This window comes from Corvus hawaiiensis, chromosome 17, assembly GCF_020740725.1.
Source record: "Corvus hawaiiensis isolate bCorHaw1 chromosome 17, bCorHaw1.pri.cur, whole genome shotgun sequence".
Taxonomy (NCBI): domain Eukaryota; kingdom Metazoa; phylum Chordata; class Aves; order Passeriformes; family Corvidae; genus Corvus; species Corvus hawaiiensis.
In genome coordinates this window covers 9,433,947-9,557,848 of record NC_063229.1, presented here as the reverse complement: position 1 = coordinate 9,557,848, position 123,902 = coordinate 9,433,947, and the positions used below count along the sequence as shown (strand labels likewise).

Here is a 123,902-nt window from a genome sequence, read left to right as displayed (position 1 = left end):
CCACAGCTCCTCGCTGCACTGCGATGCCTCATCAACAATTATTTTTGTTGTGAATTTGACAACAAAAATGTGTCAGGTGGATGCTCCTAGAGAGCGAAACAACATGTAAATGGGATAGAAAGGGCTTCCTCAGGCAACCTCCAGCTTTTAGGGAGTCTTATGGAACGATGGCCTTTGATTAATCTTTTTCTGTCTGTTCTTTTGTTGGTCCAACAAACCTCCCAGAATGGGTTTATGGGTCAGTGCCTGATCACCAGAAAGCAACAACGTGACTCACTACTGACTCTGAGCAGTGGAGGTAGCATAGAAAAGGAATTCAGCATCATATTCCCATGGCTTTGACTTCTCTTCCCCATACAAGGCATAGTTTCACACTTCAGGGTGTGCAGCAGCACTACGTTCCGAAACCACTCTTGCAAAATAAGGTTCCTGGTTAATATTCAGAGAAAATTCTGTGAAGCAAAGAAATCCCTTGCTTCCCATCAGTAACCACCTTGCCAGCCAAAGACAGGGCTCATCTCTTCCCTGATAAAATATCTTGCTTTGCTGTGTTTGGTCTCTTTTGTGAGTCCTTTCATTTTTTGGGGGGGGAAAAAACCAGCAGGAAAGGTTTGTTCAATGACACATCACTAAAACTTCAGACAGGTCCAGGTCTAGTCATAGCACTGCAAGGCAGGAGCAATCAAAAAATTAGAATCTACTTCCTTCATGATCTGTAACCCACACGTCATTTGCTTCTGAAAATCAACAAGGAGTGTCCAGGATGGGTTTTCGTCCCCCAAGCATTAAGTAATTTGCATCGAAGCACCTAAAGCAATACAGATTTTTCTGAACCAGTTTTTTCACTTTCTGTTCTTTATAAGTAGTGAACTATCTCTGTCTTTCCTTCTTGTAAATTCAACAAGTTTCTAGATGATAGACAGTTCTGACTGCTGGAGACCCTCTTCAAGGTCTCATGGAACCACAGAACAGTTTGGGCTGAGAGGGACCTCAAAGCTCATCCACTTCTCCCATCTCCAGCACCCGTTAGCCTCCATCTGTCCTGAGCTGCCAAAAGCAGGGATTGATTCCCAGATCCGCTGCAGTGCAATTCCCACTGCACCAGAAACCAGCACCAAACACAAACCCACCCCAAACCAAATCCTGCACTGGCACGTCTACGGGTGGGACACTGCGGTGTTTCAGAGCAAGAGATGAAGAGAAGGAGTTCCCTGGACAAAGGAATAGAATGTGCTGGATGAAGGGATGGAAAGCACCCTCAGCAAGTTTCCCTCTCAGTACAAGAAAGACAAGGAGCTACTGGGGAGGGTCCAGCAGAGGCCACAGAGATGATGAAGGGTCTGGAGCATCTCTGATGAGGAGATACTGCAGGAGCTGAGCCTGGTTAGTCTGGAGAAGACTGAGAGGGGTCTCATCAATGTACATAAATATCTCCAAGGGGTGCCAGACTCTTTTCATTGGTGCCCAGCTACAGGACAAGGAGCAACAGCCATAAACTAACATGCAAGAAGTTTCACCTCAACATGGGGAAGAGCTTTCCTCTGCCGGAGGGTGGCAGAGCACTGGAACAGCTGCCCAGGGAGGTTGTGGAGTCTCTGTCTCTGGAGACATCCCAAACCCACCCAGATACGTTCCCGTGCCCCCTGCTCCAGGAGACCCCTGCCTTGGCAGGGGGGTTGGACCGGGTGATCTCCCGAGGTCCCTTCCAACCCCAACCATTCTGTGAATCTCTTGAAGGCCCTGAGATATTCTTAGCATTGTTTCTCTGCCCTGTCTCACAACAGAGCATCACCAGGTTAGAACAGACTTCAGACTAAGACAACTCCAGGAAAAAGAACAGCTTTAAAACTTCTTTAGCTGAGAGGAAAAAACAGCATCATAATACTTGTCCCAGTCAACTCCTTTTCAAGTGTGTGGGGTGATTTAATCCCACAATACTTTTCAAGTATTTCCTTCAGTCTTGCTGGATCTGGCAGCATTTTTGCAGATCATTTCCATCAGCAAACCTGACAAGAGCCGTGGCGTCACTGCTCCCTCATGGCCGTGATGTGGTTTCCCTCCAGTGGCACGAGCAATCAGCTGCAGCTTTCCTGGAAGAGACCTTCCCAGCAGACCAGGCACCGAACCATCCACCAATAAACAACATTTTACTGCTCACTGCTCCCAGCCTCACTCCAAATATTTTTCTGTTCATTTTTACAACACACCTATATTTACATACATTTTTCTGTCATTCCCCCACTTATATGTGAAACATCCAGGACTTTATCTCCATTATTTATTCTTGTTTTGCTGCACTGAATAGGTACATGGCTAGAAGGTAATGTTCATCCACAGATTTAAACATGACAGAATATATGATAGCCCAAAATTACCTCAATTCCTACTTAAGTCTTTGTTATTTTAATTGTTAATGAAGTACAAAAGTTCCCATTTCACTGCCAGCAACTCTGAGATTTGAAGGGACACTGGGTTTGAATTCTACAACCAGGGGAAATCGGAACCTTTGTTAAAATGCAGCTCACTTTTCAATTTTATCAATTAAGAATAAAATTTTATTAACATAAAATCTTCCAAATTCCATCAATATGAAGATCACCTACAGGGTATAACCTTTCCACTTGTTCCTACCAGGGCCAATGTTTTTATATCTGGTTATTTTTTTAAATTGCTTTTTTTTATCAAACCAAATCTAATTTAGAAAAAATGGTTTTATTTTCCAGTATAATTTACAGCAGCTATAGAAGATTTAAAATTGATACAATTTTTTAGGTTAGCCACTTATACCCACTACTCTCAGAGAGTGGAAGTATCAAGGAATTTTTTTAACCCATCTAACTTTACTTATTTTAAAGTTTTAAATCATTTAGTTCCCTTTTCTTCTTGGAAAGCAAATCAGATAACACAGGCACATGGAACTACCAGCACTGAGTGAAGAATAAAGCCTCCTTCGAAACATATTCCAAAAAATCCCACCATGATGGATGATGGAATCAGGCTTTGGGGGGCACAGCAGCTGAGAGGGACCTTCTGCTCACCTTCCACTACTGGAATTTGTCTGTAAACAAATGATCCTTTCAGTAGCTTCTGCTACTGGAGACAGTGGCTGCTGCCAAACCCCAAACAGTGAATGTGAATCACCTCTTCCAGGAACACCAGTGGGGTAGGGATGGGTAGTCTGACCTCTTCAGCCAGCTCAGTTCCATTGCAGTAGCATTCCCGGGGTTTTTCCATGATCTGGTATTACCTGAAGGGCCCATAAATGACAGGTGCCTCCAGGATATAAAAGTTCATCCTGAGTGGCCACAGGAGAATTCAGAGGATGAGACAGTAAAAAATTAACCTTCTTAGTTCTAACAATGTTCTGCTTTTCCTCCTGCAGTGAGACCTTTCAGACTTGATCGCCTTTGTCAGAAAACAATCCGTGTGGGTGCTCAGCTCGTAATCCAGAGGCAAGGATCACAGGGATTTAAAGGAACCTCCATCCTACTCCTGCTCAGCAAGAGCCAGAGCACAGCCACTGCCTTCTGCTGGCACAAAGGGCTTCCTGCCCTTTCTGTGGGTGAGATCATGACCAGAAGAAAACTTGGATTAATCGCTGCCTCTTCACATCACTGCGGCACTTGGGGCACTTCTTCACCACCTGTAGGAATCAATGAACAAAACACATGGAGAATGTATTTATTTTGGAGGAAATGCCAGAAATGGAGGGAGTTTTTATGTGGGCAAATAGTGACAGGATAAGGGGCAATGGTTTTAAACTGAAACAAGGAAGGGTTAGATTAAATTTTGGGGAGAAATTCTTCACTCAGAGGGTGCTGAAGCACTGGCACAGGGTGCCCAGAGAAGCTGTGGCTGCCCCCCCTGGAAGTGTTCAAGGCCAGGTTGGACAGGGCTTGGAGCAACCTGGGATAGTGGAAGGTGTCCCTGCCCATGGCAGGGGGTGGGACTTTAATGTCCCTTCCAACCCAAACCAGTCCATGACTCTCTGATATCAAATATCTCTATCACATTTTGCCCAATATGAACTACAAGCCACGGCAGCCCCATGTCAGTCCCCGAGATTATATCTGCTGTTTGCAGCCTCACTGTTACCATGCAGTCAATTATTTCTTTGGTAGTAACAAAAAGAAGAGGAAAAAGCCTCCCAGCAAAGTGGCACCAGACTTTACAGCACTTGTCCCAGCTATGACACATCTGGAGGACTGAAACACAGGAACAAGGAAAGGCAGAGCTGCAAGAGCTCTTGTGAAGCACAGCTGCGCTTGTGAGTAAAATCCTGTCAAGTGGCTGACGAGTTCCCTGAATTCCTGCTTCCTCTTGCACAGATGACAAGGAAATGTCTCCTGGGCATACCCGGACATGGGTGACACACGTGGTCATTACCAAGTGTTTTGTAGGGAAACCAAGTACATTTATTTCTTCATAGCATCCCACACCTTTCTTGTTATTAGCAGGAGACATGAAGGCACACGAGGCATCATTTCTCCACTCGGGTTTCAGTTTGCTTCTTCACTAATTTACAATTTTTAAGTCATTTGACTTGCAGATGAATCCCAACTGTTCTTTTCACAGCTTGCAAATAACTGGTAAAACGAAACTGGTTTGTTTATTTCAAAAGGGAGATAGTAAATTGTTCTTAAAAAAAAAAAAAATCTTTGGGAGAAGATTGCCAGCTCAAGAGGCCTAAAAAGATGGTCAGCTACATCAGTCCACTGCACAGCTTCTCTGCAGTGTGGGAGTCCATCATTAGAATCACAGAGTGGTTTGGGTTGGAAGGGACCTTAAAGCTCATCTCATCCCAAACCCCCACCATGGGCAGGGACACTTTCCACTATCCCAGGTTGCTCCAAGCCCCATCCAACCTGGCCTTGGACGCTTCCAGAGATGGGGCAACCACAGCTTCTCTGGGCAACTCTGGCCTCCCCACCCTCACAGGGAAGAATTCCTTCCCAATATCCCATCTAACCTCTGGCAGTGGGAAGCCACTGAAAGAAAAGGTGCAGACTGCAAAGTAGGCTCAGGCAGTAGGATTTTGGTTCTGGAGACATTAACTGAAATATCATAAATGGAAGGGGAGAGGAAAAGTCACTTTATCTCCCAACAGACAGTGCTTTGCCAAAGGCAATTTTAACTGTAACATTTAATTGTGAAATCTTCAATTATTTGCCCATATTACAGATAGTCCAAATGAGAATAAATCAGTCTTCCTGAAAAATCTGCGTGAATAAATGATAAATTTAAACACTAGGAAGCAGCAACAGAACATCTGGAGAGAAACTACATGCCAAAACAGCATATCCTGGCCCAGTCTCTGTGAGTCTTCCCCAACACACTGAATCACCCAACATGCTCCAGCACTAATCCCCCTAATCCCCCTCTAGCTGTAGGGAATTCTGTCTGCTCTGCTCCTCCAAAATCTTCTAAAAGCTTCCAGAATTATTCACCACCTCTCCCTGCCACTCTTTGCTCAAATAACAAATTGGACAAGATCACAATTTGCAAACCCTGCGCTGCAAATGACGCTCTGAGTCACTTCCTTGGGGGGCACAATATGCACCAAAGGGCTTTTGAGCTGAAAAAACAGTGAGTAACTTATTAGGAAAGAAACCAGGAGTTTTAAGTGCAGCCCTGTCAGAGGTGACAAAGCCCAATCCCATCTGATGAGAGTTCAGAGCTCGGATACAGTTGCTCATTTCCTGCTGGTAAAGGTACCTCTATCCCAAACACATGGATGGGGCTGACTGTCCAACCTCCCAGGGCATGAGTGGGAATGTGGATGGATGTGGTAGGAGATGGCTCCTCTGTGATTGGTTTCAGAGAAACCCAGGATAATCTTCCTGTTTGCAATCCTGTGCTTCCCTCTCAGCTGCATGACCAGCACAGCTCTGCCTCATCACTGGAGAAGCATCTCTGCATCAGCCCAAGTCTACAAGGGGGTAGGGGAGGCTTGGACATTAGGGAAAACTTCTCCATGGAAAGGGTAGTAAAGCATTGGAACAGGCTGCCCAGGGAAGTGATGGAGTCACCATCCCTGGAAGTGTTCAAAAAACGTGGATGTGACACCTCAGAACGTGGTTCAATGGTGAACACAGTAGTGGTGCTGAGCTGATGGTTGGACTTGATGGTCTTTAAGGTCTCTTCCAACATTAATGATTCTATGACTCTGTATTTCACTCCTCATTAACCAAACAACATCTGAATCACATAATGAGCCACTTAACGCTCCTGTACACCAAGAACATTAAGCACTACATAGGTATGTCTGTCATAAGTAAGATTAATCAGGGAAGTGGCAAATGTGGAAATCATTAATAACAAATGACCCACGACTCAATTCCTCAAACATGGTTTTGCATGGGATATCTAAATAGAAGAGAAAGAACACTTCCAGTTGGAAGGGACCTACAGTGATCCCATAGTCCAAGTGCCTGACCACTTCAGGACTGAAGAGAAGTTATGGCATTATAATATTAAAGGGCTTTGGGGCCTCTCTAGGAAGCCTCTTTCAGTGCTTGATCACCCTCTTGGTATAGAAATGTCTTCTAACATCCAGTCTGAGCCTCACTGATAAAAGCTTTGGACAATTCCCATGAATCCTGACATTAAATCCCAGGGAGAAGAACCCAGCACCTTCCTCTCTGTGTCTCTCCCTCAGGAAGCTGCAGAGATCCACGAGCTCACCCCTCAGCCTCCTTTCTCCGAAGCAGACAAGCCCAGAGTCCTCAGCCACCCCTCCCAGGAGGTGCTTCCAGCCCTTCCCCCTCCTCTGGACACTCTCAAGCACCTGAACCTGAAACACAATCTAATCTGGCAGGTCAGACTATTTTAATCTCTGGTCTGAGAAATGTACAATCAGATAAAGGAGTGATTAATAAAAAAATTAGGCTGAGCAAGTTCATTATCTGTGAGCTATGAAGACACACACTAACTTGAGGATTAAGAAGAAATCCAGACTGCAAAATGACCAATTTCAAGACAAAAACCAGAAAAGGGCAGTACAATTGCTCAATATACAACAGTTCTAATTTTATGGACTCTTAAACTGATGAAACAAGTTCCATCTTACTGGCAAAAGGAGAGAGTTTTTCCCCCTTTATAAGGTCAGCATTCATTAGCTGAGATAACATAACCATGCTGTGGGATGCTAAAATGCTTGTCTAACCAAAAAAACTCCCCAGGGACCTCACTCTGTCCTAAATCAACTCAAGTCTCAAGTGACAAAGATTATGAACACATATGTGTAAAATTCTTGTCATGACTTTTGTTGGAGCCCTTTCTGCAGTGGAGGATGCTGCCTGTTAGATGTTCATCCCCTTCACACTTTGGAACAAAAGGAATAATTACATATTCAGCAGTAAATGTGACTGTCCCATCTGCAGCAAACATGAGATGCCTTTCTTTGACTTTCTTGTACTTTCTTACGTATGTTCCTTATAATCCCATACTTTTGGATTTTAACATTTTTAAAGAAATATGACAGCAGACTGAGAAGAAGACAATTTAGTTGAACAGCTATTCTGAATTCTCTCTAAGGGATGTGTCTGAGACATCAGTCTGGACATTATGGAATGAATCCAGAGGAGGCTACTGAGTTAATCATAGGGCTGGAGCAGCTGTGCTCTGGAGCCAGGCTGAAAGAGCTGAGCATGTTCAGCCTGGAGGAGAGAAGGCTCTGGGGAGACCTCAGAGCCCCTTCCAGTGCCTAAAGGGACTCTGAGAGAGATGGAGAGGGGCTTTGGACAAGGGCTTGGAGTGACAGAACAAGGGGGAGTAGCCTTAAGATAAAGGAGAGCAGGTTTAGATGGGATATTGGGAAGGAATTCTTCCCTGTGAGAGTGGTGGGGCCCTGGCACAGGGTGCCCAGAGAAGCTGTGGCTGCTCCATCCCTGGAAGTGTTCAAGGCCAGGTTGGACGGGGCTTGGAGCAACCTGGGGTTGTGGAAGGTGTCCCTGCCCATGGCAGGGGGTTTGGGATGAGATGAGCTTTAAGGTCCCTTCCAACCCAAACCACCCTGATCCTATGCTTATTCTGTATTCCTCTCAGACCAAGTCTGTCTTGGCTGTTATATTTTATTTGGATGTCAGTACAATGTTTTCTATGCTTAGCTGACAATTCAGTGTCTTCTTCCTGAGAAAAAGACCTTTCTCTGGAACTTGGAATAACTGATTATTTTGTACTTGCTCATAGACTGACAAGTTGAAGAAGCTTCTTTTCCTTCTCTACTGTTTTTGGATATTCCTGAACTCAATTGATCAGTGGCCTTCTCATCACATATGAATGTTTAGAAACCCCTCAGCTCTTGCATTAATCTGGTTTTGAAAGTCTTTTAACACCTGGCTGCTGAATTAAATGTTGGGTAAGATGCTCCCAAACCCAGGCACCCTGGGACCAGCTACATCCTCTTACCTAAAGAATTTCAACCACCAATTTACTCAGCTGGGAAAACCAACAGACAGGATGACACAGGAGATCTTTGAGCAGGAATTCGGAATCACAGATTCACAGAATCATTTTGTTGGGAAAGACCCTAAATGTCACAGAGTCCAAAGGTTGACCCAGTACTGCCAAGTCCACCTCTCAACCACGTCCTTAAATGCCACATCTACACATCTTAAATCCCTCCAGGAATGGTGACTCAACCATTTCCCTGGGCAGCCTGTTCCTTATTTGCCTCATTCTCATGACAGAGCTTTACAGTAGGATTTTGAGGGGGACAATTTATGAAACTAAGCAAGAAAAAAATTTAACATAAAGATTACAATATTAAAAAAACAACACAGTTTTTCAAGTTGACTCCATGGCTTGCTGCCTTTGTAATTTTAGACCAGAAAACACATGGAGGCAGCTCAGAAAGATGCAAAGGTGTAAAAACCCCAGATTAGGATAGAGATCTGCCTCCAACCACATTGCAAACCATGGGAAATAATGGAACAAGTGGTAAATCTTCCATCAGCATTTGGGTGTTCTTTCTGGAAACAGAAGAATTCTGATTCCAGGCTTGTTCACATCATTCTCCTGAAAAGCACAAAACTCCCCGGCAGTTTTGGAAAAAAACAAACCAATGAACAGGAGAACCTTTAAGAACTGCTCCCAGCATGTTTTGCAGCAAGTGAAGTCGCATAATGGGCACTTAAAAGGCACATCATCCTCAGATTTGCAGTTAGAGCAGTGGAATCTTCCTAAAACAGAGGGGAAGGTGGGGACAGGGGAAGAGAGAAAGAGAGGGAGGAAATGACTAAATTCCTGTAATCACCTGCGAAATCCTCATGTATCCACACTTCCAGTGCAGCCCAGAAAACAATGACCATGAGTGTAATGAACTACCTCAACAGTGCCCTGCCACATCATTTCTTTCAAGTGACCTCACAGTCTCTTGGTGCTTCAGATCCCAGTAGGAACTCGGGTTACATCCTTCCTTTACAAGGAAGTTGTCAAGAAAAAAATCCCTAAGTTCTCAGGAAACTATTACAGCATTGTGACGAAGACAATGAAGCACTTTGAGAGCACATGCAAGGCACTGAAAGTACAGATTCAACTCAGCAAACCACACTAAGGACACTGCACCTGAGCAAATACAGGCACGGACCTGTGGTTTCATACACCATCAGTCTTGGTCTCATTTCTGTAACTTATCTTTATTCCCCAGTATTAGAAAATTACATCCCAAACCTCCCATGTACCTACCACACTCTGGTTCCATCTCTAGGGGAAAGATGGGCACAACTCCACAGTCTGTGGGTGCTCTCATGTTACTGATTTCTTTGGACACTTCAGTCTTTGGCAACTCAAGTTCACTTTTCTGGCTAAAGCAGAAGGAGGAAATCTTACTCTGAATTTTCTCTGGTGCCCCACCCTTAGAAGGGGCTGCATCTGGAGAGAAAAAGAGAAAACCAGTGTATAAACCTGCATCATGCAGAACACAACAGACAGACTCTGCAAGAGACAGCCAGCAGTAAATTCACTCTGTTGTCATTGCGTAAGAAGAAAAACAAATTTGAAGAACTACTTTTTATGTCAGACTGCTTGGCAATAGAGGTTTCTGATAGATACTAAAACATTCAATATTACTGAAAGAGACCCTTTATATTGAAATAGTTCTATTGAAATTCTTCCTACAGAGTGGACCCTGATCCATGTCCACTCCCACCCCACTTAGCTGGAAAAATTCTGCCTTCCCCCTTAACACACTTCGCAGCTTAAACATGGCAGAAGGATAACTATTTCTTCCTTGTTTCCTTCCACTTCCCTATCTCATGTTACCTTTTATCTTACTCCTGTTTGAGTTGGGTTTTTTTTAACCCAATTTAGAGATAACCAATGGCTTTGATTCTCCTTGACAGGTCTCAGGTCCAGGGAGGCCCTAGCCCAGGAGAGGGATTTTCCACAGGGGTGGGGAGTGATAGGACAAGGGCAAATGGCCTTAAACTAAAGGAGAGCAGGTTTAAATTAGAGATTAGGGGGAAATTCTTCCCTGTGAGGGTGGGGAGGCCCTGGCACAGATTGCCCAGGGAAGCTGTGGCTGCCAAGTGTTCAAGGCCAGGTTGGACAGGGCTTGGAGCAACCTGGTCTAAGGAAGGTGCCCCTGCCCATGGCAGGGGGTGGAACTAGGTGAGCTTTAATGTCCCTTCCAACTCAAGCCAGTCTGTGATTCTAAGGCTGTTGTGCACTACTCATCATAATTATAAATAAGATTCTAAACTTCAGACAGCTGTTCATTCCCCACCTTGTATGTGGCTGATCCCTTTTGTGCAGCTCTTCAAGCTCTGGGGTTTCCCTTCACTTTGCTCCAACTGTTGTGGTTGCTTCTCTCCATCGCCACAGACCATTCCAGTCAAATCCTTACACAGCTCTCTGAACTGCTCTTTGTGGTGAGGACGCACAAACATGTAAAACCCTGGCCGAAAGAAAATACAGTCAAATGCATAGGAAAATCACTGCCTGACCATGGAAGAGTCCTTGCTTTGGAGGGAAGAAATTCTTTGGAAGCTGAATAATATCAGCCAGATTCCTCAGAGTATCCTTGGCTTAGTGGAACACTTGACGTTTTCGTGATTTTTATAATTACAGGGTTTTCCTTGCCAGAAGGCAGATGAGTATTTAGTATTGAAAATAACCTCAATTTATCTTGAAATTCTTCCACTCTCTACAGCTCAGAATAAACAACCTGCCCCAGCCCTTCACCTGACAAGTGATCTAAGCAGATCAGCTATACACACAATATCCAGAAAGACTCTCAGGAAGTTTCTTGTTACTGTTTGGTTGACAAGGATTCACAACACACATACAGAAATTCTAAAAAACCCCAATTATGACTTACTGCCAAGCACAGACAATTCTACCACAAAGTTGTCTGAGGTCAAAACATTTGCTCAGTAGAGACAGTGACTGAAAGAATGCTCAGGGGGAGGTTATGACTCAGTGCCACACAGCTCATTTCCCTCCCACTCTCCACTTTGCCAAGACTAACCTAACTAGTCAATGCACCAGAAAAAGGGTATTCTCCCACAATTTGCAGACTATGGTATCTGTTCAAGGTCAGTGGAATATTTGTTGTTATATGCTAAAGATAACAAACAAAATTCCATCGGCATTCCCCAGGATACACCAAATGCATCATTTCCGGCAGCAAAGTCACCCCAGAGACAGGGAGAAGGTGGAACTGAGGTGTCATGTCACACAAGTTGTCACCATTGACGCAATCAGGACCAGCATATAATGCCTCCTCTTCTTCTTGTTTTAAACAATTAAGGCCAATTTCAAATTTTTAAAACCTGTAGCTCCCTAAATCCTTCCATCACTAAACCCATAAAAGGAAAATAAAACAAAACAAAGCACTTCTGAGAAAATAAATTATGACATAGTTCCATAACTATTTCCAGGTGAAGCTCTGTAGAAGAATAGTGAATCAAAAGTCTGATTGTTTATCCTGAGACCTGGAAGTGATCTAAGAACTTTTCACCGGTATAGCAATCACTGGTCACGGGAATAAAATTGAGTCAGTTCAATAGTCAGCATTGTCCTTTCTAAAGAGCAATTGTAGTAGTTGAGGAGAAAAAACAGTCATGGAAGCATGATTGAAGTTAGCCAGGATGAAGATAAGGACTGGAATTACTGAGATCTTGTGTAATGTTTTTAATGGACAATTTCTAACAGAGATAACACTTTATAACCTTGACATTTTTTGCTCTCTGAATGGCATTCAGTGAACACATTGTTCCTGCTGCTCCATTGATCTGGGTTGCTAAACCAGGTGAGACCTCACATGAGATCACAGCACCCACACTTTCCTTTCAAATAAATAAAAGTGATTTAAAAAAAAAAATCCCTTACTCTGTAGGAGATGGAAGTCCTGCGGCCTCTCCGTGGTGAGGGCTGCTATCACCGACACCATGGCATCGTAATTATCCGTCTTCTTGTAAGCCAGCAGAGCCTCGTAGAACTGGCTGTAGGTGCTTTTGTCCAAAGCCCTCTGCACATCATTGAGATAGGCAGTCCTGAGGGCCTGGTGATGCTCTCTCCTGGAGCCTGGAGCCTTTTCAGCCTCTTTCCTTGGAGCTGCACTGGCATTCTGCCCTGAGAGACAAAATGCATGAGCAGGGCTTGATGAGGAACAGAGACAAACAGGTCACCCCATCGTATCCACTTCTCATCTCATCTGAAGGGAATTCCTGAACTACTTCGAAGTGGTAAAGCCAACCCCACCTACCCGTGCACCTCCCTCTGGCATGGCCAGACCTGCTCCTGGAAATGGCAACAGAGCAAAATAATTCTGAAGATCACTTATAGCATCTTCTGGAGTTTCTTGATCATTTAAAATGGAGAAATGTGTCAGAAGGTCACTAGGGATTGAGCAAAAGGGGCATGGAGGTCAGCAATAAATCAGGTTTTGTTCTCCACTGAAGGAGTAGAAGCATCTTAAACAGATGGGTTAACCAACTCTGCTGGCCTGAAATGGGCAATTTCAAGGTACAGATTCCTCACCCCTTAACAATAAGAGCAGACAAAGGGGGGGGGGTTGTTTCCCAACAGGAAAACAATGTCCAGATATACTATCTAACCTGAAATAACACTCAAAAGAGCACAAGAGCAATGTAGGAGGTCAGCAAAAGGTAGAAGCTTGGAACATCCTGCTAAATGCCAAGTGAACTTCATTTACAATGTAACTCTCTGATTGCTGTTATGTTTGAGGAAAAAAAAGGTCTGGTTTGCATATTACAGGCATGCAAATATGGATGAAGGATATGATAAGAAACTGATTTATATTAACCTGCCATATCTTTTGGTATCTGGACCTTTAAAAGTTCTTTATTGGATGATAAAGAGAATTAAGTTTCAAAACATAGGCTTCATTCAATTTGCTGGAGGAGGAAAAACTTGGGTGTGAATTTTATAATCAATATCTTTTATTGCATATCCTAGAGCTTTCTCATATTTCCACAGAAGCATTCTCTTCCTAATGAGTGAGCCACAGAAATAACATATCCATTTATTCTTATTCTTTGCTCAATTACTTTTAGTAGAAAGAAGTTTCTGTGAAACCATTCCAATGGTTCTGGGACAAGATAATTGCTAAAGATTCTGCTTTATTCAAATATTCTTAAAATACAAAAGAAAATGGAAAAACAAATCAAAAGAAACAATATGGCTTCACACTTGAAAAGCATTTAAAGTCTTCCAGGAAACTGGCTTGTTTTTTTAAGGAGAGGATTAGCCTTTGAGTATTCTTTGTCCTCTAAAGAAAGACTTCTAAGCTGTCCAATGATCCTACTCATTTCCTTGCGAGAAACACAAAAATTCCCAGCTGTTCTCTGGAAAACTCATAATTAAATAATAAATAAGCCCATGAGTTTGAAGATAAATACTGGAGAGAGTGAGATTAGAGGGATGCACACAGAGATTACGTTTATACTCTCTGTTTCTGTAGAAAAAGCAGGCTGTCCACAGAAGGAGTGTACATATTACACCAAGAACAAAATGAAACAGCTTCTTCATACGTGAATTCACATTGACGTAATCTAAACTCACATTCCTTAACTGGCTCCCTTTCATGGACCCTGGGCAAACAGGAAGCCCAGCAGATCTGTGCTCAACTCCCACTTTTCCCAGCTCAGTCTCTAGTACAAATGTCTGGCTTCAGTTGCTTTCTTTCAGATACACCTTGATTTATTGACTTTTGTGTTCTGTTTTGCACAATCCTTGCTGAAAATTCAGAATTACCACCACTCCCACCCACAGAGAGTGAGCCACTGTGCTAGGTGAGCACAAAGAACATTGGTTTGCCCCAGGAGAACTTACAGTGATGAAATAAACCAGAATAGACTGGGGCTTTATTAAACATGGAGGGTACCTGCACTATTCAGTCCTGTTGCCAAGTGGGATCCTCCTTGGTTCAGGTGGAGCCCAGGGTTCAGCTGAGCACATGAGGCCTTGGAGAATGTGCTTTTCTGATGGCTCTGTTTTTCTTCTGTTAAATCAAACCAGTCCATTAACAGTGAATTTAGGGAAGAATGGACACGGAATGGTGCATTTCAAAGTATGATATCCTGTGCTGAAAGCACCTGAGCAATCCAGAGAAGCTGTGGTTGCTCCATCCCTGGAAGTGCCCAAGGCCAGGTTGGAGGGGGCTTGGAGTAACCTGGGATAGTGGAAGGCGTCCCTGCCCATGGCAGGGGGCTGGACTGGGATGAGTTTTAAGGTCCCTTTTAACCCAAACCAGTCTGGGATTCCACACAGATTTATTTCTCTGATGATGAGCTAACACCCCACTTTTTTAGAACTTTACTGCTCCAGATTTCACAAGCTCTGTGAGGACACAAATCACCCTCTATTCACAATTCTGGTGGCACTAAGTGGGCAGCAAAGACGACACACACGCAGAGTTGTTGAATTCCCCAGACTAAATGATTTAAACATCAGTAAAATCCCCTTTTGAAACAAAATAACATCATTATTAACCCTGCAGTAACCAGTGCTCAGGCATCTGCACAGCTCAAGGGAAGGCAAAAGGATCATGAAGAGAAGAGACTTAGCTCAGTATTGATTAAATGGAATTTCCTTGCATTTCTACATGTCAGACACATCCTGCTCTATGACTGGGTGAAAAAGGACATTTCTCCTTCAAATGATACAACTGAACCAAGCTCCTCACCCGTTCTCTTGGCCAGGATCTCCCTCTCCTCCCGTGGGAGGCTGTGCTCAGGTTTGTAGCCACAGCCCACTCCAGTCAGATTGCAGCACGCTTCATCAAACTGCTTTTTATGCTGGGGTCGAACAAACTGGTAAAAATCTTGCATCAGAGAGAGGGAAAAGGGGGGAAAAAAAGGAAAGAAAGAAAAAAAAAATCAATCCACAACAGGCAGTAAATGCTACCAAAACCTGCAACGGCAGAACTTGAAGGTTTGATAAAAAGGTGCAACTAAATAAATTAAAATCTAGGTCTTTTAACCTAATATTTATACAATAAGCACACTTACGAATTACACAAAGATCAGCCATCATGCAAACACTGAGCATTAATATCACCAGTAAGTAAAAACTGTCATTTTTTCCACTGTAAATACAAAGTAACTCACCTCTCAGTGAAGCTGGCCTTGAGGTGCCTCATAAATCATGAAATCCAAGTAACTGCTAGGCTGATACTTTAAATAACCGATTAACTGTTAACTTTACACCTCATGTTACTTACTTACCACAAAATGCTGGCCAAGCCTAAACATCAAATCAACTTTAGGTTTCAGGTGCCTGACAGTTTTCAAAACTAGACTTAGACCTTGATTTGATGATCAAATATTTTCTTATTTATGTAGATAGTTGAAAATTGGGAAACAAACTGAGCTTCCCATTCTTTAACCTTAGAATTTACCTGAAGCAATTTACAAGATGCATAACTTGGCTTTTATTATTTCAATCGATGAAAGAGTCACAGAGAAATCCGTCCATTTGTTCACAAGTTGTGAGAGAAATGAAAAATCACACAGAAAATACTGTTAAACTAGAAAAAAATCTTGGTGGGAATTCAGTTCCTGTCAGTACCACTGTTAAAAGCCACTAAGAAACCAGCTAATGCAGTAACTATCCATGTTTGCCCAGACCCTTTGTTTTATACTCACAATTATTTAAACAGAAAATTTCTCTGTATATTCTGTCTATTTACTGCTTTAGCACAGAACCCTTACCAAGGCATCTCTCCTACTCACACACCACGCTCTTGGTCTCCTAAACTACCAGGAATAAGTCACTGTACTTTTAGACTAAGTTTAACATAACACAAACTTCCATGGAATATGATTTTCTTCAAATCAAGATGTGAGCTAACACATGATAATTAGACTGAGGAGAGTCTTCTGTTATCTGGGGATATAAAGTGATGAACCATTCTAATCGAGCTGCACTTCACATCTAAAACACTTCTGAAGTATCCAAGTCTGTTTAAAAGACAAAAGCCACGTACACAAATATACCAGGGATACACAGATACTCTGAGTGTACCTCGCAGCAAAACGTGCTTTTTTTCATCCTCTATAAAGAGGGAGCTCATTTGGGACAGCATGGCATGGAAGTCATCTGTCTTCTTGTACTGCTGCAGAGCCTTGGAGAAGAGCTCGTAGTTCTGCTGGCTCAGGGTGTCCTTCACCGTGGCGATGTAAAACGTGGCCCGTGCCTTCTTCGGCTCCGCAGGCTCCGCTCTCCGGTCCTGCTGCAAGGCAGGAAAGGCTCCTCAGTAAAAAGCAACACTTGAGGAGTGACTTTCACGTGATTTCAGGTGGGAGTAATATGTTTACAATACCAGCAGCACATAGGATAATGAAAGGAATTACAGAATCACTGAGGTTGGAAAAGACCTCTAACATCATCAAGTCCAATAGCCCAGCCAGCAGCACCACTGTGCTCACCACTAAAGCACGAATACTTTCACCTAACAGGTTGCAATTATGGCAGGCACCCCCATAATTCATGTATTATTCACCGTCCCCACTGACAAAACAGGCAGCTTCAGGGAAAAATTCCTAGAGAAGGAAGCGAAGTACCATTGCACAATTCTACTCTTAGGAGAAGGGATAACAAAAAGACATTTACTCCAAAGCTGGAGGCTGAGGTGACTCATCATGACATCAGATAGCAACAAACTGCAAACACAACAATCTGCATGAACCTGTTCTCTTCTCTCTGGTATTGTATCTCAGCTTCAGGATCAGTTTCGTTTGCCAGATGCTTAGCTGACTGACACAGGGAACATCCGGTTAGGACAGCACCTTGGACAACTACTGGCACACACCTCACCCAGGGAATTCTCCTGAATTTATTGTGATTCTTAAGCAAATAGCTGCATAATGAGTTAACTGGGTTTGGAGACAGGGCAAAACAATAATGCACAGCTGCAGAGCTAACACACAACCATGACCCACCTCAGGAGGGGTAGGATGTGATCCCTTACCCAAAACCAGTCAGTTAAACCATCTGAGGCTCTACCACAGCAGCTGGACCTGCTGATCATTGCAGGCCCCTCTCAACTGAACTATTCCATTCTAATCAAAAAGAAGGAAACCACCCAACCACACCTGATCAAGTTGCTCACAAAGCAATCAGTGTCAGAAAATTCTTTTCACCTACCAGCCCTATGTGGACCTGTGCTTGATTTGGTCTGGGACATCTGGATTTGGGAAAGAGCATGACAAATAGACTTCAGATGTGCACTGATGAATATTTACAATTTGGAGAAAAAACATACTTGTTCTGTCATCAGTCATCTGTCTGCCTGGAAATTTCCAGTTCAAATTAAACCAATCTACAGATCAAAGGGATAGCACAGACACAGGGAAACACATACTGTATTGCTGACTAGCTTTATTTTCTTCCTTCCTCCTTTCTGCTCATCCGTTAATCTCTTCTCATACTGAAGGGAAAGTGTGGACAGACAATGCGCCTGTGAAGATAAAAAGAAAGTAAGGTAAAAAAAATGCTTTTCAAAGTTACTGTCCATTTAATTTAGGTATTTCCAGCAGTAAAACTTGGTAATCCAGTTTGTGACACCATTCAAGACAGTGAAACAAGTCCAACCTGAATTATTGTCACAGAGCCTGCACACATACCTGTTTCTAGAGGGTAGAAATTTACCGGACAACTCAGAGAGACCAAACCAGAAGAAATTAAAGATAAAGTTGGTCTTGAGGGTACAAATGCCTGCCTAAGCAAAGCTGGACTCACAGCAGACTGTTCCAGGGCAGCCTGAGAGTGTACATACACCTGTGTGTAACTGGTGGCTCATACTCTCCTTCACTTTCCTGCCCGAAACTCCTTGTACGTAAGGGAATGAAGAATTGGAACATAATCAGCAAGTCAAATATCTATGATACATGCAGGAAGTCAGAAAAATTATCAAAACCATGTTCTTAGTCCTGTGCTATGTAAAGGCACCACCTTGAAAAGCATTATTCAGCAGAAATAAGGCTTCCTAGACAAGTTTACAAGAGGTGTAACTCACGAGGAAATCTGATTATGGGGAACTATTAAGTCATTTAAATGGATTGAAAAATTCTTGTACTGTGAAGTTTTGAGGTGACAAAGCAAATTCTTTCAGAACGAGAGCAGCTAAACTTCCATGATTTACAGAACAAGGGTACAGTGTAACTTTGATAAAAGGAAAAATGGTAACACAGACACTATGCTGGATGGTGATAACAGGAAATGACACCAACCCCATCCTCAGTCCAAATCCAGTGCTCAGTGCTGGACCCAGAATGAAACCTGGCTGCCTGAGAGCCACTGCCTGTCTCAGGACTACACCCACCAGACTGCTGGGACCAGGCCACCAAATTTGGAGCAGCACAGGGTGACCCCAGAGCTCCCCACAAACTGCAGACAAGCAGTGCCAAATATGCAAATAGGAATTGGACCTGAGCGACTGCCAAGCCATTGGGTCCATCAGCTTATCTGACTCCAGGAAATGCTGAGCTCTGCCAAAAGCACTGCAGCTGTGTTAGGAACATACTGTAGCTGAGCTACTAAGTCCCTGGAATTGTGCCAAGCTTTCGGTGTCTGTCATGGCAGCCCAATGGGTGATCGAGCCCATTTCTCACTTGGCTGCACACAAGTTCAATATTTGCTGCCCTTTGTACATGTCTCCATTCATGTCCTTGGGCCTACTTAGATATTCCCCAGATACTCCTACACCTCCGCATTTTACCTCAGGCACTCTTCCCCTAAGGGAAGTACTTAAGAATGCTGCAATAGGCATTCCTTAAGTCCATGCACAAGTCTGCAAGCCAGCAGTAAAATACTTCAGCCAGGTAAGGGAGCCACCCCTCCAACAACTGCAAACAGAGGTTTTGGGAAAGCAAGAACACAGCCCAATCACTGATGTATTAAAAATACCAATCCAAGAGGAAAGAAAATGGACATCACAGAAGCAGCTTTGTTGATCTTAATGTGATAGTGGAATTTTGATTCAGATAAAATATTCCACAAGTCAGCAACACTCCTTCTCTGGGGCAAATCAAAAATTTTCATCCAGAAGTGCAATTTCTAATCCATAAACCCTCCCCCACCCTTTTTTGAATTCAATATCTGGTCTCATACCACGTGCTGACAGAGACTCCACCCAGAACAAATTGTGTTTTACCAACCTCTTCTCTGAGAGCTCCTTGCTCTCAGAAAGCATGGTTAACTTCCAAGACTCCTCCTGGTCAGCAGCCTTGGAGCACAGAACAAGTACATACCTGCTGATCATCTACTTGAACGTGGCAAGGAAACCCTTTGATCAATTTAATTATGAGAACTTGCAGTTACTGGTGCTGGTTACAGTGAGCTTTTCTCGAAAGAGGGTTGAGCTGCTTCTCCTGATGCCAGAATCATTTTGCTTTAGAGCCTGCAATTTTTACTTACAAGGAAGTTATTTCGCCATTACCTTTTCCTCTCCTGGCAAATCAGTTTCCTCCTCTGCATCTTCACTGCTCTTCTCACTGCGCTCCAAGGCATCCAAGAGCCCAATACATTTTCTTCGGGGTGAGACAAACTCTTGCTCATATTCCACACACAGGCTGGGTGCTCCATCTCCATTTACTGCCACCATAGCAGAACACAGATGACAAATTAACATTCCACATTCTCTCCTGCATTTTCTTTGATTTGGTAATAGCTCCAAGTCTTACAAAGCAATCCACAAATATGTGCTGGTGAATGAAATAATCTTCCACCTCTTGCAAAAGTGCATTACATAATTTCATAAGAAGACTGCTTTTACAAATCTCTTCTAAAATTGCTCAAGCACTTGTTACCACAACCTGGCAGATTGCTCTCAAACTTTTCCTTAAGTGATTGTCACATTTGACCTCAAAATGGCTTAGGATCAATGGGAAAAAGTCCTACCACAGCAGCTGTCTCTGTTCAATTATTTTAAATTTATGGATTTTCCCAAAACTGAGTTCCAGAGTTCTGGAGAGATTTTGGTACAAAACACAATTTATTATTTTTAAACAGAGCAAGTTTTATAAAAGCCTACAATTCTCACAGTATCAATACCCATAAGACACAGTCACCAAGGTCCCAAATTACATATTCTCACTAGTCAAGATCCAGGTTTTAAATACAAGAATTTTGAGTTGTAAGTAGGGTTAACTTAGTATCTGCTTGATATTTCTGTAAGGTATTACCTTCAAAATGTATTTCCACTGCTTTGTAAAATTACTTTAACAGTCAGTTACTAAGGAAAGTCACTATTTTCAGAAGAATGGGAGTGTATTATGACCACTGTGACTACAGGTGAGTTTGATGTTACAGCTAATGCAATGCAACTGAAAATCTCTATTAAACAGGAAATGCAGCTTCTTCCCTTCACCTCCAGTCACACATTCCAGCCCATCCTTTGAGATGGAGCTACCAGTCAAGGGGATGGAAGGTCAACTGGTTCAGCAAAGCTCAGCTGCTCACTCTGCAGCTGCACAAAAGATGGACTCAAATCAAAGGAAGGAGTAAAAAGTGCACAGTTGGAAATTGAGAGGGAGAAAAACGTGGTGGCCAAAGTAATCCCTTTCAGTGACAATCAGCAATCACACTGGCTTAAATGTAATGTGAACTCACACTCACTCATAACTGCTTAGGAACCACAGCTTTAACCAAACTTCACTGTTCTGCTCCAAACCAGTAAACGGTCTAGAGTGTTGAAATAATATCTGACATGAGAAATGCTTTATTCTTTGGCATTAGCTATCCACAAATTTTTAAATATTGTTTTGTTCCCATGTCCTTTTTGTTTTCTTAGACAGATTACTGAGTAAGAGTCATTTATACAACAGGATGGAAGAAGGACATATTGTGCTAGGCAGAAAGAGACTTCCAGTTCTTATTTTCAAAACTATCTGTGACACTCCACCAAAAACTCTTCCTGTTCTGTGGGACACTTTTTCCCCATCTGCCACTTTTCTCTGTAACTGCAACTGTTTTCCCCCATTTTCTAATGCTTAACTATGTCCCTTCTGACCAGACTTTTACATCAGTCTTTGAGCTCTTCTTGCTTTCTCTCCCATTTCAGTTTCTAGCCTCCTGATTCTCCTTTTCGTGGTTCAGCTTAAAACAAAAAAAATGTATCTGTGACGACCCAAACATACCTTTCCTTTTCCTCTTCAAACTGGGAACATGATCATCCAGGTTTTTAGCTTTTTTCAGGGAGAGGATCTGCTCAGATGAAGTAGATGGTGCTGCATTGCTTTCACTTAAGGAACCAGTATGTCCAGGAGGGCACTGAGACAGGGGTGGGGGCATCTGCAAGCAGTTTATAAAGCATTACAGTAGGCAAAGGCCACTTTTGCACTCCATCTGTGACCAAAAATCTCAGCAACAATCCAAAGACATCTCTTTTTTGCCCCAATAACCTTTGGTAGAAAGATTGTTACACACTCTGGGTTTATGTGATTTTGAAGAAAGGATAAACAGCTCAGGAGTGACATAGCTGAAGTGCAGTAAGCAGGCTCAACTCTAAGTGACCTGGTAACCAGAAAAAGGATCATGACCTGCTGAGGAACAATCACTTCCTAATGCTATCTCTGCAACAACAGCTCCTTCTGACAAAGCACATCGGGTTGTGGTTTTGATTTACCATGGAACTCTCACTCATGATCAGAAAAGATCATCAAGTCCTGCAGCATCATCCATCTGTAACTAATTAGTCTGAACAACTTGTATTTGGCTACAGCATCTTCCAGGAAGTCATCCAAGTCTGTATATTAAATTTTAAGTGCTTATTTTAATCTTAACCTCCATTTTGGGAGCAAAGAATTTCCCATTCTGGCTTCCAGCCCATTTCTTGCTATGACTTTCTCCAGTAAATTAGGAAGCCTTTTTACAATATTACTTTTTAAATCAAGGAACTATTACAGGGAACATCAGCTTCTTAATGCTAATAAAGAAGCTGTATTAGTAAAGATGACCCAGTCATGAACTACAATAACAACTGATGGTTTGTATTTCTCTTTATTACTAGTCAGCTTCAATTTCAATTTTAGGGTGTGATCCTTCCCCACACATAACCTCTCCCTGAGCTAGAAAGCTTCTGGATGCCAGTATCAGTTCCAGGATTTGCATATCAGCCAGTAAATACATGTTTTTTTAGGAGGAACTGGAAGAGGAAGTTATTTTTGTGATCTAACCTAATGAGCTGCCCAGCATAAGAACAACATCCTGTCCCAGATCACTCTCGGAGAAAGATGAGGCACATCTCCTTTCCAGTAAATCTTCCAGCGTTTAGAAGTGACAAGTGACTCCACGTTGGGCAGGCTTGTGAGGAGCAGGGAGCTGGACTCTGATCCTTATGCATCCCTTCCAATTTGAGATCTTCTGGGATTCTCTCACACTTCTCACCTATCTCAGCATTCCCAGTTTCCAGCACTACTCAGGAAAGTTGTTTATTTTGTGGGGGTTTTTTTAAGACACTTACAATTTCTTGAGCAACACGGAAGAAGAGGGAGACACTTCTGACTGCATGCCCAAAGTTGTCATAAACGTTCACATAGGGACGGACCCACGAAGGCAGTTTGCCTCTGACATCACCAGTTGTGAACCTGGGCAGGATGGGAAAACCTGAGAATTATTTGCCAGGTTGGGCTAAATTAATTAAACAAACCCTAGATCAGTATCCAAAAGGATAAGGGAGGAGCAGCAACACAAATAAAGACAAACAGTGCAGTAAATATAATGGGGTGATGCCTTCACTCAGGAGAAAAGGGCTTTGCTGATACCATGTTCTATCAATTAAACTCCTGTTGCCTATAATATACATACTATACTAATTAGCATTACAGAAATGGATATTAATGCAGTATAATGTTAATATAGAATCTGAATATAAATAGTATTGTTTCAGTAACACAATCTGTCCTCATTTCCATCCTCCTTCTCTCAAAACACTGCAGTGCTGCTGACTGTCATCTCAAATGAAAGATGGAGAAAATGCAAGACCGTAAGTTGTTGTCACATAATTTCCTGTGGTATTACAAACATGAATTCAAAAAATTGGTTTATTTTCCATTAAAACCATTAAGCTCCTTCTGCAGCTCCAAGCCTATATAGCTAAGGAGCAGAAGATAACAACCTTGTTACTTTCTTGAAGTAGTGCAATATTTATATAACCTGTTACATAAATTGATTTCATTATTACGAACTGTAGCCTTTTCCTAACAGCAACACCAGCACATTTATGTTCAAAGTACCAACACCTATGTTGGGATATAAAGCTGTTGATGTTGTTGACGCCCCATCCCTGGAAGTGTTCAAAGCCACGTTGGATGGGGCTTGGGGCAACCTGGTCTGGTGGAAGGTGACTCTGCCCTTGGCAGGAGGTTGGAACGAGATGAGCTTTAAGGTTCCTTCCAAGCCAAAATATTCTGGGATTCAGTGAGCTGAGGTTTACCTGTGGTCACACAGGAAGATGGCCCCGTAGTCCTGGCGGTGCCTGATGACCCGGCCGATGGCCTGGTTGACAGCCCGGGACGCTTGCTGACTGTACCACTCACGCCCAGACAGGAACTGCAAGAGGTGGGATGCACAATTAACATTATTTACCAGGTAAAATGTATTCTCTGTGCTGTACAGTCACCATTTTTTTTCCTATAGAAATAAAAAGTACAGAACAGCTGTTGGATAGTATCAACCAGATGTACTGACAAATCTCAAAGAGCTGAGGAAAACCAAACACAGGTGGACTCAAAAGTCACACCTGATTTATAGAGCACAGAAAACTCAAGCAGCAATGCCCAGCTTGAGAGGCTATTTCCTATATGGTATACTCAGAGCCTTGGCAGTACAGCAGACTCACCATATCCTTTAAGACCTGCAGAACAGACTAAATTGTAACATCATTCGTGCTTGTGCCTGAAGCAATAGAAAACCAAACTCAAACACCCCAACATACACCACCACACTTCCAAAACAGTAATTCCCAAACCAGCCAGCACAGGCCATTCTTCCTGCCCACACTGTCTCTGGATGAAATACATCCCTCAGAATGAGAGATGGATAACACACATACAAAGATTTTGACATAAACTTTAATTATATTCTTTTTTTGGGCTCATATTTAAGACTGTGCCAGAATTTGGAACTCTCAACACTATTAAAAAAAGGTGGCTGTATTTGTGACAGATACCCAAGCCTGTTTGAATTTTTGATATTCATAGCTCCACGAGGCTGAGAGGATAACAAAACCCAAACCCCACTGGGACAAGAGGGAAAACCAATGACACAAACATGCAAACAGCCAGGAGTGAGAAGCTGCCCAGTCTTACCTGTGCACCTGCATCACTTCTCCTCATCTCATCCAGGAACTGCATCTTTAGAATGACTCTGGGCTCCATACGAGGGGGAAATGGAAGCCCAGTAATGATGACTCCTCGTCCATTTATGTCTGCAAAGTCCAGGCCTTCACTGGCCTGCAGAGACAGAGTTTTCCATCATCAACAGGGTTTGAAGTGACAGTTCAAAGCGATTCAGCAGTTGTTGGCCCTTTTTCTCCATTCAACTCCTGGCCAAGCGTAGTTTGTCAATTGTTTCAATGAATAGTTTCAACCAGATTTTTTTTCTTTTATTACCAGGAGTTTAAACTTGGCTTTTTCCTCTGCCAAAGCACAGCTCAGCCAACCCTGTTAATGGCTGTCTTGTTTCTGGATAAGCAGAACATGTCAACACCTTTGTTTAAACCTTCCACACCCTGAGTTGTCAACGAGACATAAGAACATAGCAAGCCTTCTCTGTCAGTAAAAATTAACAGAATCATTTCAAAGCAACAACAGAAAGCCATCAGATTCACCAGAATGTAGTGTCATGTCCAGCAGCTGTGCTGTTGACATCCCATCAAGTATTTGTCACTCATGTCCCCTGTACATGCTCACTGTGGTGGCAAATCACTCTGTGAAATTGTTAACAGAGTTGAACTGACTGAAAAACAATTAAGAAAAAAAAAAAGCCGTTTTGTTTTTCAGCTGAATCAGTTCTCCAAATCTCAGCAACAAGGCTTGAGAAAGTTATGTCTTTTCTTCACTCCAACAGCTTCTTTGGAGACTGGGACCAAAGGTTCAAAAGAAATTGGATCTTCTCCTGGTACACAGTAAACAGCAGCAAAAAGGCTCTAAGAGTAATTTCACAAATATTTCCACTGATAAACATAAGTCAATTTATCAGCATTGGAAGATGCAAAGGAAAGGCCACCAAATGTGTCCAGAGAACATGAAGTTAATGAAGCAAGTGTTTTAAAGGGAAGCATTATGTTTGGTTTGCAGCAGTGTTGTTTTAACTTCTTTGATTACAGTTCTCCAGAACAGCTGTTCTCATCTAATACGTTATGTTTTCAGTCAGCAGCCAACATGAAATGCAAGTATGATGCTCATCCACTTCAGAGAAATCAAAATGTGTCCCTTCAATAAAAACAGGAGTGAATCACACAGAAATGTGACCTAATTTTGAAAAAGCTTCAGAGCATTTCTTTTTTTCCCCACATATAATTACAGTCAAACAGAAATGTATTGAAATCCAGAATGAAGGGGGTTTTTCTATCAATTATATAATCTGATCTCAGATGAAACAAACTCTCAGTTACATTACCTTGCCCCGACACACTGCCAAAAATGCAGCTCCATTGGACTTAGGACAGGTGACTTTATCATAGTAAGCATCAATAACCTAAAATATAAACAACTTTAAGCAGGAGGAAGAATGGTATTATCCTGTACTAGCTAAATTTGACTTGTACACTAAGATCTAAACTGTGATTAATTTGGCTTCATATAATTGTCTTTAACTAATTGCAAATGTGAGAAGCCGTTCTCCCAGCAAAATCTTTGTATCACTGTGAAATCCAGAACACATCTTGGTAGTCATAAAAAAATTAATGTCAGATACTTCTCATGAGAAGACGGACCATCCTGTGTTTCTGCAGATCCCTAAGTAAAATTGACAAAACAGGAAAGCAATTCTCAGATATTATTTATTCTAAGAAGCAAACAGCTATAAACAGGATGACACTGCACAATCCTTTAACATCCAAAGCAGGATGAGCTGGGAGGAAAAGCCCTGCAGAACATTCACAAATGCTGAGTACTGAAGTGACAGCTTTCCACCAGCTCGATTACTCAGCACTTGTGTATGTTAGCTGCAGTTACATCACCAGATTCAAACGAAGACTGAAGCCTGCATGGCCAGATGAGAGGAAAGGAAGGATGCACAGGAAAACTATACTTCCAAGAAGCACTCAGAGAGTTTTACTTTCACCTTAGGCCAAAAATTTGGGTGTTTCATACCCAAACACACCTTAGAGAAGGTCATGAAACATAAAAACTGTTTCTGAAAATCACAGAAGTATGTAATGCAAATAATCAACCTCTGAAAAGCTTCCTTTGTTCCTGGGTTCCACAAACATCGGCTTCACTTCTTCTATTCTTTTGGCAAAGTCATGCTCCTGTTAAACAGAGAGGGAACAAGACAGAAATGCCAAGTAAGAACACACCACAAGAACAGAAACACTCAGAAATGATCACTACACTTCCCCACCAGAGCATGTTCCTCTCTTGCCAAACACAGGAAGAGATGGAAGCAGAAACATGTAATCCTAAGAGCACTAACAGTGATTCCTTGCAGCTGGTGCGCCTCAGACATCAGGCAGATGGGGGAGTTCCAGCACTCACCTCCCAGTCCCACTCCACAGCATGGAACCTCCGCCCCTGCCTCTTCAAGGAGCATTTAAACCAGAACTGTTCTGGCAAGTCTCACTAGGGACATTCAACTCATGAGCACAGAAGTACCAAAAATTACAGCTGCAATGGTTACAAAACAAAAATAAAGGAGAAATGCTCATATTGCTTTTTTCCCCCAAGGGCTGAAACACAGAGACCAATTCTAATAATTGTTTTGGGTTGGAAGGGACTTTAATAATCATCTAGTTCCAACCCCTTGCCATGAGCAGGGACATCTTCTACTAGATGGTTTTTAATTAACATGGTTAAATGGAATAACTACAAGCTGTCTGATGCATGTAACCAAACCACCTAATACAGGCAGAGCAATGAACATACTCTCCAGTATTCCAGGCTCTTATCCATGACAGGATATGATGGGAAGAACACCAACAGCCCATGTGGCACAACTCGCACAAGGTTACCTGCAGTGAGATAAGACAAGGGTGCAGCTGAGGATTTCACCTTTTAGGCCAAGCTAAACACTTCAGAGCAGTGCTTTCATTTCTCCTCCATGTCCTTCTAACATTTCTAGATTTAACAGATTCTTTTCAATCACGTTAGCCAAGCTGCACAAATGCTCTTCTGTTATTCTGTCCTTATGTGTTATGACTTTGTAATTCTATCTATATATATTGCCAAAACAATAAATGCTGACTTCAGACAGGCTTGACACAGTTTAAAATATCACAAGAAATTGCACTGATTTCCTGTGATCCTTGATCTCTCTGCAAATCATCCTTGGCTGCATCATCTCTGCTATTGATTTCCTAGTTTCATTTTCTGACTGCGCTTAGGAACCACATTTTTTACCCAAAAAAACCCTCCTGACAGTAAAAATGAAGTCCTGACTTGGAAATATTAAGCCAGGGACTCAATTTTGTGTGCTATTAAAGCAGCCAGCTGCCTTGAGCAAGCAGAAGCACACAAAACCAGATAGCAGTGAGATATGCACTGCAATCCTTTACCTTTCTCTATTGAATCTTCTTTAGCATTGCCCTTTCTAGATTTCCAAAAATTCTGGGCATCAAGCCATTTTTGAAACCCACACACTTCACTTACCAATTGTTTTCCCCAGAGAAGATAAATAATCCTCTGAAAACCTACAAAGAAGAAAAATCAAACAACACCATTGCATTTCTTTTTCTATGTTTTTCATACACACTGACTTCCTTAGATATTCATCTAAAGCAGCATTTCCAGACTCCCAATTGCTCTCCCTCCTGTGAAAAGCACCAACACCGAGGGCAAGAATTAGTAATACTTCACAACACTTTATTATAGTATGAAATATTCTTATTGATAGCACTGAAGGTGATCGAAGCTTCAATACTTCAAAGTGCACGGGTGGAAACAGGCAGCCATATAAGTTTTATTATTAATAGTAACAACATATATGTGAGAGTTGTGCCAGAAAGGTCTGCAGCACTGCCAAGCCTGACTAACGCTACAACCATTTAAAATAATAATTGATGAATTAGGTGTGGTGTTGCTGCAGGGCAAAAAAAAGGGTGAATTTGGTCACTATGGTTACTATTTAGTAAATCACTTTTGCTTTGCCTGAAGAAGTTCTGCTCTCCAATGAGCCCCATTTATGTTCTTCCGGCTCTGACTGAAAACTTACCTGTTCTCTCATGCCTTTATGTTCCTTTCTTTTTAGTGTCCTGTAGCTCTGTGTACTGTGTTCCCAGAAGATTTATATATGCAGGGAAAAAACCTAACATATATATCTTTGTAAGACCTACAGATACCAGTATCAACACACAGATGTTGTCAAAACACAGTGAACACTGTGAATCCCTTTCCTTCAAAAAACCACCGTGGTTCTAAAGCCTTGGAGGGGTGGAATCCCCAACCCTCCTTGTTTAAAAGACATTATCTTCAACAGAAATACACCAAAATGGCACTCCAAACTTCTGAAAATGACAAATCCAGTTGGAGGGTTTTCCAGACTACTACTTCTCTGTAAAAATCCATTACAATTGCTGAGGCCCTTTCCAGTTCTACAGAACATTTGGCCTTTGCTGGCAGCAGAAGCACTGCCAATTCTAAACAACAGATAGATGCAGAGTGATGGAAGACGAGAGAACAGCAAGAAAAATGATGATGAAAAGCTTGACAAACATCTGGATATGTTTTCCTTAAGTAGGCAACCCAGAGGTGAAAGAGAGGCCAGGCATGGTTCCAAGCTTTAAGTATAAAAACAGTTATTGCAAAGGCCAGCCATGTTTCAAGTCAATTAAGCCTTCAGCAAAAAAAAATTTGGATGGGGTTCAGTGCAGCTCCTGGGGGATGGTTGTGGGTACAGGTCCCAGCTAGGGCTGGTCAGGGTCACCAAGAACTATCAGTGCCTTGATATCTGATCCCTTCCAGCCCTCTAGTTCTAAATATTCAGTAGTTGTGGTTAAATGGTGTTGTTATTCAGCATTTATCCAAGAAAACCACTAGAGATCACTTGCTTCACTAGCATCCTCCTGTTAGCAGAGCCCAAAGTGCTGGAACCCAAAACTTCAAAGCAGGATTCCACATGGAAGTTCATTACCTTCGTTCATAGGTGGAAGTAAGGACGGTTCCATCAGGTCCCTTGGGAATGATCCCAACCCAGAGCTGATGTTTATCGATTACATGAGGATTCTCCAGGCATACAGGAAAAGGGCTGGAGGAAAAAGAGGAAGATCCCAGTCATACCCATTATATGACTCCCTACCAGTTCCAGAACCATAGAATGGTTTGGTTGGAAGGAACCTTAAAGCTCATCTCATTCCACCCCTCTGCCCTTTTCACAACCTCAGGTTGCTCCAAGCCCCATCCAACCTGGCCTTGGACACTTCCAGGGATAGGGCAGCCACAGCTTCTCTGGGCAAACAGAACACTTTAAAATCCTGAGATAAAATCTAAATCCACGAGAGCAGCTTGTGCATTTTCCAGGAATGGCACTGTTCCCACATCCAGGTACTCACATCTGCATTTCCATTGTAAACGAAGAGAGGGGGGAGAGCGTCCCGCTCGTGAGGATGATTGTCCTGACTCCCTGCCGAACGAGCTCGTGCATGCTGTACCCAGGGCTGAAACACCAATAGCTTAAAGTCTTCCCTGCATTAAATAAAGAGAAAACACTAAGAAGCCAGTCAAAGTGGAAAAATTAGACTGTGACCAGCATATGGCACATTGCACCTCAACTTCTGAGAGTAAACCAGGCAGCATCCAAAGTTAAAATTCCAGATGTATGGTATGTCCTGCTTTGGTTCTTCCCAGATTTAATGACTTTTAATTAAAACATCATTGCTCCCTCGTACTAGAATAAGAAAGTATCTCCACCCTTGCACTTGCTTGAAAAATGAACCCCTTTTTAATGAGTAATTTCTTATATATCTATATAGGCTATAAATCTTTCACCTAAACTTCCCACTTTCCCCACAGTCAACTCCCAAACCTTTCAAGTTCTGCTCAAATCTTTCGTGGGATGTGGAGACAAATATATATACACACACACACACACACACACATATATAATTTAGTGTGTGACTCTGAAAATATGTAAGTTATCAACAGAAAGAATATTAAGAAAAATAAATAAATCACATGAGTCTATTCCTTCATTGCTCAGCTTGAGCTTGCTGAAAACTTTGCATCAGCTTCTCAGAGACACAGGCACCAGGGAATGAAAATAATATCCATGTGAAGAACAAGAGCAGCCAAAGAAAACATCAGCTTTTGCTTCTGATTCTGCTTTGCATGATTAGTTTCAGTAATAAAAAGTCATCTAAGTATCATGTGCATGTCTTTTAAATTTATGCCTTTCAATCAAAGCCTGCGTTTCCGAAAGAAAAAGCTGACGTTTCCAGGAAATCCCCATTAATATCTGCCCAGTGAGTCACTCACTGCTTAGATTTACAAGTGAACATTTACTCTTAGCTGAAGTTTTACCCTTCCATCTCATTTGGACAAACCCATCCAGACAATGTCCAAATTCTAGAAGACTCACATTTCAAAATTTAGCAAATTCTGTATCTTTCTAACTCACACAAACAGTGCAAATTAGTTTGGATCTGTGTATGGACAGGCCAGTGAGTATCTACAGACAAGAACAAAGTCACTTAGCCAGGAACCCAAGAAATCCCAGCATAAAAGTAAACTGGGCTGATATGGGATGGCCTGGAAAAGGACTCCAACCCCTCATGTTTGCTCCTCCAGTGCTCAGCTGGAAACACACTTTTGTAACCCAGCATGACAACTGCCAGGCACCAGTTCCCAGTTCCTGGACAAGCTGAGATTGCTGTACATTTTTAGCCTGGTGTGCTGCAATTATGTCTTTAAGCTTAACAACATTAAATCCATTTTCAAGGTCCCATTCACCAGCAGGAAATGTTGGGCATTAAACAAAGCAGATCTCTGCAGCAGCTTTTTCCATTCCTGGTACAAGGACAGCTAAAGCAAGGAGAAGTGCCTTGCTAATAGTTTACAACATGATGACTTAGAGCAAACCATGAATAAGAGCATTTTAACTTAATGCTAAACTGCAACAGTCCAATATCGTTGACATAAACAGCATCTGTTCACAGATGGCTCAGGCATGAATCTCATCAGCTATCCCAAGCTATGTCCCTTCTCCTCACCAATTACAGTTTGTACAGAATGATGTTTGAGTTGATAATTTCCACAAAATCCCTGGGAAACAGCTGTTCTTAAATGCTTGAATTATTTCTATACCATTTGCTGTATCACTACAGGAAATCAGACACTTGATCAGGCACATCTGGCCTCTGCTAGGCTTGCACAAAGCACAAATCTCAACATACTCAGGTGTGTTGCACAGGTACTTGCAAATGCTGTTTTTATTTGAAAAACAAATATATCAGAATCCATCTACTAAATCACAGAATTCTCTCGCTGCTTTGTGTTTCTGTGTAAAGTCCTCCAAACTGTGCAAAAAACTTAGAAGTGTTTGTATTAGCCTCTTCCTGCACCCATCATTAACCCAATCTACTTATCTTATTATTCCTGTATCTTAAAACTCCTAACTGAGCAATATCTCAGGAAAGCAACATTTGCAGATTACCAAACAGCATTAACTTTGTGGAAACATTTAAGGGGACATTATTGCAAACCCAGTAAATTCATTCTTTGAAAAATGTTACTTTTGTCCTTAAAAAAAGGACTTCTGTGAAACAGATACCTACATACCCATGAGCACTTTACTGAGTAATTAAGTAGATAGTTATGAGGCAAAGTATTTACAAAAATCCCTGGAGAGTGCTCTGTTAAGAAGGCTGAGGTAAATGGACCTGCATCTGTCTTCTCAAATCAGAAAATGTTTTGTTTTCAACCTAATTATTAAAAAATAAATTGAAAAATCAGAGAGAATGAATGCTGCCCTTCATTGGTGCTGCTTGGTGCTGCTTTATAGGACCATTAGGATAAGCCTTTGATTCAGAAGCCAAGTTTCTTTTCTGCTAAATATATTGTTTTGAAGAATGACTATACTGAAATAATTCCAGATGACGGATTCTGCAGAGCATAAGGAACAAAACGGGTAGGAGGAGAGAGACAAGGAGAGGGAGAAATCCCAGTTGAACTGCAAAGTATAGTTGAAGGTGAAACTATCAAGAACTGATAAACACATCCTGAAGAATTTAGGAAATTGCTCAAAGTAGGAAGTTTCTCAAAGTAGGTCATCACAGAAAAGATAAGTGTGCCCTAAGGCATGGCATTTTCTGCCTAAGAATTCACATGATCTGGACAAGATCTCTGGCACAGCACATGAACCTTCCCTATAGGGCTCCAAAATGAGCCAACTGTACCACCTCCACATTGTGAATCATTTCAACAGAGAATGAGAACTTTAGTAGAATTTACTCTAACACCACCCTTGGACAAATATTTTTAGCATAACTGCAACTGAACCTCGTTCTTCCCAAAGGCAGTTACAGCCTTATTCAACACCAACTATGTTTAACTCAATACAGTTGTACAGAGAAATAGAGCTGGTCTGAGGAGAACAGAACATGTCATGAAGCTCAGTATTAACCTGAGGGTTGGAGGAGAGTTCCCCATTCTTGGCTGGTCTGAAGGTTTTCCCTACATCAATACAAACAACAATTACATAATGGAGATGATCCTCTTTCACTGGAATAATTGCCTTAAAAGAACTGCAGCAGTGCACGAAACACCAGTGGTACAAGAAATTTTTATATTGAGATGGCACATTGTCATCTCCCCTTCAGAAATAACTATAGAAGTGAAAAGCTTGTCCCCAACTCATCATATCCACAATGGAGCTGCACTTGTTTTCTTTTATTTGAATCAGAAAGGAGCAGTTGAGTTTTCAATCCAGCTTTTTGCATGAACCTCCCCAAGGCCACTCCTATACCTTGTTTTTTTGAAGATGATGAATTCCAGAGATCTGTCCTTTGCTTCTTTTTCTGATTACCATTATCCACATGAATATGCACCTGAAGGAAAGTGACAAACGTTTCTAGCAAGGGCTGCAGAAATGAACTTGCACTTCCTCCCTCAAAAAAACCTCACCCACACGAAGAGTATTAATGCAATTAGTGTCACTTTTATAGTGTTACTAAGGTTATATAATTTCCGGTCTCTTTTCTATTTTGCTTCCAATCTTTCATAACTTTCTAAGAAGGAGGAAAAAAGTGTATCACCATTCAACCAGTCATTTTTGAGTCAGATGATGGGAGCAGCTTTTCATGGGCTGACTTGAGCAGAGACTGAGAACCCAATTATTTGGGTATTTCCACCAGCATAAACAACACAGATTAAATGTAGGACACTATTGTGGTGGAAAGATTTGCTTCATTTGACAACAAAAATAGTATCAAGTCTTTATGTGATACCTAGAAAAAGATCTGTTCCTAAAATTCATCACAACAATACACAAAACAATTTCAGAGAGGAGGTTCGGTGGTTCTGCTGGACGTGCTTGGCACTAGGCTAAACTAAAACCAGATTACTGGAAGAACACATCAATTCTTGCTCAATTTCCAATATAAAAATTTTCTGAAATTCCCATTGGCTGCACTTTTGTAATTTAATTTAGAAGTTCCTTTAAAAATTCTGTTTCTCTTCAGAATCTAAATTAAATACAGTTCCTTTGGTGGGTTTTTTTTGTTGTGTCTTTTTTTTTTCTCCCTATAATCAACATAATTTGCTGTACTATCCACATCCTTCCATGTCTTAGATACGCTAAGCACAGACATTAAATGCCACGAGGGAAAACACAGCACACAAAGCCTCCCGTACCTTGTAGTATTTAGATATTGCCTGACGTGGCAGGAATGCTGTTGTGACTCCTTCTGGGGGATCGATGCTGAACACTGTCTGGAAAATGGAGGGAAACAGAATCACAGAATTAATTAAGTTGGAAATCACCTCCAAGATCATTGAGTCCAACCTGTGATCGATCCCCACTTTGAGACCCAGCCCAGAGCACTGAGGGCCACGTCCAGGCATTCCTCAAACGCCTCCAGGGATGGGAATTCCACCACACCCTGGGCAGCCCCTTCAATGCATGGCCACCCTTTCCATGAAGAAATTCTTCCTGAACCTCCCCTGGCACAACATGAGGTCGTTTCCTCTTGTCTGGGAGCAGCGCCCGACCCCACCTGGCTGCTCCCTCCTGCTGAGGAATTGCAGAGAACAAGAAGATCCCCCCCTGAGCCTCCTCTTCTCCAGGCTGAGCCCCTCCCAGCTCCCTCAATGGCTCCTGGTGCTCCAGACCCTTCCCCAGCTCTGTTCCCTTCCCTGGACACGCTCCAGGCCCTCAGTGTCCTTCTTGAAGTGAGGGGCTCAGAACTGGACACAGCACTCGAGGTGAGGCCTCACCATTGCCCACCACAGAGGGACAATCACCTCCCTGGTCCTGCTGGCCGCGTTATTTTTGATACATACATACACTTCTGATTCTTGCTTCCAGTAAAACTCCTAATGTGTATCTTTGCACTGAGAAGTGTCTCCACAAAAGTTACTGCTGTGATAACCTTAAATTTATTTCCTTACTCCTGTTATCAAAGAAGACCGAGAACCTGGAATAAATATGGTTCTTCCGGGTGCTTCCTGCTACCTACATGGTGCTCTCATTGTACCAAAAACTGCAAGCCAGGACCTAAATACACTCAAACTATACAAATGACAATATTATTATTCACACTCTTCATGACTCTGGCTGTGGATAAACAAACACACCCATGAGATCAATCACAACCAAGCGTAGAAGAACTTTTTGGATTCCTTCAGCTTAAAATTTCATCTTTGATCCCTCTGCTAATAATACTGTGCTTAGAAAAACAACCAAGTTGTAATCATACCTAATTGTCCACATATTACATTAAAAGCTTCTATCAACAGAGTTATGCTTTTTCCCCCTTTCCTGTGTGTGATGTCTCATGACTATAGATGATGCTCTTTCAAACATAAGGATCCCAGCGCAACTTCAGTGAAAACAGCTGTGGTTCTCAAATATTTACAACTATGTTAATTTTTCTAAACAAAATTTCTCCAGACACTGAAAGGAATTACCCAAGCTCATAAGAGTATCAGCTAGTTACAAGATGTTCTCCAGCAATCTGAAAAAAAGCACAATTCCTGGAAATATTTACTTCTGAAAAATAGCCAAAGATATGGTATACAAAAGAGATTTTTGGTAAGGGTTCTTCGAAAAGGAAGAAGAACATTTACTATTAATTAAAACAAGCTGATGATAAACTAAGACTTGAAGACAAGGCTCTGCAAGAAGCAAACACTGTGTTAAACCAACAAAAGCTCTGTCCTAGTCCTACCTATCTCAAGATAGCAAACTACCACTTGGCAGATCCTTTGCAGCAACTGTCCACGTGCAGGTCCTCAGCAGCAGAAAAGGGATCTGAGGTTTCTCTTCCAAATTCAAATCTCCTTTTATCTATCCACAGCCCAAAAGAGCACACACAGACAATGATTCTCAGCCTTGGAGAACAGTCCACTGGGATCAGGGGACCTGGCTTCTCCTTCTGAATTTTCTCATCTCTCAGTTTTGAAACCCTGAGAAACTAACATAAATCAGGCTCACTTGACCTTCCCCTCAGAACAGCGACATCTCCCAGTAAAAACCATTTTGGTACCAGTGTACACAAACTGCTACTACTGTACTGGAACACACACGGAGGTTTTGCTTAACCACTGCTAGAAAAATGAAAACCCTGTGTATGCACACCAATAAACACCCATGCATTCAGAGTTCAGTGTTGCAAACCTGCCAGGACCATTCAAAACACACCCAGGTAATTTGTCTTTATCATCCAGCTCTGTAAGGTTTGAATACACGTCTTCATTTTCAGTTTTAAACAAGGTGTAATTCTCTGCTGTCCTTTTGGACATGTATGTTGGACAGACCACTGGCCCACTGCACCTCTGAATTTTATGGGGCTTGGGATTTTCATAATCAAAGTTTTGGAAGTGCACAACAGGGAGATGACTGACAGCATTATGTTTATTTCCACAAGTGTCACATTCAGTTCCTATAAAACTGAAAATATTTTTGGTTTAGAGATGTTGTAAATTAATAATTAAATGAAAAAATACAGTTACATTTTCTCTTTTGTTTGCTTTTTTCCTTAGCCTCTCCTGTTATTTCATGAGATGGTCTCATATTCCCAAACCCTGCTGCAAACAAGTTCAATGACCCAGCTCCACCTGGTGGATGCTAAGCCTAGTCAAAATTTAAATCCAGCATCTCCAAAAAGGGAGACCAGAACAGCAAAAGAACAACCTGGGTAAAAATCAAATTAGCCCACCCCATCAGGCAGCTGCTTTCCCCTCAAAAATTACAAACCTGCACCATTGCATAAGTGTACATCCCAACAAGAATAAAACTGATCCAATATCTTTCCACATCTTTTATATCAACTCTTCTATCCTTCAGATAGTTATAGAAGCAACAATAATTATTTACCTGGATAATATCTGAGAGCTTATGCAATCCAGATGTATTGATAAATATCCCAGTACCTGGAGAAAGCAACACAAGATTACTCTTAAAACACAAATATCCATCCTCTTGTATATATCCACACCTTATCTGAGCAGCTCAACACTCTGAATATGACTTGAAAATATTCCCTGAAACAAATAACTCATTTCAAGTTTTTCATCATTATTCAAGATGCAAAGAGAAATACAAAACTGGCATTCCATGTCTGACACACTGGGAAGCTGTCACCTGAGAAAATTACATGGACTTTTTAAAGCTCCTCTGCATTAAAAATGGGAAAGGAACTAATTAAAACAGCAATTAGAGGAGCAGCTAAAAAAAACATATGAAATACACTGATGATGGGGATTTTGCAGCAGAAATGATCAACAGATGCACTGGTCAGGCCAGAATGCAAAAGGGGAAAGGTGCTGGGCAGAGAAAAAAGGAAGGGTGGATGTGTTGTCCAAGGATGGCCTCGCAGAACTGACAGTCTGTATTCTACTCCCTTCAATGCTTTTTCTGAAGAGTCTGCTGCTAAGAGCTAAATCATTTTCTTAACACATGTAAAAAGTTGGAGAATTTTCTTTACAGAAGGGCAAATTAAGAACAAGAAGCTGGCAGACATTAGAACAGAAGCTTGTTAAATCAAGGAAAAAACCCCTCATATTCTATAATTCTCTACATCCCTGTTTTTTAACTCCAGAACTCAAGACACTAAAAGTACCATCAGCAAAATGCCAACAAGCTTCACACCACAATCCATCTGGTTTTAGAGAAAAATAGTGTCTGTGCAAAAATCCTCTATGTGTGCACATGGATGGACACCTACATGGGTACACACTCAGGTTTTGACACAAAGTGGTTCTCAAATTAGTTCAGTTACATGAACAGACATAAAATATGCTTCCCAGCAGAGGACCCTGCAAGTCTTAATAAAAAGACACAAGTCCTTAAGGTCAGAGTTTAGCTTATAAAAGCTTTATCATTTGATTCTTTCCTATAACAACACAAATTCCCAGTTACTCACACTGAAGAGGAAAGTCTGAGTAAAACAGCTAAAAAGTTCATGCACTTACGGCTTGAAAGAAACTGTAAAATCTGCTCCAGTGACTCCAAGAGGGAGGATTTGGTCTGGAATGTTATTTGGGCCTCTGCAAACAGATCAAAGATGTAGCTGCAATTTACAAAGAAAAAGCAGATATGGGTAAACACTGTAAATAATCAAATGGGCATAAATAATGTTACTCTTTCATAACAACAATTTCACCATCAAGTAGCAAAACATGTTTCTGTCTCCATGAGAAAGAAAAATTTACAAGAATAAAAATAAGTACTTACTTATAAAGACAGTGGACAATACTGACGTGGCAGAAAGCACACTGACCACGTCATTCCCTTTTTCCACCACTCCTCTCTAACATACAATCCATACTAATTTAGAAGCAGATTGGCATGCTATTTCCACGATTTTATTTTACCATGTACAACAGGCACCAGTCTAGAAACGGGCTTCCAGAGCTCAGAGGTGCCTCAGACACATCACTGCAGCTTTGGTACCTCTGCTTAAATCATGACACAAAATTGAAAGCAGCACAGTGAGGAGCTTCTTCCAGCTCAAGAAACCCAAGCAGAGGATTTTCCACTCTTGAAACACTAAAAAGGGGAGTTCCTCCAAAAATAATGATTACTACAGATGGGGAATTTAAGGAAAACCAAAACCTTGAAGAAATACTATTCCCAGAAACTAGTATAGTGCTATAACCCCAACAGCTGACCCAGCTCCAATTTGCTGTACTTTTTAACATTTAAACACATTAATGAGAAGAAATTTACCTTCCCTCTTTGGTGACTCCACTGCCATTTGGTGGCAGCTCCACTGCATCAATAGCACTTTCAAGCTGAAGAAGAATTTCTTCAGGAGAATCAAGAGGAAAAAAGTTAAGGTGCACAGAACTCATGTCTGGGACACATCTAAGTCTCTTTTCAAAACATACTTTATTACAAAGGCTGCTACCAAAGACAGTAGCCCAGCTGCTCTCTGTAAACAAACCAAAATGATCAAAACCAATTTCCTGGATATCAACTTTAAATATTCATATTCAACTCTTAAGAACTTCCATGACCTCAATTCCTAGACGAAGCTGAAGTCAGCAGCTAAATGTTAAATTCTTCTTTACAGACAGGGAAAGTTGTTCTTGGGAATGCTTTGTATAAATGAGCTATCTCAAGCTTTTTGCTGTTAACTTCAGGTAGCATCATATTCTGACAGCAGAATCATGCAACTGATGCAATTCCAGCACATTGACAGGATTGGAAACCACGGGGACTTCTAACAAAGAAGGAGACAACACATTCATTTGCCAAATCTCTCTTCTTCAGAAAAAACTAACTAAACATTCCAGAAAGTTCTTGGAAAAAGCCCAACAACTTAAGCCTCTATGAATGTCTCAGTTATAAGTAATGTATATGGCAATGCTACATGAGCTTGATTTATAGCTGCTGTCCTTTTGAAACTGTTTCAACAACAATTTTCAACACAAAAAATAAGCTTACTCTTGATCTTTGCTATATCTTCCAGTTCCATGTTCAATCCTGTTGAAAAAAGTAAAGATTTCAAAGAGGTTGTTTCACACCTATTTCATTCCCAGTTTCTTTATGCCTTTCCAGAAATTATGGCTATGAAGGTCAGAATTGTGTGCATGGAAAGACATTTTCTGTGTCCCCCTCACTGTTCTCTTTCATAACCCCTCACGTCACACTGATTTGATCAAATCTTTCAGTGTCTGGCAACAATTACTAACTAACAACAATTTATTTACTAACGAGAGTGTAAACTTCCCAAACTTTCCCTAAAAGTTATTTTCCAGTTCTTGGTAGTGAAACTTTATAATTCCAGAGAAACAGTGATTTGTCATTGTCAACACACCTGAACTGGCCAACTCCATGTTGAATTCAGCATTGATTTCATTCTGTTGAACCATTTTGGCTTGTTCTTCCAGGACAACATTTATTGCATCCATTGCCGAAGCCAAATCATAGGGAGTCAAGTCAAAAGAAGAGGACTCCTCACACAACTTCTCCTAAAATATAAGGAATGGAAGAACTATTCTGTGTGCTGTTTGTTCAGGCAGTTTCAGACATGATGAAGTCCAGATAACCAGGCTTGATTTCATTTTTGATCTCCAGATCAGGCCAGAGGATATTTTATAAACACCTGAAGACTTTGACTATTAGCAAGCATCATCTTTTCTGAAATGTAGAACAGATTTCGCCTCTTCCACATTATCAACGTTCTAGAGGGTACAGACAGTAATTGTCTGATGTTCAAGCAGGAAATTATTTTACTTTGAGAATTGGTTTGTTCTTCAAAAAAGCTATTTTTATACTTTCCATTTAAAAAGTAGTAATGGTTTAAATACTCAGGATTAATAAGTTTGACAAAACTTTCTCTGACTTTGAAAATTAAGTCACATACTGCTTTACCAGAAATTTTCATTCACAAAAAGAATCATTTTCCCTGAGGAATGACAATAAATAGTAAGGCCTAACCTACACAAATATTTGACTGTAATAGCTATGAAGAAGTAAGTTATAAAGAAAAAAAAAAAGGTGAGCAAGCCTCATGTGTAATCAATCTAATCAGAAAGAAATCAATTTTATTTCAGGGTAATCACTAAGTTTCCACATATTAACGTGGAACACAGTACCATCAGATAACTCTGGCAAAAGGAGAAGTTGTTCTGGCTAATTTCTGCATGCAGGCAACAATTAGTACTTGTTGCACACTACAAAGGGAAAAAAAAATCCCAAACCCAAACAACTATAATAGGATTTCAACACATTTTTCAACAGAAAAAGAGATGTTCTGATGAAAGGAGCAAATCCTGGATGCAGCTATGCAAGTCTCTCAAGTGAAGCAGAGCAGACCCGAGTGGCTGTTTACTGAAAGGACACCGGGCACTCAAGACAACAAACCACAGCTGTTCAGCAGAAATCCCACTGGGAGACTGTGGCTTCGTGTGGCAGAGAAAGGGACATATTTCAAATGTTCCTTTGCATTTCATTGTTTAGGCAAAGGGCTGCAGCTTCAAGCCAGCTAAAAGGAAGAACTCATACGGCAGCATTATTTATTTTTTCTTGTTTTCCTCTATGAGTGAGGACTTGGAAATATTACAAGAGTCCTGTTTGCCATCAACTGTACTTGGGAGAGCTGATGCAGCTGAGCTTCAAGAATGTGTAAGAAATGATGAAAGATCCAGTGTTTTCTTGCAAATCTCGAAGAAAAGAAGCACCTCATAAAGCTGGAGATGCACCCTTTAGAAAGAAACTATCACCTTGTAAAACATCAGCAGTGTCAAAGGATTGTTAATTAAACTACAAAGATTTAACTGTCACAGAAATAAGAAATGTTCATGATAATGAATATTAACAACATACATCTGAGTGCAGATTTGACAGCTGTTTATAAAAAGACAGGGGTCTGTTTTATTTTTCGGATGAAGATTGAAAAACGGTAACAGACCAGAACAACTCACCACATTGTGAGCTTCATCGAGTATCACCACAGTCCCCTTCAGGTCCAAGCTGTGTGATTTCCTGCTCTAAAGACAAAAAAAATAGAACAAGGCCACTGAGATATATGGATTTAATTGACTAAGAAATTGGATGATGAGATACTTCTGTGTTTTCATGTATTTTGAAGCTGGGTTGGTTTTTTCCTTTGAGAAAACAGCAAGTAATGGCTGTGGCTGCCCAATACAGAAACCACAGAATCACTTTCTCTGGAACCGAAGGTGCTAAAATGTATCATGCAAATGTTTACAGAGGTTACAATTTGCAATAAAGAAAAAAAAAAAACAAACAAACAGATGTGTCATACTGGGATGCACAAGTTTAACTATTAATTTGAGTCACTTTTGAGTCATTTTTGGCAACAGAGACCGGGGAGGAGTGGGGAGTAAAGCGGAAGATTTGCCTTGTATTTACAAATTTATGCTTGTGTTGTCTTTGCAAGTGGATATTCTGGAAACACCCCCTCCAGTACCACATCATTTCACAATGCTTCTCTGTTTATGGGGCTTAAGGGATTTTTTAAATTTATTTTTTAATTTATTAAACTTTTGTCTTCCTGCAGCAGTGGAGTGTAATCTGGCCTTTACTATAATTGATGAATTACTCTAAGTTGCATGAAGGTGTCAGCACACTTGTTTCCTCAACAGAGTTTTCAAAGGTTGCATTTTCTATCCATGAAATACAGACAACTTATTGCAACTGTTTGTACACAAAGCCAGAAATTATTTCCAAGGGATAGGTCCAATCTCTACTGAAAGCTTCCTCATTCTAAAAATCATGCAGCAGTTGCAGAAACCAAAATGCCTCAGAATGCATGCAAGAACACTGCACAATGTGTGACTGAAGATCCAGGAAGGAGGTGAATATCACCTAAAAAGGGCACCACACTCTGCAAAACTAATTCTAGAAATACAGAAAAACCTCAAACAATTTTTTTTTTTTAACCATGGGAAAGAATTTACAGAGAAAACCCCCAAATGGCATCCTCTATGGTCCTGAACTTGAACTGGGGCTTGATCAGTTTTGAAGCATACATAATGCATCCACTTGCTAGGCATCACTCTTCACTGTTTATCCACTAAAAGCCAACACAAGACAAACAGAAGAACAATTGTATTTAAAAGCAAAGTTACATGTTACCTTTGAGTCTAGTAAATAGTTGTAAGGCATAAAAATGATGTCTGCTTGCTGCTTCAGGCTTCGAGAGAGATAATAAGGACAAGCTCTGTTTAAAAACAAAACAGTACAGACTATAATACTTGCAGAAATATTAGGAGAGCATTCAACATTCATGCACTATGATACACAAAGGGATTAATAAAAGTGAACAGAGAAACAGTTCTCATTATTTTCACAAGTCAGGGGGAGGAAGGTCAGAGAGGATCACTCACCTGTGCTTGTTTCCATTTTTAACCAAGTCTTCAATATCCATGATTGATTCAATCAGTTCTTTCTCTGTACTCTTTTCTGTAAAAGATGACATTAAAACCACCAGCTAAGGTGAAGGCTTCACACAAAGATTTGTTGTTACCCTGATCATCCCACTCATCCACTAATATGTTGTTCTTGAAAGACAGTAACAGAAAAATACACACACAGGTGGATTCTGCCAACTCTTCCAAACCTCTCTACCTGCCTAGCAATCTCTCCCTCTCCAAAAAATAGGGCTTTGTTTCCAGGGAAAGTTAAGGTGAGCCACACTCACCTTCCACATTGTTATAGAAATGACAAGCACGAGCCATCACTTTCATTCGGCACATGTAGATCTGTAAAACAAAGCCTGTTTCAGCCCAGAGTAGCACAGCTTGTCAAGCACTGGAAACACGTTAAGGAGTGAAATCAGTTCTCTTTAACACCAGCTAATAAATAAATGCTAATCACAGTTCTTCGGCTTTAAAATCACATGTCCTTCTGCTCACCTTGCAAGTTAGGCTCTTTTTCTGCAGCACAGAACACTCAGATGCTCAGAGAAAAATGTGTTACATTTTACCATTAATACTTTTCAAAATAGTAATCTTTGATATTGTAAAAATAACAGCTAAATCAGTAACTGAAGTAGTATTTTGAAATTATTATTGCTCTTGACAAACACATAAATGGCAGGTCAGAAAGTAAACTACAAATTATTATCTGTCATGTTCTACACAGTGACATTCTTCTCTGGAGAGAAAATGTCACCAGAGACTCAGAATTACATTTTGCACTCACAAAACTGGAAACCAAACATTCCTAAAAACATATTTACAACTATTGGGTTTCCCTGAAGCCTCTTGTAGTTAAACAATGTCAGAGGGAAGAAGGACACACAAATGACACACAAATGATACAAAAGCCTCCATGTTCTCCCTGAACATCCTCTCCAGGCTCTGATCTCACCTGCATGTGGTTGCTCTCCTGTCGCTTCACTTCAGGATTGATGCAGAGCTGCTCCCTGGATCCCAGCACACAAATCTTTGGCCTGGGTACACAAAATTGACATTAAAACTAAGGCAAGAAAGAACAGAGTTGTACATGCTCAATATAGCAGAAGTGAAAGATTGAAGAGAACAGATGAGCCCAAAGCAAGGGTCAGAGACAGAACAAGTAAGTTAGTCTGTCTGTAACTAATGTGTGCGTTATTGGACTTTGAGGCACTGCATTTCTGCTGGCAGTGGTGGGTGTTAATAAGCAGCAGCAGCTCACAGCAAGAAGTCACAAGCAGCAACTTCCACCATCCACCACAAAATCTGGGTTCTGTTATGACAGCTCAGCCCAGTCAGCTGGGGCCTGTCATCCACTACAAGCTCTTCCTGGCTGGTTATGATGTTCAGAGTAAGGTTAGGACAGAACTGATTCACTACAAACATTCACTATGGGTTTATTTGCTTATTACAAGGCTGTATCTTTACAAGAACTACATAAACAAATCACTACTGCCTGTCCAAAGAGCTCAGCCACACACTGGCATGTGAACAGCTGAAAACTGTGACAGGCATTGCTATAACATAACCACAAAGTTCTTCATAGATTTACATCAGCCCAAGGAGTTCTACTTGGTAATGGCTCCCCACTGCTTTAAAAAATGCCCCCAGAAAAATATAAAGAGGGAAAACTAAAAAAAGTAATTTTATTAATTAATGTGTCAAGTAAAAAACCAAAACCAGACTAAATTCAGAAAATTCTATGACTGAAGGAGAGAAGCTGTGAAGTATTAAAATAAACCAAACCCATCAACAAAGAAAACCAGGTTCTAAATATGCATATTAAAGAAACTGCATTTCTCTGGATATCATCTTTCATGCATTCATCCACAGAAGTTCAAACAATAACTACACCAGAGGGGTTTTTCTATCTTTCCTTTGAATAAGGACACCACCCCAAATCATACTCACCTGTACACTGTGTTCTTTAGCTCATTAATGACCTGTGTAAGCTGGGAGTGAGTCCTGGAGGCATAAATTATTTTTGGAATGTCAGTGTAATAAGCTGCCAAATAGAACAGGAAAAAAGCAGAAAGACATTATAAGCATAGAAAGGAGAACCAGGGATATTCTTAGCCTCCTTCCCCAGCTGGTACTATGGTAACAGTTTGCCTTGTAGAGACAACAGGAAATTCTGTCATCTAACTACTCACACACAAAAAATGAGCTAAATGAGTTTCTAAGAAGCTGAAGAACTAAATGAGCTCCAAGAAAAATTCAAACTACATAAAACACCTTGAAAATCTATAAAACGGTGAAACTGTGCTTCATCTCCTCACCAACAGCTCCGTCGCTTTATCAGTGCATATTTATTGTAAAAGATAAATAAAAGCAAGTGTTGATTAACATCTTGGAGTGCAGAGATGGTGGTACTCACTTGGGACATCTCCATCTGTGGCAGCAGTGCCCCAGGAGGACACTGGTCTGTCAGGAAAGAGCTCCACCCCATTCATGCGCTGGGCAATTTTCCGGGCTGAGATGGTGTCCTTGAAGTGCTCCCGCCAGGCCAGGGTGGAACACAGCAGGCAGAGGGTCTTTCCTGTGCCTGTGGGGCTCTCCAAAATGCCATTTACCTTCTTTATTGGAGAGAAATAAAAGAGTGATTTGGGGGTTCAGTAGGACAGGTCTTGGTGCAGTACTGCACGTCCTCTGCCAAGGAGCAAACACCAGCTGGAAGCCCCACCAAGGAACATCCACACACGAGATCTTGTCAACCTGTAGGACCCTCTAATCAACTTAATGAGGCTCAATCAAAAACCTAGAGCCAGCCATCACATTTATTTAGCACAGGAATTCAATTATCCACTCTTAGAGCAATTGGAGTGTGTCACACTTCAGCAAAAAATACATGAAAATACGAGAAGTTACTGAAAAACGACTCCCAGGTAACAGAGTGCTGGTTTCCTTTAGGATTAAGCTTATATCCCATGTCAGTTTGGGCAAAGAACTTTGCCAGCACTTATAACACCTTGTCCTACTGGATGTTACAATTTTAAAATGTGTGACAATGCTACAAATTGGAAAAAAGCAGCAGCTGAGCTCAAGTGTATAAAGGGAATTTATATAGATAACAAGCTCACGACACTTTGAGTTCAATGAGAGGAGGCACCAAGCAGGTACTGTGATACAGAGGAATGTAGAGCCAGGTGGAAAGCCAAAGTTTCCACAGTAAGATTGTTTGGTCCCTCAGGAGAACAGGGGCCATGAATATGTGTCCAGAAAAAAAGATAACTACTGTGAAAAAACATTTTATTATTTTGACATTCATTCAGTAAAATTATCCTCTCCCAGAGCAAATGGAAAATTATACAAATAGTCCAAATATCAACAAGAAAAGACCAAATCCCTCCTATGAGGAAAGGCTGAGAGAATTGGGATTGTTCAACCTGGAGAACAGAAGGCTTCAGGGTGACCTAACTGGGGCCTTCCAGTACCTGAAGGGAGCCTACAAGAAACACGGAGAAGGACTTTTTACAAGGGCCTGTAGTAACTGCACAAGGAAGAATGGATTCCTACTGACAGAGAGTAGGCTTATATTGGAGATTAGAAAGAAATTCTTCCCTTTGAGGGTGGGGAGGCCCTGGCACAGGGTGCCCAGAGAAGCTGTGGCTGCCCCATCCCTGGAAGTGTTCAAGGCCAAGTTGGACGGGCCTTGGAGCAACCTGGGATAGTGGAAGGTGTCCCTGCCCATGGCAGGGGGTTGGAACAAGATGAGCTTTAAGATCCCTCCCAGTTCTAACAATTCATGATTCTGTAACTCTGTGGAACCCCAGAGAGCCAAGGACAGATTGCATGAATACCAGCACTGCTTTCTCAGCCTTTCTTCCTTTTCTCAGTTTAGGCAGGAACATCCCGTCTGTATTTCTACTGACTGTCACCTGCCAGCCAGGATTTTAATAACCACAGAGTAAAATAAAAACACATGTAAAAGGCCAGAAAAGATTTGGAAAGGCAGCATACAAAGTGCTTAAAGAAAATCTGAATCGTGACAACCTCTTCTTAGAGAAATCATTTTGTACAGTTAGAAAGGACACACAGTTGGAAAATGAACACAATCACCCCTGAGGAGGCAGCACTCACGCACCTTCTGCAGGCATTCCAGCACCTTGGCCATGTAGGCTTCCTGGCATGGGTAAGGCTGGAAGGGGAAATCCACTGTGATCCCGTTCAGAGTGATCCTGGGCATGGTTCCCTGAGGTGCCTGCAAGGAAGTGAAGACCATGATGACCCTGCTGTCATGGTGATAACATGCCAAGATAGGGCTGAAAGAGACCTAAAAGTTCACCTCATTCAACCCCTGCCATGGGCAGGGACACCTTCCACTATCCCAGGTTGCTCCAAACCCCACCCAACCTGGCCTTGAACACTTCCAGGGATGGGACAGCCACAGCTTCTCTGGGCAACCTGTCCCTGTGCTGTCACCACCCTCATAGAAGAATTTCTTCCCAACATCGCATCTAACCCTGCCTGCCCTCTGTCAGGCTGAAGCCATCCCCCCCTGGTCTGCCACTCCAGGCCCTTGCAAAGTGGTTCCCTCCATCTTTCTTGTCGGCTCCATCAGGAACGGGAAGAAGCACTTAAGTCACACCGCTCCGGGACGGGCCGATACCAGCGGCTCTGCAGGAGACTCACGGGCACTTGGGACCCGGTCCCATTACCGGAATCCCGGAACGCACCGCCCACTCCGACCCGTGTTCCTGCAGATCCCTGTGCTCCAGGGTTCCCAGGTCCCGCGTCCCCATACTGCTGTACCCCAGTGCTCCCGTGCCCCCGCGTCCCCGTGTCCCTGCGCTCCCGTGCCCCCGCATTCCCGCGCTCCCGGAGCTCCGCACCTCCCGCTCCTCCGTTCGGAATCCCCGCGCCCCTGTCACGTGACACCCCCGCGTTCTGCACGCCACTTCCGGCGCGTGCTCTCGCGAGAACCGCGCCGTTGCCCGGGTAACGGGCCGGGGAGGCGGCGGCCATGGCGGGCCTGAGCCGGTGGGGATCTTGGTGGAGCCCAGGCCGGAGTGTCGGGGAGCGAGCGGGACTGGGGGTTGGTGCCGTCTCATGAGGGGCCCCGGGAAGGAGCGACGCAAGCCCGGTGGGGTTTGAGCCCTGCCGGGTCTGGGGGAAGCGGGTTCCGCTCCCCAGACAGGCCCTGGGTGGTTCAGCCGGACGGTTCCGCAGCCGCGTTTCCCGGGGCGGAGGCCGAGGTTCGGCGCCCAAGAGCCAGAATATCGACTGTTCGCTCGCTAAAAGCTGCATATCCAAAGCCTCCTAGCCCTGTCGGAGTCCCCCGCGCCAGGGCCACTCCTGACTGGCGTTTCTCCCCTTTTGAACGGCTCGGGAGCGTGTGATAAGCGATGCCCTTGACCAGAGTTTGTCTCCAGGGCCCTGCTGGGCTTTGTGCTGGGGTCTGCCACCCTTGGGCAGTGCGGCACGCCGGAGAGGACAGAACACGGCAGGATTCTTTGTGAAACCCTCGGCGTTTGAGGTGGGAGGGTTCTGTGGCTTTTATGTTGAGCCTCGCAGCTCCTGCCGTAGGAACAGTAATGAATTCTGACGGGTCTCTTTTGTTAGGGGTGGATGTGCCGCTCCTTTGTTCCCGGCTTTTCCCTAGCACGGTGCTCCCACCCTTCAGCCCCCTGACAGTGTATCCAGGCACATCAGGAACGGCTTTGTCGGCATTCCAGGTGCTCAGGCCGTGTGATTGTGGTGAACTGCTCTGGATTGATGGATTACCCAGTTTTGTAAGAATCTGGTTTTAATAAATGCATAGGTATGGATTACCTGGATCCTCAAATTTTGTACAACTGTGTTTTATGCAGCTATATGAGAGACAAGGTGGGAAGAAAATATTTTGTACTCATTTCTGTGGTTTATTGCTGTATCTCATGCTGCCACTGTGTAGATGTAGAACAGGATGTGGCTTCTTTTATTGTAACTTTAAAATGCTTTATTCCTGGCCAGCTGCACAGCTTGTTTGTGTGTGGAACAGTTCTGGGGTTAAAAGGAACAGACTTTAAACTATGTAAGTTAAACATTGCGTGATCTGTTGTCTTCCCAAACATGTGGTACCTTCTGTGTCGTGTTTTTGGGTCAGGGGAGCTCATGGGTGTTGCTCTTTTGGTTGCCAGCCTTTAAATTCCTTGAGCTGAACTTCCCTGGATCATAAACTGTCTTTAATTGTAGGAAATGGGCTGGAGAGCACAGAGCTATTCCTGTGGATCTTCATGTGCTCCACACAACATTTAACAGCTGGTTTTGCTCATGTTTCTGACTGTGAACTCTTTAATGTGGTATCAGTCATGCACGATTAAGCTGCAAAAGAAATTAGTTTGTAGAGATTGGGAAATGAGAATGTGGGATAACTTCAGGGGAGAATAAAGGTTTAAAACTCCTCATAAATACATGGGATACTGTGTTGTTATTATTTCCTCTAAATACCTCTTTCCTACATCGAAGAACAATATCAATAGTCTATCAGAGGAGATTATTTTGCCTTATTTCAGTGCTGCTGATAGAAGCAGTGTCACCTGCTGGGAGGTGACCAGCCCAAGGCAGGAGTGGGGTGTGAGTCAGCAGGTGCCCGTGTCCAGCAGCAAACATGAGTCAGCACCGGCCGCTCCGCAGCTCCTGGAGGCTGCTCCTCTGCACCAGTGACCTCACCTGACCAGCACTGCAGGCTGCCTCCAGCACTGCTGTCCTTCTAAAAACAGAGCAGAGGAAATGGGTTGTAAGTTTAAAGAGAAAAATGTATTCCTTGTTAAGGTTGCAAAAGAATTGTGGAGCTTTAGTGAAGCTGCAGCATCTGTCGGGATAAAAATGCAATAAATAAAGGTGTTGGTCTCACACTGGATTGTCGTCTTGGTGTTTGTCTCCCTAGGATAAACCCTGAATTCTTATAAAGCAGGAGTTTGGAGAGGGAGGAGAGATTTCAAGACTCTGTCAGGGCAGCACAGAGAGTTGTGTGACAGCTGCTCACCAGCCTGTCCCCACTAGCCCTGTCAGGAGGAACCAGCCTGTCTCCACTCCTCGCTCATTACTGGGTTTTAAGATCTTGGATAAACTATTTTTCATTTTCAAGAAAAAAACCCCAATGTACAAAATAAAAACCTTGGGAAAGATGATCCTTAGCCGCTGTGGGAACATGGCTGAACCACACCAGGGGCCCCAGCAAGCGAACACTGGTGCTGTGCAGAAGTGCAAAGTGAATAATGGCCATATTTGCTCAGAGGCTGCTCAGGCAGGATCTCTCTTCTGAGATGAGATCCAGATGCTGCCAGAGGAGCAGGAATCTTCATGACTGGGACAAAAGAGCCTCAAGGGCCATCTATGTGGTTGTCCTGAAGGTTATTTTTCCCCTTTCACACTGAGTAGGGTTAAGTTGCCATTTGTTATCTTTCTGAGTCTAAAACTCTTTTTGCCCCCCAAATTATTTGATTTCTTTGACTCCTGATAGTCCAGAGCCTTTCAGTACATTTACTGTTGGGGAGTAACAAAATAGGTTTCCACCTTGACCCTCCAAATCATTTTCTCCCCATTTCTCACACAGCGTATTCCAGTGGGACACATGGCCACGACACCTTGAAAGCATTCCACACCCTTTCCTCAATAAAAGGAATAAAATATGTACTGGATTGATGCAAAAAAATCCAGAATGTTGCAAGAGGTAGCCAGCCCCTCTTGGGACTGCTGGGAATATCAAAGCCAGAGTTCATCCTGAACAGAAGGGGGAAATTATTCCAGCAGTCAGGTGCCTGGGATGGCTGCCTTCCTTTGATCATGGCAAAGATGCTTTTGAAACACACACAAGATAACTTGTCAAGTCCTGGAGATTCAATCCAAGGAGAAAGTAGGGAGAGTTGGAACTACAAAACAAGGCGTGGACAGAACAGGGAGCAGTTAAAGGTCATAAAGAAGCTCCTGTTGCAAGCACACATTGAAAATGTGTGGAGAGTGTTAATTTTATTCTGAATTAGACATTTTCTCTATTTTTCTTTTCTTACATGACAGTGTTAGAATAGGACACTGGGAGATGGGGGGAAAAAAAGAAAAATCTCTGTCATTCTAACTGAATTTAGTAGGCAGTGCCTGTGGCTTCTGCCCCTGAGCATGCCAGAACACTGGCAGGTATTCCAACAACCTGTAGTTCCCTGCAACAGCTGGAATTTGTTTGGGAGTGTCTGCATTGCAGCATGCTGGGAGATGTGTGGGTTTGGGAGGATTCCTTGCTCCCAAGCGTGTGTGTGATGCTCTAAAAGCACAGAAGCACTGGCCCCTCACAATAGCCACAAATGGAAATGATAAAAATTATAGAAAACAGACAGAAAATTATAAGAAAAGAGGTCCTGATGCCTGGGGTGGGGGAGAAACCCAGAGAATTCTTACTGAAATCAAAAGGCTTCATTCTGCTCTTTCTCCACTACTTTTATGGCAGTTTCCTCCCCAAACTGCAGGTCCTTTAGTGCCTCAGTGTTGGTGTAAAAAAAACCCCTAATCCCATGCCTAAAAACCTATCTGGGATCCCTCCTCCCTTTGCTTTTTGCCTAAAGCTGCTGCAAGGTTTGGGGTTTGGGTTTTACACCTCAGCCCAGTCAAGCCAGACCCCTGAGCCGGCCCTGCAGGTGAGGCTGCCTTGGAATGGATGGTTAAAAAAAAAAAAAACAACAAAATCAATTATTTTGCTTAACTCTACTGTCAGCAAGGGAAAAAGCAGTTTAGCCCATCTCGAGCAGACAAGAAAGGGAGGAAGAGGAGGAAAAAATCCTCTTTTGCCAGCGCCCGGCTGGGTGTGTCTCGCCCCCCGCCCCCCCCCCCCCCCCCCCCCCCCCCGCCACCGTGGGGCTGTGTTCCTGGCAGGCAGGCTTGCCTGGGAGGGATCTGCCGTCAAAGCCACCCAGGAAAGGAGGCCTGATACGCTCATTAATATTCCGAACTAGTGACCCTTCTTTTTCTTTCCACCCCTCGCCTTTCTCTGGGCGCTCCAGCCTCTCCCCGCCGCGGATGGCTGCAGCCCCCTCCAGCTGAGTCAGTCCTCCCTCCCCGCAGCATTGCAGCACCTCCGCAGCTCCTGCGCTCCTTCCTGCTCCTGCAGCACCGCTCCGCTCCCGCCGCAGCATGGCCAGCACCGTCTCAGGTAGGACTGCCGGCTTCTCGGGGGCTTGACATCAATGCACTTCTAAAACCATCAGGTTATATATATTTTTTTGAAAATCATTATTCTGAAGGTTTGGGTTGGTTTGTTTGTGGGGTTTTTTTTCCCGTGGGTTTCGGGGGAGTTCTGTGCTGAGGAGGCAGCTGGTATGGCAGCATTGTTCCCCTTCCTCCCCCATACACACACCCCTCTGATGCAAGATAGCAGGTGGGCTTTTTATTTTAATATGAATACACGTGTGATAAACTTGCCAATTTAAAGTATTGCTGCCATTTCATTGTGCCATTAGAAGATGCTGCTACGTGCCAATTAAATGTTATTTTTGTAACATCGTAGAGCTTTTTTTCTTTCTTTCTCTAAGAAAATAATTGCATGCTGTGCAGCTGGATGTAAGGAATTCAGAAATTACATTTTGTTTTGTGAAGATCATGTATTGCTTAAATGGGTAATGGAGAGGAAGACATGGGCAAGAGCCAGTAATGCCCTAGAAAATCCCCCAAAGCCAACCAGAAGAACCTGGATGGGGTTTTGTGTATTCTCAGGGCTTCCCAGTCCCAGATTTCTTGCACAGCTCACATTTCTTGGTTAGAAGATGCTACAGGGGAGCGGTCCTCTGATGGCGTTGGGTGAAATGAGATGCTGCAAGGGAAGCCCTTCCTCCCTCCTGCAGCAGTGCCGGCAATCGCAGCGCGGCTGCCCGGGAGCCTGGTGGGGTTTGGCTTCAGGATGGCAGCCCGAGGATGCTGTGCTGCTTCGGTCCAGCTTCCTAAAGACCTGTCTTGCCCTCTTTGACTGGGAAGGAGGGATTCAAGTGGCTGAAACTGGGAGCATGGGTCAAGGAGAAGAAAAGCTTGAAATGGTACAATGAACAGTGGGTGGGTTTAGAGGTTTTTTTTTTCTTTTAGAAAACCAAGTTTTTTCTTGGAATGGCTCTGAATTCTGCATCCCACAAAGAGGGGCTTGGGAGGGGGAAGCGAGATCCTTGAGGGCTGAGCAGGAGCGACAGACAAAAAGGAAGAGCAGGCAGTGCTTTGTGCCCCCCAGGCAGGGAACCAGCCCGCAGGAGACCAGGCAACACTTCTTGCTTCTTTCACCGCCCTTTGCCGAGGTTTCCTGCTGTGCATTTTCTATTCCTTACTCCTTTTAAAAGATCAGTAGAGGCAGGGGGAAGAAGGACAGAGAGATGGAGGGGTGTGTATGGGGGGTGGGGGGAGTGTAAGGGCGCAGCTGATCCTGAGTGTGCTTTGCATGCAATTAAAGATAAAAAGCAGCATTGTAAAAATGTGTTTGCGATAGAAAACCTCCAGCTATTGTGTATATTCCTGTGAGTATCCCTGTCTCAATGAACGTCTGCAGCAGTGCACTCTTGGGAGGTGCCACTCATCTCCTGCCTTCCCCACCGAGCAGGATTGGACCTCGTTTGCAGAGTGGGGGTGGGAGGAAAGGCTCAGACTTACCAGCCCTCTAAACCAAGGTTGCATCGAACTTGAGATGGACGAGGTGGTGGATGAAACACATGTAGGCAGAACATGCGATTTCCGCCTGGTGCATTCTCACCCTCCCAACCCACTGCATGCCCACAGCGTATTTCATCCTCCCAAAGATGCAGTTTCACTGTCAAAGAGACTTAAGATCATGAAGAAGCGTGAAATGGGGCTTCCTTGTGACTCAGATCAAGCAGAGAAGCGATTTCAAGGAGTAGGAAGTCATGGAAAGCAGTGCTGTGGCAGGAGGGAAGAGAATAGGGCGCTGCGTGCCAAGGGAGGGTCGGGGCTGAGCCTCGCCCAGCTGCCTTTGCAGGAGCAGCTCCCCATCTCCCCATCGCCTGTAGCACGTACAGCAGCAATGGAGAGTGGCCTGGAAAGGCAGGAGAAAAAGAATAAGGAATCCTTCAATCAAGGAATGAGTCTTGTTGGCTTTCTTCATTATTTCCTTCTTTATCCTCAGCAAAAGCCGATCCGTGCTGAGGGGAGGGCAGCTGCAGTCGTCTGCGGCTGATGCCCGGGGGCTTATCCCCCTTGGGAAGATTTGCTTGGTTTGTTTAAACAAACAACCAAATCCTTGGGATGAAAAGAAACAGGGCTTGTTCCCCCGAGCCTGGCTGCCCTCCCTCTTTTCTCCCTGTCACCTCAGGCGTTTTCTCCCGGCCCCGGGGGCTGCTGTCGGTGCAGGAGCCGCGGGATGGGCGGCACATGCTCAGTGCCGGCTCAGCTGCGGTGCCGGCCCTGCTGCCGGGCAGCCCTTGCAGGGGCAGAGCCCTCGCACCTCCTCCCCGCAGCATCTGCACAAGGCTTTGTGCTTTTGTGCACCGCAGCCCGGGGGTCTGGCTGGGCTCTGCAGGGCTACGGAGCTCCCCCACCATTTGTAGCATCTGGGCTGAATAAAGAGACCTCAGATTATGAAATGATGCGGAAGGTGACATCCCCCCCGGCTTTCTCCGACGCTGGCGTGTCTGAGAAGGTGGAGCCAAGAGGAAACACCAGGTTGTCATTCCTGGCCTCATGACTGGGCATGGTAAATGGGCCTTGGTAGATCCCAAGGTTTTGCCGTCCTGCCATGAAATGTGATAGTTGAGGGACTTCATATAGCTCTGGGTTATCCCCTGATCCCATTTCTGGGTGGTATTGGGGGACACCATATGGTGTTGCCCTGTCCTGACATTTCTACTGCCCAGGCTGGAGAGTCAGAGTCCCTTCTACCAAGCTCTCCATCTCTCTGTGTTCTCAAGAAATCACTATTGTCTTTTTCTTTGACTGTTGAAGAGATCTATGTGGCCTTCAAAAATTATGGTTCTTTTATTAGGAATTCACTTTTACATGCCAAAAGAGCCTATTGTATTATTGTAGGCGTTTATATAGATGTATATTTTTTTTCACCAGTGTCTCCAAACAAGGGATCTAAATAACTGGAAAATACTTGTTCTTTCTAAAATATAAATAATGTCTTGTTTAATGACACCATGTAGACTCTGGGAAAATGCTTCAGATATCTCAAAAGAGCCCTTTCTTGGAATCTGTCATTGTTGGTTCAGATCTGGTTTAGCAGATGAACACATTCTCCTTCTGCTGAGTAAAAGCTGAGATTTAGCAATCTGATGTGGCAACCAGAAGGCTGCAGATAAGCCCATTGTGACAGCAGTGTGGGCAGAAGGGGGTTGAATGGGGCTGAGGATTCTTCATGGCAATCCTTGGAGGGACCTGAAGCTCACTCAAACTTCTACACCCCTAAATTAACTGGAAACAACGTGCCTGGCTCATCCCTCCCAGTTGTCTTACTGACATGGGCTTTAGTCTTGCAGGTGTGAGTTATGTTTTAAAAATGAAAGTCTCCTCTCCAGAGGGGAGTTAAACCAATGGGCTGTGATTTAGAAATACAAGAGAGCCAGAGAGCAACCAAAGACCACGTGCATGTGCTGTGGCACTTTGGCACCTCCCAAATGGTGAAGAGCTGCTCAGCACATTTCTGAACAATCCTTTTATTCTTTCAAGGTACTTCTACAAGGTTATTGCCCTACTAGAGAATCTTATCCCCTCTAAATTGTTTATACAAATAATACCACTGTTTAATGGGCAAATACAATAATCCTCAGTTAATGGAAAGGAAACCAAGATCCAAAGAGACCAAATGACTCTCTGTGGTCACAGAGCACATCTGTACCTGACACATCACGGCACTGGGCTCTGTTTTTGACTGTCGCATGGACTGCCACCTCACTAGCTCCCCAGCTCCTTTGTAGCTCTTTGTCTCACCCAAACCTGACTGTCCAAACCTGTGTTTGCCCCAAATGCACACTCTGGGTCAGCTGCTTCCATTTGGTTCCTTCCTCTGCTTTATCAAGCAACTTCAGGCCATGCTTCTCTCCTTCCCAACGGTAACTCCCCCAGCTGCTGCACAGCTTGGGCCCTTCTGTCTTGCTGAGTCCATACAAGAGGAGATTTCCCTGGTTATTTTCCTGGGAGCAGCCCACATGTTCCAGTGCTACAGTTCGAGTGACTTGCTGATGCATTGGCTGTGCACAGCACGGGTTGCTGTGACATTCATGAGCTGCCAATAAAACCTGGGGGGAAGGAGCCGGGTGATTGGAAACTGTTCCTGGGCAGTAGCTCAGCAGATGTCTGACAGAAGGCAGAGCAAACCTCACATCTGCCTGTTCTCATGGATGGTTCCACATGAGCCCATGGTAACTTCTGGGCCTGGAGTCTCGGGGTGTCCCTATACCATCAGTGTGGGGTACAGCTATGGAGCTAACAAAAAACCCCCAAACCCTCCCAAAAAACCAACCAACCAGCCAACCAAAAACCAAACAAAAAACCCACTAGTGTTTTCTGGTTGTGTGAGATCTGCTACTGACCTGTTTGTAGAAGCTGGGGAGCAAGAAGGTGGAAGTGCACTAGACTGAAGGTCTGGCCAATATTTTTATGGTACGAGCCATAGAAGGGGAGAATATCTAAAACCTGCTGTACTCTCCAGGCTTATTGAGGACTCTGGTTGCTTTTGTTGCGTGTGTGGCGTTGCAATCTGTGCTGGAGGTCTCAGTTCTCTGTCTTTCTGGCTTCTCTACCTTCTGTTTAAGCTTTGGCTTCATTTATAATTGGCCTGTTCCCATTTTTTCATGAGCTAATACTCATTATGGAAGCAATTCTTACTTCTCCAAAGTTATCTTCACAAACCAAATTATTTTCTTGTAACAACCTTCCTCTGACCTTGCTATCAGACAGAGCACATCCAGTCTCATCCATTTAAGTTTCACATAAATTAGCCTTGCTCTGCCTCTGGTTCACTGTGACTGATGCTGTGTTGGTGTTGTGCCGAGATGGCCTCGCTCTGTTTTTCTGGATGCCGTTAAATACCACCCCAGAACCTGGCTGCAGTTTAGCTTAATGTATTTAGGAAGCAGAGAACAAAACTTTTTAATGAATAATAGATGTTAAGCCCCACCATCCAGGCACATCATGAGGAGGAAAATGGATCCCATTGCTCCTGCACCACACCATTCCCAGCTGTTCCTCCATCTCTGGCACCACAAGCACTCGGGGAGCAGCTGGATAATGTCTCCGGGGGCTGACTTTGAGATAAACACTTTACGTGGATCGATGGCGGGCACAGCACTGAGGCAAAGCGGCGGGGATATGGAAATGCAGGATGTTGCCTACAGCACTAGAGGGAGCACAGGAAAGGAGTCGCTGGAGAGAGCTGGGACCACCCTGAGCCTCCTGGTGCCTTGGTGAAGGCTCAGGGCATCTCCCTTCTTCTCTTTGAAACAGGGAGAAAGTGATTTTTCCCAGGCAGTATGTTCTATTGCAAAAAAAAAAAAAAAAAAAAAAAGGTAATAACAATAATAACAATACTAACAGTAATAATAATAATAATAACAATAATACACATGAAAAAGTTAGATGAAAAATTTTAATGAAGATTGATTGGCTCATGGGGTGTGGGGTGGAATACAACCAAACCAGAATCAGCCTGTGCTGATTGCAGGGCATAAATGCTCAGGAATGTTGAGGAACTGACTGCACCTTTATGGATTTTAGCTTAATCACTTCTCAGAGATCTCTAAAGCTAACAAAATGCAAGTTCACTCCACTTTACAGGCTGGGACACTGATACATTTTTTGTGTCTTTTACAGTTTATTCACTTCTTGGTTTACACAACTCAGTTATTTTCAATGTTTCACCCCAGTTCTAATAGGACAGCAGTGAAATGTTATGACACAGGGATGAAGACCATACCAGAGTGAATGAATTTGCTGCTGATGCTTCTATTGCAGTGTTTGCCTAAAAAAGAGAAGTAAAATGTCAGTAATTCATACCTGAGTGAGAAGCCTGTTCTAATCCTCTGCCCACCAACGAGGCAGAGCTCTTGCTGCGCCTCTGAGACTGAAGCAATGCTTTGGTATCCAGTCCCTGAGGACCCGAGCCAGATTAATTTATACAGAAATGAAATATTTGCTCAGTGCAAGCTGAGTTTATTTTTACGAAGTTAACAGAAGCAAAAATGCTAATAGATGCTCAAGTAAAAAGTTCAGCATTCCCTGTCTAATTGTTCTTAAAATATGTACATTTGTACACTAGATCCAGCCTTTCTGGGCAGGAACTCCTTGGCCATGTCATATTCTGGCCAACCACTCGTCTTTTCCTGGCTCAAGGGTTTTGTCCACTGGCATAAATATATCCTCAAAACCTTAAATCTATTGCAAATGGGAGTGCAAATAGTTCTGAAACAAGTTTTACTCCTGAGGCTGGCAATCTTTTACCCCTGAGTTTTACGCAGCTGTGATTGAGACAAAGTCTTGCTTCGAGAGGTCTCGGGTTTGCTCTTCACTGACACGGGTTCCTAAAGAGCGACCCAGAGGTTATGGGTCTTTCTTTTAGTTACCAAATCAGAGGATGTACCTCTCCTCACAGGATGCTTTTTCTTGACTTAGCCTGATAAAACAATTATTTGTCATGGAATGTGTCATGGGCACAAGGCCATCACTGTGATGCTTCTGTGTCCTGCAGGTGTAGCTGGTGGCTCTGGAGCACAGGTGTGGGGATTTCAGGGATCAATTTAGTTCTCAGGGCATGGATCAGGGGCTCCTCAGGACATGTATGACATTGGGGGGCTGGAGTGTGTTCAGAGAAGGGAACAGAGCTGGGGAAGGGTCTGGACCACCAGGAGCACCTGAGGGAGCTGGGGAGGGCTCAGCCTGGAGAAAAGGAGGTTCAGGGGGGGACCTTCTCACTCTCTACAACTCCCTGACAGGAGGGGGGAGACAGGTGGGGCTCAGCCTCTTCTCCCAATTAACAAGTGACAGGACAAGAGGACGTGGCTCAAGTTGCACCAGGGGAGGTTTAGATTGGACATTAAAGAAAATGTTTTCACTGAAACGGCTGTCAAGCCTGGCACGGGCTGCCCAGGGAACAGGTGGAGTCACCATCCCTGGATGGATTTTAAAGCCATATAGATGGACACCTGGGGACATGCTTTAGTGGTGGGCTTGGCTGTGCTGGGGGAACACTTGGACCTGATGATCACGGAGAGCTTTTCCGAGCCGAAAAAATCTGTGACGATTCTGTGCTCCTATGATTCTATAATTCCCTCAGGAGTCAATCCTTGCCCCTCTTCATGCCCGGCCCCGCGGCGGTGCTGAAGGGACAGCTGCCGGCCGGGGTCCGGCGGAGGTGACGGTCCTGAAGGGACAGCTCCGGGCGGGGAGCGGAGCCCCGGCAGCTCCCGGGGTCCCGGGGGGGGGCTCGGTCCGCTGCCCCCTTCCCGCTGCTGCCCCCGCTCCCGCCCGGCACTGGGGGCCGCTCGGGGCCCTTCGGGACCGTCCCCCGCCGGTCCCCGGGGCCGCGGCAGCTCCAGCCCCGCTGCCCGGCCCCGTGTGCCGCTAATTGCATCTGACGGCTGGCGCCGGGGTGCAGCTGCAGCCTCCGGGGCGGGGGAAGGACGCAGAGCGCTTCCAGCGCTCACCACAGCCCTGCCGCAGCCCAGGGCCTTTTGTCCTCTTGCTCCTCTTCATTTTAATTGGCAGAGAGGGACGGTCAGCTTGCTCTGCAGGAGGGAAAGCAGGACAGGGGAGATCCCGATGGAATGGGGCCAGCTGTGAAATCCCCACAGCAAACCTCCTGAAAGGCAGGGAATGCAGCATGGAATCATCTGCACACAGCGCCAGTACTGAAGCTCAAGTCACGGAATACAAAGCCCTGTGCTCTGTAACAAGTGCTGTCAGACAATTAAATTGAATTAAATGACGGGGTCAGGGGTGTGGCACATCTGCCTCATGCCTTGGTTTCACCCAGGACCAGACATAATGGTGGAGCAACGACCTTGTTGACTGGTTTGTTTGTATTAAACGATAATGTCTAAATGATAATAAATGATAATGTCTCTCATCTATTCCCAGGGACCGTCTTCAGGGTTCTTGGCAGCACATTAGGAGATGCATTAGCTTACTGCTCCATGCCATGACTTTGGGCCTCTCAGAGGCTCTCCAGAGGTTTTTTTCATTAAGAACAGAATCAAAGATGTCTAGATGCCATTGCTGGTGTAAACTGTTCTATATTTGGGTTACATTTAACAGCAGGACTGGGCAGGAGGTTCAAATCAGAATGGGGAGCAAGCTAAAAAAGTGTTCACTCAAGATCTGAGCTTCAGGGGTGGTGGTTTAGCAATAGAAGGGCGTTAATTAGAGTGAAGTTCTGCATCTGGGAGGAAAAATAAGTGCAAGCAGGAAGGAGGCGTAGGTTTTCCCACTCAATTAGCTGTGGGAAGGCAAGGAGAATACCTGAAAGATGTTCCTAAGAGCATGTGGTACACAGGATATTACTTTTTTCAGAATTGTTCTGTGTCTAATGCCTCTTCAGATCACAGAGTCCTGGGGATTTCCCTGTCCTGGCCCAGGGGAGGGTCTTGCTCTGAAGGTGGCATTGGCAGCTGAGTTGCAGAGTTGCCTCTGGCTGGAGCACAAAATGAGCTCAGTACAGAGGGGACAAACCAAGGCCAGAAGCACCAGGATGTGTAGGAAATCCAGAGGCAGAGCCAGGGCAGGACAGCAGGATGCCTGTGCCTGTGGTAGAGGCAGGAGGAAGGGCAGCACAAGGACGCTCAGGACGGGTCTGGCAGGACACGCAGCCATGAAGACTCTGTCCCCACGAGCCTGGGTGTCTGTCCCCCAAGGAGCCAGCCCAGGACAGAGCCTCACAGGACCCAGGAGGCAGCAGCACCCACTGTGCAGCCCCAGCTGCTGACCTGCCACATAGGAGTGATGCTGTGAGGGTTTCACTGATGTGATAAAGAATGTGACAGCCTGACAGAGCACCTCACTGACTTCAACTCCTTCTGTTCTGAGGTTCTTTGTCAAGAGTGTGCGAACAGTTCACTGTCTTAAATGTGCTGAACTCCAAAAATTGAAGGTGAAGATTGCCCCAGAAGCAGATTGCTGCAATCTGTGTTGGAGCAGCACTTGTGATCACCGAGGATGCTGTGGTGCATCCTCCAGTCACAGGAACAATGAGCAAACTGGAAGGTTCACAGCAGCAGAGCTCGAAAGGATTGTGTGTTTCCTGTCCTTTGCAGAAGAATTGTTACTGTGATCACAGACTGTACCAACCTCTGCCTGTGTGGGCTAAGGGGGTGGCAGAATCCACTCTCATCTCCCCTGATCTGCTGCTGCAGGACAGGAGGTTCCTTGTGAAGTTGGGGTCCAGCTCTTCCTCTGGTAGCAGAGCCCCTGAACAGTTTAATCACTCAAATGCCCCTTTTTTCTCCACATTGCTGATCTCCTCTTTCCTCTTCACCCTCACCTCAGAAATGCTGACTTGTGAAATATTCCCAACTCGCCAGGGCTTGAGCAAGGTTTCCAGGTGTCAGTGGGCATCATTTATCTCAGAGACTGGAAATTGCACTTCCAGTGGAGAAAGGGTGTGAGTAGCTGTGCCAACATATTTAGCTAAACGGGCTGCAGCATCCCAGCTCCTTTGGAGGGAAAATCTTGCACAGAAACTTTTACCTCTAGATGTGTTAAGTCCCCACTGTGTGTGTTCCCATGACATTTGCCACACTGGCAGCTAATTTAGGCTGCTCCAGATCAGACGCTCCTTGGGGACCTTTTGGCAAGCTATGGCAGCATGGGAACATCTCCATAGAGTCTGGTAGCTGCAAACAGGATTTCCTGGCAGCATGGAAAAGCCTCTACAGAGTCTGATAGCTGCAAATGTGATACTTGCTTAATTTCTCTACAAAAAAGAGATGCTGTTGCCATTTGAATCTCTCTCATTACTATTTCATATTTTTCAGCCTACAAGGAGAAAATGAAGGAGCTGTCTCTGCTCTCCCTCATCTGCTCCTGTTTCCACACCCAACCCCATCCCAACACCATCTACCAGTATGGAGGTAGGTAACCTGCTCCCACAGGAGCTCCAACAGTGTTTGGATTATTCTCCCGTAGGCAACATGGGAGCTTGCCAGAGTCAGAGTCTCTCTGCTTCATGCTGGGGTGACATACAAGGTATTAACAGCAATGTGACCTTTCTGTAATTATGCCATGACTTTAAATTAATTGCATTTGCATGGGGGGATGAAGGTGATCACTAATCAAGAAATTCTGGAGATAAAACATAATCACCCAGGTCAGGACATGGGAAAATCTTAATTCCTGTATGAGGAGCTTGATAACCTGAGGTGAACACTCTCCTGAGAGGCAAAGGTTCACAGAATCACTGTTTTTTTTCCCCCACAAAGATATGGAGGTGAAGCAGCTGGATAAGAGGGCATCAGGCCAGAGCTTCGAAGTGATCCTGAAGTCCCCTTCAGATTTATCCCCTGAGAGCCCAATCCTTTCCTCCCCTCCCAAGAAGAAGGATCTGTCCCTGGAGGAGCTCCAGAGGAGGCTGGAGGCTGCAGAAGAGAGGAGGAAGGTAAGGAGATGTCCTGTAAAAGGAGTGACTTTTCTGGTACTGATTGCACCTAACCCTAAAACTCAGCAGGCGTAATCTAAAACAGCTGGGAAGAGTGTTCTGACACTTGTAATTCCACTGCAAATTGTCAGGTGAGACATAGGAATCATGGAGCGAGGTTCTGCAGCCTGATTTAGGCAGGGAATTCAACTCCACCATCATCATTGTGTAGATATGGCACTTGAGGACATGGGTTAATGGTGGGCTGGCCAGTGCTGGGGGAACTGTTGGACTCAATGATCTCAGAGGGCTTTTCCAACCTAAATGATTCTATGATAGCAGGAAAAAGGTGTCAAAAGTATCTTCCAAGCAAGAAGATTATGTTATGGGGCGGAAGGGGGTGGCAGAGTGGTTTGAGCAGAGGAGAGAGTCAGAAAGCCTCTCCGGGGAGATGAAGTCTGGAAGAGCCTCTCCAGTGGCCTCACCCCCTCCCCCGGCAGACCCAGGAGGCGCAGGTGCTGAAGCAGCTGGCGGAGAAGAGGGAACACGAGCGGGAGGTGCTGCACAAGGCGCTGGAGGAGAACAACAACTTCAGCCGCCTGGCCGAGGAGAAGCTCAACTACAAGATGGAGCTGAGCAGGGAGATCCGTGAGGCACATCTCGCTGCCTTGAGGGAGCGGCTCCGCGAGAAGGCAAGTGCCACCCCCGGGACAGGGCTGGGGGCTGGGTGTGCTGATCCTCCTGGAAAAACGGGGTCTGGTCCCAGTGTGATGGGTGCAAGGGACAGGGCATTTTCTTGGTGGTGGTTGCTGAGGAGCAGCTCTGCTCCAGAGTAGCGTGAGGAGGGGGGTTATGGCCTTCAAGGTCAGTAGAGAACATAGCCTGGATAATCTTGACAAGAGCAAGTTCAAAGCCACAGCATCAGGCCCACCATGGGCTGTGTGGCCTGAAGGGTTTTGCAGGAGAGAGGAGCCAGGAGTGCGTTCACTGGAGGTTCCATCTCCTCCAGGCTCCCACAGATGATCCTTCACTCCTTGCAGGTGTAACCCCCTGCCCTCAGGGTGTGTTGGCTGGGAAACTGGTCTCTTTTTTTATGTCTGATGCAAATCCTGTGTGCAGGAGGAAAATATTGATCACAGAGCAGGGTGTGTTAGCCTGGTGTCATCTCTCCCATCTTTGCAGGAACTGCACGCAGCCGAAGTCCGCAGGAACAAGGAACAGCGGGAGGAGATCTCTGGATAAAGGGCTTTTCTACACATCTAGCACCTGATTCCTATTAACAAACCAACCAATCGACCAACCAACACATTTTATTTTGTTTGTCTAGATGTGACATTTGGTCCTTCATTCCCCCTCCCCGGTGTTTGTCCCCAGCTACACGCTTCTCTCTGCATCCCTAATCGTCAGTGCTTGTGGGGATTCACAGATCATAGGGACCTCTAAGCAGAATAGCAGCTAGTTCACATCAAATAGAGAATCAAATCAGTTGACCAGTCAATCAAACAGCTTCTTTGGAAGGTTTTGTCCTTTTTTAAAAAAAAAAATATTTCTTAAACTCATGTAAAAAAAAAATCCAAACAAAGATATTAATAAATTCAACCAGCAGTGTCACAGAGATACAGATTTCTTATCTGGGGCTTTTCCTCCTCTTGGTGTTTGCTCTGAGCCAAATATCAGTTTCAGAAAAATGGGAAGTAAGTGATCATTTCTGTGTGTGAAGTAAAATAGGGAGCAGCCCCGTTTGCCCGTGGTAGGAGAGAGGAAGGAGAGGGATGGATGGCTCAGGAGCCGCAGTGTGCAGATCCCCCATCTCTTGGCTGCCTCCAGAGCCAGCCCAGGCAGGCAGTGACCCACAGTCCTCATCTTTGGGTGATTTTTGAGAGCCTGTGTGGAAGCAGCTGAGGGGGTCCACCCAAAGCTTGGTGCCAGGTGCCACATCACAGCAAGTCCCTGTCACAGTGGGCACTGCCTGATGCCCTGGTTGGCCACTGAGCTGCCCTCTCCCTGGCTGAGCGGGGACTGAGGTCTTGGCCACTCTGCCCGGGAGAGCCACAGGTGGTGATTGCATTCCCAGCTCCGTGGGAGCCCTGGGAGAGGACCTTCATCCTCTGTGGGCTCCTCAGTGCTCCCACAACACAGGATTCCACTCGGTTAGGAAAGCAAATCCAACAGAGACGGGGCGTGGTTGTGAAACAGCCTTTTAGTGAACAGAATAATCCTTCCCTCTTTCCAGAGATGGATGTGGCTCTTTGGGGCCATCACAGGGCAGATTGCTGGAGACCAAATCCCAGGGCTCTTTGTTGATCTCCACAGAATTCCCAGCTGGATGTGGGAGGGATCCTTCCATGGCCATGGCTTGATGTCAGGGGACTCTGCTCCTAAAAGGAAGGGCTACCTTACTCCCAAACCCCTCCTCCTGGGCTGTGGGGAGGACAGGGCTGTTAAAAAGCTCCTGTGCTGTCAGTGACAAAAGAAAATTAGATTTAGGGCAAAGAAGGAAACTGAGGGTTGAATTTCTTAACAGTAGCTAATGATCAGTTAATAGTAGCAGCTGTCTTAGATAAGCATCTGTGTAGAGCGCGGCATCACCGTCAGCATCACCTCATCCATATAGTGACGAGAAATTTTAAAAAGTTTAAAAAAAAAATTTAAAAAGTACTTTAAATGAAATGTTTGTGTGTAAGAAATGGTTGAAACCGTCAAATGTCTGTGTCCCGCGTTGGTGGGATCTGAGAAGGTATCTGCGAGATATTAACCCTGTCCTACTCTCTGTGGTGCTGAGTGTTTGCTTGGTGTGTAATTCTGACCTGGAGCTTGTTGTAAATACTGTTTTTAGTACTATGATTATTATGATTATTATTATCAGAAATGTTGTACTCATGAGCAAGAGTTGAAAATAAGAGAAATGGCCATTCTCACTCTCTCCTGGGGGCTCAGAAGGAGTCAGAGGCTGGGCCAGGCGAAGGCAGGGAGCCAGTGGGATGCTGGACAGAGAGTAGCTGGAAAACGTTGGAATTGGGAGCTGGAGGCAGCCGAGTCCTGCAGGCAGGGCGGTGAGAGCGGGGACGGCTGCTCCTCATGCTGGGAGGAGAAGGAAGGGCTGAGAGGAAGAGTAGAGGTGATGCTTCAATTCTAGCACATATAATTAGTGTTGATCCAAACCTCCCCGTGTGGAGGTTCCAGGTGGTGCCCTGCAACCCTGCTGAAGCTGCAGGATCTGTCAGGTTTAGCATGTGCTGGAAGAGAGATGGTCAGTAACAGGTTGTGCCGGTCAGAGCCGTCCTCCCGAACAGCTCCTGAGTCTCCAGGCTCAATTCCTGCCTGGATCTTCCCTCTCGGTCCCTTGTGCTGCCCCACGCCCCTCTCCTCCCCCTCCCTGGAGCCCAGATGGGTCTCAAGTTGGGACTTATTCTTGCAATAGCTTTTCCTGGCAAAAATTCCCATGGCAAGTGCTGAATGGCCTGGCAGATGGTCCTTGTGCAGGTGTGAGCACTGGGAAACGAATTTTTCTCCTCTCCCTCAGGTTGGTGCAGTGAGGGACAGTGGATATGGCTGGAAAATATGTTACTGCAGGATAAGCTCCTGCACCAGAGGAGCAGGGACGCGCACATTGGTAATGTCAGGTAGCTGCTGCAGAGACACGTTGTGCCAAGGAAACTGCCTCACCTGTGGGGCCAGAGGCTTTACGTGTCGCAGAGCCATGTTTGCCTGGTGCAGATGGATGGAGTAGGGATGTTCAGGAGCTTGTCCAGTGCCACGGGGCACTATCAGGGAAATGTGTGACTGCTTTGGCTGCGTGGTGTTGGCTGGATGAGGAGTGTCCACCCACTGCTCCAAACCCATCGTGGCCAGGAGCTCATGCAGCACTGTGCCCAACCTGCAGCATGTGGCACGAGCCAGGATCATGGTTATTCCATGCCTTTCCATATCCCTTCATGCTATTGGCTGTGTGCAGCTGCATACTTCATGCCTCAATTGAGACTAATTAAGTATCCTCATTAACATCCTTACTGCCCCAGCCTGTGTCATTCCTGGAGCATTCCTACGTACTGTGGTTGTGGACACGGCATGCAAAACCCCACAGTTCTTGGGGTCACCTTCCTTGTGGTGGGGCTTGAGGTCTCCACTGATTCCTGAAGGCGTTTATGAATTGAGTTCTGAACTGACAGTTTTCAGCCCCGTTTTTGCAGCAGCATAAGGACATGGGAATGTGCCTTGTAGGGGGAGCATCCTCAGGGCACCCACGGTGTCCCTGCCTGGACCTCGAGTGTGGCAGTGGTGTGAGGGAGGAAAGTCAGGAGGGTGACATCATTATGTGCATGCACAGGCCTTCCAAGAGCCCTTCTGGAGAAGAGCCTCAGATTCGGGCAAGACTGAGGAGCTGAAGCTAAATGAGCTCCCAGCTGGCACCAACAGCCGGGCGATGGGTGAAGCTGTAGGAAGCTGGGACAACCGGCCTCACAGCCCAAATTACAGCTCTGTGCCTGCATTATCCTGTACAGCAGAGCTCAGCTCTGTCTGTAAATAGGCACTTCCAAGGATGCTGGCCCCTCTGACTGCTTCTGGACTGAGCCTTGTCTTATTATTTTGGAGTCATTAAAAAATCTTGCTCTAACCCAGTTGTGGGGTTGTTTTTGAGTTGACCTTCCAGGGCCGGTGGGAGTTGACGATTGCATGCATCCTACCTCGGGGGTAGGTCAGTATTGCTGCTCCCTTTCAAATGTAAACTTCAGCTTGCTTGCTTTAGCTTAGCCCAGCGTGACTCTCTGGCCCTGGCTCTGCAATCCTGTCTCATGGGGTTCATTATATCCCTCCCATGGCATTCCTGTCCTCCTCGCAGTGGCTGTGCACCCGGCTGTGCACACGCGCACAGAAACGCATCCGTGGAAATGATATATGCACATACACTCTGATACCACTTGAAATGAGTCAGGGAATGGCTGTTTACGGTGCTAGAGATTTCTTACTCCCCATGCTAGGGACGAGATGACATAGTAAGACCAATAAACTCCACCTTTGTAGTCAGTTGTCTTCAAGTAAAGCAGCAGAGGCGCACTGGCCCACGCCTACGTGTGGGTGGTCCCTGGTCCCCGGGCTGCAGGGACGCAGGGGACAGCTGGGCATCCTTGCTCTGGCATCTCCTCTGCCTCAGTTTCCCACACCCTTTGACAAGGGGACACAGACGCTCCCTCCCCACGGGGACCGCGGGAGAGCCGATGCCTCCACGTCTCTAAAGTGCTCTGAAATGGAAAGTACCAAAGTACAGAGTTGGGATACGCAGCTGTGTGCCCCGGGAGGAACACCCTGGCCCATGGCTGCAGGAGAGGGTTGGAAGATGACTGTGTGGGCACAGGGCTGAGCTGTCACCCCGGGGCTCAGCACCCTGGCTGTCCTCTGGGCAGGATGTGCTCCTCCTGCCACAGCCGGGGTCACCGTCCCCTGTGCCGGGTGGGGAGCTGGCACAGAGTCATGGAAAGACTTTCCATCCCTAACAGAGCCTTGTCTGGTTCCCTTCGGTCTGCCACGTGCATTTCATTGTCAACTTGAGGTTGTTGTTGTGCAAAAGAAGTGATTATGAAAAAAAATAAAGGAAAAAAAAAGAAATAAAGTTGGTATGAAACCGTATGTGTCCATCTCTCTCCATAAATGGGTTGTTTTAGTTCCAAGGCTTCTCTTTGTATTGCGAGAATACTCATAAACAGCATAAAACACAAAATTGACCTAAAGATTTAACAAAATAGACACTAAGACTCTGAATGCTCAGTGTGTGCTTTTTTACACAGCATAAAAGAGGCAGAAATTGAGAGTTTATCACCATTCTCAGTGGGACAAAGTAATAAATGCTTGAATGAGGGTCCTGCTGCCACCCCCTGTGGCTGGGAGTGAGGGTGTGCAAAGTCCTTACACAGGAAGATCAAAAAAGATATAAGGCAGTTACAAATACAACAAATGCAGTTCTATAAAACACATGAGCTTCTTTATTAAAAACTCCAGCGCTTCCTTCATGAGCTTTTCCTGAGAAAGGATCCAGCTGGGGCTGGACAGAGCGAGAGGGAGCAGGGCTGTAATTCCCAGGGAGGAGGGACCCCAGCCCATGAGACCCTGCATGGCCAATGCTCCAAGTCCCAGCCCTGGGCCAGGTACACAAAAATGTCCTAAAGCTGCAACTGAAAACAAACTGAAAAGTTTGTAATCCACAGGGACATGTGGGGGGATGGTGCCTGGCTGCTTTCCCTGCTGCTGGGGGAAGGATCCCCTACTTGCCTTTTGCGGGGCGCTTTTGCCACCACAAGCAGCGCCCAATGTCACTGGCCACTGTCCTCCCTGTCCTTGAAGGGATATTGAGATAGCAGCGTCCTCATGGGCTGTCCCACATCTTGCAATCCCATCAAAATAACCAGTGTGGGAGACTTTCCACAGAACTCAGCAGCACTCAGTGCACAAAGAGACAAACCAAGGGGACGGCAGGGGGGTAAATTTTCATTCCCAGGGCGGTGTTCTGTAAGGGCAGGGAGGACAGTGCCAGGACAGTGCCAGGACAGTGCCAGGCGCTATCATGGTGGTGGCAATAGCAGAGCAGCCCATGCCCGATGCTTTTCCCGTGTGTCCTCAGGACGCTGCTGCTCGCACAAACAGGAATTCTATTTTTGCAGCGTGACCTTCCTGATTCTGGAGATAATGACCTGACTGCAAACGCAGCATTGCTCACTTTTCCTCTGAGATTTGATACAGTCAACTTGATGCCATGAAGATTTTTGCCTTTTCTTTTATACCCCTGTTATACCTTTTTACAACTTCTGTATTCCTGGTGCTTTTTGCCTACATTCTTGGACTTGTTTGTCAAGCTAAGAGACTAAACATTTTAGAAGCTTTGTAGCTAGGGATCAGTGTGCCCCAGACCCCAAGGTCCTCTCCAGAACACATTCTGTAAACCAAGATAGAACCATCCAGGGGAAGGTTCCTTGGGGAGGGGGGCTCACTAGAGCCTCTCATTGGGGAATCTTTGATAGATGTGCTAATTAGTAAAACCCATAATGTTATATCCAATGTTGGGGGGGGAGACACAGAGACACAGAGAGAGAGACACAGGGATAGACTCGGCGGGGCGCATCTCGATGCATATGACCTGGACGTGTACACCTAAGGATCCTTAAAATAAATACCAAGGTAAAATCCCTTTTCCCCTTCTAACTGTGTATGACTCTTGATTTCAAGACCAGGAAAAGGCATCAAACTAACCCAGGCTCTTCTAAAATATGGATGTACTAAAGTAAACCTCTGCATTTGTCTTAGGAAAACAGGCACAGTCCTTGCTGCCACACAATTCAAGATATATTGATGAGACTGAGCATGGTCTTTAACCAGTTAATTCAAGACACATCCTTCATCCTTTTTGATCTGAAGGAGAAAACCACAGAGGCATGGGATCTCTTGGGGCAGGATGGGGCGGGAGGATCAGAGGGAATTGTGGAGAGGCTCCCACCACCTTCCAGCCCAGCCCACTGTGCAGCCCTGCAGGGCTGAGTGCTGAAGACACAATACTGAAGGCTTGAACCAGACTGTAGCACCCACAAAATCATAGAATCAAGGAATGGTTTGGGTTGGAAGGGATCTTAAGGCCCATCTTGTTCCAACCCCCTGCCCCAGGCAGGGACACCTTCCGCTACCTCAGGTTGCTCCAAACCCCACCCAACCTGGCCCGGAACACTTTCAGGGATGGGACAGCCACAGCTTCTCTGGGCACCCTGTGCCAAGGGCTTACCACTCTCACAGGAAAGAATTTCTTCCCAATATTCAATATAACCCTGCCCTCTGTCGGTGCCCCTTGTCCTGTCACTCCACATCCACGTCAAAAAATCCCTTCTGCAAAAATCAAAACCAGGTCAAGAAAGCAGAATTTCTACATAACTCTTGAAGGGATCCCTACAAAGTGCTTGAGCTGTGCCTGAGTAAGGGAAGGGAAGAGAGAAAAGACTCTGCCAAGGTAAATGCAGAGGCTCACCTGGGCAGGCAAAACCCAGAAATTTTGCGGAGTGATTTGGTTTGAAAAATAACAGCTCATCCTTTCTCAGCAGCCCTCACATGGCTAGGGCAAGTCTGCCCACTGACAAAGGGGCAGAGCGGGGAGCAGAGCAGGTGCCAGGAGGTGAAATCATCCCATTCTCTGTGCTAGGAAGAGCCCAGGCACCTTCCTGTATCCTGGGATCTGACAGCAAAAGCCAAGTTTTGCTTTCCAAGAGATCACTGCCTGCCAGGAAAAATGGAGTAGGGCAGCATTACTGGGGGTTTGCTGCTTCTTACCGTGTTGATGAGGCTGCTGTTCTTGGGCACTGTCGGGAGATGGTTTTAGTGGAAAAAGGGACCTTTTATCTGTGCTGTCCAACCCCACTGAAGAGCTGAGGATGCAGCTGCCAGGGAAGACACCAGCAGTGGCGCTGGTAGAGAGACAGACAGGCTTCCATGGAAAAGGGAGTCACCATTTCCAGTGGGTGATTTCACCTTGCTGGTTACCGCTGGTTATCTTGGAGAAGGAGAAATACAATTCCTTGTGGAATATCACTTTGATGGTATTAGCCTGCGTAGACTGGTAAGTGAGGGGGAACATGAGGGAAATAGAGGTGGCAGCTGCTTATCAGGCAGGGTTAGTTTGCATGGGGACAAAAAATGGAAAGGAAGAAACTTGGGAAAAAAAAAATTAAATAAACCACCACAAATGTATCAGACAGGATCATTAGAAATTTGTGTACAAAATACTAAACAGACCAAATGCCACCTGAACACCTGTCAGGAAAAGCCACCCACCCAGTAGCTGTGACAAGCTGACAGAATGGAAACATAGTGAGTGTTTCCAAAAGGGACTCACGACTTTTGGGGCCTCTGGCCTCACTCATCTCTTTCCAGAACGTGTTAACCACCTACTCACAGAAGAAGTGCAATGTGGCAAGATCATGCAAAAAGTCCTCCCTGAGAAATTCCTCAGTGTCTCCCAAACCCTGGGCCTCACAGCAAAACCTGTGAGAGCTCGTGGTGGCCAGGGAAACAAGAGAGCAGAGTCACAGCTTGAGACTTAGTGCTGATAAGGACCAGCAGCACCTTGGGGATGGCTCAAACAGGAAAATAGACGCTGAATCAAACTGGACAAGGGCACTTTTTAAATGCTGGAAATGGCCCCAGGGAGATATTAGAGCCCCTTCCAGTGCTTAAAGGAGCTCCAAGAGAGCTGGAGAGACTTTGGACAAGGGCATGGAGTGACAGGACAAGGGGGAATCCCTTCCCACTGACAGAAGGCAGGTTTAGGTGGGATATTTGGAAGAAACTCTTCCCTGTGAGGGTGGTGAGCCCCCAGCACAGACTGTCCAGAGAAGCTGTGGCTGCACCAGCCCTGGAGGAGTGCAAGAAAGTGTTCAGCGATGAACAGCTGAGGGCTTTCACAAAACCCTGGAGAGCCAGAGAGAGACACAGGGCTTGGGGGACACACACAGGGAGCACACAGCCCAGGGGGAACATGCAGGGAACACAGGGGTACATACAGGCGGCACGGGGGGGATGCAGAACGCGGCAAAAGGATACACGGGGACATGAGGGCCACAAAGGACTAAGGAGGGGGACACAGGGGGCACACAGAGAGGACATGGGAGGCATGCAGGACCTGGGAAAAGGACATGCAAGGGACACGGGGGCATGCATGGGACATGGGGGGCATGCAGGAGCCGGGAAAGGGACATGCAGGAGACAAGGTATCGTGCAGGACCCCAGATGCGGACACGCAGGGGACGTCGGGGGAACACAGGAAGCACGGTCGGGAGACGCGCATGGGGCACATAGCCCGGGGGGGGGGACATTCAGGGGACACGGGGGGCATGCAGGACGCCAGAGAGAAACACGCGGGGTACACGGAGCGGGGGCAGAGAGGAGACACGGGCGGGTACGCGGGGAACGGGGGACACACGGCAGTACGGGGCGCAGCAGCAACCAGGAGAAACACGCAGGGCACGGCTCGGGGGACAGACGGGGGGCACACACGGGGCAGGGGGGGGGCACGAGGGGGGCACACACGGGACACGGGGAGGGGCACGAGGGGGGCACACACGGGACACGGGGGGCGCACACGGGGCACGGGGGGCACACACGGGACACGGGGAGGGCACGGGGGGCACACACGGGACACGGGGGGCACACACGGGGGGCACACACGGGGGGCGGGGGGGGGGGGGTTCCCCCGCAGGACCCCGCTCGCGGGGACCCCCGGCGGCGCGCGCCGCGCCCCCTCCCACCCCCGCCCGGCGGCGGCGCAGGCGCAGAGCGCCCGCCCGGTCCCTATTTCACGGGGAGCGCGGGCCGCGGCGCCCGCGCCAAATAAGTCCCGGTAGCCGGTGTGGGCCGTGCGCCTGCGCGGGGCCCGAGAGCCGCGCGGCGGAGCCCCGCTCCCCCCCCCCGGCCCCGCAGCCGCCCTGCCCGCGGCCACCGCCGCCCGGCCCCAGCGCCCGCCGCCGCAGCCCGAGCGGGGCCCGCGGACCCCGGCCCGAGGTAAGCGCCGGGCGCGGCCTCGCCCGCCGCGGGGCCTCCGCCGCACGCGCCGCCCGGGTCCCTGCGGAGCGTCAGGACGTTACGGCGGCAGCGCCCGGCCGCCCGCCCGCCCCGCGGCCCCCCCGCCTCCTCCTCCTCCTCCTCCTCCTCCTCCTCTTCCTCCTCCTCCTCCTCCTCCCTGCCAGCGGGAGCGCGCCCACGCGCCCCTCTCACCCCCCCGCAGCCCCCTTCCCCCGCCCGCCGGGAGCGCTCGCAGCGAGGGGCCGGGGGGACACACGGCGAAGACACTCGGGGCACCCCCTGCCCGCCCCCCGCCCGCCTCGGCGCCGGGGTCCCCCGTGAGACCCTCCCCGGGCAGCCTCCACGTGCAGCGCCCTCCACTCCCGTGCACCCCGCTCTGCACATTCCCACCCCCCGCTCCGTGCAGCCGCAGCCCCCACGGGCACCCCCTCTCCGTGTCCCCCCCTATGCTGCCCTCCGTGTTCTTCCCCCGCTTCGTGAGGCCGCTCTCCACCCTCTTGCAGCTTCCCTGCCACTCTCTTCCGGGCAGCCCCCCACCCACGCACCCTCTGCACAGCCCCCCTGCATGTGCCCTCGCACCCCCGTGCAGCTGCAGCCCCCCTGTGCCCCCCTCTTCGTGTAGCCCCCCCACCCGTGCTGCCTGTGCTGCTCTCCATCTGCTCCCTCCATGTACCCCTTGTGCATCCTCTTGCACCCCCATGACCCCCCCCCACCCTGTGCACTTCTGTTTAACCCCTCTGAAGCCGCTTCCCCATGCATCCCCTCTCTCTCTGAGTAGCTCTCTGCATCCATACTGCATCCCTCCTCTGGGCACAGCCCTGCTGGCTGCCCCCAGTGCAATCTCTCTGGTCTCTGCCCTCCTGATGCTGCACCCAAAAAGATCTCTCACCTCTCCCAATTGTGCTGTGCATTTTTTTCTTTTATATTTTTTCCTCACTTCACCCCAAATCTTTCCCACAGCCCTTGACATGCTCTCAGCACCTTGAAAGATGCATCAGGAGGGACATGCATGGATACCCTGAGTCCTGGTAGTGCTGGGCTGCCCCTCGTCCCCCTCCACTGTCCCACTGCTGGTGTGTTTTTAGCCACTTTTTAGATTACTTATGTTTCCAGCCCACTTTTTCTCTATTCAATGCTGGTTCCTGCCCAGAGGCATCTGAGCAACACACGTGGAGTTCAATCCCATGATGCAGGGCAGGATGTCCGGAGCATCCTGAAACCGGCTACCAGCTCAAGGGCCATTGTGAGTGATGCTAATGCTGTGGGAGGGGTTTTACCCCAAAATGAAGGACAAGGGTAGGGATAGAGTGCCAACAAAAACTGGAGTGGTTGAGCCGAAGGCAGCTGAGCATCCATGCTGCTGTGAAAACTGAAGTGATTCTGCTGGTGGCTTTTGTGGTGGGCTGGCACATAGGGGCCAGTCCACCTCAGATAAACCCTGTGAGCTCTGTGAAGGTAAAGATCACCTCATGATGTCCCTGTGGGTCAGGCAGGTGATTCTGCAGGGCGTGAACTTGGTTTTAAGTCACACTGGAGATGCTGGATCAGTGCCCTGTTCCAGCCGTGGCCTGGGGAAGTGGTGGGAGCCAAGTGGCATCTCTGCTGTGCTCTGTGCCACTGCTTGGAGTACTCCGTGAGGGTCTGAACTTGAACACCCTGGGCAAAGTGTTCCCTTACCTGTCTCTGTATGGACTGCACCAGGGCTATAGGAGATGCTTTGTAGGCACCAATTTCTCCTTACCTGGGGCTGATCCCCAGCAATGTGGGCAGCAGGGCGAGGGAGGAGATTCTCCCTCTCTGCTCTCCTCAGGTGAGACCTCACCTGCAGTGCTGCATCCAACTCTAGGGCCTCCATCATCAGAAAGATCTGGAGCTGCTGGAGCAAATCCAGAGGAGGTCATGGAGATGCTCTGAGGGCTGGAGCACCTCTGCTCTGGAGACAGGCTGAGAGAGCTGGAGAAGTGAAAAGAAGACTCTGAGGAGACCTTAGAGTCTCTTTAAGTTCCTAAAGGAGCTCCAAGAGAGCTGGAGTGCTGCCTTACATCTATTGCTGATTTTTTAGAAATGCACACTTTGAAATAGTTTCCAGATGTCACTGTTTCTGCGGGCTTGATGTGCTTTTTTAATTTGATTTTTTTTTTTGTGTGTGACTTTGGAGGAGGGAAGAGTCCTTGTTTTACTGTGGAGGAGACAGTGACAAGCTCCTCCAACAGTGTGAAATCGTGAGATAGTTTGAAATACATTTGGAAATGCACCTTCAAACTGACTATCTTCATAGAGTTTGTGGTGGATGCCAGGAACTTTTTTTTTTTTTGCACCTCTTTAACACTCTGCCCTTTACCTCCTGCACCCTGGTCCCACCCATGCCTGTCATTCTCACCCAGCCTGCACAGCGTGTGTTGGGTTGAGCTTCCCCTCACCCTTCCTCCTGGGATGGAGCACTTGGGAATTTGCCCATCCTCTTCTCCTTAGAAGTGTGGAGCCCCTCCAGCCCTTTCTCCTTGCTCCCACCACACGCATGATCCCTGCATGACCGAGTTCAGCAGGGAGACCTTTTCACACGGGGCTTCCCCTCATTTCTCCACAAGCAGCTGGTGACCGACGGCTCTCCCGCTCCTGCCACGATGGCGACGCCGGACGTCAGTGTCCACATGGAGGAGGTGGTGGTGGTGACCACGCCGGATGGCGCGGTGGATGGCGGCGGCATGGAGGAGGTGAAGACAGTGCTGGTCACCACCAACCTGTCCCAGCACGGGTAAGAGACAGGGTCGGTGCATGCTGAGGGGATGTGCTGGAAACCCTCCCACACGTGATTGTAGGCTGGGATTTGATCCCCCACTGCTTCCTCCTGCATCACTGCTTGCTGTGGGGACCTCAGTGGTGGCCACGGAGTGTCCAGTTCCTTGCTAGGGCTTCCCATGCCCAGAGCTCTGCAGCTCTGAGCAGAACAGGCTCTTTCCCTCTTTTGAGGGGGTGAAAAAATCCCAACCCCAAATACCTTTTCCTGAGTGGACGTGGATGTTGGAGTGGACACAAATCTGGTTGGAACAGTACACCAGTAGGTAAATCAGTGCTTTTCTGCTATTTCATGATGGCTTTGCTAAGCTCTGGACTCCAGCAGACGAGTCAGTCCGCACCAGGTTGAGGGTGCTGCAGCTGAGCTCCCCTTCCCTGAAGGTGGGGGAGGTTTGGGGTTGGCTGGTTTTTGGCTGAGCTCTGCAGGAACCTCCACTGCCAGCAATAAGAGTGAGAGAGGTGTCCTTGAAACATTGTTGCCCTGAATGGAGAGGCTGCTCAAAAAACCCGAGTGAACGTGTCTGATTGTTTAAGTGCAGCTGTTTTGCCCAATTGCTGCCTTTTTTGTTGGCATTACGGATTCAAGACTGCTGTTTGTTCAGGTCTGGTCAGTGGCAGGGTGGCTGTGGCCAAAGAGCCTGCCTGGTGCCCTTGGAGGCCCACATAGCAATGGGCTCTTTGCTTTATTTCTCTATGGTTTTTTGGGTGGGACAGAGCCCAGAGCCGTTTTTGTGCTTTGCTCTTTGAGTGGGCAGAAAATCCAAGTTCACACCTGGAGCTGCATCCAGGCAGGTTTGTTTGAAATAAGTGGGTGTTGAGTGGCTGTTTATTCTCTCAACAAGATGTTTGTCTCCTTTTCTCAAACATGTCTTTGTGTCAGTGCCCTGGGGCTTTGGGCAGGGCAGAAGGTGACAGCATTTGTTTCAGTCCAGGTGTCATTCCCCTTGTGCTACTCCAACTGAGATAAAGCCCATTAATAGATGATTTTTTGGTGAAGAATGGGAAGGGACAGGCAGAGGCAAGAGCTGTTGGTGCCGGGATGGGCAGGATCTGCCCTGCTCTTCCTCCACACCCTGGGTCTGTGAGTGATTCCAAGAATCTTTTTAATTCCCAGAAGAGCAGTGATGGTGGGGAAGAAGGGCTCTACTCCTCTTATTTTCTGTCCCATGGAGACTCCCTTGTTTCCCTCAGTGGAGAAGCAGCCAGATGTGACACTTGATGTGGCTGCTCTTGGATGCAGAATGGTTCCTGGTTGTAATGTGGCTCTGAGCCTCTACAGACCCATGTGCAACACTGTGGTGTTGTCTGGGGGAATGGATCATGGCAGAGGCTGGCTCCATCAATTGGTTTCCTTTCACTCTTAGTTCCCTTCCTGTTTTTCTTTGGAAACCTTTTCTCATCCTCCCAGTGTCCCCTGGATGGTCAGGAGCAGGACAGCTCTACACAGCACAGAGAGGAACGCTTTCATTTAGTCGCAGCTATGAGCAGAGATGTCTTGGAAGGTATGAAGAGATTCCCTGAGGGTTTTCCATGCACCTCTCTGGAGAAGAGCCTCTGGACAGGTTCTTTGCTCCCCCATTCTTGGGGATGGTAGCGGGTTAATAGAAAGGATGTGAATTTTGGGGTCACAGAGTAAAACCTGCCCGACTCCTCCCACTGAGCAGGGCAGTGGGGCTGCTGGTAGGTGGCAGCACGAGCCACCCATGGTCTCTCTCTGGCCTTGGGCAGTTGCCTCCACCAGGCTCTGCTCCTCCTGGGTCAATGGCACAGTGGTGCTGGCTCCCTTTCCTTCTGATTTCCCTCTGCAGCCCCAGCTGGTGTCAGGAGAGCAGCTGCAGGCACAGGCTGAGGTCCCTTCATGTTGGCTTGGTCACCACTCACTTGGGGAGCTTTCAACTTGCCTTGTGTGACACTTAAACCAAACTCAGCTTGGGGGTTGGTGGTTTTTTCTAGTGCTCATCTGGGTATGGGTTTGCTATTAAAAAAACCCTCTATACAGCCAATTGTTAAGAGCTTAATTAGTTCATGTGTTCTTAAGGAAAAGGCTGAGGGAAATGGGAAAATAATAATGAGCAAGAAGCTTTTCTCTTTGGTCTGTGATAGGGGGGGATCTGTGCTTGGTTCTCTGATGAGGCACTTGTATTTCTGATCAGCACAGGATTCTGGGGGAGACTTTTCTCTCTCAAGTTTCCAGGCAAGGCAGGAGCAGAAAAGAAAGGAGACGCCAGCCCGCTGAGTTATCTGCACGTGCTTTCTTCTCTTCTTCCCATCTGGTTCATGGATCCTCCTGGGGAGGAAGATGAGAACCATCCTCCCCTGCCTTCGTCATGGCAACTGGCAAAGGCAGGACCAGCTGGGGGGCTGCACTCTGGGACTTGGAAGATGTTTGTGTTTTCTCTTGCATCTGCCTCAGTCTGTTTCCCTGGAATGGATGGGAGAAACAGTGTGGAGACACTTGCCTTTTTTTGTGGTTTTCTCTCCCCCACATGTCCATGGCAGACACAGACTTCAGTTGCTTGAATTTTTCCTACAAGCTGGGAGTTGGTTTGTTTGTTTGCCTCTGGAGGTTTAAGGCGTGGGCTGGGTTATTCCTCCCCATCCAGTTGTGCCTTTCAGTCATTTTTCAGAGCACATGCGGTGGAGTTCTGGAGGAAGCTCTGAAAGGTGCCGACTTTCTGCTGGGGGGTTTCTTCTGGGTAAGTTGGTGGAGGTTCTTGATCTGGAGGCAGGTCAGGGTCAGGACTTTGCATGCCAGAGGGCGCTGCTGCCTCTGGCACCTGGCTGAAGTGCTGCTGCTGCCTTTCGCCAGGAGAAATGCAAGAACCCAGCAGCAAACTGATGAAAAACTCCTGGTTAGAATTCTTCTGTCAGACTGCTGCCACTTGTGTAATAATCACCTGTATGCAAATGCCTTAGCTCAGAGTTTATCTTTTCAAGTCCTTCCAAGTTACCCTCCCCATGCTCTCCTAGGGCTCTGGGCTGGTGGTGGCTGTGAGCTGCAGAGGCAGTGTTGTGTCCATCCCCTTTGTCACAGCAGAGCTGCCTCCCCTCTTTCTGGAGCAGCATCTCCAAGCCACTCACCTGGTGAGGCTGAGCTGCCGCCCACGCCTTCCTTATCTCTGTGCTACTCCCCACAGGTACCTGCCCTGCAGCTGCTGAGGGGAGTGATGCTTTGAAGCTGCAGTTCCACCCTGGAGCTGTGTGTTAGGAGCCCAGAATGAAAAACAAGTTGCTCTTGAATTTCCTTGTCCCTGTGGCACCACTGTGAGTGAGAAATGTGGTTGCCAGTGAGTCACTAGGACTGTCTTTTAATTCACCCATGGTACTAAACTGAGGGAGGTTACAGGTGAATTTTCTCTCTAGAGTCTTCCTAGGGAGTTTATATGCCAAAGTATGTGAAAAGCTAATTGTATTTCTCCCCCTGCCCCTGCAGGTCAAGCTTTCTGCAGCAATTAGTCAGGTTCAGTAACAACACCAAACACACATCTTAAAGGGAAGGTAGACTTAGATTGGGTATTAGGAAATTGTTCCCTGTGAGGGTGGTGAGGCCGTGGCACAGGGTGTTCAGAAAAGCTGTGGCTGCCCCATCCCTGGAAGTGTTCAAGGCCAGGTTGGATGGGGCTTGGAGCGACCTGATCTAGTGGAAGGTGTCCCTGCCCATGGGAGGGGCTTGTAATGAGATGAACTGTAAGGGCCCTTTCAACCCAAACCATTCTGTGTTTCTATGAACACCCATTAGGAATGGTCCCTGCTGAGTGCTGGCTGTGATGTCCAGGTGGGATCCATAAGGGCACCAATGTGGGCTCCCTCCCATCGGGACCTCACCTCCAAAGCTGAGGGGGTGAGGAGCATGTCCCACATCACAACCAGAAGTGCCTTTTCCCTCTGAGTGTGCACTGAAGCTCCTTGGAGGGGCTTGGGGCTCCATATTGCCACAGTGAGAGCTGGGATGGGAGAACAGCAAGGGAGTGGGCGCTGTGTCACTGTGTGAGTCCATGCGCAAAGCACCCAGAGAAGACAGATATTTCAGTGGGGGGAATGGAAGCAGTTGGATAGCCAGCTATTAATGAATATCATGGATATATCAGATTTTAAGAGGCTCAGAGATTGGATTGCAAGTGTCTATAGCTCCTGTTATGTTACCTCTGCTCACAGATCTGCTCTTGGGGTTTGTCCAATTCCTTTATAGTGTTTCTGTGGCTCCTTGAGGTCCTACTCCCCTGGAGCATCCTGCATACTGGGGGCTTCAGCCAGTCCATTGCCCAGACAGCAGCAGCATGTCTCACACATGTTTTTCCTGGGGAAATCTCAGGCAAAGCTGCCAACGGCTGGCAGTGACTTCTGAGCAAAGGGCTGTGCTGACAGCATCCCTCCATGCCAGCTCTCCAGCATGGGCTGGGCTGGAGGCAGATCCACAGGGCTGGGATTAAAGGGGAGGCAAGAGAGAGCTGGCCAGGCTGCTGACAGGGGCTTGCATGCTGTGGGGTTCTTCATTGCCACATGAAAAAATGGAGCTGAGCCTCCCAAACCCAGAGCTGACTCTCAGCTCTTGTGGGAAAATGGGATCTGAGGGACTTCTGAGGCAATGTCTCCACAGGGCATCGGGTGGGGGGGTGGCACGGCCACATGGCTTAAGAATGCCTCTGCCTCTCTTCCCAGCGGTGACATCAACGAAGACACTCTGGAGACTGAAAATGCAGCTGCTGCAGCTGCTGCCGCCTTCACAGCCTCCACAGACCTGAAGGAAGCGGTTCTAGGTAGGTCAGCTCTTTCCATAGCCCCTTGGTGCCAGCTCCACCACCCCGGTGTGCCACAGCCCTGTGCTGGTGTCAGATGGGACAGTCCAAACACTGCTGTGCAGAGCTGCTGGGGCTCCGGTGTTCTCTTATGGGCCTTGGGGATGCTCTCCCAGCATCCAGGGGGGCTCGGTGACCAGCAGGGAGCTGGCAGCAGCTGGCTGGGCTGCTGCTGCCCTCTCCTGGTCTGTGGTGAGTCCCTGTGTCCGGCCATCCCTGGCTCTTGCCATTCCAGCTTGCCACGGGGATGTCAGTTTTGCAGCAACTTGCTGGCTTTGGTTGCAAGTGAAAGTGAGTTTAGGAAGCAAAGATTGATCAGCTGAGCCGGAGTTGACTTAACCAGTTTTACTTTAAAACCAAGGGTGACTCCACCCAGATGACATCATTCTTTTTTATCAAGAATGGTTGACTTCCCATATTCCCTGTGCTCAGCTGCAGCTGGATTGGCATAAATCTGCCTGGGCTGTTTCGCCTGACAAATTTGGGTGTTTGGATGCTTTAATAGCAAAGTGCAAGTGGTGCCCATAAACCCCAGCACACCTCACCCATGCATCATCTACTTTTTTTTTTTTTTATTCCTGAGTTTCAAAACTCTCGTTGCATCATGTTTCTCTTTGATCTGTCCCTTCCGCTGATCCCTGTGAGAAGTGAAGATGGCTGAAGATGAGGACAGTTTGGAGGCAGAGATTGTCTACCCCATCACCTGCGGGGACAGCAAAGCCAACCTCATCTGGAGGAAGTTTGTGTGCCCTGGGATCAATGTGAAGTGTGTGCAGGTGAGAACAGAGGGCCAGCAGTGGATTTCCTGGCTTGTCCTGGTTGTGATGAATTTTCATCAGCTGCTTTGCATCAGAATCATGTCATAGTGGGAAAGGATGATGTTTTCCTGGTGCTGGGGTACCTGGTATTTGTCTTGACCAAATTGTGTAGTTCTGGCTGGAGAGATGGTGCCTCAATTTAATGTGTTATTGAGAAGTTTAAGAAATTTGGGCACTTGCAGTGTCTGCTCAGTTGGAAAGTTGATAGTTCGAGGAATTTATTGATTGGGAACCTACTGAAGAGTTGCTGCTGTGTCCTGGGTAACTCATGGTTAAAATTTGCATGAATTCAGAGAGACATGCCACGAGTGAGTCATTGCTGGCATTTGTACACAGGCTAAACAATACCCTGATGAGGGAGAGTCTCCTTGGGCTCCTAAAGGATAGTCCTTGCTCTTCCCTGGAGAGTTGGTCTCCTCTGTCCCTGAGGCAGAGGATAGATGCTGCTGCCTCCTAAAATCCACCCTCTCTGCACCGAAGCCCTTGTCCTTGTTCAGAGATGCAGTTTCTCTTGCAGTAACAGTGAGTTACTCTATGTTGGTCAACATGGCCATGGAAAAGAGGTGGCCTGGATTTGGGAAATCCTTTGGGATGGGCTGTAAGGCAACTCCCTAGAGAACTGCCTTGTTCACAGTTGGACTTGAGGATCTTGGAGGTTTTCTCCACCCTTAGTAATTCTATGATTCTGCAGGTTGCTGTTAGGTCAGCGTGTGGGTTCAGGCACAGCTGGGTGTGTAGGGCAATAAAAGGAAGGGAAGAGTTGGCACGGTGCGTGCCAGCTCCCTGAAGCTGGTTTTCAGGAGCAGTGGGTGTGTGCTGCCAGAGAGGCCAGAGGTTCCCTGATACCGATAGTTGGGCTTGGGAACAGAAAATCAAAGACCAAATGGGTTTCTTCCCTCTCTCCTATGGGGCATAACGTGCCCCTGGACCCAAATGTTACCAGTGCAGCCCAGCTTTCACAGAGTCCATTGCTAGTGGGAGTGTGAGCAGCTCCCTGTTGTTAATGATACTTTGCACAAGCTATAGGTGTTTCCCCAGCTGTCCTGCCTGAGCTGGGCAGCTCCAAACTCACACACCCCTGAACCCTTGACTTGGAGCAGCTGTTAACTAACCATCTGTGACAGCAGTGTTTGGCTTTAATCTTTCCAACTTGGGCAGTGTTTCCTGGGGGGGAGTGGCTGGCAGCCATCTGTTTTGGTGGTGTTCAGTGGCACGTGGAGGCTGCAGCCGCTGCCGGCCACTGGGAAACGCCGCTGGGTTCCAGCTGAACCCTGCTCACAGGGCACCCTTCGCTTGTTTATGGCTTGTGGCTCTGATGTTGCACCCCTGCCTTTTGCAGTTTCATGATCACCTAATCAGCCCCAAGGAGTTTGTCCACCTGGCAGGCAAGTCGACCTTGAAGGATTGGAAGCGGGCGATCCGGATGAACGGGATCATGCTCCGGTTAGTCCCTTCCTTTGTATCTCTGGACACTTCCTTCTGGGGGACTGTGGTGGGCTGGAACAGAGCCTTTGGAATGGCTGTTTTGCTGCTGAGGGAGCAAATGAACCACTAAACATTTGTCTTAATGATGGCCTGGCCCCAAATGTGGTCAGTCCAATGGCTTTGTTCTGTCCTTGTGCCTAGGGAATAATTTGGGGCAAGAAATATTTCTCTGGTCTTTTCAGGACTTGAACCACACTGAGTTTCCAGCTGGTGTAAGGACACTGGAAATTTTAATGGCTCTTGGTGGCTGGGCCATGCTGTCTGTGGATTCTCAGCATGACCCACCAAATGAAATCAGTCTGGTCATCGCTAATGCTCTGGTTGCAGCACTCCTGCTTGACATCACTTCTAAATAAGTCGTTGGCAAAAAAAAAAAAAGCTTCTCTATTGCAAGCATTTCTCTTCTCTAGTCTTAACTACAGTAATTCAATTCTTGTATGGTCCTCCTGAACACCAGCCTGAGACTGTGATTTAATTAAAGTCTTTCTCTGCCTTTGGGCAGGATAAAAAAGAATCACCTCTTTCCCCAGGAATTGTCAGTGGTTTTGTGCTCTTTTCACAGGATGACATTGCCTTTCCTTGTGTTCTTCTGCTTCAGTGCAGGCATCTCCCGTATTCCTTTTAAGCAGCTTTTGCTCCTTGTAAATTTTGCATAATAGGTTTAGGCTTTGTCAAGGCAGGGCTTTGAGAGGGGGGAAAAAACCTTCAGGAGGAATGTCTGAAGGCAAACCCAGCAGCCCATGGGAGCAAATCTTGGGAAGCTTAGGTGGTTGTTGGCCAGCAAGGCCTGGGGATGCTTTGGAGACAACGTTATTGGATGGGAAGATCCTGTGTTCCAGTGTTGCCACCCCCTTTGAATGAGATAAGAGACCTGATTTTAGTTTATAAATTGGGTTATGTCCTGTCTCCTTTTGAGCTGTCGAGTTAAAAAGGTAAGGAAGAGGCTCCCTGTGATCTCACCCTGAACTGAGATTCCAGCTGACCCTTTGGAAGTTCCGGCTTCAGAGGGGATGTGCCAGTGGGACCAGATAGAGGCTGTCTCTTGCCTTTCCTCCCTCAAGAAATGAGTAAATCAGTCCCAGTAAGGGCTTTTGTTGGCTCTGCCTGCTCTCCTGGCTTTTTGGGACTCAGAAGTTTGGGGTAAAGGCTGCCAGGAGCTGCATCTCAGAGCTCTTGGCTGTTGCTGATGTGCCTGTCCTTGTGCTTGCTCCCTGTCTTTCAGGAAGATCATGGATTCAGGAGAGCTGGATTTCTACCAGCACACAAAGGTCTGTTCCAACACCTGCCGGAGCACCAAAATTGACCTGACTGGAGCCAGGGTGTCCCTGACCAGCCAGACATCGACAGAGTACATCCCTCTGACTCCCGCCTCTGCCGATGGTATGTGCAGCCATTCCTCAGCCTCAGCAGGGGCTGTGACGCATCAAAGCACACGAATGCCACGTAACCAAGCTCCCTGTGGCTGCCCTGTCTCTGAGAGTGTTCAAGGCCAGGTTGGACAGCACTTGGAGCAATCTGGTCTAGTGGAAGGTGTCCCTGCCTGTGGCAGGGGGTTGGAATGAAATGAGCTTTGAGGTCGCTTCCAACCCAACCCATTCTCTGATTTTATGAGTTTGACCTCTAATAGCAGAGGCAACTGTTTCATTGGAAAGAGTTCTAATTTTGCAATGCTTCTATATTTAACTCCTTTTGCTCTTGAGCATTAAGAACAGCCCCCAAAGTGCCCCACACCCTGAGCTCCTGGTGGTGCCTCTGGGACAGGCTAAGCCCCTTGGCTGGCTCTGCAGAGCACCCATCCACCACATCCTGGTGTTGTGCTGGGGAGGCTGTTGCTGATGCACAGCCCAGCCCACTCCAAGCTCCCCCTGTTAAACACGAGCTCACCAATGGGACACATTTCCCATGCTGCTGGGCTGTGCTGGAATAACGAGAGCCCTGAAAGCTGCAGAGTAAAGGAGCAGAGAGACTGGATTTAATGGCTGCAACTGAGCATTCCAAAGGCTCTGCACAGCTCCGTGGGGCTCTGGCCAGATTCCCATCCATCCCGTTCCTGCGCACAGCATGAATGACGCCTGTTCCCTGGCTCTATGGTAACAAAACTGCTGAGATTTGGCAGAGCTGGAGGGAAGGAGGGATCCCCCTGTGCAGTGGGGGGCTGCTCTTCCCTTGGAGGCTTTAGAAACCCTCCAGACAAACAGTGGCTTGGTAAAAAGGGCTGCCAGAAAAATCAGACTCTAAATCTGTTTGACTTCTGCCCTGAGCAGTGCTGGTGTGTTTGCAGGGGGGAGCGGGAGGGAAATGCTACTCTCAAGCATGTGTTCTTGTGCTGCAAAGGTTGCAGGAGTAATCCCTGGGGATTGCACTCCAATGTAGAAAAATAAGTACAGCTGGCACAGCAACCACTTGGGCGTCTCTGTTCAGCATTGAGATCTGCATTCAAACAGATGTGATCCTGTGCAATGTAAAGGAGAAGTCACAGAAATGCAGCAAGGGAGTGCTTGCCTTGGAAACAGCCTGTGAAAATACAGGGAAAAATCAGGACCTGGGAATTTTTTCTCTTCTTTTCTGCTATTGGTTGCAGTGAACGGATCCCCAGCTACAATAACCATAGAAACATGTGAGGATGTCAGCGATTGGAGCACCAGCATTGGAGGTATGGCTTGAGATCCTGCAGGGCTCGCTGGGTGGAGGAGATGTGTGGAAAGAGGGAAGCAGCAGGGTAAGGAGCAGGAAGGACCCTCTTACCAGAGCAGCTTTGCATGAACCTCCACTTGGATTATTCCTTCTCTGCTTAAGGAATAGCACTGTGTTATACCCCACTGGTGTGCAGGCTGGCTGCAGCAACCTTGGGATGAAGTTGTTTCCAAGCACTAACATATCAAAGCCAGGGCCAAATGGCTCTAGGGAAAAAAAAAATCTTATCAGAGGGGTCATGAAATCATTCTCCTTGGTGCTACTGGCTGTAGCAAAATGTCCTGTTGGTGTGGGACAGGAATGGGGAGAGCATATCCTTTTCCTTTGGGTCCATGCTCTGGGTGGGCTTTGCCCCAGCCCCCTGACCTCGGGGGTCTCTCCCAGCCTGCCAGGACTGCACCCCTACAGGGGTGTCCACAGGGAACCCACAGCAGATCACCATAAAATCCCGCTGAGGATTTTGAGGTTCTCCCTTGCTTTCTCTTTCTTCAGAGGGCACCTTTGCTTTCTGGCAAGGTCTGAAGGACAGTGGTCTCCTGGAAGAAGTGATCCATGAGTTCCATCAGGAGCTGGTGGAGACCATGAAGGGCTTGCAGCAGCGAGCACAGGATCCCCCGCTGCAGCTCGGGGGTAAGGACCTGGACACAGGTCATCTTGGGAGGAGGGCTTGTGGATTTTTTTATCCTTAGAGGTATCTGGTTGGCATGATAGGGACATAGCTCATCATAAAAAAATCTCATTTCTGGCTGATTGTTGGGAAAGCTGCACTTGGGGATGCTTTAGGTGACCTCAGGTCTCCAATTCCCCATGCCTGGGGCTTCCTCTCTGCTGGCTCTAGGTCTGGAGGAGCACTTGGCTTGGGAACTGAGGTGGAATTCAGGCCATTGGGATAACGATGCAGCAAGCAGCTACTGTGCCAGCGGATTTTTTATCACCCCTGCTAGGCAGGAGAGGACTGTTTACACGCTAGTGACCTCTTACCCTTTCTCATGGCTTCTGCCTTCTCCTCTTCTCCAGCCTCTTGAGTTACCCTCCTGCAGATTTTGGCTGTCTCAGCTGGACATGTTTTGTTCTCGTGTGGCTTTTGCCAAGCCACAAATAGTTTGCACAGGGAATTTTGCTTCCTCAAAGATTCTGTGTCTTGTTTTTAAGATGCTGTTTTACTCAACAACGTAGTCCAGAACTTTGGGATGCTGGATCTTGTCAAGAAGGTCCTGGCCAGCCACAAGTGCCAGATGGATCGCTCGAGGGAGCAGTACACACGGGATTTGGCAGGTATGTCCTGGACACAGCAGTGTGGCACCAGGCATCGCTGCCAGCACCTTTTCTTTTGGGCTGAGAAAGTGGGGGTTGTGTTAAAGCTGGTGTTTGTTAAACCAGCCACACCAGGTGTTGCCACAGGCCTCTGGGAAGCTTGTCCAGGATCCAGGCTGAGCCAAAACCTCTTCTCTCTCCAGCTCTGGAGCAGCAATGTGATGAGCACCGCAAGCGAGCGAAGGAGCTGAAGCACAAATCGCAGCATCTCAACAACGTCCTGATGACCCTCACACCTGTCTCTGTTCCTACCCCTCTGAAACGCCCCAGGCTGACCAGGGCCACCTCCGGACCAGCTGCCATCACCTCCCAAGTCCTGTCCCAGCCGGCGCAGCTCGCTGTCACCCCCGGCGTGCCAGTCTCCCAGATTGCCAACCTCCCTCTTGGCAAAGTGGTCTCAGCCCTCCCGCCTTCGGTGATGGGGAAGACCCCAGCCCAGCCCCCCGCCGCCAGCTCCCCAGCCTCCCCTCTGCTGGGGGGGTACACGGTGCTGGCATCTGCTGGCTCCACCTTCCCCGGCACGGTGGAGATCCACCCGGACGCTTCCAACCTGACGGTGCTGAGCACGGCTGCAGTCCAGGACGGCAGCACGGTGGTGAAGGTGGTGAGCCCCTTCCAGCTCCTGACGCTGCCAGGACTTGGCACGACCATCCAGAATGTGACACAAATAGCTCCCAGTGGGAGCACGGTCGTGACTGTCCCGTCCGGTGCCACTGAGGCCGCCGGGGACGAGCATGCTGCCGCCGCCATCGAGGTGACTGCAGTGGCTGATGAGGCGGAGCAGAAGTGAGGGGGGGACTTGCCTGGAGGGACGCTGGCCGTGCCACTCTGGGGGGAACTGCCTCTTCTCTGGCTGCGCTGTGGGACGAGGAGCGGTGTCATGAGGGGCGCGGGCTAACAAGACTCAGAGCGGCTCGTGTCGGGAGCAAGGAGGTTCAGGTCAGAGGGAAGGAGGGGGGAGGAAGGATGCCCGGAGAAGGGAAAGGCAGAAATGCTCTGCCTTGTTTGGAGGAGGGAAGAAAAAAAGAGCTTATTTTTTTATAAAGCTTTCCTCCCCTGTTCTCTTGGAATAGTTTTCCTGCTCTGGGTCATCAGCTGAGCCTCGTTGGCAGGCACAGCTGGAGCTGTGTCCATCGGAGGAGTGGGCAGGAGCAGGGAGAAGGTGGTAGCAAAAGGAAGCTGCCCCGAGGAGTCTGGTGTGCAGGGAGCTGGCTGCTCCCCATCCCCAGGGGCTGCAGGAGTGGAGAGGGATGCCAGGAGCAGGAATTCCGTGGATGTGTACAGTCATTGACACCAGGAAGGGCGCTGGCAGCGTGGGCACAGGCCCTGGGAGGTTGGGTTTTGTGTGTGACACTGGCTTTGGGTGGCAGAAACAAGTGGGAGCTTTTGGGACAGTGGTCATGGTGGTTGTCAGATCTGCTGGGGAAGGAGCAGGAAGAGAGGAACCCAGAGGGCTGAGAAAAGCTGTGACTTCTGAGGATTTTGGATCTTTTTCTAGCTTTCTCAAAAAAAAAAAAAAAATCCATTCTTGGGATTTTTTTAAGCCAACGGTGATTTTTAAGCAAAGCCCTGGTTGGGAAGCTTCTTCTGCATGGCAGAGCCGTGCTGCGGAGCGTGCAGAGCTGAACCCCACGGCCATGCTCTGGGGAGCTCACACTTCCTCACGAGGGGGGACCCTGCTGTCCCCAGTCCCCAGCATCCTGCGGGAGCCGGACACTGCCATTCCCTCCCTGCTGGGTTCAAGCAGCTGTTCTGTAACGGGGTGGTTGACCCCTCAGTTCTCCTTCAGCCACCCCACTCGCTGCAGCTCTCACCAGGTCCCATCCCAGGGCCTGTGTGTCTCACACTGTCTCCGGCTGGAAGGAGTCGGGCGCTTGGAGTGTTGGGGTTTCTCCAAATTTGATCTGGCAACAGCAGCAACAACAGGTCACTTTATTGAGCTAATAAATATTTTTTTGAAAGCATATTGCTGGTTTATTGCATTTTCTACATCCAGGTGTGACAGCTGGGCTTGTGAAGTGGGGCTAAGGCAGGACAGGAACACACTTTATTAAATATAAATGTATGTGTTCTCTGTGCTCCCTCTGGCCATGGGCGTGCAAGGAGCCTGAAATGCGGCTCCAAAGTCTGGTTGTCTGTGGCGCAGCTGGGACAGCCTGGCTGCACCCAGTGCTGATAACCACTGGTCCCCAACCTATGTTTAAGAAGAGTTCTGACACGTAATCAGGAAGGAAAACGATCTATTCCTCTGAAGCTTTAGATTTTGTTTCATTTTGGCAGAGACTCAGTTGATGAGGAGGAGTCCTGCCTTATCAGAGGCTTTTCCCTCCCAGCTGGTGGCTGCTAAGATATCGCTGTCGTATCGCTGTACTTGGGACAGCAGTAGCATGTCAGACTGAGGACATATAAAGGGCTGTGGTCACCCTGAGCTGCCTTTTGCCTCTGCAGCCTGAGCAGCAGTGCTGAGCCACACCTGAGGTGTATTTCCAACCCAAATTCCCCCATTCCTGTGCTGTGACGGTGAGTGAGCATCCTTCTGCACCACAGGGACACCTTTCCCCAGCAGTGCCAGGGCTGGAAAGCTGTGGTGCCTTTGCCCAGCCTTGGAGAGCTGTGGGCTGATGATCCTGCTCCAGCCATCTCTGCTTTGGACAAACTCGTCTAGGTTATCCGGAGAATGTGGGAGAGGGAATGTCCAGGTGGAAAGGGGACAGCTGGAGAGACCTGGCTCATCTTTAAGGGTATCTGAGACGTGGCATCAGAGCATGGGGTGGGACGAGATTTGTGTCAGCTCTGTGTTGGTGTGGTGCAGCTATGGGCAGCGAGGGCTGGGGCAGAGCAGAGCAAGCAGGAGGCAGCAGCTCTCCTCTGGCTCTGTGCACCTTTACCTGCCCGAGAGACTAGAGATCACCTCACCGGCAAAGCATTCCCAGCGTGGGTGTACTTTGCCCTGCAAAGCAGCTCTTCCTCGGGGTGTAAACAGCTCCCTAAGCAATAAAAGCTCGGCAGGCAGATTTGGGCTGGTGCAATTCTCCCCTCCCTTTGCAGCAGCTCTCGGGGCAGCCCTGTCTCCCTCGAGAGACCGCCTGGGCTGTTCAGGGATGCCCTGGTGACGTGCTCCGCTCCTGGGATGGCTGCCGAGGGCAGCTGGGGGCTTGCAGAGTCAGCAACTCGTGGTAGGATGAGGGCTGAGAAGAGTAAGCAAAGAAGGGAAGTTGCCTGCAGCAAGCTGTATGCAGAGATTATCAGTGTCTGGATGAGTGGCCTTGGGCTGGATGCGGCCGTGGGCGATTGGGCACGATTCCCTGGCCGCGGGGAAGTCCCATGCGAGCGTGGCAGTAGATCCTGGGCTTGCAGGCCTGGTTTCAGCAGGGGTGGTAAAGTATTGTTCTTGGAGAGCACATCCAACCTGTGGATCAGCTCTCCCCACGGCGCTGAGACCCGGGGCTTTGCAGGGGCGAGCCCCCAAGCCCTCCCCAGGGGGCTGCACCCATCACTGTGGGCTCGCAGGGCTGCAGTGGATCCCAGTGGGTCAACCTGCTCTGTGAGCCTGGGGTCCCTGGGCACGGCTGGGGCTCTCAGCACCCATTTTACCAGCCTGGTACTGCCAGCACTGCCTTCCTGGGCTCCCCTTGGGTGCTCAGGCTGAGATCTGCTCCCCTTTCCTCCCGTGGGGAGCCCTGCTCCGCTCACAGCCGGGCGTGGAGGACTCGCACCCAGAGACGAAATTACGTAAGGGCTGCGGATGAGTCATGCCAAGTCCGTTTCTCCCTGGGTTGTGTGGTGATGGAGACTCAGCCACTTGCGTTTTCTCCTCCAGGTATCCACAGGAGCAGACTGCGCTGTTTGGGAAAGAGCAGAGCCTCCCGCTTCCCGAGCATCTCCCCGGCAGCGTCGCGGGCAGAACCCTGCCATGGTCCTGCCTGGCAGCTGCCCGTGGGGTGCCAGGGAGTGGGGGCGGTGAGAAATCACCAATTCCTCACTCTCTGCGTCTCTCTGGGCAGGTTAGGGCTGTTACCGGGACAGGAGATGCTCCAGCATCCTCGCGGGAAGGCTCTCCCAGCTCCCAGCAACTTCCTCAGGCGCGGGGTGTGCAGCGCACAAAGCGCAGCGCGTCTGGCGCTGGGGCGGGGAGCAGCACCGATGGTTTCCTGGGGAAACCGCTCCGTGACTGTCGGCCGTGTCGCCGAAGGAATGGAAACCGAAACTCACGGCTTTCGGGTCGGTGTTTGTTTGTCTAAAATCGGCACATCCCGGGTTTCGGCTCTCCCCCGCCCTAATGCTGTGGATGTGGTGACGCAGCTTTGCCTCCTCCCTGCTCCAATAGTGGCTTCCTGCGCTCTGCCGCCAGCGACGGAGGGACGCCAGAGCCGGCTGCTCCCCGGGCTGCTCCCCGGGCTGCTCCCCGGGCTGCTCCCCGGGCTGCTCCGCTGCTTCTGGCTTCTTCTTGTGTGTTGAGCAGGGCCGGAAGCTTTATATAATAGAGTGAAAGCCGTTTGCTTCTAGAGCTGGAGGGAAAATATCCCACCTGTAAAATCAGTGAAACCTCCAGATATCCCACCTGTAAAACCAGAGTGAAGCCTCAGTGCCAAGGCTGCTCTGCCTGGGTGAGCTGGGCACTGCTCATCCTGGCTCGGGCACCTCAGGGGAGTAGTGCCAGGTGTTTTGTTTGGTTTTCACTGCTGTCTGATGCTGTCACAGAGATCTTTGCTGTGGTTTAGTCAGGGCTGCAGAGAGGATGATTCCTGCCCCAGGCAATACCAAATGGGGATGGACTCCATCTATGGAAGACTCTGATACCAGGGCTAGGCCTTGCTTGGTCTCTCCTTCCCAGGCAGGGATAGGGCTCTGGTGCTCCCCAAACTGTAACAGTTCCCATGGCAGCTGCAAGGACAAAGCTGGGAAAGACTTTCCTGGATGGGAATACTGAGCATGGGGATTCCATGGAGTCAGATCCTACTGTGGGGCTGAGCCACCCACTGCTCCTCGCTGACAGAACATGGAGTGCAGAAGAGCCATGACCCTGTGCAGGTGGTCATCCTGCCACAGGTCCAGCAGTGACCAGGGTGTTGTTGCACAGACCTGGTGGTTTTGATGCCCAGGGATGCCTGGTTTCCACAGCACCCAGTTCTCTGGTGGGATCCATCCAGTGCCCTCTGCTCCAGTGGGGTCCATTCAGCACCCACAGGCCTGGGCTGCCCCACTCCTCTCCTTGGTGGGAAAACCCCTTTCTTGGCTCCCCAGGGTTGCTGCTGGATGGGAGCAGGGTGACAGCTCCCTCTGAGCTACCCAATGGCTGCGACTGTACAAAGCAGGAAGGTCAAAAACATCGTTTCTCTTCCTCCTTCCACTGGTGTTGACAAACGTGCCAGAAACCTGTCTCTGCCCCTCCTTTCCTCCCTGCTCCATTGCCGACATGGCCCACAGGCTGGCTCTCTCAATGTTTGCTCCTCCCACTTGCTTTGAGGAAAAAGTTTTCTTTTGTCCGAAGGCTCTCTTTGTGTTGAGGTGGCACCACCAAGCACCATCAATCGATGGAAGGACTGAACAGCGTCCATGTCAGCAGGGAGACTTTGCCTCAGGTGCCTGCGAATTTTTACAGCCACTTGTAGCTGGAGGTGTGTTAGTTTTCCCTGGTTATTTCCAGGGCTGGCAGCTGGCTTCTGGAATGAAGATAATTCCATTAAGTGAGAATCCTGGGGCTTGACCGCAGTACTGGGCACAGCACCTGCTTTACAGGTCAGGGCTTTCCGAAGCCAGGAAAGTCCAGGCTGGTGAGATGTGGCTGCTGTGGTGGGTTCCTGGGACTGAGGAGCTTAGAGGAACTTCCTGGGATTTTTCTTGTGTGCGTTTTTTGGGGGCATAGCGGGTTCCAGGGTTTGTTGGTTATGTGTGTATTACCCGCAAATTTGCCCCATCACCATGCACTGGGATGAGATGCTGAGCTGTTGTGGGATGGGTGTGGTGAGGTGCAAAGGGGCTGAGAGGGGTCTCCACACCCCGGGTGCTGAGGATCCCCCACTGCTCGGGTGCTGAGCATCAACTGATGGTGCTTGTGTGGCAACACGTGCCCACAAACTGGGAGGCGGGGTCTTGCCCTCCGGCTGTCGGTGCTGCCCCACGAAACGCGATGCAAATCAGAGTCTGCTGCTGCCGGGGGTGGATTTCGAGTTTGGGTTTGTTTTTGGCTCGAGGCTGAGCTCTGCAGCGGGTGCACCGCGCCAGGCGGGGAACCGAACGGAAAACGAAAGTGATGAAGAACAGAAAGGAAAGCAGCGCTCTGTCCCCCACCCCCACCCCCCAGCCCCGTTAAAAAGGAGGGTGCCGTGGGGGCCGGCCTGAGAACCGGGGCTGCCGCTCAGAATTCACTTAGGACTCCGGTGCCGCCGCTCCCGGCTCTGGACCGAATCTGAGCGCGAGGAATCCCGACCTTCTGCGGGTGAGCAGCGCCCCCGGGAGCGGCCCCTCTGCACTTGGCGGGGACAGGACCGGGGGGAGACTCGGCCTCCGATGCCCGGGGATGCGGGGGTAGCACGGGACCGGGGTGGGAGGCTGGTTCCCCCAGGAGCGCCCGTCCTGTTCGCTGCGCGATGCGGGTGGTGCTGCCCGCCGGTGCCGCTACCGGTACCGGCTTCTGCTGCCCTGGATGCCGGTGCCCGCTTCCCTTGGCGCCCCTTCCCCTGGTGCCGATCCCCCCACCCCGCTGCCTGTCCCTCTTGTCCGGTGCCGGTCCCGGTGCCGGCTGGGGCTCTCGTCGGTGCCGGTGCCGATCCCCCCCGCCTGGTGCCCTCCCGGTGCCGGTGCCGGCTCTTGCTCCCCCCGGTGCCGGCGGGCGGGGCGGGGCGGGGCCGCCGTGATGCAATTTCCGCGAAGTCCGGCCCCGGTTTGAATGCAGGGAGGCCCGAGAAGCGAAACTGCCGCCGGCGGCGAGTCCCCGGGTCCCTGCGGGTCCCCCCACCCCGGCGGCGGCGGCGGTGAGAGCGGCGGGGGGCGTTCCGGGTGGGGGGGAGCTCCGGGGATGGGGGTCAGCGGAGCGCCCTGGGGGGGCTGCAGGACCGAGAGTGCCCCCGGTAGCCCCGCAGCGAGCCGTGGCGTGCGGCAGGGCGTGCGGGATTCTGCAGGGCGTGCGGGGTGCGCATCCCGCTGAGCCACCGCCCCGGCTCGCAGCGTCCCTGCCCGGGCTGGGATGTGTTCGGGAGAGGGGGGTCATAGCCAGAGTGCAGGTTTTGAGGTGCAAAGCCGTGTTTGGAGGGTGGGGAGAACCCCGGGGGTGCACAGCGCTGCCTTCGGTGAGCGATCCCCGACAGCGATATTCTAACCCTGCTGCCGCCTCTGAACTCTGGGGATGGGATCCGAGAGCTCCCGGTGAACTTCTTACAGTTGGATGAAAGCAAGTGCAGCATCTGGGGGTCCACGTGTCTCGGGGCTCTGCACAAACTGGAGGGTCCGTGCCTGCACACACGCTCGGGCAGTGGTGTCGCGGCTGTCACGGCTGGTAGTGCCGGCTTTTGAGTGCGATGTGGAGTGAGCTGTCTGTTCGAAAAAGGCTGGGAAAGGGGGACGCCAAGAACTTTGGAGGCTGTTTTTGCACTGGAGGGAGATTCCAGAGGGGTGCGGTTTCGGTACAGGCAGGAGGACTGCGAGTGATGGGGTGGGACTGGCCCGGCTGCACTGATCGCTCGTGGGGTGCTGGCGATGCTGAGAAGGTCTTGCACTGTTGCTCTGAATGCTGCTTGTAGTTGAGGCAGAAACTTCCAAGGGCCAGTGCTTGTCTGGGTCCGATGACCGGGGTGTGGGGCTGCAGCCCCCCGAGGCACATGGTCCCCTGTCCCCATCCTTCCCAGCACTCTGATCCACGTCACTTGCTCTGATCGAGGGGCACTTGGCTTACTCCAGCGTAGCGCGTTGCCTAATATTCTGTCAATAATTAACCAAGCCAAGAGCTCAGGGACTGACCACCTTCCTCCTGGTGGGGTAGGATGGGTGCAGAGCATCAGGATGCAGGGGCACGATGAGCATTTCTCTACCACAGCCGTGCTTCCACTCGCCATTTCCAGGGAAATGTGATTATCTCTGGCAGCAGCACTGCCCTGCAAGGAGCCTGCCAGGGACGATGCTTGGACACAGCGTGGCCTGGCCCTGACCCAAGGCATCTTCCTGAGCGTGGAGGAAATGCCACCGGCAAAGCCATGGTGTGCTCTGTTTGGGTTTGGTTTGTGGCAAGGCTGGACCAGAGCTGAGCAGAAGGTGTGTGGGGCTGTGTTGGTTCCTGGGAGAAAGCAGAACTCGCCCAGATGGGGCTGGGGGTACAATAAACCAGCCTCTGTCACAGTGGCTTGTCACCCATCAGCAGGATGTGAGTGGCTTTAAATGCCAGGCTGAGCTTTTCAGGATCAGTGTAAAAAAGGTTGTTTTTCTTAAAATATACAAAATTCAGCTTGTAAATCATGGTCTGTGGCTTGCTGGCAAATACTGCTCTCCATCCACTCTTACCTTTCCTGAGGCATTTGGATTTTGCCCTGTTGACATCAGTTTTATTTCCAGTGGGACAGCTGTCTTGTGGCGCACCTCCCTGAGCTACCTCATGCCTTGCGTCTTCTCTCCACCCAAGCTTGGATTGCAAAGGTTCCCTTAGTTTTTTCTTTTTTTTTTTTTTCCTTTTTTTTTCCTTTTTCCTCTAGTATAAGGCTGCTGTAGAGAGAAAAAAGCTTTAATTTGGCGTCAGCACTAGTGCTGTGCAGAGACTTTGACCGGGGTTTGCATTTCCCCTTCCTCTTCCCTCCCACCTCCAGACCCAGAGCATGTTCTGGCAGTTTGCTCAAAATCAAACGCCTTCTTAAAAAAAAAATAAACAGTAGGGGAATTGACCCCTTTAAAGGTGGAATATTCCCTCTTAGCTTTTTCCAGCTGGGATGCCCTGCCTAGGCATGAATTCCAGTGGCAACCTGGCTGTCCTGCACGGTCCTTATGGGCAGTTCTTAAGCGTTTAACCGGGTGGGTCGGTGCCGGCGGTGCTGCAGGACCGCGTCTCCCATGAGCTCTGCGGCTGTGGAGGTGCCGGCAGCGGGAAGTTCGGCTGCCTCTGCACGGAGCCGAGTGCCAGCGATCAGGTTTCTTCCTCTCCCGTGGGTATAACTGAGGGATACTGGAGTTTTCACCAGTTGCGGTGTTGCACAGACGTCGCACAAACCCTGAGCTTGAGTGCCTTTCACAGGAGGGCTCGGCCGGAGGCGGAGACTTGCAGAGGAAGGAAGGTGGAACTGCTGTCGGAGGGATACCAAAGTGATCCCGAAACTGCAGATGTCAGTTCCACTGGGAACGTGCTGCCCTCGGCAGCTTCAAAGGAGCTGAAAGGGCTCTCGGCGGCTGAGCGTGACCTCGGTCCCGCTCCGGGCGTTCCCACTGTAGAGATTCGGGAACAGCCTGGCCCCACCGGCCCCGCTCTGCCGCCGTCGCCCTCCATGTCCCCCCTGCCCTGTGCCAAGGTCCCGGGGCAAGCTGAACCTGCGGTCGCGAGGGACCTTCCCTCTGCCCTGGGGTTCCCATTAGCTCCAGTCGATCCCAGATCTCCCGGGGAAACCGAGTGGGAATGCTCCTTTCTAGCGAACAGTCTCCCCAGGCTCACACAGGAGGGATTTTGACCCCCAAAAGGTGCAGAGTTTTTCCCTCCCGCAGTCCAGTCCTCAGAGTAGGCTGTGTCTTCCCAAACTTCTGCCTGGTTCCCAGTGTTTGGGGGTTTTTCTGGTACTCACAGCCTGGAGCAGTTTGATGGGAGCAGCTGCAGGGGGTCTGCAGCTGCCACCAGCACCGTACTGCCTTTGCTGTCTTGCTGAGAATCAGAGGAGCAGCCCTTGATGCCCCTGGACATGAGACAGATTGTTCCACTCCCCCTCCTCTCTTTATAGGTGCTTATTTTCAATTTTTCCGAAATTATTTCATTTCAGTGCAAAGCATTTTATCTGCATCAGTCAGCAATCAGGCAGCGCCAGAACCTCAGCTGTGGCTCCAATTTTTCTTTTTTTTGTGGTAGAACCAGAACAAACAAAGAGCTCCTGACCCCTGGACTGCAGAAAGTTTTCTTCCAATGACCATGGCCTTGTTACAGCCAGAGGATAGGAATACCCTGGCTCTCCACTGGTCCCAGCCAGCTCTGGGTCACTGCTCTTCTTTCACTGCGAGCCTGCGCTGAGTGCTTCAAGTAAAGGTTTGGAAGTGAAGGCACAGAGCTGAGTCGGGGTGATTTACCTCTGGGTGCAGAGCTCGTGGCGTGGCACAGTGACCCCAATCAATCCAGCGCTGCCGTGGGAGTCTGCCACGGAATCCCACAGCTTCCCGAAATGGAAACCTGCAGCTCTGCCCAGCGCCAGGCTCACTGCCAGGCCTTGAGAGATAAAGTGAGCGGGTGTTTATCCACTGAGCACGTGTCTGACCTGATGCACACAGAGAAGTAGGATTAGATGATTCCTTCAAGGCTTGGCAGTGGGTGGGTGCTGTGACACTGGGATGGGAGGTGAGGAGCTCTCTTAGGATGTGCTGGGAATGTGGGTGATGCTCTGGCCACTTCCAGCTCGGTGTTTGTTGTCCAGAGCTCCAGCTGGAGCAGCAGCCTCATCAGCCCCTGCCCACTTTGCCCGGCACCCTGTTTATCCCAGAAGAGAGGAAAGGATTCTTAATTAGAAGTGCAGAAGCAATGCAAGGTTTGCCTTCCTACTCCACTGTCCACTGAACCTCAGCTGTAAATCCCACTCTTCCCTGGTATTGCTAGAGAGCCAGTCTGTGGTGGCTGCTGGCCAGGAGCCCGAGTTGGGTGCTCGGCACACGGCCGGTGGCTTTTCTTGGCAGCACACCCTGCCCACAGATATGCCCCGGCATGTTCCCTTCACCCTGACCACGTGGCCCAGCCACCAAACCCTGCAGCATCATTCCCAGGGATGCTCCTGGCCCCTGGTTACCCAGGAAACTGATGGCAAATGCCGGAGCTGGTGGCTGGAGAGGGCAGTGAGCCGTGAATTGCCTTCCTCGCCACATCCGGCAGGGCCGAGCTCTTCCAGCCGGATGTTTACCGAGATGTCAGCTGGAGAGATGCCGGCAGGCCCCTGTTGCAGCATGCCCATCTCCTGGCCTTGGGTGCTGCATCCCAGGAGCAAAGAGGGTGGTTGCTTCATTAATTAATTCCAATTAATCTTTTGTGCTATGGGGCAGATGGGCTGAGGGGCTGGAGCTGGGTTCCTCTCGCTCGGCGTGGGGCTGCCTGGCCAACTCAGGGAAGAAAACAGGATAAAGAAAGAGAAAGTTGGCAGGAGGGACTCAAGGTGGGGGAGGTGCTGGCAGCAGGGAGAGGAAGTTGGATCATGTGGCTGTGGTCCAGTGGAGCTCAGTGGCCACTGTGGGGACCGTGCTGGGCCCTCTGGAGCAGTCACTGCTTTGGCACATTGGATGGTAAATGCTGATGGTCTATGGGGACATCAGGGATCAGGCTGAGCCCTGCTGGGAGCCAGCATCACTCAGCAGCCTGATTCCTGTGTGACACAGTCCCCTGGGTCCCGGGCTGGTGGGGCAACAGAGCAGAGGGAGAGGGTGGGGGCACTTGGGTGCCGAGGGTGCCTGGGTGAGGTTCCTGGCTGTGCCGGTGCCTCCGTGTGTGCCCAGCAGGGATTGTCTGATGTTTCCTGCTAAGTCGCTTGTTTCTTGTTCCTTTGTCAGGCTTCATGAGCTTGCACCGATGGCCAGCAGGTATGCATTGAGCTAGGACAAGGCCACTCGCTCCATGGCACCTCCTCCGCACGGCATCGCCATCTAAGATCTTCCCACTGTTAATTTTGCTCTGCTCAAGCCGCCGCCAAAGATGCCAACAGCCAACGGCCCAAAGGTGCCACTGAGCAGCCTCCAGCAGCAGCTGGAGCTGCTCCTGGTCTGCTCCAAGTGCAGCGTGAAGGAGAACGAGATCACCTACCACCCGCGGGAGGTGGAGCACAACTGCATGTATGAGATCCTGCTGGCGCGCTGCCGCAGCCGCTGGAGCACGGCATGGAGGAAAGTGTCCCGGCGGCCCGGCTTCCCCAACCCGGCGCGCTACGCTGTCTGCAGGTATTACGTGGTGGGGCTGGGCTGCAGCAGGCACAAGAACCAGTGCACCTTCGCCTGGAGCGCGGAGGAGGCCATGGTCTGGAACTTCGAGAGGGAGCACCAGCTGGAGCGGCGCTGGCTGAAGGCGGCGGTGCTGCAGGCGCAGCTAGGGGGCCACCCTGCCACTGCCCCCCACACCATGGCCAGTGCTGCCAGTGAGATCATCAACGAGTTCGGGGGGTGCTTCCAGGACATCTGCAAGCGTTGCTTTTTCGGCTGCCCCCAGCGCATCACGGTGGGCGGCCACGGGCAGCTCTGCACATCCCACCACACCTGGGACCCGCTCCTGGTGCACGTGGTGCTGGATAGCCAGAAGAAGCAGCAGTACACGGCCATCCGGCCCTGCCCCAAGTTCATAGAGACCCTCAGCTACTGCTGGTTCATGTCCCAGGGCCGGCACTGCAGGCACGGCCTGCAGCGCTGCCACTACGCCCACAGTGATGTGGAGATGGCCGTCTGGGAGGCCGAGAGGGAGCAGGGATTGCAGCGCTCCGACCTGCTGCCACCTGTGGGCACCGGCAGCACCAATGGCGAGCTGGCGGCGCCCGCGCCTGTGCACTTCTACTGCCGCATCTGCCTGGTGACCGTCAGCTCGCAGGAGAGCTTTGAGAACCACTGCTCCTCCATCGAGCACGTGCAGATGCTCTCGGCCGACAGCTCCATGCAGTGGGTCCACCGCGCACCACCGCTCGGGCTGACCAAGTTCTCACTGTGCAGCAGGTAAGGCATCCAACAGGGAAGAGGGCCGGGGCAGCAGGGAGCTGCTGGCTCCCTGAGGATCCCCATGCCACCGGGCACGGGTGGCACCTGGAACACCTCTCTCCCGACAGAGCGGATGTGTGTGAAATGGGCAACAGCTGCACCAAGGCTCATTCCAAAGAGGAACTGCAGGAGTGGATCCAGAGGGTGAAGGTTTCCATGAAGAAAAAGAAGCAAGCCCTGAAAGATGGGCTCTTGTCCTACCAGGACAGGCTCATTGCTGAGTATCGGATGTGCTCCAACGAGGTGTTAATTGTGAGTGGTGGGCACAGGGTGGGAGCACTTTGGTGCAGCACATCACAGGGATCCTCTGGTGTGAGAGCTTGGGAATGGAGCCCACTGCTCACCTTCCTAATGGGGATGCAAAAAGGGATGTGGCGTCCTCCTTCCTTCATCTCTTTGGAGACAGCAACCTGAGACCCTGCTCAGGGTATCCGAGCTGTGCCGTGGGTCCTCTGGCTTCCCAAGGCTGCTGCATGGGGACCCAGCGCAGCGGTGGGTGAGGATGGATTATGAGGATGTACTCTGGATCCCTCTTGGGAAGACATAGCGTAATGGCAAGGAGGAAGATGGCCAAGATGGCTCTGAGGTGTGTCCCTGGGACGCTGCTTTCAGTCCCTCTCCTCTCATGCCTCCCCACAGATGGCTGAGCACATCGAGGGTGTCCAGGTTGCGTGTGAGCAGCCTCTGCACGTGCAGCTGGAGGACAGGAAGAAGAAATACCAATGGAGGTTCAAGGTCCACTCTCAGGTAAGCTCAGTCCCTTGGAGGGTTTTGTTTGGTTGGGGTTTTTTTAGTTATTATTTCTGCAAGGGGGAGAAGGACGGGGATTTGGGCATGTTTAAATGAGGACGTGTGTTGGGTGTTCAGGAGCTGCTCAGGTGATTCCTGCACTGAGGCTCTGTGTAGGGGGTGCAGCCACTGTGTCTCCTGTCTTGTGCAGTGGTCCTGGGGCAGACCTGACTGCTCTCAACACCTCCCCTGCATCATCACAAATAACAGCATTCAGCTGCTTTCCTGCCCAGGATTTTGTGGATGTTGGGGGCAAAAGTCTGTCCTCTCCAAGCAGATTACCTATTTCCTGCACACTGGCTGATATTAAACTGAAACCTGAGGTTCTCTGAGACCCTAAAGTAATTGCTGTGGGGTTGTATGAGGAATAAGCTGTGGTGAGGCTGACATAGTGTTTGGTTCCTCTAGCAGCTTTTTCTGGGAAATTCTGCTAGAACACCTCACCAGCTGCTGGGCTCTTCCCATGGTTTGCCCTCACTGTGTCCCTGTCTTCTCCTCAATGGCAGATGCATCTGCAGCACGTGGCCCTGCTGAAGCGGGAGCCTGGAGTCAACTTCTACCTCTCGGGGAATGGGCTTTCTCGGGGCCTCCAGTACATTTGTGGGGAGCACGTGGCCACCCTGTCCTCCTCGCCCCACACTGCACTGGTGGAGGTCAGCATGGAGTGCTGCACCCTGGGCATCTTCGAGCAGTGGGTGGTCTTCGACTTCGGCAAGCGGCCCGTCCTCATGCAGAAGATCAAGGTGAAGGTGGGCCGGCAGGAGACACCCCTGCACATCCCCAGCACCAGGGAGAGCACCCGCCCCGTCAACTTTGTGCGGTGGAATCGGGGTAACCGGATCATCGTTCCCAGCGTGCCAAAGACTGGTGAAGATGTGGATCTGCTGGCCAAGTACAAACCTCCTGCTCTGGCACTGGATTACCAAAGCGAGAGTAGTGCAGTCGTTCCCATCACCCGGCTCAACTATCGGGAGAGAATGCACAGCTTCCTCTTCCGTGAGGAAGAAGCTGAGCAGGCTCTGATTTCCAAGTAAGTGCCAGGCGTGAACCCTTTTGGGGTTCCCCCTCACTGGGCACCACAAGCCTGTTGCTAACCCTTGGGACCGTGCTGCTCCTGGGGTCTTCTGTCCATTCTGGGTTGGGTCTTGTGGTGCCTTCCCAGAAAATTGGAAACTTGCCTGGAAGGATGGCTTGCTGGGTCTCATCCTGTGGCTGTGGATTAGCTAGAGCGTGGTTTCTGTCTGTATGTGCTTGGGGGGGCTGGCAGACCCTCTCTGGGTATTGGTGGCAATCCCCTCTCCGCGGGGGAGGGCTCAGGAACTGACACATCCTTTCTCTGCTCTTCATTCGGGTGTTTCCTCCTTTCAGACTCAACCTGCGTGTGCTCATCTCGCTGACCCCCATGCTGCAGAGCTTCTCCATGGGGGTGAAGTTTGCTCTCTCTGGGGAGCTGTTTGCTGAAGTGCCTACCCCTTACAACCTCTCGCCGGACACGGATGAGGGATACCTGCTGAGCAGGTCTGTGCCCACCGCCTTCCTGGCGCTTGACCCACCTGTGGACAATCGGGTTTATGAAGTTTTTGTGGAGCATAAAGCCACCACGGAGAAGACCCTCTGGCTACAGATACCAAGGAGGTGCTGCTCGGAGCTGAACTTCAAGGCAAACACCTCCCACAAGGTGGAGATCCAGTTCCAAATCGACCAGCTGCTGTTCCGGCAGTGGCACCAGGCTGTGGACTGCCTGTTGGATGAGAAGCTGGTCCTGCCAGATGTTGCCAGTTGCTCCATCCCATATTCTCCTGGGTCCCCACAGAAAGGAAATAGCAAGCAGAAACAAGCCATCTCCTTCATCACGGGCCAGCGGACCACCAAGCGGCAGGTCCCACCTCTGCTCATCTATGGGCCTTTTGGCACAGGGAAGACGTTCACCTTGGCCATGGCCACCTTGGAGATCCTCAAGCAGCCCAACACACGGGTGCTGATCTGCACTCACACGAACAGGTTAGCAGGGAAGAGGCAACAAGAACTGTGGGCAAGCTGGTGCATTGCTTGCTGAGGGGATGAAGGGGAGCCAAGGTGTATGAGCCAGAGCTGAGCTGCCCTTTTCTCAGTGTGCACTTCAATTGCTTGTTTAAATAAATTAGTTTTTATTGAATTTGTCTTAAACTGCTCTAGTTCCTGCTAGGAAAAAGCCTGTCATGGGTGGAAGTCTTTGTGGAAGAGGCAATGCAGAATCATAGAATCCCTGAATGACGTGGGTTGGAAAGGACATTACAGCTTGTTCCAAACCCTTCTTCTAGACAAGGTTGCTCCAAGCCCTGTCCAGTGTGGCCTTGAACACTTAACATATTCCTGCCCCATTAGAAAATGGGAATGGGGCTGGAGAGACAGTTTTTTCCAGCCTTTACTGCGTGCTGCAAGACATAGACAGCTGCTGCCCGACCATACTGGGATAATATTGTGCTCTAGTTGCCCTTGAAGACTGTTGGGCTCTGTGCACATGCCAATCTATTGACTTTTCCAGGGAGAGTTTGGGGAAGAGAAAACGCAGATCTGGTCTGAATGCCATTGGACCTGCCTTCAGAGAAACCAGGCCAAGACTGTTAAAATTAGAGCAGTTATGCTGAAAAGAGTGTCCACATCCAATCCTGCAGGCTGTTACTGCCTCAGTTTTTAATGCATAATAGATGGTGACTGCTAATCCTAGCCTGTTCCAGGCTGTTTGCTTGCACGGAAGCTTCTCTTGCAGGTCTTGTCTCACCTGGGGATGGGGGTGCTTTGCCGTCAGAGGAGAGCTCCTTCTCACTTGGCCCCGGACAGCATCAGGGCCACAGGTTTTATTGGGCACATCACATTTTTCCATAAGAGTGTCAAGAGATGTCCTAGTCTCAAGTACCAATTCCTGTTTTAAACCATACTCTGGAAAGAGTCTGGGAATTGGTGGCTGCGTAGACACCGGTTCCTTTGTGATGTGTGTTGGGGAATGATGAGAGAGAACTTTGTACCACAGAATTTAGGAATAGCACCAACAATTCCTTGATGCTTTTCTATTTTTTCCCCTCCAGCGCTGCTGACATTTACATCCGGGAGTATTTTCACAACTACGTGACCATGGGGCATCCATGGGCTGTTCCCCTGCGGATCATCTCCACCGACCGGTCCGTCAACATGATGGACCCCATCACCCAGATGTACTGCTGCCTCTCACCGGACCAGCGCTCGTTCCGCCACCCCACGCGGGCCGAGATCGACAAGCACCACATCATTATCACCACCTCCATGCTATCCAAGAACCTGAGGGTCCCCCCAGGCTACTTCACCCACATCATGATCGACGAGGCCGCGCAGATGCTGGAGTGCGAAGCTTTGGTTCCACTCTCCTATGCCACTTTTGAGACCCGCATTGTCCTGGCTGGGGACCACATGCAGATAACCCCAAAGCTGTTCTCTGTTGGGAGTGGGCAATCTGCTGATCACACCCTCTTGAACCGGCTCTTTCAGTTCTACCAGAGGGAGAGGCATGAGGTGGCCAAGAAGAGCAGGATCATCTTCAATGAGAATTATCGTTCCACTGCCGGCATCATCGAGTTTGTCTCCAAGCACTTCTACATCGGCAATGGCAACGCTATCCAAGCCAGTGGGAACATCCCACCCCATCCCGAAATTTATCCCCTCGTGTTCTGCCACGTGTCTGGCGTGGCTGAAAGGGATATCTCCATGATTTCTTGGCAAAATGTCTCTGAGATAATACAAGTGATTGAGAAAGTGAAGGAGATCTATCAGAGGTGGCCAGATGAGTGGGGTGTCCGGGATCTGAAGAAGATCTGTGTGGTCTCCCATGGGATGCAGGTGCGTAGGGGAATCCTGCATTCCACCTGAGGGGGCTATGCCTGCACTGCTGACTAAACACTCCCTAAGGAAGACCTCTTAATCTATTTATGATTATTTGTGCAATTAAAAATAGGAAATCTGGGGTCTCACGTGCCCTCAGTGTTTTTTTTGAGGCAGTCTCCATTTAGGTAGCATGTCCTGGGTGGTTGGAGCAGAGATGGTGGAATGGCTTAGTTAAACACTTCTATCAGCATCTTCTAGGCAGGTTAATGACAGGGCACTGGGAGCTCTGGCTGAAGTCAGCCCGGATGTGTGGCTGCTGTCAAGTAATTTGGGCAACCTGCAGCTGGGCAGGATGAGGGACCCTGGTGTTTGGTGGGGGGTGTTTCTGAGCTGAGTTCAGTTGTGCTTCTTTCTTACCAGGTTTCTGCAACAAGACAGGAGCTGAGGAAAAAGCAGCTACAAGATGTGGTGGTGGAAAACTACGAAAATTTGCCAGGTTTGTGTCTTGTGCCACAGTCCCTCATGCCTGGCTGCATTTTGGGATCTTTTGTGCGAGAGTCATACACAGCTTTTGCAGTCATGCTGGTGGACAAGAGGGTCCATAGCAACTACAGCCACTGCGTAACAGACAGGGGGAAGAGACACTGGGGTGTTAACAGAGGAGTTTCCAACATCTTTACATTTTCCTTCTTTTTAAAATGCAAAATATTGGCTGTTATTGTGGAAAAATACCTCTCTGGGAGGTGCTGCCAGGCAGAGCTCCCCTACCCTCTCCGTGTCTCTGCCACCACCGCAGTCCATGTAACACCAAGTAGGAGGGAGTGCCTGGAAGTCCTTTGGCTGATTTCCATCCCCTTCTGGTTGGTAGTTCTTTGATTTTGTCTTTTCCTGAGTGAATAAGATTTCACACTGAATTAAATCTGCACCCATCAACTCATTTCAAATACATGGCTGTTGCTTTGTAGGAGGGTAAAAACCCTGTAAGTGCCATCCCAGAGACTTGAGTATGTGTGAATCATGTGAAGCCCTAAGTACCAGCGAGGGAGGCAGTGACCGAAGGGAATTGAAACCAGGATGGCCTGTGGGTACCAATCACAGAACAGCTCACTAGAGGAGGAGTCTCCTGCTCTGGATCACAAGAGAGGGATAAGGCTGGTTTTGTCCTCAAGGACTTAGTTTATGACTCATCCGTGTTTTCATTATCTTTTTTTTTTATTGCGCAGCTGGGACTCCTCGTGGTGAGAATAACTGACCCCAGGGGGAGTTTGTGATCTCCACACCCTTTCTTTGCAGCCTCTTCCCAGCTCTGACATCACTAGGATGCCTCTTGTTGGTTGTTATTTGTTGTGTGATCAGCAGAGCTCTTCCTGAGGGGGAGAGGGGTCCTTGCAAATGATCACTGCTCTTGTTCCTGCAAGACCCTCAGTTCCTCAGGGAATTTGGGATTCACAGCAAACTCTACCCGTGTTTGCAAGGAGGGGCTGCTGGTGGCACTGGGCACGCTGGGCTACTCCATGGGTGCTCATGGCTGCACTGCTCCAGTGCTCTGCCTTTATCCCATCTCCACACTGTCCTTCCCTCCCTGGTGTGTGGGTGGTGGTGCCTTGGGATGTCCATCCTGGTTCACACACAGAGGATCTCACAATCCCCAAGAGCTGCTTTATTCACATCAGGTGACTCCCATGTTTCAGCCAAGCGAGGTTACATCAGTCCATGGCCATGTAACACAGTGGCAGCCAGGCAGGGTCCTCCCTGTTGGGTTCTTGTGAGTGACTTCTCCCTTGTCCCCTCTGGTGCAGGGCGTGAGTTTCGGGTCATCATCATCAGCACGGTCCACACCAGCAAGAGCCTGCGCGTTTCAGCCTCCCACCACCTCGAGTTCTTCAACGAGGCCAGAGTGCTCAACACCATCATGACCCGGGCTCAGTCACTGGTGGTTGCAGTGGGGGACGCCGTGGCCTTGTGCTCCCATGGCCAGTGCAGCAAAGTGTGGAAACGGTTCATCCAGCAGTGCATCGACAAGGGGAGCATCTTCCCAGAGAACCTGACAATGGCTCAGATCAAACAGGCTGCATGTGACAAGGACAGCTGGAGCAGGAGCCCAGAGGGTAACGAGGAGGACAGCGACACAGATTCCTCAAGCTCTGAGGGCGAGAGCATGAATGCTGATGATCCCATCCTCCAGGAGCTCTTAGATGAGAGCAAGAACGTGCTGGTGACAGTATCTGAGGAAGGGCTGCTGAATGTGAAGTCCGAGGCTTCAAACCAGTGGAAAGACAAGTGGGAGTATGTCAACTTCTCTTCTCAGATGATGCAGCAGTACCTGCACATGCACCCCAAAATGTACAAGAGGTGTGAGCTGATCAAAGAGGGGTTCGACAGAGCTTCTGCCTTCACCCTCAATGACTCCCCTGCCATGAACATCCAGATCAAAGGCAGAGTTAACTGCGGGACAGCCTTCACTGGGGACGAGGTGCTGGTGGAAATCCTGCAGAACAGCACAGGCGACAGCAGCAGCCACCGCCCACAGGGGAGGGTGGTGGGCATCCTGAAGCGTGGTGAGAGAGAACGGACCTTCATCTGCATGATGGACGAGTTTGATCCCCGTGTGATGATACCCATTGATCCCACTGTCACCAAAATATTCGTCCCAGGGTTGAAGGAGAAACCCAATGTCATTCCCATCCGCAGGTTTGTCAATGGAAAGTACAGAGTGGTCAGCTGTGAGAAGATCAACCAGGAGACAAGGAGGTGCCAGTTCTTCTGTGTCCAGGTCATCTCCTGGCGGGAAGGGTTTTATTACCCTTTGGGGATAATAACAGAGATCCTACAGGCAGCACTGACTTTGGAAGAAGGCTTAAAGATCCTTGCCTTGGAGTATGGTTTGGAGAACAAATACCCAGCTGCTGTCACCCGAGAGGCAGCCAAGTACACCTCCAACAACAACATAAACCTCACCAAGGAAACTCTGAAGGACTGTCGGAGTTATATGACCTTCACTATTGACCCCCAAGGTGCCAGGGATTTGGATGATGCTATCAGCGTTAGGGATCTGGGGCGTCACTATGAGATTGGGATCCACATTGCAGATGTGGCTGCCATCATTCCCAAAGGCAGTGCCTTGGACCTGGAAGCAAAGAAGCGGGGTGTCACCTACTATGCTCCCAAGCAGGAGCCTCTGTGCATGTTCCCACCCAAAATCAGCCAAGACGTCTGCAGCCTCCTGCCGCAGAAAGATCGACGGGTGATCTCCTTGTTGGTCACCATAGAAAAGGAGACTGATCAGATGTTAAAGGGAGTCTTCACCATCTCCGTGATCCGCTCGGACAGGCAGCTGTCCTATGAGGAGGCAGAGCTCTGCATTAAGAACTGCTACAGGGGAGCAGCAAAGGCCCTTCGTTTTGATACCCTGGAGGACTGCATAGCTGTGGCTTATCACTTCTCCAGGATCCATCGGAAGTTTCGGCTGCAGGAGGACTGTTTCTATGACCGGCTGGATGAGGAAAGTTCCCCAGGTAACAGAGGGTCCCATCAGATGATAGAGGAGTTAATGATCATGTTCAATAGTTTCGTGGCCGAGTTCCTCACCAACCAGGAGGTGACCAGAAATGTCACTCCTCTCCGGTGTCAGTGTGAGCCAAGTCTTACACAGCTGTCACTCATGAAAAACAAGTACAGCCACATCATTCCTTTGTCCATCCATCTCTTGCATCATCTGGGAGAAATGCCTCCTGGACAAGACTCCCCTAAAAATGTGGAGTTCAGTCTTCTGGGCCCCATCTGGAAGCACCTGCAGCTAGCTGCTAATGCCCATGACTTCCAAAAGATGCTTGACCTCGTTGTCACTGATGACATCCACCCAAAGCTGGCCCCCGTGACCCTGGACTTCAGGAGAATGCTCAGCCGCTCCTACTTCTGTCGCTCCAACTCCACTGTCCAGTCAAAGGCAGGCCACTACTCCCTGCATGTAGACTCCTACACCTGGGCCTCCTCTCCCATCCGCCGGTACATGGATGTCGTGGTCCAGCGGCACCTTCATTCCGTGCTCCGCAAGAAGCCCCTCATCTATTCTGTGGATGACATCGAGTTTCTCTGTCATGACTTCAACAGGAAGAATACCCAGGCCATGACATATGAGAAGAGAGCCCACTCCCTGCAGATGGCCAGCCAGCTGAAGGACCAAGTCCTGCAGAAGATTGCTTTTGTGGTGGATATTGAACAGATGAGCAGGTTTTTTAAAGCCCTGTTTCCCCTGAACAATGAGAGTCTTCCGGATCCGCAGAGAATTAGCTACAGGTCCCTTCAGCTGATAGAGCAGCCTGTGTTCATCCAGCAGCGGAACAGCATCAGGCTGACCTGGAAGAGAAGGATGTACTCTGCAGAGACAAAGGAGCAGAGCCTGCGGGAAGGACCCCTCTGCGACCAGAGTGTCACCCTGTTCCGCACCCAGACGTGGCAAGACGTGCTCACGGCCATCAGGAACGAGGAGTTTGACAGGGCTGCGTCCCTGCTGCGGCAGAGCAAGGAGCTGTACCAGCGGCACATAGGCTGGGTGCGGAAGAGCTCCTGCTCCCACTACATGGAGCTGTCCCTAGAGCTGAGCGCCGGTGACGCGCTGCGGTTCCAGCTCACCACTGACGTCAGCCAGGGCTTCCTGGTGCCCTTCGTGCAGCTGTGGTGTGTGACAGAGGGGTTTGAGGTCTGCCTGCAGCACACGGAGAAGCCAATCGACTGCTTCTCGGCCTACGCCACGCTGCAGTCCAAGGACAGGTACAAGAGCACGACCGAGTACAACAAGGTGTGGATGCCCATGAGTGCCATGGAGTCTGCAGTGTGTGCCGTGGCTGAGAACGACTCGATTGTCCTCTGTGATATTAAAATAAAGTGGGCAAAGCAAAGGACAAGCAAAGGACAGCTGCAAGGGAGCTTTGTGCTGAACAAGAAGTGGTTGGAGGAGTGCTCCATTGAAGTGGACTTCTTCCACTGTTACCTGTGCATTCGTTTAGGTGGGCTGAAGCTTCCCAAGAGCCTCCAGAGTGATGAGGAATGCCTTAGCCATGGCCTCCAGAACCTGTCTTTGCATGACAATGGCGAACCAGAGAACAAACTTGTGGTTGATCCCGATACCTACACCTGGGTGGCTCACGGAGTCACGGAGGAGTTCAACGATGACGAGAAGTCAGACAGGTCTGGTCAGCAGACTATGAACTTTTACATCCACTATATGTCTATGGAGAACATCCCTGTAGAGATCTCACAGGAGTCTGCCAGGTTCACGGTGGAGCTCATTCCAAAGATGCTGCCAGACATGTAAGTGGGCTCAGCAGTGTGCTCTCATTAACCTGGCTTCCCACAGGACCCTTCTGCTGCACCCCCAAGGGCCTTCCTCACTGCTGTGGCTGGTCCTCTGAAAAACCTGCCCTTACCCTTACTCTGACTGCCATACTGTTGGGCTGTGGGTCTTTGGGGGGTGTGGCAGCACTCCTCAGGTCTGTTCTCCAGAGGGTCTCATGCTCTTCTGATTGTCCCCGAGAATGGGAAGGTGGGAGAAAGTGCTGAAATTTCCCTGAGCACCCACTTCTTATGTTACTGGCTTGCTGCAATATGTGTTATAAAAGGTCAAGTGAAGCCCTGGAGTGGGGTTTGCTTAGCAGAAGAGCTCCCTGATTTCCAAATCATTCTCCTTTGTTGTGCTGCAAAGCAAGTTCTGCTCTTTTTAAAATCAGAGCTGTTGTCTAGTTTGCCCTTCCTTGTACACAGCACAGGCTGCCATGCACCCCCAGTACTGTAGCATTCTCAGGGCAGAATGTGCTTCCTTTTGCATCATGAATTTTAGGAAAAATTGGAAGCTAATCCAGTAAAAGGGGGTGGGCTGTAATAAAACAGAGTTAGGGCGGGAGTTGTGCTCCTTGCTCTTAACATCTTTGCAGGCTCAGCTGTTCAATCAGTTGAGAAATGGTCCCAGATCCAGAGGAGCAAAATAAGTTTAAGTTATTTTTGTGGAAGGAGTTAATGCAACAACAAAGTAGAGAGAAAGAATAAGTAAGGCAGTCGTGCAAAGCTGTATTACAACTTTTGCTGTTTTATGCTAAATTCCATTCATTCTTATTTTTCCCTGTCAGACGCAAAGAAAAAGCACTTTGGAGGCTCAAATATGCCTCTGAGCTTGCTAAAAGCATCGCCCTTGGCCACGAACCTCCTCAAAAAGGTAGGTGCAAATATTAATCTTTCTTACCTTGTGGCTACTTGCTTCTGGCCAGGCAGGTGCCCTGGCAGTTTCTCTGGGCCCTTGCCATAGGGGTGATGCTCCCACACCAGGAGGTTCCCCTGACAAGGGGATCAGAGGAGCTGCTGTGTAATTTGGGATGCCCTGCTGATGGCTGGCATGGCTGAGATTGTCATCCCCAGGATTCACAGAGAGAGTTCATGGGCAGAGTATCTTGGCAAGGGACAAGGATTACTTCTAGGTGGTCTTGTAATGGACCACCATCACTAGGTACCTGCTGCACCTTCTTGCTGAATTTCTTCTGTGCTGCCCTCAGTAACCTTCTTTACATTTGTTTTCTTTGGCTCTTTGCTGTAACAGTGACAAAATCCAGATTCCTGCAGCAAAAATCCTTTGATATCCCCGGCAGCAACTGGAAACTTAACACAAGTCAGACCCAGGCTGTTCTGGATGCTTTGAGAAAACCCTTCACGCTCATCCAAGGCCCACCAGGTAAGGGGGGACAGCAGAACACACCTCTGTGGTATGAATGGCAGGTGAGAGCTGATCTGCTGCTTTCCATAGGACCCTCACTGAGCCAGGAGAAGGGAACGTGGGTTGGCATCACCCACAGCTGTGCAAGGCAGTCCCCTCCGCTCTTGATTTTATTTCATGGCTGATCATCTGGATGCTGATCCAGAGCATGAGTGTTGTGGTTAAAATGTTCTCAGCATGCTTCTGTTTTTTTCTAGGCACAGGGAAGACGGTTGTTGGAACTCACATTGTCTACTGGTTCCATAAACTGAATGAGGAGAGTGTTGAGAAGGACAAAACACCATGCTTGGAAGAGGAAAAGCATGACAGGAGAAAGTGCATCTTGTACTGTGGCCCATCCAACAAGTCTGTTGATGTTGTTGCTGGTAACTACCATCTTTTATGCCCCTGAAGTGGCTTGTATTGGTGGGAGGGAGAACACGTGGTGTGGAGGAGCAGAAAGTGGGGCTGGTCCTTACAGAGAACCCTGCACTGCAGGGAGAGGACCAGTGGAGATGGGATGATGAGTGAGGGGCAGGGAGGGACAGGCCTGAGCATCACCAGTGCCTAGTGCTGTCTGACCAGACCTGCCCTCCTTCTCCAGAGATGCTGATGAAGACGAAGAACCTGAAACCGCTGAGGGTTTATGGGGAGGCCATTGAGGCGATGGAATTCCCGTACCCAGGGAGCAACCGGAACATAAGCCGTAAATCCCTACGGGATGCAAAGCCAAAACGTGAGCTCAGGTAGGATGGCATGTCCTGCAGGCTCCTAGGGTGCTGGGGAGAGGTGGCTTCTGCATCAGTAATGCTGAATAAGCCAGAGCAAATACAGTTTCACTCCACCACTGCGAGCAACACTATTAACCTGCTTTATAAATAATTTGTAATTAATTTTTTTCAAGTGAACGTGTACAGTCTAATGTAGCACCTAGTCAGGAAATCCAGGTTGTTGAAAAGTCCCTAGATGTTTTCATCTCCTTTTGAAACAGCTCTGAATGTCTCTGACTTCATTCCTGCTTGCAGCTGCTAAAGAGAAGTGGTTGTATTTTATGTCCTTGAGGTTGAATTTTGGGTCTACAAAGATAGGAAAGTTTCGCTGTGAGTTTTTTAGCTAATGGGGTTTCTCCACATAGGCAGGTGGTGTGGTCTGCTTCACTGTAGAGGAAATCACTCAGGTCTCAGTGTTGAGGGAAAATATTTATATATTGACTCTTTATTCAGCAAAATAATCCTGCATCATCGCATCCGGCGGGCACCCAGCAAATTCTGGCAGGAGATCTGTCGCTTTGACACTCGGGTGAGGAACGGAGAGGAGATCACAGAAGAAGAAACAAAGGAGTGAGTAGGAAGAGACCCTGGTGAGAGATGGCTGACTTTGGTTGTGTGCCACCTCTGAAGTACAGATTAATAAACTGTGTGTTCAGAATAATGATAAAAAGTGATGAGCTTGAGGTTAGTGGTACAGCACAGAGCCTCAGAATCACTTCTGCACTGGTGCTGTTGTCCGCCTGAACCAAAATTCCTATTATACCTGTGTGAACCTTGAATCCTTCACCCGGACCCCCTGCCCTGTTGAGTTCAGGACAAAGCACATTTCCTACAGTGTCCATCCAAAGCCCTTTCCTGGGAACACCAGCTCATCCTGGGGAGGGAGGTGAAGCCATAATCATTTGGGAAAGCACAGCCTCTGCCTGGTTCCTGCATGAGGAATCCGGAGGTGTTTCCCTTATGCGTAACGTGGTATTTTCTGCATTGACTCTAGGTACAAAGGTTGGCTGTCACAAGGTCGCGCGTATCAGCTGGCGTGTCACGATGTCATCCTGTGCACCTGCTCTGTGGCATCTGCCAGCATCCTGGAGCAGCAGCTTGATGTCAGGCAGATAATCATCGATGAGTGTGCCATGTCCACAGAGCCTGAGACCCTTATCCCCTTAGTGTGCCACCACCGTGCTGAGAAGGTATGTCCCTGCCAAAGACGTGTCCCTGGGACAGCTGCTCAGGGCTCTCAAACATCTTCCATCGTTTACCATGCTGCTCTTCCAAGAGCTGTTAGGGTTTTAAGGTTTGTGTTTCTTTATGAGGTGGATATCACTGCCACCGAAAAAGTGTTCTGGCCCAGGTACAAAGTATTAACATGATAAAAAGCATAGACACAGTGGGGGTTGTTCAACCTAGAGAAGAGAAGGGTCCAGGGAGACCTCAGAGCCCCTTCCAGTGCCTAAAGGGGCTCCAAGAGAGCTGGAGAGGGACTTTGGACAAGGGCATGGAGTGACAGGACAAGGAAGAATGGCTTCACAATGACAGAGGGCAGGATTAGATTGGATATTAGGAAAAAATTCTTCCCTGTGAGGGTGGGGAGGCCCTGGCACAGGTTTCCCAGAGAAGCCATGGCTGTCCCATACTTGGAAATGCTCAAGACCGGGTTGGATGGGACTTGGGCCAACCTGATCTAGTGGAAGGTGTCCCTGCCCATGGCATGGGGTTGGAACGAGATGAGCTTTAAGAATCCTTCCAGCCCAAACCATTCTGTGATTCTAGAATTCTGTGGCTCTTTGTTTTCCTCCCATCAGATGGAAGCATTATCTAGGACAGAATCTTTATACCATGTCCAATGTGGTCTTTGGCTGAGGTTTCTGTAAGTGTAACATAAATAAGTAGCACCAAATGTCCGTGTACAAACAGCCTTTCAAAGAGCTGATGGCTTTTGCCACTGCCACCACCTTGCAGCTGAGGTGTCTGCTCTTCCTTCCAGGTTGTTTTGCTGGGGGATCACAAACAGCTGCGGCCGGTGGTTAACAACGATGTCTGCAAGAGTCTTGGCATGGAGACATCTCTCTTTGAGCGCTACCAGGGACAGGCGTGGATGCTGGACACGCAGTACCGCATGGTGAGGCCCTCCAGTGGATTGTCTTCTCTCCATCACACAAAATGCTGCTAGGGCTTACCTTGAACATCAGATATTCTCCATTAGTGCTTCCCCTTCCTAGACACAGGATTATATAGGAATATACCAGTGCCAGCTCCAGCAGAATGGTGGTGTGGGTGAAGCCTGCCCAGAAAGATGCTGCAGGCTGAGAAGTTCCTTGGGTTTTATTCACCCTCATTTCCCCCTTTTTCTCTGCCAGCACAAGAGCATTTGCGAGTTCCCATCCCAGGAGTTCTATGAAAGGCGGCTGAGAACATGGCCTCAGCTTCCTGAGAAACCCAGCGCGCTCCACCACAAAGATAACAACTGCTGCCCCATCATCTTCGGGCACATAGAAGGGAAGGAGCACTCCCTCATGATTGCTACTGAGGAAGGAAATGAGAACTCCAAAGCTAACCTGGAGGAAGTGGCACAGGCGGTGAGCAGGGTCCTGGGGAATTGCTGGGGATGCAAAGGGAGGGTGTTGTGCTGGAATTGTGGAAGGATGATAAAGATACAAAGATCAAGTGTCTGCCTGGTGCCTCCCGGCTCTGGAGCACACCAGGAGGCCCCTTGGCAGAGGCAGGTGTAGGGCAGTGTGACCTCTAGGCAGGAGCCACTGCTGCCCTGGGGAGGGATGCTGGGGGGCTCTGCCCTCCGCCCCCGCTGCCAGGTGAGCAGGACGCTGGTCCCTCCAGGTGAGGATAGCCAAGCAGCTGACACTAGATGGCACCATCCGGCCGGAGAGCATCGCCATCCTGAGCCCCTACAGCGCCCAGGTGTCCGAGATCAACAAGAGCCTACAGAGGGAGGGCATCCGCGGAGTGACCGTCTGCACCATCATGAAGAGTCAAGGTGAGGGGACAGGAGGGGGAGTGTTGGGTCTGTCCCCTCCTGCCTTCCTGAGGAGCTGCTCACAGATACAGTCTTTGAGCAAACCCTACCCCAGGGTCATTTCAGCCACGGAAGACCAGATTTCTGGGTGATTTGTGATTATAATAAATCCTTTGGAAGCCTCTGGAGTGCTTGGGCAGGGTGAGGCTGCTGAAGGCAGGAAGGTGGAGGATCTCTAGTGGAAGATTTCTAGTGAAAGGTTCACTGCCCATGTCAGGGATGTTGGAACACAGAATGTCCCTTCCAAACAAAACCATTCTGTGATTCTGTGATTCTGTGGTTCTGTGATTCTGTGATTCTGTATCTGAGAAGGGTGTTAGAGAACTGCCACAAGATGTTCATTCTCTTTGGAAAGCAACAACCACGAGTCCAAAGGCCTCCAAAGCTGGAGAAACCCAGATGGTGGCAGTAGAGAAATGAGTGTCCTGTGAGGTGGAGAAATGGCCAGATGCTTCCTTCTAAAAAACTCAGGTTTGCTTCCACTTTCTAGGAAGTGAATGGAGATATGTGATTCTGTCAACTGTACGCTCCTGCCCCCGGTCTGAGATCGATAGGAAGCCCACAAAGAGCTGGCAGAAGAAATACCTGGGGTTTGTTACCAACCCAAACCAGGTCAATGTTGGCATCACACGAGCTCAGGAAGGACTCTGCATCATAGGTTGGTATCACTGGACCATGCACAGGCCTGCAGGGGAAAGGGATGCTTGGATAAAGGGGTGGTGGTCCAAACTAGTACAACCAGTAGTCTTGCTTTATTCTTCTGCCCTTTAGTCTGGGGGTTTGAAATTGGGCAATCTGGGCAAAGCAGGGCTCATTCAGAGCTTGAATACAGCAAGTATAGTTAGTTTTTCTCACCCTTTGTTTTGGACCGTGTTGTTTCTGTTGCTTTCATGCTAGAGCTCTCTCCTAAGAAAAATCTGGCTGCTCATTTTGCTCCTAATCATGCAGGTGTAGGCTGTGGTGTGTAGGGAAGCTGCTCACAGATATGACAGCATGGAAAAGGGAGCTGGAATTTCACAGATACATCCCTGCAAGTGACCCAGCCCCCTTAGCTAGAGGTGATAGACAAAAATGGTATCAGCCAAGCCTCTTCTGACCACTAACCTGCTGTTCCCATCCCTGTGCCCACAGGGAACCGGTACCTCCTAGAGTGCAACCCTTTGTGGGGGAGACTGATCCAACATTACCACAAGCACAACTGCTGCACTGCAGCCCAGGAGATTCGTGTCAGGAGGACCCCAGCCCTCTGCCGGTGAGGACGGGCCCTCTCTGCCTGAACAGCGTTATGTGTGCCTTGGGAAGGACCAAATCTTTCCATTATTCAATGAACTACGGAGCCAAATGCAGCGGGGGATCTGGGAGCTTCCCGCACCGTGACAACTCAGCTTCAGTGTCTGCTTCAGCATCTTGGGGTGTTCTTAATCAGTGCAACCTTGGGCAGGAACTTTCAATTCTAGCAAACCAAAAAGCATTGGAGATGGATGATGGGCATGTGAATTTACTGGTGATGATACTATTTTTGTAACTGAAAGTTGCTCAGCAGAACCCTCATCCTACCTGCCACTGCAGCTGCAGTTTGGGGGGACCAAATATTTACTCCAGCTGTCAGGGTTGCACTTTGGGGATCAAATGCTCAGTCCATTCATCGGGGTGGAACGACTGCACGCAGCAGAGCAGCACAGCAAGCTGCTGTTTGCCATGGAGGACCAAAGCTTTTGAGTACTGCCTCTCATTTTAAATCCAAGGACAGGGGATTTTTAAGACTTCTCTTTTTTTTTTTTTTTAAGTGAAGGAGGAAAGCAATGAGAGATGCATGCACCACTCTTTGTCTAGCCAAAATGATGTTCTCTGAGCGTGTAAATATCGCAGCACCAAGACCAAGTTTGTAAATAGATTTATGTGTTCTTTGTATGAAGGAGGTTGTCCTCACCAGCATAAAGGCAATGAAAAGTGGGGACCACTCCTACCAGGAAATGTTGGGATTTGTCAGCCCATTTTAAACTGTTCAGATTTTTATTTGAAATCTCCTGATGAGCCCCTCCCCCTTTCCTATCCCACATTTTTTTAAAGCTGCTTTTAATTTATTAACTTTTAACTCTGTGAATTTGTTTCACAGCCTTATGGCCTGAGTTTTTAAGAGCAGTGAAGGAGGTTTGATAAGTGCACCACGGCATGTATGTGTGTAATGTATTTTTATATTTCCTGTAGCCAAACTGCTGTGAGCTGGAAGCTGTGGTTCACCAGAGAAGCTGCTTTCACCCAGTGACATTTGGCTGGTAGAGATGTATTGTGGTGAATGGTGCCCTCTGAGAATCATGGAGCTGCTTTTGGAAGCATGACAGTTTTGAGGGAGGGTGTCTTTTATCTCATTTCAATTCTGAATGTATGAAGTGCCTGCCTCAGCTCTCCCCAAAACACATGCTTGGCTGTCCTTAGGTGTTCATGTGGGACGGAGCTGAGCTGCAATCATGGCATTGTACCAAGTCTGTACTGTGCTGGGACACAAGTTTTCCTTGTGGTGTGAATCCCTGTGATGTCACAGCACTATAGCAGGAGGAATTTTGTCCTGTTTGCAACTGAACTCCAGCATGGCTCTTTCCCATGTGGAGGAATGGCAATAGGAAAGCACTGTGTCTGGAAAAGTCTCCATTTAACTCTTGTGTTTCTTCTCATTACTCTGTTAGACTTGACTTCAGAACCTATGGAGAAGTTCTGTTGTTCTCTTCCTAGTTTTAAACTACCTTCCTGCAGTCTGCCTTTGGGGGGTTTGAGGCGTATGCCAAAGACCACCCAGGCTTGCTCTTGTCCTACTGAAGTATAATAGTGGGCATATGGCTGGCAATTCCATGAAGGATAAAAACCCATAGGAAGTACCTCCTGCAGGTTCTAAAGATGCTTGATAAAAGCTGGTAAGGTTTGAAATTCATTTTTCCTCTTTGAAGTCATCCTGGGTGGGATCTTAAAAGATTCTGTGCCAGCCTGATAAGCAAATATTACTGCAATTCGAAAATAATGTCTGGGGATCATTCTGTCGACTACTGAAATGCAATCATCTAGCTCTGAGATGTTATGGAGAATATGAGAAAATAGTGGAATTGTTGGAATAACTACTTCAGCATGGTGCCAGCTTCAGTTTAACAAAACCACCTTGGTTCCTTTAGAACCAGTGGGTCTCATTTTCATGTTCTCCTATGTAGGAACCCAGAGTGCAGAGAATATTTCTCTGCCTCTTTTGAAGGGTTTTTACCCCCCTGAATAACACTGTTTTGACCTTTGTCCATGGAAAAACCTACCAACCCTCAGACAAGAACTAGAAAAAACAATGGTGCGAATTAGGTGATAGACTGCTATGTAAGATTGTCACAGGGTGGAAAATGTAGAGGTTTTTGGCTTCTCTCTGTAGTAAATAGATAAGAGCAAAAAACATCAAAATGGAGAATTGTTGTTGTTCTCCAAACCTTCTTCTTCTACTACTATTCCATATTCTGCAGTAAAAGTAATTTGGGATGATTGGACAAAAATTTCTGCAGTTCCTGGCTGTTGCTGAATAATTGGTAGGAAAGTGAAAATAATACACGTTTTTAGTAACCATTGGTTAAATTATCTTTAAAAGGCTGTGTAAATCTTGATAATTAGGCTTTCTCCTGCATTCTCTGCTCTGTGCTATGCCGGGGTCACGCTAGTGACTCTGTTTCTCTAAGACTTAATAAACAACTATCTAGCAGCAGAAGAGGCTGAAAGTCTCCGTTTGTCTCTCAAACTAACTCCTGGCAAGGACTTTAAAAACCCTCTCCCATCAGGAGAGGTTTGATTTACGCCACAGGCAGTGGCACTCCTGTAAGTGAAGAGTTTCTCCCCTGGGTTTTGTGCTGTTTATTTCATACATGTAACACAAACAAGGAGACTCACCCCAAGTGTAGTGGCTTAGTCAGTGCTCTTGGAAGGGGTTTGGCCAAGAGAGTCCTCATAAAGCAACTCCCTTTGTCCTCATTGGGAAAAGACTGTTTATTTCTACTCCATGGAGGTAGATTGAAATGCTTTGCTTGGTCACCTCTGTGTTGCAAGACAATATATGTGGATTTTTTTTTTTCCTCTGAGGAAGTATTTTGTAACTGGTGATTAGGAAATGCACCCAAGCAGCAGTTACAGCCAGGCTGGGCCCTTGGGCATCTGGCAGTGTGAGCAGGTTCCTGGAGGGCTGGTCATGCAATAGTCAGGGATAGCAGAAAGTGCAATTAAACTTTTTATAGATGGTAGTGACAGGTGAGTATCATGTTCATGTCTTTATGTTCATGCAGAGAATCATAGAAATCAATAGAGGAAAAAAAAAGTTCAAATTAGCCTGGTTTCATTTGCATGCAGAGTTTTGAATTTACTTTTGAAAGAATCTTATGTTCAAGCAATATTCTTAAAATACCAAACTCTTGATAATCCCAGTAGGAACACCCTGGCAGTGTGGTGCCCAGGGCATCTGTCCAGTCACAGGCTGTGTTCTTCAAAAAGACAAAAGCACATGGCTGCAGGACACAAATGTCAGTTCATCCAACAGCATTAACTTAATTTCCTCGGCACTAGCTAGAGTTTGAGCACTAATTGAACAAGGGGAACCTGTGCAGGCAGCCAGTGGTGAGCCCAGCATCAGGACAGCTGGACTGTTTTTGAGGATTTGGACAGATCTGTGCAGGACAATCAATTTACTGCAATAAATTGTTGGGTTTTTTAAAAATAGAAACGAAATGTCAAGTGTCATGAAGTGTGAATTAAGGAACTTGAAATGTGGCAGGTTTTTATCTTTTGTATGTCTGTGACTTGCAGCAAACCTCAAATGATCTTTTGGATACAAATATTTTTATCTGCTTTGACTGTTTGTAAGAATGAACCTCAACATTCCTTTTTTGATATTTAAGCCATAATTGTAAAAATTATTTGGATTTATTTAAATAATAAATTTTATTACTAAAATGTCTGTTTATGTAATGGTTTGACTAGAATCTGTCTGGGGGCAGCTCTGTTTGGACTGAACCAAATGTTAAAAAAGAAAATTAACATTAACTGCAGTTTTTTGGCAGAAAAATAATTTTCTACATATTGATGTATTACCCTTCCCTGTTTGTTGGGAGGCTTGGGGGTTATTTATTGTTGGGTTTTGGTTGGTTTTTTTAAATTAAAGTGATCTTTTCATGCACTACAGAGGGGTGAAGTCATGCTTAGGTACCTATAAGGCACAGGGTGTAGAGGGTGAGAGAAACCAGTGATGGACGTAAGTCTGGGTGGGTGATTTGGAGAGCTTAGAGTCCAGTTCAGGTATTTTGGAGGAAGGACAATAAAAACCCAAAACATCATTGGAAGAAGCTGACACTGAGCATCCATCACGGATGGAAAGCACTGGATGGTGGAGATGCTTCTTTCTCCTGTGCTCTGCTTTGGAGGTGTCCAGCGAGACTTCCTGGTTCTGGCTGCTCCCACCTGTCACCTCTGGCAGTGGGACACAAGTGTTGAGTCCCAAATGCTGCCTAAAGGTGTTATTTTTTGTGAGAAATTTCAAATGGGTTACTGCTAACCTGGAAAGATTTTGGGAAGGCGCCTGTAAAATTGCTGTTGAAAACAGAACGAGTTTGATTTTATGCAAACTGTTTAAACTATTTATTTTTAATTACTCTTACTCATCTTTTTCATTAAACCATTAAAGTGAGAGAGCCGGTCTTGTAAGCCGCCTCATCAGGCTGCGGTTGGGGGCTTCCTTGGTGTCTTCAACAGGGTGAGATTTTGTCTTCAATATAATGCAGTCATGCCACTGCGAGTAGACGAGCGTGTGAGTGTCGGATCTCCTCACTTTGAACTCATACAACCTGCCAGGCTGCAGGTGGTCGATTATACACGGGTTGGACATGACTTCCTGGATCCGGCCGTATCCTGGTTCTGTCTGACTGTTATCTGTCACTAGCTTGACCTCCAGCTGCCATCGTTCAAGGTGTGACTCTTGACTTTCAGTGAACCACTTGAGCTGGACCCAGGTCTGGCATGCAAATGACTCTATCCGATCAAAAAGCGGCGGCTTCTTCGTATAGAGAGAAAAACTAATGGGAGGGTGTAGAGCACCTCCAAGATGTATCTGTGACACCAAACTGTGCTTGACATGGAGCTTCCTTGGCTCTTCCAAGGCAATGAGCTTATTTAAAAACATGGAGAGCTTGAGCACTCTCTTTATATTCAAGTCCCACTGGGAGAGGAAAGTTTCCACGTCACAGATCTGTACGTAACGGCTCAACTCCTCCCGACCTCGTTCCAGCTGTTCCAACAGCTCAGTTAAAAGTGCCAGTTGGATTTCAGTCTGTTTTTTTCCCACCTTCTTGATCTTCTGGAGTTGGCAGGGGTTTGCTATTTGCAAGATGTCAGCAAAAATCATCATATTGTTCTGGTCTCTCACACACACGTGTCTGGGCTGAAACTTCAAGTAAAAGTAACACTTCTTCAGAAGATGAACTTTGTTCCAGTGGTACTGGAGGTGGTGGGCGTTCAAGTCAGAGTTCAGGAAATCCAAAACAAGGTTTTTGTTTCTCAGGTACTTCTCCATGCTGGCATTGTCATCCTGTTCTTCTCTGGGTGCATGTCTTGGGGTGTCCGAACTGGTTTCATTCTCATGCAAAACCTTAGCCATGCTTCCAAAGCTTGGCTGCTGTGTAGGAAAGCAACAATAATAACATTAAGAACCAAAGGAAAAGCAGCTGCGAGGGAGTACAATCATGGCTATGACTCTTCTCTCTTAATTAAAGCTTAGCTTATAAAGAACTGTCAGACTAGATGTAGTTCCAGAGGAATTTTCCTCTATACTTGTATGGTTTCTAATGTTTTGTCTTCCAGCTGGTCTTCCTCTACCCACCCTTGAGAGGTTCTACCTCTGCTTAATAGATTCACTGACAGAAACTATTCTCTGATACACTCTGCCAAAATTTCTCCCCATCTTATTATCTTGTTTCATTCTAATTAGCTACCTTTGTATTCCTGTAAGCAATTTCTTTCCATTCTTCTGCCTCTCTAGAGATGTCTATTTTTCTCTCTTTGTAATCTGCCAGGCTGTTGAGGTTTGAGGCCCATCTTCTCAGCCAGTTCCTACAGCTACATAATCACCTTGGTGATTCAAATTAACCCTCTGCCCCCACGTGAGCTGGAATGCAGCAGGCAGAACAATGCGATCCACCGAGTGCCACCTCACAACAGCTTCCAAGAGGAATGACAGCGTTTCCCCTGCACTTCTACCTTCACCAGTGGATTGGCAGTCATAACCTGACAATGTTTTCAGTGATGTGCTGCTTCCCCTATCTTTGGTTTTAGTTTGCATCATCTCAGACCATGAGGTCTACTTGCTTTCTTGCTTTTCTGCAGTGTATGGTAAGAGAACGACACACATGTAGAGCACCTGTAAACAGGTAGCAGATTGCCATGGAGGTGTTTAGGCAGTGGTTCTTGCAGCACCACTTCTGCTGGCTTAATCATAGCTGTTTGCAACAACCTGGAGTGATGGGACAAGGGGGAGTGGCCTCAAACTGAGAGAGGGCAGGGTTAGATAGGATATTAGGAAGAAATTCTTCCTTGTGAGAGTGGTGAGGCCCTGGCACAGGTTGCCCAGAGAAGCTGTGGCTGCCCCATCCCTGGAGGTGTTCAAGGCCAGGATGGATGGGGCTTGGAGCAACCTGGTCTAGTAAAAGGTGTCCCTGCCTATGGCAGGGCATTGGAATGAGATGAACTTTAAGGTCCTTTCCAACTCATTCATTCTGAAATGATTTTATACTTCATTTACTGGCAAAGATGTGCTCTGGCTGGCGGTGCCATCTGTGCCAAGGTGGAAGGTGTTTCTCTGTTGTGCTTTAGCTGAAGTGCCTGTGGCTCACACAGCTTATGTACCATAAACAGCAATTAGCTAAATAAATGTCTGTGTCCCTGTTGCTAGTGGTACTGTAATGAGAACCCAGCTGGACATTTAGGTGGCTTTCACAAGCTGGACACACTTGATTTGAAAACAAAATAAATACAGTATTCTGAAACTAAGATCTAACTGGGATATTTTAATTCTTACATGCCCTCGAGAAGCTAGATGGTGAGATCTACTTGACAAAGCCATTTTTCCTGGCCTCATTTCCTCTAAATTCATAACAGAGCTAATAACACTTCCTCATAGGAATTCCAAGCATTCGTAAACCTTTCAGCTGTCTGGCCCTGAGCTGCACCACAGTTTATAGTAAGTCACTCATTTGCAACTTTATCTTCCAAGAGAGCTGTCAACTAAAAGAAAAACAAGCTGTATTTCCTTTTCACTTTTTTCTTTCCACAAAAAAAAACCCGACCCAAACCAAAGCAGTACCAGCTCCAGGCATCGCGTGTGAAGCAGCAGGACCAGCACACGCGCCAGGTGACGTTCCCCACTCTTGGAGGGATTTGGCTCTGCCAAGCAATGTGTTTGCCCACACACCGAGCTGTCATTGTGCTTACTTTCCTTGCTTTTCCCCATGTTTTTACATCCCCCCCCCCCCTTTTTTTTTCCCTGCCAGGGAGGGCTGGCTGAATTCCCTGCACTGCTGCTCTGTTTGCAGCCGGAGGGGGCTGCATCACCCACAGAGGGGGCTCTGTGTTCACCCAGGCCAGGGTTTGGAGCAGTCACAGGGGCACCCAGAG

General features: G+C 48.1%; 5 protein-coding genes and 1 long non-coding RNA gene across 12 annotated transcripts in view; 4 read left to right on the top strand and 2 right to left on the bottom strand.

Annotated features, from left to right (window-relative positions):
* Window positions 1–2,371: 2,371 nt before the first annotated feature.
* On the bottom strand, window positions 2,372–48,087 carry RTEL1 (regulator of telomere elongation helicase 1). 4 transcript variants are annotated; one of them, XM_048322079.1, is made up of 36 exons: window positions 48,041–48,087; window positions 47,293–47,409; window positions 45,586–45,784; window positions 45,120–45,213; window positions 44,125–44,206; window positions 43,454–43,514; window positions 43,140–43,215; window positions 42,889–42,973; window positions 41,712–41,777; window positions 40,103–40,256; window positions 39,730–39,768; window positions 39,010–39,088; window positions 38,253–38,350; window positions 37,156–37,211; window positions 34,473–34,550; window positions 33,586–33,667; window positions 30,176–30,308; window positions 29,758–29,871; window positions 28,278–28,318; window positions 27,555–27,640; window positions 26,864–26,941; window positions 26,089–26,166; window positions 24,777–24,920; window positions 23,903–24,018; window positions 22,931–23,054; window positions 21,606–21,759; window positions 19,907–20,061; window positions 17,831–17,926; window positions 16,492–16,699; window positions 15,152–15,289; window positions 14,351–14,467; window positions 12,334–12,576; window positions 10,727–10,897; window positions 9,688–9,873; window positions 9,079–9,182; window positions 2,372–3,643 (listed from the first exon to the last, which is right to left on the bottom strand). In XM_048322079.1, the coding sequence occupies exons 2-36, from the start codon at window positions 47,392–47,394 to the stop codon at window positions 3,569–3,571; spliced, it is 3,912 nt and encodes a 1,303-aa protein (XP_048178036.1). In that variant the 5' UTR covers window positions 47,395–47,409; window positions 48,041–48,087; the 3' UTR covers window positions 2,372–3,568. The 4 variants fall into 4 exon arrangements, with proteins under 4 accessions (XP_048178036.1, XP_048178037.1, XP_048178039.1 ...); XM_048322080.1 differs by having other exon boundaries at window positions 16,492–16,696; XM_048322081.1 differs by having other exon boundaries at window positions 3,560–3,643; window positions 9,079–9,178.
* Window positions 48,088–48,142: 55 nt separating this feature from the next.
* On the top strand, window positions 48,143–50,049 carry LOC125335001. The gene is made up of 2 exons (XR_007207291.1): window positions 48,143–48,684; window positions 48,771–50,049. It is a non-coding gene; the product is annotated as an uncharacterized LOC125335001 (long non-coding RNA).
* Window positions 50,050–52,044: 1,995 nt separating this feature from the next.
* On the top strand, window positions 52,045–68,355 carry STMN3 (stathmin 3). The gene is made up of 5 exons (XM_048321795.1): window positions 52,045–52,329; window positions 62,132–62,227; window positions 62,576–62,751; window positions 63,231–63,422; window positions 63,913–68,355. The coding sequence occupies exons 1-5, from the start codon at window positions 52,311–52,313 to the stop codon at window positions 63,970–63,972; spliced, it is 543 nt and encodes a 180-aa protein (XP_048177752.1). The 5' UTR covers window positions 52,045–52,310; the 3' UTR covers window positions 63,973–68,355.
* A 4,849-nt stretch (window positions 68,356–73,204) lies between these two features.
* GMEB2 (glucocorticoid modulatory element binding protein 2) lies at window positions 73,205–89,145 on the top strand. Of its 2 annotated transcripts, none has more exons than XM_048321732.1 (10): window positions 73,205–73,257; window positions 75,870–76,033; window positions 80,734–80,831; window positions 81,519–81,646; window positions 83,028–83,131; window positions 84,396–84,553; window positions 85,755–85,826; window positions 86,360–86,497; window positions 87,020–87,142; window positions 87,325–89,145. In XM_048321732.1, exons 2-10 carry the CDS (start codon window positions 75,903–75,905, stop codon window positions 87,969–87,971), a joined length of 1,599 nt encoding a protein of 532 aa, XP_048177689.1. In that variant the 5' UTR covers window positions 73,205–73,257; window positions 75,870–75,902; the 3' UTR covers window positions 87,972–89,145. The 2 variants fall into 2 exon arrangements, with proteins under 2 accessions (XP_048177689.1, XP_048177688.1); XM_048321731.1 differs by lacking the exon at window positions 73,205–73,257 and adding an exon at window positions 74,088–74,521.
* A 463-nt stretch (window positions 89,146–89,608) lies between these two features.
* On the top strand, window positions 89,609–117,122 carry HELZ2 (helicase with zinc finger 2). 3 transcript variants are annotated; one of them, XM_048321730.1, is made up of 20 exons: window positions 89,609–89,701; window positions 98,885–100,027; window positions 100,138–100,321; window positions 100,709–100,816; window positions 101,365–101,888; window positions 102,227–102,859; window positions 103,924–104,707; window positions 105,113–105,188; window positions 106,492–110,002; window positions 110,815–110,900; window positions 111,279–111,410; window positions 111,650–111,817; window positions 112,036–112,177; window positions 112,655–112,771; window positions 113,196–113,391; window positions 114,186–114,320; window positions 114,559–114,777; window positions 115,037–115,193; window positions 115,723–115,890; window positions 116,364–117,122. In XM_048321730.1, the coding sequence occupies exons 2-20, from the start codon at window positions 99,027–99,029 to the stop codon at window positions 116,486–116,488; spliced, it is 8,466 nt and encodes a 2,821-aa protein (XP_048177687.1). In that variant the 5' UTR covers window positions 89,609–89,701; window positions 98,885–99,026; the 3' UTR covers window positions 116,489–117,122. The 3 variants fall into 3 exon arrangements, with proteins under 3 accessions (XP_048177687.1, XP_048177685.1, XP_048177684.1); XM_048321728.1 differs by lacking the exon at window positions 89,609–89,701 and adding an exon at window positions 93,533–93,620; XM_048321727.1 differs by lacking the exon at window positions 89,609–89,701 and adding an exon at window positions 94,068–94,155.
* Window positions 117,123–120,860: 3,738 nt separating this feature from the next.
* FNDC11 (fibronectin type III domain containing 11) overlaps window positions 120,861–123,902 on the bottom strand; it is a 3,145-nt gene continuing 103 nt past the window's right edge. Inside the window, exon 2 of the mRNA XM_048322035.1 lies at window positions 120,861–121,908. Coding sequence (XP_048177992.1) covers window positions 120,916–121,890 — 975 coding nt within the window. The 5' untranslated portion in view covers window positions 121,891–121,908 and the 3' untranslated portion in view covers window positions 120,861–120,915. The remainder of the gene's footprint in view (window positions 121,909–123,902) is intronic.

Coding starts and splice junctions, on each gene's coding strand:
- RTEL1 (XM_048322079.1), bottom strand. CDS start 47,394: ATGCCCAGGATCACTCTGAACGGGATCACAGTGGATTTCCCCTTCCAG. Junction 45,785..47,292: donor TGCTGGAATGCCTGCAGAAG/GTGCGTGAGTGC, acceptor TCTCCAATAAAG/AAGGTAAATGGCATTTTGGA. Junction 29,872..30,175: donor TTTACAATGGAAATGCAGAT/GTGAGTACCTGG, acceptor TTTTTCCTCCAG/CCCTTTTCCTGTATGCCTGG.
- STMN3 (XM_048321795.1), top strand. Junction 62,752..63,230: donor CTGCAGAAGAGAGGAGGAAG/GTAAGGAGATGT, acceptor CTCCCCCGGCAG/ACCCAGGAGGCGCAGGTGCT. Junction 63,423..63,912: donor GGGAGCGGCTCCGCGAGAAG/GCAAGTGCCACC, acceptor CCATCTTTGCAG/GAACTGCACGCAGCCGAAGT.
- GMEB2 (XM_048321731.1), top strand. CDS start 74,411: ATGCTGGTTCCTGCCCAGAGGCATCTGAGCAACACACGTGGAGTTCAA. Junction 81,647..83,027: donor TCAATGTGAAGTGTGTGCAG/GTGAGAACAGAG, acceptor TGCCTTTTGCAG/TTTCATGATCACCTAATCAG. Junction 84,554..85,754: donor GACTCCCGCCTCTGCCGATG/GTATGTGCAGCC, acceptor TATTGGTTGCAG/TGAACGGATCCCCAGCTACA.
- HELZ2 (XM_048321730.1), top strand. CDS start 99,027: ATGCCAACAGCCAACGGCCCAAAGGTGCCACTGAGCAGCCTCCAGCAG. Junction 100,322..100,708: donor GCTCCAACGAGGTGTTAATT/GTGAGTGGTGGG, acceptor GCCTCCCCACAG/ATGGCTGAGCACATCGAGGG. Junction 104,708..105,112: donor TGGTCTCCCATGGGATGCAG/GTGCGTAGGGGA, acceptor CTTTCTTACCAG/GTTTCTGCAACAAGACAGGA.